Raw genomic sequence first — 136,586 nt, 5'->3', positions numbered from 1 at the left:
ACACAGAACCTGATAATATTAAAGAAACATATTTTGCATATTGCAAAGGTTACATAATATGTCAGACGCGAAGTAACATATTGCACATTTGTAACCCGACTGCTCAACGAGCGCCACCTAGCGGCCGCCGGAATAAACACCAGCCAAATAAAAAGACTCTAGCCTTCAGTCGATGTACGGGTTTAGATGTGACCAAAGCATTTGGCCGCGTCTGGCATGAGGGGCTCATCTCCAAATTAATTTCTCTAAACTTCCGCAGGGAACTTATTCTACTGCTGGATTCGTTCCTTACCACTCGAACTTTCCAAGTCTCCGTCGGAAATTCTATCTCCAAAGCAACATCCATACATGCTGGTGTACCACAAGGAAGTACGGTCGGACCGATACTCTACCTATTCTATGTTGCGGATTTTCCCAAGCCACATTGCTCATCATCGTTGCTAGCTTTTTATGCAGACGAAACGGCCCTGGCTGTGAAATAGATTAACATTAACCACGCTATCAGGATACTCCAAGCTGAAATCCCTGAAACCGAGAACTGATGCCGACGATGGAAAGTGGCGATCAATGCCAGTAAATCACAGATTTTGGTAATTAGACGGAAGAAAAGAGGTACTCCAATCACGGAAAAACTACTTCTCTTCAAGGAGCCTGTGCCGCTTGTAAAGCAGGCAAAATACTTAGGAGTAGTTCTAAACGACAAACTGACTTGGACTGACCACGTGAACTACATGCCGAGAAAGGCGTTATGTGTTATTAACATGCTTTTCCCAATCATAGGAAAAATTCCAGACTGGACCTGAATAAGAAAAAACTTATTTATACTTCAACTATTAAGCCTATCCTAAGTTACGCCTCGCCAGCCTGGGCTGCGGTTACGGATAAGGACATCGGTAAACTGAAAATTGTATAATCTAAATTTCTCCGTCTGATGACTAATGCACACTATTACGTGTGTAACGACCAGCTGCATAAAGACCTCAAGTTGGACTTTCTAGACAAATATCTCAAGCGAACTAATGAACGCTTTTTCGCGAAAGCCCTTGAGTGCGGAACTCTGAGCTATTTCGGTACCTTCCATTATGAGCTGTTATACGAAGATCGAATGCTAAGGCCCTTTGCAGCTCATATGATTGATACAAATTTTCCTACCTAATTTACGAATATTAAAATGCTATCGGGACTTGTATATAGTGTAATTAATGTATAGAAGTTATGTTATCCGTCTTATTTTTCATATTATATTACTGTTTATAAAAAATTCTGTAAAATATCTTCAACACAAATCAGGAGACGTTATCAACTTACGAGGCACAGGACAGCAAATCAAGACTCCTCCATATTAATGAGTTGAAACTTCAACACCCACGTGGCCATGGTCACACCCCTTACCTGACCCTCAGCACTCCTTCAACAACGGCAGCAGTCAGTCAAGAAATGCTATAGCCAGGCGTCGAACGACACTACTTCAGAGAGCTGGATCACGTCATGCAAGTTTGCATGATAATTCCGGTATATCAGCGGAACTAGGAACTAGGTCGATGTGCGGGAGTCATGAACTAAGCATAATGTTTCCCCGCGATTTACTTTGTAACTTAAATGTGTAATTATAACGCCCTTAATTGTAATGTTTTATCTTATTTGTGTTTTGTTAATTAAAACTATTTAAAAAGGCCAAGTGAGTCTTTTGTTTATGGTAGTTTTGGTTATACATTTTAAATAGATATTAATATTTGTGTGCTATTTATTTCTTGTTACTGATTAATTTAATATGACAAAAGCATATTTTGGACCTAAGAAGTGTTATATACCAAATAGAAATGTTACATGTTTCTCTTACATGAAATTAATCAGTAGCAAGATGATGCAAAAAAGAAGATGCAGAAAAGAGTTTAAATAAACTTTATAATATATAATAATTAAAAGTTTTAATTTTTTGCAGAGCTGATAAAGTATTTTTGTACCAGAACTATTTGCATTGCAGAAACATTAGGTATTTTTTTTTTAAATAGGCAAGATAAAAAGTATGGAACGTCTTCGCCGGGAATCGAACCACGGACCTCTGGAATATGCGCCCAGCGTCAGACCATCACACCACGAAGGCATGCCAGGAAGGCGGGAGAGATACCTTATATACTCTCCTTTTAAAGTGCGACTGGGGTTTTTAAGGGACCCAATCGCCAAATCCTGGGTGTGGAGAATCATCATCCAACACCCTTTTAGTTCGGGCGCCACTTGTAGAGATATTAGGTAATTTTTTTAAACTGGCAAGATGAAAACTATGCAACGCCTTCGCCAGGAATCGAACCACGGACCTGTTGTTTAATAAAATTCGGGATTTTACGAATTAAATAATTTCCTATTCGGTTGAATTAATTAGATATTAAGTTTAATTTTTGTGTCTGTAGAAAGAAGCATTTATTCGTGTACATTTATTTTAAAGAGACTATTCTTTTTATTTTTTTTTCACTTAATTCTTAATATGTTGAGATACAGTCTGTGAACCAGTGCCTCAAGTAAAATTTATGTAAAAATATAAAGGGAAAGAAAAGTATCTAACTAACTGTAATGGATTAATTGTGAAATTTAAGTTTGATTTAAGGTGTTAATGTAAAAGAACAGGGTCGCCTGATATTGGTTTCCTTTCCGCCATTTCGTTCTCTTGTCTTCTTTCATTCAGGGAATGTTCCACAAGATTCTAGAAGCTAGGTCTTTTGTTCAGAGTTTAGCTGAAGGCAGATGTACGTAATTAGGTTTTCTTGTAAACAGGTAGTTTACAAGAAAACTACCTGTTTACAAGGTCAATGGAAAAGGTCGAGAAGAGGTCAGGCTCTTGCGAGCGGGTTTTGGGGAGAATTGTATAGAATTTTTGTAGGCAGTGGATTTGCTCAATAGTGACTTGACGGGTTTTGGAAGAAAAGGATTGGAACTTTGGAAACTTTTGAGGAGCGAGTTTTGCCAAGTCTGGGAAACCGTGCTTGTCAGTATTTTTAGAGTGAAATTTGAGGGTTCGGACACTTTTTTTGCTTCTCTCTCGCACGGTTCTGCTGAATTGCTCTTGGAATGTGGTCTCTGTTGCTTGCAAATTTGACTTCTGGGTGAAGACAGACTATCTTGGACACGCTGCTGAGATGACTGATATTATCCGTATTTACTCTGGATTTTGGTAACGCTCGAGAAGATTCTTAGTGAGCGTCTTCGTTGTTTATTATCTGCTAGCCTATTACAGAACTCTAAGAAATGCAAGTTTTCCTTGACTCGTCTACAGAAGTGGATTATTTACGTAGCCTTAATCGATGTACAGCCGCTATGGAGTAATACCAGTGACCTCTACGAATTTTCCTGACTATTGACGCCAAGGAGATGACAGAAGAAGAGGTGTCAACTAGAGGGCTGTGTCTCGTGACTTCTCAACAGAACTTCAAAAGGGAGAGACATTTTTGAAGCTGACCCAAAGAAAGTCTATGTAAAGAAGGAAAGGCTTCCATAGACGTAATGTAAACCAGTTTGTCTTCTACGCCGCTAGAAAGAAGAGGGACAATTCGCCAAGGGATTTGGGGACGGAATTTGTTGGCGAGAATTTCCCCCTTTGTGATGTACCTGGCCGAGACTTTCACCTCCACCACGGGTACAGGAAATTGAGGAACACGGATTAAGAGAATCGTTCTTTGACTTTTCGCGATAATTTAAACTCGAATTTTCGTGCTTTTTTGCTTTACTTGTTGAACTTGTATTATCCATATCGCAGTTTGATGTCTGATTTTATAGCTGTCAATATGTAGGAGAAAAATGGATTCACACAGATTTAAACTCTTGATACACGTGACCTTCGAACCTGTTTGAACTTCGACATCATCTTCGAGCTTTGGCGCTTTTTGGCGACAGATATTTCACACATGCGCAGTTGTGTCCCTTTTCGATCGGAGGCAGCTACTCCTGCTGCTGCGAAGCTTTCCTTCTTAACAATACATATTCTTTGACTTACCGGACCTAGCCATTAGTGACTGGAAGCCTAGCCGAGATGGGAGCCATTAGTGATAACATCGAGATATGTACGTCTGACCATTCCTGGACTTTTCAGCTAAGTTTTTTTAGTTCCTTTTTCACCCTTAGAAGTTATTTTCATTCTTTTATTCTAACGATTACAGGAACCTGTTGCTCTTACAATTTTTTTGACAATTTTATGTTCCATGAAATAGGGACTCAGTAAAAATGATGTTCGTAGGAATTTCTAAAATATACAAGTATTAAGGAAATGCATATAGAAATGTAACTAATACCTAGGTCTATATTAATCAAGAAAAAAATATGTAATCTTAAATACCTTCCTTAAATTTATGTGTTTAACTTTCTTTTTAACCTCCGGAGGATTAAATCTAAAAATAATATGTAATGTCATTTGATCGGAATATAATTAATAAATATGCATGCAGTTTAAATGATTATTGTGTGATTTGTATTAATTGAATGGTAGGCTATGTTGGTTATAAAATTTTTGTTTCTTCTATAATTAGGATTTTTTATGACAATTAAAGGGAACCTGAATATTAACAAAGCCATTTCCAACGGTAGCTCCCGGGTGCGGATACACAACGCTCGAGTTACTAATGGAAACTATACGATCACAGCAATAATTCTTAGGATATATGAATTTGATTTATTTTGATTTTAAGATTAGTTTTGTCCGGCACCTTAAGTTGGAAAGTTAGGGTTTTAAAAGTAAAACTGTAATTTACGGCATCGTAACAATGGTGAATTTTTCCCTATTTAACAGACCTCTGGAATACGCGCCCAGCGTGTAGGCCACCACACCACGAAGGCATACCAGGAAGGCTAAAGAAATACCTTATAGTATGTAACCGAACTATTAAATCGAACGCCATCTAGTGGCACGAGAACAACTTGCAGGCAGTGGACCTTCATTTGCAATGTGGATAGGTTCTCCAATATTATGTGGCAGTGACTCGAATGTTAATTCTAAACGATAAGTGTTCTGTTTTGGTGTATGTTGTCTTTGTAACCGGCGTTTGTGTTTATAGAAGGACGGTTATATTTTGTTAAATGCGCAAAATGTTGTACAGTCATTAGGTTATTTTGAAGCAGGAGACAGAAAAAATATCTATTCTCGCCGGAACTCTAACCCTGAACCTCTTCAATACTCATCGAGTATGTTTACATTATACCACGAAAGCATGCGGGAAGGAGGGAGAAAATACCTTATGATGTAATGTACATACCTAAATTATAACAAATACATCTAGTTATATTTTGTTTACCACAACATTTTTATTTTAACCGAATTACCTATTTTTACGTGAAATTTTGAGTGAATAGAACTATAATTTTTCGATGATGGCGAATTTGCTATCATGTAGCTAACCTTTGGTAAGCCATGCATTAGAAAATAATCCTAGGGTGAAGAATGTAAGGATATTCACTTTTGAGATCAAATTTTACTTCTAACATGTTCTAGCTGTTTAACATGTGACGTGTTGATTTTAATATTAAAAGTAGTTAAAGCAAATTTTACCACTAACCAGAATTGTTTTCTTAGTTAAGGAAAAATTTGATCTAAATGTCGGTAACGAATAGAAAATGAAAGTGTTTCTATGCTTCTTTGATGCATTACTGGAAAGTTTCATGAAACACAACTAGATTTAAAAGTATAATTTATTCAGTTTGAAGTGATTAAATTTGAATTTACAATTTTTGAGTTAAATAAAACCGTACATTATTCGAAACTAAGATAACGCAGAATTATTCAATAATAATAAAAAAAAAAGAGTTTGAAAGATAGAAAAGATATCTTAAGACTTGAACAGGATGGTGCATTCTTGTGGTGATCTCTTCCTTCCGAGCAGACGAATTGCAGGTGATACAATCTTTCTAAGCACGTACGCAGGTGCAGCGAAATTCCTCAGCGTTATGTGTACCATAGGAACGCGCGCAGATATTTCTATCCAGACATTCGAATGAAATTTGTCTAAAAAAAGAGCATTCTTTGCCCTTTGGGCAATCGCAGCTGTAAAGAAGAAGAAAATTATTGAGAAAAGCTGAATTAACAGTTTCTTACTACAAGATAAGATTGCTGAAAAAATATATTATTTCATTCAGTTTGATTCGCAAAGATTCCCTTCTAAAAATTTCTCCGAATTGTTGCGGCAGGGCGTACTTTATTATCTTTTACTTTGCTGTGTCGTATATCATATCTGTGCACTTATAGAAGTATTGTGCACTTACAGAGGTTTAAAAGAAGAAGAGATGGATTTTGAAGTCTTTTATATACCTTACATTTAAGTTTAGTTTTAAAAAGCAGCATATTGAAACTAAAAATAATTCACCAGAAAAAGGCTTTGGACTTTTTGATCTTTAATTCACAATTTTTTATGTTTCAAATATGACAAACCAAGAGTGCGATAGCAATTAAATAGGTTGTAGAGACATCAGGTAATCTTGAAACAGGAGAGATGAAAAAGGATCAACGCCTTAGCCGGGACTCGAACCAGGGGCCTCTCGAATACGCGCCGAGCGTGCTTACCATTATACTACGAAGGCATGCTAAGAAGGCGGGAGAAATACCTTATATACTTCCCCTTTTAAAAGGCGACTGGGGATTTTGGGGACCCAGTCGCCAAATCCTGGTGAGGAAGAGTCGTCATTCAGCACCTTTTAGTTCGGGATCCACTGTAGAGACATTTAATTTTGAAGCAGGAGAGAAGAAAAATGAGCAACACCTTCGCCGGGACTCGAACCAGGGGCCTCTCGAATACGCGCCGAGCGTGCTGACCACTATACTACGAAGGCATGCTAAGAAGGCGGGAGAGATACTTTATAAGGTTATTTCAAAATTAAATTAAAAAATAATAATTATTTTTTTTATTTCTTCCATCATCAACTCTACAACAAACCGCCACGTAAGCGGTGTTCGGTGTCTGGTGGATTTAGCAAAAATATATATAAATAGAATTAAAGGAATTTAGCACACTTTTTTTGTGAAGTCCATAAATATGCTTGTTTGGAATCACAAATACACCCTGCATAAAGTATCAATATATCACAGTACTTATCTGTGAAGTAACTTGATACCAGCGGATCATACTGTAACATTAGATTGGGAAAGTGTTGGAAGTTTAGATATTTAAGCGTGTTTCGGTAGAGTATAAAAGTTGACGTGAACACACCAAATGTATCGGTTTAAAAGACCACTCTTTATTTTGCTAGATAAGCAGATATTTCTTTTTATTTTATTAGGTAATCAGCCGATGTAAATTACGCATATGACATATGACTGATCAAAACTACCTGTACCACCGTTAGGGGTTCAACAGAGCTTAGTAGAGCTATAAACGTGACATTAAATACTAAAACGGGACCATCCAGGCCCACAAACAGCAGAACAGCCCCCATACTGCTTTAGATTTTTTTTGAAAAAAAAAAAAAAAAAAAAAAAATTACTACTACATATTTAAACGTTTCTAAATATGACATATAATGATATAAATAATGTTACGAAATTTGTATTTAGATAGCTAATTTTAGTGGAATTTACAACTCAAATTGTCGTATTTTCTCTTGCAATGCTGCTCGACACAAATTTTAAGAGAAAAATTACGCCGGGTAAGTAAGAATATAGAGGCACGTACATATAACATTAATTAAACGGATATCTCGGTAATTTGTACTGAAACTGAAATAAATATAATTGTCCACTATGTTAGCTGTAGCCGTAATTCCATCCTCTTATAGCTTTCCATTAATCTGGAGAAATAGGAAGTACTAGAAATTTCTCGCGATCGGTTTAAGGGGACGGTGGACTTTAAAAATTAGTTTTTTTTAAGTTTTTGTGTTTTCAACAAGAAATTTTATACATATACGTATTATAACAACAGTTTATAAAATATATGATCAAACTTTCAATTTATTTTAAATTAAATTTTTTAAAACAAATAATTAATTTACGAAGGCTGGCAGTTACGCTGCCAGCCTTCATCTGGCTTTTAAATGTACCGTAAAAATGCCTGAAGGGAACAAACACCAAACGTTAAATTTAAAAACTGCGCAGAATTTTACTCTGCAGAAAACTTCCGAAAAAAAATTAAAAAAAAATATATTACATATAAAAAAATCATGCAAAACTTTTCAGTGTCTTACAAACAGTGAAATATGCAAAAAATAACATGAAAAAAAACTTGAAAAAAAAAAAAAAAATCCGCGCAGAATTTTACTTTGCAGAACAACTTTATAAAAAAAATCAATAAAAATGTATTATATATGTAAAAAAATGACAATGAAATATGCCAATCTCTTAAAAACAGCGACATAAGAAATACGATGAAAAATTGTTGCCAAACCCATATTTCTAAAAGAATGAAACTATTCAAAATGATGCGATTTCATCAAAAATCTATCAACAACAATAAGAAAGGAAAATTGTTGCCAAAATTACAGTTTTAAAGATGTGAGATGTGAGAAGTGTACTCGGAAGCTTCACTTAATTTTTTTTAAATACAAAATATTATCATTTTCCCAAAATTCTTTTTGTAAAAGCAGTCGCAAGGATGAAAGTTTAAGAAAAATCAAAGAAAAATAAACTGTACATTTCTAAAAATAAGCTTTTAAAGAAAAAATCCCGTTGAAAAGGTGTTAAGCTCCCTTTGTTAAATAAATTTGTATTGAATCGATTTATTGAAACACGAAATTTATTTTAAGTTCTTAAAATAGCTAAGTGCCTACGTTTCATGACGATGTGAAAATGGAGTGTGTAGAGTAAAATCTCGCTTTCCTATAGCCCATTATGTCTCAAAATGACGAGATTCCGTCACAAAACATAAAATACAAACAATTCTAATTCGAATTTCGAAAAAAAAATCGCTTCGAGGTGCACTGGCTCTTGTCTAGATGCACCAATGTACCAAATTTCGTAGCCGTGGGTCTATTAGCTTACGCGCAGCGCGAACGAAAGACACACACACAGACAGACTCTTTCTTTTATTATATGTAGATATTAATGCTTAAGAATTTATTATTTTAATTAATGCTCCTTGCGCGCTAATTTTCAATATTTTTTCCTACTTTTTAGTTTAAGTTAGTTATAAAGACTTGACAAAAGTTTTTGTGTATCCGTTATTGAATATGATGGATCAGAAATTTTTAAAAAGGATTTTTGTGAACTTAGACCCAGTTTTCGGGAAAATGTCACCTTTTGTTAAACATTATAACAAGTTTAAACTTCTTAGTAACCTCACATCCAAAAATGCATACTTAGATCTACTGGTCACTTCGACGCCAACGGTTCGACGCGTGGTCAATTCGACACGAGGTCGTTTCGACGCGGGGTGAGTTCGACGCCATACTTTTTTTGGCTTTTGTTTGACGCCATACTTTTCGTATTTTTACTTATTTTTAGAATAAGTTTGCATCATCATTCAAATAAATGCGATATGCCTGATATAATATATGTTATAATAGATTTTTTTGAGAAAGACACATAATTCATTTTCCCTGCTAAAACCTACTCCAGAATTGGAAATGGGCTTGACGATATTGCAAGCCTAACTTGTAAGTAAACATTTGTCATCTTAAGTATATAATCCCTCACTCTGAATATGAAGCTATTGTTAACTGACTCTCCCCATGGACCGACTCGTATGTGTTAGAGTACTGATACCTGTATGTGTCAGATTAGGGAGGTGTTATGAAATCGCTTCAGATTTTTCGTTATCTATTGCCGATTATCAACACATGCGCATTTCTTATTTTCTCTAAAGAGGTTAATCTATTTGGACGCCAGTCGACATTTTTTAATTCAATGTTAGCAATTGCAGCGATAGAAATGTCTGGAAGCGGAAAATATATGACTAAGAGGTAAAGAAAAGTATGAGCAAGATGGATATTTATATTGTTTCGATAAATATATAGAAGATGGAGCAAAAAAACGTGGCGTTGTGAAGTTGAATTTTCCAAAAACAATAAATGTAAAGGAAGAATTTACACTGATGCAGTTACAGGTGAATTTTTAAAAATTGTTCGCAATCCTGCTCGTGAAGGAAATGCAGCACGCGTGGAAGTTGTCCGCACTTTAACATCAATACAGATAAGGGCTGTTGAAACACAAGAAACTCCCGCAGTAATTCGCATTGAAGAAACGCAAGAGCTGTCTGTTGGAGCACTAGGATAGTTTCCAAGTAGAGAAGCCGTAAGATTAGTTATTAAACGACGTAGAAAAGATATAAAAGCAGCCCTTAGAAACCAATTGACAGGGCTTCAATTGAACTGCCAGAAAATTACTAATATTACGGAAAAAATAACGAAAATTTTGTTATCGGCGATTCGGGATCGGGTGATCAAGACCAAATTTTAATTTTCAGAAAAGACAGTGTCAGCGATTGGATTCACCGCGTAAGAAAAATTTACGTTGATGGAACAATTAATCTAGCACCACATCTTATTTTCCAGGTTTTTGTTACTACGGCCGAACGTGGAGGTTTGGTATTGCCAATCATTTATGCCCTTTTACCCGACAAGGCGGAAAAAACATATATACTCATGATTGAAATGATTCAAGACAACTGGCCACTTTTTAAGCCGAAAAGAATTTCTTTAGATTTTGAAATTGCCTTAATTAACACCGTTTCAAGCAAATTTCCAAACGCAGAAATTCAAGGGTGTTTGTGAAAAATATGAAGCGCAAATTAGCAGAATTCCATTTAATACAACGATATAATACAGATGCTGATTTTGCTCTCTATGTACGCATGATTCCTACGTTAAGTTTTGTGCCTATCGAAGAACTTGAAAATGCTTTAGAAGTTTTGAGTGAGAATTTACCTAATGAGTTAACTCCAATTTTAGATTACTTTGGAGATTATTACGTTGGAAGGATTCAGGGAAATAATCGTCGCCGTCATCCTACTTTTAAACCAGAAAAGCGGTTATGTTATGCTAGAACCTTAAATAACGAAGGACGCACCAATAATTTCGCGGAAGTAGCTCACAGGCGTCTACAGTCCGAATTTGGTGTTTCACACACCACATTATGGAATTTCATAGATGGTCTCAGACGTGTTCAAAAATCAATTGACCAATGTTATGAACAATTTGTACGTGGAGATGAACCGCCGCACAAGCGGAATAGGTATCTGCGAGCTGATCTGAGAATTAAAGTAATAGTTGAAGATTTTGAAAATCGAGAGATAATGGAATACCCGAAAGGTGTGGTGCATAATTTTGAAATGGATTAGTGTAATAACAGTTCTGTGAAGTAATCTTATTTATCTCTAATCTTATTTATGTGTAATCTTATTTATCTGTAATCTTATTTATGTGTAATCTTATTTATCTGTAATTAGATTTGTCTGCAATATAACTTCTCTGTAACCATATGTTTATTTACCATTTCTGTATTTTGCCTTTTTGATGCTGTTTTGTGAAATAAATAAATAAAAAAGAACAAGCTCTTTTATGTCCCGGGGCCTTGACGTTGGCGAGGCCCCGGGATATAAAAAATCTCACTAATCTGGGACACACAAAAAACATCTAGAACACTTTCACACATATACACACATATAAATTTATTTCAAATATGCATGAAAACAATCGCTAATTCGATAAATAAAAATCTGTCATATTACTTCATATTTATTCTAAAAATAAATAAAAGTACGGAAACAATATGGCGTCGAACTGCCCCTGCGTCGAAACGTACGGCGTCGAACTGCCCCGGCGTCGAAACGTTGGCGTCGAACGATCGGTGTCGAACCGTCGGCGTCGAAACGACCTGCTTCGACTGTAGCATATAACAAGATAGTTTCTTCCAAATATAATACATTTTAAACTAAAAATGAGACGCATAGAGCATTTTCAAGAGATATGAGCTGCGAAAAATTTTGTTTTAAGAAAACCAAACCGAATTAAAGTTGTCTTCAAACTTACATGGCCATGAGAAACAGCAAATTAACTTTAAATCTAAATATGTAGACACTAGATAACATTTTCGTATCATTTAACTATTTTTAATCTCATAATATTAAATATGAGAAAAATAAACATTTCGCAAATTAGTATGTGATTCGAAGTTAGAGGTAGAAACGATTTATGCATTATATCCAATGAAACTTTTAAAATTCACTCGCATCATATGTTTTACCTTCATTTGTTACAATTACATTATCTTTTAATGCTTTACAATATTGTTTACTATTTCTGTTTTTTCCAAGCAGGTAAACTCCTGCTTTTGCTTGGTTCAAGCGACGCTGATCACGCTTTTTTGCAATAAGTAGTGAAAACGACTTTGTTTCCTCCTGTTCAGGCGTATAGTATTCACACAACCAAAGTTAAATTCATTAATATTTGTCAATACTGACGTTTCTAGCCTTTTGTTTTAGAAATAAACACTTGTTTTGAACAAATATATTAATTATTACATCAATAAATAACTGTTGTAATACATCTTTTTACATTTTCTCCAAAATTTAAAGGACAAAGTTTACGTTGTTTACACATTTGAAATGCTTGTAACTTCTTTAAAAGTTAGAATATTTAAACTCTTTTTTTTTGCATACGATGCAGTTTTGTATATGGAATATTATGACAGTAAAAAAAAAATTCACTATTTTGTTTGATTTTTAGCTATTTTAAAGTTGCCGTCCCCTTAAAACTATAAAAAGCCAGAGAGAGAGAGAGAGAGAACATCTCAGCTCAGTTGCTTAGTTACTGTTGTTGCGAATTGTTAGTTGCGTGTGAACTGAGATATCAGACTTAGCTTTCTCTTTAGATGCGCTTTGCATTGCATTGTTTTAACTTTTTTAGTAGTCTGAAGTATAACTACTGATTATACTGCGTGTTATTGTGAGTACTTGTACGAATACTTCTGAGGGAAATTCCAGGTTTCTCATACATTTCTTTTGATAAGAATGAATTTTATTACCTATTATCGGACTTTTGTGTTGAATCTGTTACGAATCCTTACGCATCCAACAATAAATACGAGCTCAAGCTTTCAGATCATCTGACAAGCTAAGTCTCTAAAACTTGCGTAACATTCCGTCGGTCAATAATCAAAAATAGTATTTAAAATAGCACTAAAACTAACATCTTCTTTGTAAACTAGTCTGGTAAATTGACTTGAATCTAAGAGGGGTCACACAACTGTTTTAAGTATTGAATGTCTAAAAAATATTCAATACTTACTTCGTTGTTATTTGGGGAGAAATATCCACGGAATTAATTTCATGATAGCTTTAGATATTATTTTGGTCTTGAGAAATGTAATGAGCTAATGTTTTGTTTTGTTTTATACGGGCGCAGCCCTTCCGCCTGGTTTGTTGAACCTTATGAAGAAAAGCGCAACCCTTCCCACAACAAACGACACGAGCCAGCGAGCCGGCCGTGGCCGTGTGCAAATAAAAATAAAAGCTTTAAAAAAAAAAAAAAAAAAAAAAAAAAAATCTCATTCTCCGGAATGCCAAGCCTGGGAACCGAGTAACATAAGAATTAGCATAATGCAAAAATACCGAAATTATAAAAACGACCGTGCGAACTCTTCTCTACGAACCTTAAGACGTCACAGAATATAAATAATAAAGTTAAAAGAAAATTGGGATAGTAAACTAAAAAGAATAACACGGCACATAAAAACACAAAAACATTTAAGCTGTCCCTGCACCTTTGCACACAAAGTCTTTCTCTCCCTTTAAGGGTAGTTTCCATAAATTGAACGCTTTCAGTATGTTAGTTCGATCAATCAGAGATACCGATCATATGTTTATGAGAATTGATGACTTTCATAATATCTTGTGCAAATTTTACTCCTTTTTTATAATTTTGAATCATTTCTCTTACATTTCCGATTCCATGTAAGGCACTTATCCCCCCTCCTCCTGGTGAGTGTACAACTTTCAATAAAATGAATGCAGTCACCGGCAGTATCACATTCAAGACATAAATTTACACCCTGGAGGTGGAATCTCTGTAAGTACATAGAAAAGCGTCCAAATGAGCTAATGTTTTCAGTTGTGGCACTGCAGCTCTTCGATATTTAAAAAAAATCTGATGTGTACACCACATGACTTCCTTGTACGGAATATTAAATTATACGCATTTTTTCTTGCATTTCATTTAAACTTATTGGATTGAATTAAATCTACTTCGCCGACAGCGCATAAACCACAATAAAATAAATGCATTCTTTAAAATTCACTCTAGTATTTGTTTACCATAGCGACACTCTGGTGCTCTTAACAGTATTATATTTCGTTTATATTATAACTCAGAATGCACAAAATTTATATCATTTAAAGAATAGAATTATCTAATCGTTGCCACATGTTCTATTCAAATACTATAATAAAGCTAGAATGATGTATAAAAGAAATTAAGCAAACAACACAAAAAAGAGACAGTTTTTCACAGACGATTGAATATTTCTCATTCAATTAATTCAGTTCTCACTTCGCGAGATGGCAAAAATGCATAAAAACTCAAAATATCTCTATTAAAAATTACGAAGTAAATCTTAAACACTTATTTCCTCGAAAAATTCCAGAAAGGATTAAGCATGATTTAATTGGCAATAATAAATGAAGGCGTTATCTTTGTTGTTGCGAAGCTAAGTTTCTCTAGACTGGCAACAAATCCACTAGTCTGCTATTTCAAATGTAAACAATCAATGGCCGCCATAAAAAAAAAGGCTTAGCGGCACTTTAAAATTTTTGATAATTTAAAAATATTGCATACAGATTTACTAAAGGCATAAAAACCTTAACCGGAAGATAAAAGCAACATAATTCAATCATTTTTAAAGCAAAAAAAAATGTACAATTTACAAACATATAAGAGTAAAGAAACTGAGATCACTGAGCCGAGTAACAGAGTGGATATATATATAAATATATTTATATACGTTTGGTGCGGCCGCCAATTGCAACCAAAATACGAGGTGCACATCTACATGTTATAGCAGTCCTATATAGAAAATTTCAACGCTCTGAGGCTACTCGTTTTTGAGTTATGCGAGATACGTACTCACGCACGAACGTACGCACGTACGTACATACGTTCGTACAGACGCCACGAAAAATTCTCTTCAGAATTAATTTTAAAGCAGTTTTATAATTTTTTTGGAGGAAACGAGTCTTTTATTCTGTTCTTACTTACAGATATCACGGAAAAACATCGTTAAATTGCATTCGATAGCGGTCAAAATGAATATTTTCTTTGAAATATGCTGCCTGAAACTTTTCGTGATTACAATACTTCCTTTTTACTTCGTACAAGGAAGTAAAAATAACTCAAAGTATTTTAGGCTTCATGGTATCATCTTTCAGCTCCGCGGCAATTAAGAAAAGTAAATTTTGATTGAACCGAAGACATTAGCTCATTACATTTCTCAAAGCTAAATAATATCTAAAGCTATCATGAAATTAATTACGTGGATATTTCTTCCCAAATAAAAACTAAGTAAGTATTGAATGTCTAAAAATATGAAAGTGATTTTAATAAGGTTATGTTTGTAGTGAGTTCTGAAGCACCAGGTCTAGGTTTAATTAGTTATATCTTGAGACGACTTCAATTAAACCACGGTTTTGCAGCGCATAATGTTTTGCAGCACTTTGAAAGCTGTAAATACAGTCGCTAGATTAATATTGCCTGATGTTACCAGTCTGCCAGATGATCAGTCTGTAACATGACTTGCAAATTTTGATATACACTTACCGTCCTTTAATTACGTCAATGACTCGATTTGACTCATCATATGTCACAACAGCACACGTCAATTTAGAAGTACAGAGACGATCAGTCGTCTTCTATAAAATGGAATCAAAATACGTAGGCTTAAAGATATTTATTCTGAATAAAACAATATTATATTTGTAAGAAATAGAATTTTTAGGAAATATTATAGAAAATCTAAAGATAAGTTTTAATAAACTTTTTTATTTTGAAATAAACAGTGCCATAATATAAATATTAGGCCTTTTTTATGCAAAAGTAATGTATGAAATCGCGTGATAACGATTGAAGAGCTCAGTCGCTAAAAAACTCAGAAGTTACCAAATATTATTCTGAAGAATACGAGACAAAAGAAAATAATCGATTACAAACTTTTAAAGACATATTTCTCAAACTTTTTCCACCTCTTGAATTACATGTTGTGATTCTGTATGACCCTTGTGTATATAGTTGTGATTTATTGCAATTCACATTTATGAAGGTCTTTTGAAAGAAAGCAGGGAATAAAAGGAAATTCTTATAAGAAAATAATATATTAATAAAGTAATTACGAATAAACATTGGGAACTAGCTGATACCCTACATTGCCCGAACTTTACATAGGGCAGTGGTCAGCAAACCGTGGCTCGCGAGCGAAATGTGGCTCTTTGGCTCCTTGAGTGTAGTTCTTCCACAAAATAGCACATTCGAGCACACGCCCGTAAAAGCAAGAAAATCTTAAATATACAACACAAAGGGATTCCTTTAAATTTTTTACAAGCATGAAAACAACTGAAAACATATACGCCAATCATATTCTTAAATATGTTTTGTACCGATTTCGGCATTTTGATTGTACTGATTATACTTCAAATTGTGCTGTCGTAGTAATTGTCATATGCCAAATTTTAATTAACGAAATGCTTTGATTTAATATACCATTTAATGGCAATTTTAATTTGAAACAAAATAACGTAAAAATAAAGTTTGGTTTCAAAATATCAGGATTTTTAACTTTTTAGAGCTTTCAAATTTGAAATTTTTTCCAGTGTCTGAAATAAAAATTTTCATAGCAGCTAAATTTAGGCAACATAAAATACATAGAAGATGTTTGTGTTGCATATAACATAAAAAAAAACTTTAAACTGGAAATGCCTAAAAACTAAAAACCCAGATATTTTGAAACGAAATTTCATTTTTATGCTATTTGGTGTATAACGTTAAAATTGCCGTTTTATTGATTCTAGTAAGATTTTTACTGATGTACTGATAAATGGGCCATTGTACTGATTTCAGTAAAATGGTCCATTTATCAATCACAAGATACTTACGACTGTATCATCACCGCATCACCTGAAACGGGTGCTTTGTGCGCAGGCATTTCCAGAAGAAATTTGCAAAGTTATGGAATTGGTGATTAAGATTATCGACTCCCAATACAGTTAAAGCTCTTAATCATTGCCCTTTTAAAGAATTTTTATTGAAATGGAGGGTGAGTACGCAGAATTTCTGCTGCGTAAAATAGTATGCTGGTTATCAAGAGAAAATGTTTCGAGTTCTTATTCATAGAAATTAAAGCATTTTTCCTTGAGAGGCGTGTTTTAATATCTAGAAACAACGGCCGATACTCATGGAATGGGCCATGTCCACTGATATATCTAGTAAGCTGTGCGGCAGAGCAAAGTCTATTTATGCAGACTTTTGGGAGAAAATCGTATATACAACGCCCTTTGTCGCTGTTGTCCCATTCCGTGTGCCATTTTTGTAGGGAAATGTTCAGAATACGGCGCTTAAGATAGGATCTTGGTGCCGGGTAGTAGCATTGGGTTGCCTCTATTTTAGAAGCCGTTTCTTTGGCTAGAGAATCAGCGAACTCATTCTCCGCATATCCTGCATGTGCCTTGGTCCAATGGAGCATAATGTTCAGATACGTGCTCTTGCGAAGTAATTGTTATATGGACCTTACTGGTTGTGAATAATGTGAAGAATTACGGATCGCTTGTAGCATAGATTGGCTGTCAGAGATTATTTGTATATTTCGGAGGTTCTGTGTAATGGCATAGCGGACTGCTTGCTCCTCTGCCTGGAAGACGCTGTTATGTTCCGCGAGGTGCCCCTTCCAGTGATATGCCTGTACAGAGTTAGTGTTAGTGAGATGGACTAGAGCACTTCCTACACCTGTATCAGATTTTGAGCCATCTGTGAAGATGGCTGAGGTCAGCTCTGAGCCGCTGTGCCGTGTCAGTATGACTTTAAAGAGCCTTTTCCTCTGTCTGTTGGATGGGTGTTGGATACAGTATATCGTAGGTCAAACTCTGTAGATGCGAATGTGGAGCCATGGTAGGTAATTTCCTGTTGCGGATGGAGTAACGTTGCTAGCACTGCCTCATGCTCAACGTAGATGTGGAGTAGAAGCAGACCGGCTAAAACGTTTAGCGCATCTGTGGAAGTTGTTCGGAAGACTATGGTTATGGTGAGAGCTAATGGCCGTTGTACTGAGAGTAGCTGTTTAACTTTGCATCCTCCCACTGGTGACGCCCAGATGGCAGCGTAGTTAACCATTTTTTCAAATACTGTTTTATACAGTACGTTTTGGAAGTGAGGGTTCCATCCCAAAGTGGCACCCTGCAGGTGACGTATTTCGTTTGCAATGGCTTGAGTTTTTGTTTTAAGGTATGCTATGTGAGGTAGCCAGGTAAGTCCTTTATCCCATACAAGCCCTAGTAATTTCACTTCATTGCGAAATTTTATGTTTTTCCCATTGATAGGAATACATAGAATTTTCCAAGTGTTAATAGAGATTTCGAAGCAGAGTGAGTAGATCGTGTTATTAATAGACTTGAAAAATAAATGAAAATCTGCCATTTAATTTCTTTCAATATATGTGTCAAGCTATATATGCTTTGAGAAAAGGGACGAAACTGTAATACAGAGGCTGTTCACACATTTTTTAGATGATGTATATTGTATTCACAAAACTAAATTACATAAATTTCTTGTGTTTTAAATGTTCTATTTGATATCCCTTATTCTGAACTACCTTTCGACACCGCAATTTCCAGGATAATAATGCCTTTTGAAGTGGCAGAAGAGGTATTCTATCCCATTCCTCCCGAACAGCTTTCCAGAGTCCTGTTAGGGTTTTGGGACAAAGTTTGGATAATGCAGTTTTTAAAAGTCCGAAAGCACAAAAATCCATAGGTGACACATCGGAAGATTTAGTAGGGATATCAGTGAAGGGTATGGCATTGATACCAGTTTTTTGTTCCATTTCTTTTAAGAAATTTACAGTGGATTTTGATGTGTGTCTGCTATCTTTGTTCTGATGGAGTCTCCTAGATTGATGGCACTGTGGGTAAAGCGATGGTATTTAATTCAGAAAAACTGGCGATAAAATATGTTCCTGATAGTATTTCGAGTTAATCTTGACATTTTTTGCACTCTCTTTATATTTAACTTGCCATTATAAGAAGAAAAACCAGCAACAATCATGAATCCCTTAGAAAAACTTTCTTTCGATTCTTTGAACCATGTACTTAAATTTTTTTCTCCCCTTTTATGATAATAAATGGCTCTTTTTTTGTTACAATCATTTAAATACACCCATGCTTCATCTATTATGATAATTGTTTTTCATTTTTCTTTGGATAAGTGTTTCTCATATAGAATTCTGCAGCCTGTCCTGTGTTGAGCGATATGCTTTGGAAGAAAACGATGCACATTGCGTTTTTTCGCTTTCTTACGATTTAAATCAACGTTTATCATTTTTTTTTACAGTGGACACCGAGCATTTTAATGATTTTGCAACTGTCCTTTGACTAGGGGGAGTTTCTTTTAACATTAAACAACGTACTTTTGCAATAGTCGCAGATGTCCGTTATTTCCTTGGATACTTGTTTGGAATTTTTGTCCCACTTGAGGCTCCAATTTGACGTTTTTTTCCTTTCTTGTTGATGATATTACCTATCGACGCTTTAGATATCACAAAACCATGACTCTCACATCGTTTTTGGATAACGGAGTATATGCATATTTCTCTTCGGAAAGAGCGTAAATGTAGCCTTCGAACCACTGCTTTGTTAAATTCGCCATTTTGAATAAAACACAACTTTCAAGCCACAGACGATAATTTTGGCTTTTAAAAACATAGTACAATTGCAATTACTTCTTTTGCAGGAAAGGAGTTTTTATTACCGCTTACCAAAATCGTCTAAAAAATGTGCGAACAGCCTCTGTATTCCAGTACCTTCTGAATATCTTAGAAAAACTTTGGCAAGGAAATCCTGATATTTGGCAATCTCTAAGCGGATCGGTTGGGGTTATTTGATTATGATAATAATTATAGTTAACAAAAACCACTCAATATAAAAGTGGCTTAATCTACAAAGCCGTTTATACGGAGGCCATTTCTCGTTATTAAGTTTCAGATTCATCAAAGATGTTTGTCGCAAGAAATTAATGCAGTAGCAGATTAGAAGAAAAAGGCCAATTACCTGTTATACAACATTCTCGATGAATTTCTTCCACCGAACAAAAGAAGTTAAAAAAAATTTCGTACGAAATAGGAAATCAATGATATATTTGAAACACTTTTTCTTCCAGTGATTACTAAAGTGCGGTAACGAGATAATTTTTACCGGAAAACGAAATGTTTTGTTGCATTTTGTTTTTTTACATAATTCTACATTTTATTTATAACCTTTAATCTGTAATTATTAATTAATCGCTGAAAATTACACACATTTATTTTTATATTATTTTGTTAAACATTTTTTACCCATATTTTTGTAATAATATCCTTCCAACAACAATTCTGTATATGCAAGTGTATTGCAATACTAAAATACTTAGAAACACTATTCTAACGCTTGGTTATGCCCTTAACATAATACGCAAAAACACGGCATCACGTAGATTTTATGTTAATTAAAGATATATGAGTACCGTTATAAAGACATTAGGTATTTTTTTTTGGGAAGCAGGCAAGATGAAAAAGATTCAACGCCTTCGCCGGGAATCGAACCACGGACCTCTCAATTACGCGCTGAGCGTGCAGACCAACACACCACGAAGGCATGCCAAGAAGGCGGGAGAAATACTTTATATAGTTATGGAAAAAGTAATTATTCATTGTCTAGAATCAAAGAATCCATAGACATTCAGCTTAAATTGAATTTGGTTCAGTCTTGCACACGAAGAAGGGCTACTGGCTAATTTGGTAATACATTTGATGCACAGTATAATGACCATTTGTTATAGCGATAATTTCATTAACAATAATTGGTAAAAATATCACCCTATTATGAGAGTACATTAAAGTACTTTTCATTGTAAAAACATTCAATTTGAAAGCTTATTTCTGTAGGACGCGAGGGGTGGTTATCAACTATATTATGGATATTTGTTACGGCGATAATTCCATTATAAAGATCGGTGTAGTTTTTGTTTATATTACTTTATTCTTTTATGCAATAAATGCCAGACAGAAATTTTTATTCAAATATAACAACCGAATTTAATTCCTGTTCAATACTTTTTCTTGTTCACATGCTTTCTTGAGTACTGCAGTGTTTTGTACGTAAGTAACTCAGTCGCCAAAGCTTGTAAATGGAAACAATTAATTGTTTTTCATCTTATAGAAAAATACTTTAACACATTTTCTGATTATAATTGTGTGATAGGATTAGCTATAACGATACGTAAGCATACTCGGCTAGGAAAATACTCTTTAAAATATACCGATTTCCCAACAAAGAGGGGGGGGATGATTTGGATTCGTGTGAGATCTTTTTAGAATCCAGTTTATTGAAAGGAAATACGAACTGAGCTCATACTTACTTAGAACGGCAAGTCATTAATTATCAACTAGAATCAACGCCCTGAAAACAGACTGGATTTTTACTGGTAAATTCTTTTATTGAGTAGTTATGTTTCTGCATTCTCCATGATGGCTGTTTCTTGAAATATACACTTAAATTTTGACAGAAAGTGACAGAAATTTGATCTTTGAAATACAAATTACTAAAGCATTCAACTTTTTCCAGGAGCGCGTTATTTACAGTGATTAAGTTCATGTTTAATTTCGAAGTAAGAAGAATTAGGTGCGTCTTTTTCTGTGTAGTCCACGGGAAGGGAAATTTCAACAGTTGGAAAAAGAGCTGTATAAATGGCTAAAACTAATCTGATCGAAAAACGATTCACCAAAAAGTAAACATTTTCTCCCTCCTTTCAACATAGCCTTCGTGATGTAACTAGAAGCACACTTGATGCGTGTTCGTGAAACCCGGGGTCCGAACTTTTGCACATTTTTCACGTTCCAGCAGCGATACAACTTAATGACTCTACACGTTTAATACGAGAGAGACCAGATTGTTGTTTAAAATGATGTCTTTTAGTATTTAAAGACGAAACTAAATATGGTGAGAAGAAAGCTAATCGAGAAGTAACAGTTCTTTTAAGCGACTGCATGGCAGATACTGAAAAACTTACAAATTAAATAACTGAAATATTCAGAAATTCTAATCACTTGAACGAAATTGAAACCTCATGAGAAATCTTAGGAAATAGCTCGATATCATGAATCACAACAAGCATTTCTAAAAAAAATTGAATTGATTTATTATGCAAATGGTAATTTAACTGAGAGTAAAGCCTCAGTAAGGTGACAACTGTGTTGTCCATTAAGATATCAGCAGTTTGAAAATCGAAAAGATAGGAATATTTACTGTCACACATTATGTCCATTCATCAGACTTTCAATGCAAAGATCTTCTTACGTTTCAGACGCAATAATAGGAAAGAGGTCTTGAGAAACATCATTTGTGGAATGGATAAAAATAAAATTTATAAAGTGAATATCTTTGCAGTACCACATCTCTTCAAAACAACAGAAAATGCGATTATGGGGAAAATATTTTTTAAAAATATTTTGAAAGCTTTCAGATTTTACATTGCTCCCAAAGGTGCTTTTTTTAACGTTTTGTGTGTTATCCTTTATTTGTTAAATACACTGCTCGACATTGAAAATGCAACACCAAGAAGGAGTGGTCAGAAATTTATGCAAATTTTAGAGTAGACGCACGTCAGAGTTATGCGAATGATGTGAAATGCGCAGCTCTCCGACGCACGTGAAATAAGATATAAGGGAAGGAATGTGCAGAATGGGCAATATTCGTGTCGTCATTTCTGCCAGACAAATTATCGAAGAAAGTTGGTTTTTTTCCGGGAGGATACGTGTAATAGGAGAGAATGCCAGGCCGCCGTCAACGAAGGCACTTCCAGCAGATAGATGATTTTACGAGGGGTATGGTGATTGGAGTGAGAAGGGCTGGTTGGTCCTTACGTCAAATCGCAGCTGATACCCACATGGATGCGAGCACGGTGCATCGGCAATGGCGAACATGGTTGGAACAGGTGACAGGTGACGGAGGACGGGGACGCCTGGCGTATAACATAGGTAAACAGGCATATGTCCCACGTCCTCCACTATCTCGAAGAAGCAACTCGCTGGAGCCCCGTGAGGCTACACCGGGAGTTTACATGGCCATACAGGTGCTAGATGTCGGGTAGTTTTTACATAGGACGTTGTTAATAACACAAAGTAACTTAAAAAAGAATATAAAGGATAGCATTAAAACACTAAAACACTCATATAAGCTGAAACACATAGATATACAAAATTAAACGTAAAAGCATAAAAACACACTCGTAATTACGTAACATAAAGACATAAAAACACACACGAACATGGTTGGAACAAGGAAATGTGGGAAGAAGGAGGGGGCAGGTGCAGCCAGAGTGACATCAGCACGCGTGTATCGACGCCTCCGCTGACAAGCTGTGGCGGTCCCGCAAGTCACTTGTACCGCAATTCTGCAGCATGGGCAAGATAACCTGGATGTTCCCGTGTCGACCAGAACCATTTCCCGTCGATTGGTTGAACGTGGCCTGCACTCATGGCGTCCGTTAAGAACAGTGCCATTGACTCCACAGCATAGATGCCAATGTTAGACGCCACAGTTTAGAATGGTGACAGACTGGAGCGATGTGGATGACAGAATGGAGAAACGTTGTGTTCTCAGATGAGTCACGCTTCTGTTTATCCAGTGACAGTCGCCGCATACGTGTGTGGCGTCGACGTGAAGACATATCTAATCCGGCAGTAACTGTGGAACGCTCCACTGCGCGACAACGTGGCATAATGGTTTGAGGCGCTATTGCCTACGATTACAGGTCACTTGTAGTTCGTATTCAGGGCACTGTGACGGCCCAACGATACTTGGATAATGTACTGGTGGCAATCCCCTACCTTCAGGGGCTGCCTAATGCAATTTTTCAGCAGGATAACGCCCGACAACACAGTGCTCGCATCTGCCAACATGTTCTGCAAGGTATACAGATGCTTCCTTGGCCACCGTACTCTCCTGATCTGTCACCAATCGAATATGTGTAGGATGTGATTGGACGCCGTTTGCAAACTCTGCCCCTGCCTCGTTCAAAAGACGAACTGTGGCAAATGGTTGAAAAGGAATGGAGAGCCATCCATCAGGACACCATCCGCACTCTCATTGACTATGCCTACACGTGTTTCTTCGTGCATCGCTGTCCGCGGTGGTCCTACATCCTAACGAGACATATCCTAATATCCTAATGAGGATCAAAATCGTAAAAACAACCTTGTATTTAGCGTCCTAATGAGGAATCCTAATGAGTATTCTAATCCTAATCCTAATCCTAACATCCTAATATCGTAATATCTATATCCTAATGAGCCGACGCCGTTCTCGCTCTGTATTTTGACTACCATTTTGAAATAAAGATCACTTATTGCTGCATGCTGTCTCCGTCATTTTTCCCAAATTTCATCACTTTCTGAACACTCCTTCTTGGTGTTGCAGTTTCAGTGTCGAGCAGTGTATAAATGTTCTAATATTTTGTGGCAACAATTTGAAAAGTGAAATGCTGTTTTATGTCAAAACGAAATTAATAGCCCTTCTGTGCAAATTGCATCTTTGGGCTAAAAACTACTTTTGCTTAAATTTGTAAGTGGACCTGTGACATCTTTGTGAAATGAAAAATGTTGAGTTAGCGATGATAAAAATTTAGAGGAAGAAGAGGAAACGTTCTTCGAAACTTCTCAGAACATGAAATTCGAGGAAAAACCGATTTTTGACATTTACAATGCAAATTGCGGTTTTATTCTAAGTTTATTTGACATTAATCTGAAACTTGAAATATAATTGCATTTTGTTTCTCTATACCAAGTTATGAAGAGTCACGAAAATAAGGTTGAAAGCCACTTTTAATGAATTAGTAATATGAACAGAACGAAATTTGAAATGTGACAAAAAATCAATTTGCAATAAACTTACGTTGAAATGTATCCGTGAAATCTGTTTTATCACCCTTTGTGACTTACAAAGAATTACTAACATCAGAATCAAAAACATCTTCATTAGGGAAAACCTAGAAGTATAACATATAAAGAAATTAATGAGTAATGATATTTTATATGCTTAAACTTATTCATGTTTACGATAGTAGCAGGTGGAGTTAACTGCTTATCATAGACATATTTTTATTATTTAAGTCTTCCGCCCTAAGGCACTATTCGGAAGGGAGGGATGTCTTCATGGGGGACTTTTTAAAGGAAACTGATTCGTGTTAACACGTTACACACGGAGAAAACCACGAAAATGCCCATGCAGCCAGCCCGTTCATAGAATTCGAATCTCGGACCGAACTACCAGTGTTCAGGGACATTACCGATCGGCCGCTAGTAGGCCTATATATGTATCAATAATGCGAAGTTACATGGAAACTGAAGATAATGCAAAATGGAAATTTAAAACTAAATAAAAATACATTTTTATGACGTCAATTATACGAAAAAATAATAAATTTGCAATAAAATGTATTTTTAGTTCCTGGTACGAAGTAAAAAGGAAGTATAGTAATCGCGAAAAATTTTGGGTATCATATTTCAACGAAAATATCGATGTTGATCTCTATCCAATGCAATTTAATGATGTTTTTGAGCGACATCCGCAAGTAAGGACAGAATAAAGGACTCTTCCCACCCCGAAAAATTATAAAACACATTTAAAATGAATTCTGAAGAGAATTTTTCTTGGCGTCTGTGCGTACGTACTTATCTCGCATAACTCAAAAACGATTAGCCTCAGAACGTCGAAATTTTGTATGTAAGACTGCTATAACATGTAGATGTGCACTCGTATTTGGTTGCAATCGACAGCACCAAAAGTATATAAATATATGTATTTTAACAAACATGCATACGTAAAAAAGCAAATTTAAAGTTAAAAAAATTTAAAAATGTGCAAATATATAAGAGATTTAATTTTCGAACTAATCTACAATATCATTTAAATTCAGATAGCATAAGTAAATCAAGTGCAAAACCAAACCAGGAAAATAAATTCACCAATTTAGCAAATTAAAATTAAACAAAAAAAATTTCTTTAAATGCATAAATGAATGTCTGCTGAGCAGGCAGGAGACAAACTTATCAAGGGGAAGTTGCCTCCAAACCTAACTCTTCAATCATTCAATTCGTGTTTCGTCATTCATCATCATCATCATCATCATCAATATTGCCGGCATATTGCTGTTTTTACGCAATGTTTCCAGCTCATAACACATAGGCTCGAAGGGCGCATGACGGTAGTTGGCAATGACGATTGAAAGGAGGCATCAGTAATGCGAAGAGGGGGTGACAGCATGACGTCACAAGTTTAGAGAAACACGCAGACGAAGCCCAGGACAAGGAGCGGCGAAGACAGGGTGAAAATCAAACTTGTTCTGTTGTTCATGATAGGTACATGTCATAATAAAGTTACACAAATAAGATAATACAATACAATTTATTAGAATAATAAAATACATTCAAATAAAATGAAAATGAGTATATAAATAAAATACGACAAAATAAGTCTATATACATATTTACAGCGACGTTGCACTCGTGATAAAGCTACGTAGGGAAGTTCGAGTCTCGAGTGGTAAAGGCCGCGAGTGGTCGAATACGTGCGTCCTCCGCAAAGATCTGATAATCGAACACTTTGAAGTGTTTCATATGTGAACATTTTTTTGCCTTTTCAAAGAATTTTCTATTAGCTTTATGAAGGAACTCTTCAACTCTGTCGATACGTAGGTCTCTGTGTAAGGTCTCATTCGAAACATAAAAGTGCGCTTTAGTAATAATTCTGAGAAGTTTGTTTTGCTTAACTTGAAGTTTTTTTCATGTCACTTTGAGTGTAAGTCGCCCAGGCAGGGAAAGCGTAGCAGAAAATTGGCCTGATAATTGCTGTATAGATGTGTCTTTTCCTTTTAAGATCAAGTCTGGAGTTTTTACCAATTAGCGGGAGGAGGTTTTTCATAGTATAGGAGGTCTTCCATTTAATATTGTGAATGTGGTCTTTCCAGGTAAATCTGTGATTTAAGACTACTCCAAGATATGTAGCCTTCTTAACAAGTGGTACTTCTTCATTAAAGATATTAATTTTTCTGTCTATAGGGATTCTGGAATGTTTTTTGCCGATGATAATCAACTGGGATTTTTGTCCGTTAATCGCAATTCTCCATTTAGCGCACCATTCCTCTATGGCTGGAATTTTTTCTTGAAGTTTAATTAATGCATGCTCTTGACTATGTGACTTTACGGCAAGAGCGGTGTCATCAGCATAACATCCGAGGTAAGTATTGAGGTCGGCACTATTGGGTAAATCATAAACGTAAAAAAGATACAAAATAGGACCAAGAATAGAGCCTTGAGCTACACCGGCTTTCAGATATTTGGTCTCAGAGTGTTCATTTCCAAAATTTACAAAGAATTTGCGGTTCCGTATGAAAGAGTTGATAAGTAAGATGAGGTCTCTACTGAAATCAAGTGTGATGAGCTCATTCATGCAGGCAAGGGTAAAAGTCAAAACTAAAAGTAAATACATAGTGGTTGGTTTTGCACTTGATTTACTTATGCTATTTGAATTTAAATGATATCGTAGATTAGTTCGAAAATTAAATCTTTTATACGTTTGCACACTTTTTAAATTTTTTAACTTTAAATTTGCTTTTTTACGTATACGTGTTTATTAAAATTTAAATTTCATTCCTTGCAGCAATGGCGCAAAGAATTAATTAAATTTGTATTTATTCAATTTATTCTTTTGAAACAATATATATATATATATAACACTCTGTTACTCGGCTCAGTAAGCTCAGTATATGTTTGTAAATTGTGCATTTTTTGCTTTAAAAGTGATTGAATTATGTTGTTCATATCTTCTGGTTAAGGATTTTTGCCTTTCGTAAATCTGCATGCAGTATTTGTGGAGTTATCAACAATTTAAAAGTTGTTTAAGTGCAGCTAAGCCTAATGAATTTTGCGATGGCGCACATGTTTGTTTACATTTTAAACTTCACAAAATAACGAATTTGATGCCAAACTAGAGAAACTAAGTTTCGTAACAAGAAAGATAACATCTTCTTTTATTATTGCGAATTAAATCATACTTAATCCATTCTGGAATTTATTCGAGGAAATAAGTGTTTAAGATTTACTTCGTAATTTTTAATATGAATATTTTGAGTTTTAATATATTTTTGCCTTGTCGGGAAGTAAGAACTAAATTAATTGAATGAGCCTAACTCGTTTGTGAAAAACTGTTTCTTTTCTGTTTTATTTGCTTAATTTCTTTTATACATTGCTTATTATTTATTATAGTATTTGAATAGAACATGTGGCAATGATTAGAGATTTCTTCAAATGATGTAAATTTATATGCATTCTGAGTTATAATATGAACAAAATATAAGGGAACTAAAGTGGCTGTTAAGTGAAGCTAGCGCCAGAGTGTAGGTATGGTAAACAAATATAGTGAATTTTAAAGAGTGCATTTATTTTACAGTGGTTTATGCGCTATCGACAAAGTAGATTTAATTCAATCCAATAAGTTTAAATGAAATGCAAGAAAAAGTGCGTATAATTTAATATTCCGTGCAAAGAAGTCATGTGCGTACACATCAGATTTTTTTTAAAGGAAAGCTGTCAAACTCCTACATCTAAGAGATTTCAATGTATGCTATATTTAAAGTACGTATTTATTAGTTACTGTGTATAAAGTGAAACTGTAACAGCTTGATGTTGTAACTGCAATATGAACCGGTACAAATTAATGAACAAATGGATGTTTGAACCACTACAAATCGAATTAAGAGTAATTTTTTTAGACATAATCTTTAATTAACTGGGAAAACTGCTACTAATCGTTCATTTTTATTATTTTTTAACTTCTTTGCCGGGGAAATTTGTAAAGAAATATACTTTTCCATTACGTTTATTCACTTTTATTATTTTTAATTTATTTATTATGGAAATTGGTAAAGGAATTGACTTTTTCATTACATTCATTCAATTTTTACAATTTTTTTAAATAATTTATCTCGGAGCTTAGTGAAAAATATACTTCGCTTCAAAGATACAGGAAATAAATTGAAATTGGTTAGTTTGAATATTTCCCATTAATCTTAGAAGGGTCGTTTTAGTTTCGTTTACAGAGATTACGACAAAGCACACTAGGGGTATCTGCTTAAGGGAACGGACGCCTTCGTGGAGGACTTTCTGAGGGAGACTGGTTCGTATAGATATTACACATGGGGAAAACCACGAAGATACCCATGCAGCCAGCCCGTTCGCCTGGAATCGAATCCAGGTTGGAATTTCAAGCGTTCACCGGCTTTACCGCTCGGCCTTCTTAGAAGAAAATCTGATGTTGTTGTTGTTGTGACTTATCTCCCTTGTTTGACAGTAACATCAGAACATGCTCACGAAATTCATCGTAGAAAAGAGTGCAAGATTGTGCCAGTCGTTGGCAACAGCCTTGAGCACCATACAGGTGACAATGCGACTTTGCTCAGTTCCGCCCCAATTTTGATCGAGAGCACCCCGGTGGGGGGGGGACGGGTTCGAGGTTTCCCACCATCAATCTCTTGACAGGACTTTCGACATATTTAGAGTGCCCCCAGGTCGCACAGACACTATACATTTACAAACATTCATGCCATTCCCTGGGTTTTCGCCGCACCCTCCGGTACGGCAGTCAGCGTCGCTAACAACTATCACGTTTGGGCAATAGAGGATAATTTAATCATAATAATAAAACTATTTTTGGCAGCTGTATTTTAATAGAAAATAATGTATTATTAGCAAATCTAATAAATATGTGCATTTTCAGGTTAATTAAAGAAGACGAATGATAAAAAAAAAATCATAAATTATTTTCGCCCGTAAAACTATCTAGAGAAACAAGTCACCAAATGGAAGTTTATGGTTAATTGCTTTTCTTATTTTTCGCTAATGTGTCAAAGAAATCTTTCTTTGCAAAATGTTTTCAGATTTTCACCCAATTTTACTTTTCAGATCTAATGCTTACTAATTATAAAATAACAAAAGGAAGTAATTTTTAAAAAATATTTTGACACGTTTATAGCTTTGGAAGTCCTATGACAGAGCATATATAACATCAGGACTTTATTTTTCGTTGAGTTTCTCATTTATTGTTTGCCTTTTTGGGGAAAGGATGGGAGACAATTTTGCTTAGTAAACAAAAAATAATTCGAACCAAATGGTTTCTTGAAAGCTAAGCTTTAATAAGAAAAGTTTTTTTTTTTTTTTTTTTTTTTTTTTTTTTTTGTTCCTGGCATTTTTATATTTTTTCCAAAGTTAGCTCTTTTGAGGCAAATGTATTTTTTGGGTAAATGAAGTGTTGAGCTATCAGATGAATATCTTCTAAGTGAAGATACTTAAAGGACCAATTGGCAGTCAAATGTTTAGATACGAACGAGATGAACATATCTAAAATGTACTTGGGAGAGCATTTGGAAATTCAAACAGAATTCTTTGAGAGAAATCCAACAAATAAATATTGTTTGATGTAGGAATGAATGCAGTTAGTCGCAGGGACATGTGAATTATCTGGTTAATGATATTGGTGACTCTCTGTACTACTTGTACCTCAGCTAGAGAGGACCTTTTAAGACATTGAGGAAAAGGTGTTAATTTGTAACAAGAGTGTATACTAATTATTGTATTTCCCCTTCTCTTTTTAGGTCTTGAAAATCGAGATTGTACGTGTTATGTGACATTTTTTAGAAGGTTCAGGAAATTATAATGCAATGTAAGGTAATGTTTTAGTTTTTTAACCAGTTATTTTATGTTAGTCAGCTTTCCTGTCCTCTTCATTTCAGTTTTTCTGCCAGAATGTAAATTTCTAGTTCGCGCGATACTCAAATGAGGTAGAAAGAAGAGAGTATTCAAAGGAAGGTTTTAGAGGGTAGAATGAGAGCCTGTTTTGCCTGCTGAAGGCCACGTTGCTAATTTGATTCTTTTGAGAGTAGTATTCTGCGCCGGTGAGTTACTCTCTCCATTAGGCTTGTTACGCATAGGAAGACGGATTCTTTTCTTTCGAGCAAAATGTTTTGGCTTCGTCCTGATGAAAATTTAGTAAACATGGATATTTTCTATTCGCTACATCATTCTCTATTTCTGCGATTCAGCGAGACGTTTTCTGACACCGATATTGGAAACAATGTGAGAGACTTGGAGAAATATATATAAGGTATTTTTCCTGTCTTCTTGGCGTGCCTTCGTGGTGCGGTGGTCTGCAAGCTCAGCGTGTAGTTGAGAGGTCCGTGGTTCGATTCCCGGCGAAGACGTTGCATATTTTTCATCTTGCCTGCTTCGAAATAACCTAATGTCTCTGCACAGACAGTGCTACATTATTGCCTTTTTAAAATTCAGACCGCGAATTTCATCAGGTGGTGGAAGATCGTAATTAGAGTCATCATCTACAGCAAAATTATTTATATATTTTTACATCTTCTTACTCACTTTCTTATAAACCTTGCATTATTTTCAGCTCCTTTTTATGCAGGAAGCAACCGATGACAGTTTTAGCTTCTTTAAAAATATGGCCAAACAGATAAGGGCTACTGGGAAAAACCACAAACAGAGAAGGAAGAGAGGGGAGACGTGTTAAAGGCCCTTCCTGGGATTCAAATACGCGTCGAGTATGTTGCAGTAACACCACGAAGGCATGCGGAAAGGAGAAAGAAAATAACTTATAAGGTTTTTCTGTATTCTACAATTTTTAGTAAAGATGTTTTGAGTTTTTATACATTTTGGCTTTGTCGCAAAGTGAGAACTGAACTGATTCAATGAGAAATATATCTCTAATGAAATTGGAGAAAATAAGTTTAAATGAAGTTCAGCAAAAATTATGCATAATTTGATAGGCCTTAAAAAGGAAGGTGTCCGCATTAGATATTTTTTAAAAATGCTTGATTCTTGAGACAACCCCTTTTTTTATCATAAAAAGGAATTAGCACTGTAAAGTAAAACATAGAAGAAGACTAAATGGTATTACATCGTTAAATATTTCGCAAAGAACAGTGGAAATTAATTTACGATCGCAGTTAAGAAACTTTGTCATATCCCACTGTTTGCATTAAATGACATCAAACCTTTATAAAAAAATAAAGTTTTATGCGGAGAGTATTATTTACTTAGAATATTTTTAAAATGCCTATTTTGAAGTAAGCAGCCACGAAGAACTTGAATAAAATAATTGTATCATTACTTTGTTAAATTCTGAGGATAAATATTTGAAAGAAAACTTTGGCAGCAATTTTTCTGTTGACATTTTCATAAGTAATAATATTGTTGCATGCGTAAGGGTTCGTAATAAATTGAATGCACAAGTCCGGTAAAAAGTTAATAAAAGTTATTCTAATCACAAGAAATATAACAAAATGCTGGTTTATTCCTCAAAGATATTCGTGCAATATCACAATATCATGCAATATAAACAGTAGCTATATTTTAAACTACTCTAAAATGTTAAATAAAACGAAATCCAAAGCGCAGAGAAAGCTAATTCGCTACAATCAACAAAAAACAGTTAACTAAACAACTGAGCTGTGATTTTTCTTTCCGGCTTTTATAGCTTTTCAAATCAGCCGCACGAGATAGTTCTAGCAATTTCTGGAAAGCAAAAAGAGTAGAATTACGATTACAGTTAACACACTAGTCAATTACATTTATTCAAATTAAATATAAATTACAGAGATAAACTTTTATTCAATGTTAAATGCACGTGCATTTTTAATTTTTCGGCGTAGCTTTCTCTTAAAACTCGTCACGCGCTTCATTGCAAGGGAAAATAAAACAATTTAATTATAATTCTGCTAATATTAGCTATTTAAATATCAAATTCGTAACAATATAATATATTTTTACACAAACTGCTGCAGATCTTCAGATTCGCCAAAACATAATGCAAAATTCTTCTTAATGAATTTCGATGTGATTTTTATTAATACGAGTACTCCTACATCACGTGACAAAGCGTCACCCTCGATGTTTTTCCTAATTTTTTCGTAAATAATGTATTTATTACAAAATTTGATTTTTTTTTAATTCAATGAGCTTATAGAGACATTAGGATTTTTTTTGAAGAAAGAAAGACGAAAAGTTAGCAAACGCCTTCGCCGGGAATCGAACCACGGACCTCTTAAATACCGGCTCAGTGTGCTGACCACTACACCACGAAGGCACGCTAGGAAGTCGGGAGAAATATCTTATAAGCTATATAAATTGTGTGCAAATTCAAAGCTTATTATTTTAATAAATGTGCATTATTTATATGATTGTACCTAAAATATTATTATATTTGTTAAATATAACTAAATAAACGTTTTTACTGATTTCGCTGTATTTGCGAAATGCTTAAATAAAAAATGTTTCGCCCGTGATTTCCATCTCGGATAAATCTGTCAGCGGTTCTCAACCCTTTGACTAATGCGTACATCTAAACAAAAATTGAAACCTTTAGTACCACCACTACAAAGTACTACTACCTCCACCACTCTTGAACAAAGCTCGGATCGCATAAATTTACGAGTGTTAGAGAAAAAACTCAATCAGGATATTAGGGTATTTACGTAATTTTTGAATTTAACAGTTTACTTTGCTTCTTTGCGTATCACCGGTTGAGAGCCCGTGATCTATACTATTAAAATCTGTGCCCGTCTGTCTCTTTGCTTGTTCGTTTTTGTGGCATTATCTCCTCCGGAACGGCGGGAGTTCAATTTCGTGAGAGATACCTTCGAACAAGTGTTGCTACTGGTCGCTTTTCAAATCGTAGATTTTGTTAATAAAAAAATTGTAAGTTTTACCAAATATGAAATAAAAATAGCATTGCCAAACATTAAACGTATTATTACATAATGTCATATTCTGATGTTGAAGAAACCACGCTACTGCATGTGACCTCATTCTATGTCGAAAAGGTTACTTTAATGTTTAGCATTTTAAATAAATAGCTGCTGTTAACAATGTTTACTTATTTCAGGCTAGTATAACTGACACGATATGTTATTGCCACGTTAATGCTTTTATTGATATTGAGAAAATGTTGTTGTATTACATTAAATTTAAATCATGACGTCTTTCGTATTAACCTGAAGTGTCCAAAGTTTTTGTTTCTTGGTTTGGCAACAAAAAATTATTTACGAATTGGTTGTTGCTTGGTAACACTGAACTGGATTTCATTCATATTGAAATGTTTTTATACATTTGCTTTTTGAACATTGAAATTACAAAAATTTTAAAAGCAGCATAGGAACATATGTTTAGAATTTCAGATGCGGTGTTAAGTGTTGGCAAAATATTTTTTTAAAAATTTTTTGAGTCTTTTCTCAATTTAGTGTTAAGTTTCCCCAGTAAGATAGCTTATTACGCCATATAAAATGTAATTCAACATTAAAATATTTTAAAACGGCATATCTGTAGAATTTTTGATAGACAGTCTCGCATGCTGGAAATAAGAATGCTTTATTCCATACAGTGTTGCCACTGCTCGCTTTGAAAAAGTCGAGTTTGTTAACAAAAATTTGTAAGTTTTCTAACATATGAACTTAATATAATTCGAAATTAAAAATTCGGACTTCAAAGTGCCCATGTTCAGGTGGAGGGCTACGTTATTCAAAATTGGATGGCTCTAGGTACCGTTGTTTTTTCACAGTGCTAGAGTTGTCATACATACATTATCCAGATTCTTCATTATTTAATTTCTTTAAATATAATGCAGAACGATAATATTTGGTGGCAACGCATATGTTTGTTGAAAAGTGAGTGGGCGATAACCTTTAATGAAAAAGGATACTACGCTTTAAGGGTTTTGACACAAGACAGTTACATTTCACTGCATCGAGTGGTTGTTATAAGTTAGAGTTGTTCAGTTATGTGCGCTAATAATTAACAGATAAACAGAGGAGACAATTTTTCAAGATTTCAGAATTTAACGGTCTATGTTGCCTATTATATATGAAGTGAAGTGAATGCGTTTAGCATTTCACTGATTTTTTTTTCCTTTGGAATTTCGATATGAATTACTTTGTGCACTAATTCAAAAAGCAAGAAAGACATTAGCGAGAATTATAGTAATGAAAGTATATTGTATTTAGTATAAAGAAATTGCTTATTATGAAGGAAAATTTAACATATTTTTACACAATAAAGATAAACATGAAATTTTACTCACATCATAAAGATCTATAAATTTTCTTTCTAGGTAATTGTGTTCTTGTTAAGTTCGGGAGAGGATCTTCACGTCGATGTATGATAACACAATAAGTACACGTCGATGATTTCACTGAATTTTGTGATTGATTATCGTCTATTCTTGAATCAGAAATGACATCATACGTACATTATACTCAAAGTGTCGCAACAGAAAATAATATAAAGGTATAATATTAAATGATCAGGATGGCCAGTAGTAAAACACCACGTCTTTGGCATCAGGCACAAGCAAGCAGCTGTGCGACAGATGGTCGTTTATATTTTCTTATGAAGCTACTAAAATAAAAAAGAAATTGACACTATTTTCATTGCTCATTGAAAACTTTCCCATATTTCTAACACGCATAGTTGCTTTATATCATTTGCACAACGTAGTTTTTTTGTTGTTGATGATTTCATATTTTTCGGAAATATGGTAGTACGTCCTTCTTATGAATATTACTTAAATTAGTTGAATATCCATGAAGGCGGATTAAATTCTTATTTTGTTTCACCAAATTTCGCATTTTTACTTCTTTACACTGTAGGGTTTATATTTATTTTAACTAACATTTATTTTAAGTTTAAACTATCTTTCCTGTCAAGCCTTAATTTCCCCTGGAACTGCCAATGCCAGAATATGTAAATTTGAGTAGAACGCGCAAGGATTCAAATTATCAGCGGAAGTATTCTGATTTAAATAGAAGGAAACAAGTTCGGTGAGAGTTATTCTTACTTAGCGAGCGCGGAGGTAGAAATCGAGAATTGAAGAACCCCGCGTTGCGGCCTATGTGCTTGGCGGGAAGTAGTTGCAATTGTTCCAGTGAGCTTCAAGTCTGCTGAATTAGCTGCGGCATTTGTAAAACGCGGTGAGTTAGTTATTTTAGAGAGCCTCGTAGTTAGAATATTGTCTTTATTTTCTTTTTAGGTTATTATTTTTATTTTGACTGCCTAGTTGGCACAGTTTGTAAGCGTCAAGAGGACGCAATTGTAATTTAGTACGTTGAATAAAAAGGGACTTAAACCCTTTATAAGACTCTGTGGTTTATACAAGCTTTCACAGTCACCTCTTGGTTGCGTGCTAGTTAGAGGCGCGCAACGTTATATTGGCGCCCGAACACTTATCGAACTGAAATGGCCGAAAACTGGATGGAAGCCGCTGGACAACACCAAGAAATGACAACTCAGTTAGAAGGATTTGGATACCTGGTCCAGACTTTGAGAGCATCAATCAAGCCAAACGTCTATTTCGACGGAAAAAATTCTGTGTGCGTATTTTTAGAAGGTATAGAAACCACTTTCAGCTCTATCCTGTGCCTGAAAGACAAAAAGTTGCTATTGCCACATCAGCACTAAGAGGACAGGCCGCGCTATGGTGGAAAAATATAGGCAAATTTCTTCTAGGTGAATTTGGAAGCCCGACGTATACATTTGAAAATTTAAAAAAATCGTTAGTAAAGGCCTTCCCCATAGTGAAAGATCGCGCACGGCGGGAAGCCGAGCTATATAGTTTCTATCAACGGGATACAGCAAAATTGACGGACTTTATTTTACGAAAAATCAAACTAACGGATATGTTGGATGGGAAAAAACCCGATGCGGAGATAAATTGAAATAATATTACCAAGATTGTTACCCGCTGTCCAAGACTACTTTGAAATTAGAAACCCAAGCACATTGCAGGAACTTTTCGAATTGGCGGTGAAATTTCAAAATCGCAGAATAGCGGAAAGAGCGAGAGGGGAAACATATTCTCAAAGTACCAGAAGGAAGGAGGAAACCAGAAATGGAAATCGCTCATATGGGGGAAAGAACTATCAAGCTAACGCATCGAAACTCGAAGGTCAAGGCCCAAAAAGAAAATTTGAAAATAAGCATCCGCGTACCCAGAAGACACAGATTGAAAGGAAAGCTTTAAACGACTAGAGGGGCCTGTGAAAGGAAGGGTCCAGACCCCGGAAGTTTTAGAAAAACCCTCAAATAGACATCTAAATACAGTCATCGTAAAAAACTCACAGCTACCAATTATACAAGTCCTGGTTGGCGATGTACCAGTAGAAGCCCTCATCGATACAGGGGCAGAAGGAAATTTCATGAGTGAAAAGTTCTTCAAAAAGAATTTTTTTAGAATACGACTCTTTAAAACCAGAAATACGGAAATTATAGCGGCGCAAGGAAAAACATGTCACTGCATCGGGAAAGTATCATTAAACTTACAGATAAAAGAGGAAAATCTCAAAGTATTAATTTTTGTGGTGAAAGACCTCCAACACTCTCTTATTTTAGGTATGGACTTTTTAAGGGCCGCGAGGGCCAAATTAAATTTTCAAGATAGTTCCGTGGTGCTGGAGATGGACCAGAGGGTGGTGGAACCTGCGGAGACACCTGAATTGGACCTTAGCCATCTGAATGACCAGGAAAGTAAAGCAATACAGCAAGTGGTGAGTAATTTTACTCATTTGTTTTCAGAAAAACTGGGAAACTGTCAGATCGTGACTCACAAGATTCAATTAAATGCCGAAAAACCTTGTAGGACTAAACCGTATCGCTATGATAAACAAAAAGACTTAAGCATCGAAGAACATATTAAGGAGATGTTAAAGAATAAAATAATAACGCCCATAAATAGTGAATACGCGAGTCCAGTCGTACTATGTAGGAAAAAGAACGAGTTTCCTCCTTCGGATAAAAGGGCTTGGAGGTTTGCTATCGATTATAGAAAACTAAATAGCATAACTAAATTCCCAGTTTACCCTTTGCCGGTTATAGACGAGATCATTAGACAGATCAAATCGACAAGATATATGTCTACTTTGGACTTAACGTCTGGCTACTATCAAATAGCTATGAGACCCGAAGATATACATAAAACCGCGTTTATAACAAAATCGGGCACTTATGCATTTTTACGCATGCCTTTTGGGTTGTGTGGGGCCCCATCAACATTCCAGAGAGCTATGGACATTGTTCTAAAGCCTGTCGTAGGAAAATCTACTTTAATTTATCTAGATGATATAATTATAACGAGTAATACGTTGGAACAACACATTAATGACCTCGAACAAGTTTTTAAATTATTAAAAGAGGCCGGTCTTACAATTAACGCCTCAAAATGCAAGTTCGCAACTAAAGAACTTAAATATCTCGGTTATAAAATTTCGCAAAAGGGTATAGAAACGCAAGATTCAAAAATAAAAGCTATTAAGAATTTCCCACCGCCCAAAACCGCCAAGAAACTTTCGTCTTTCCTTGGACTATGTTCTTACTATCGATCTTTCATAAAAGATTTCGCTAATATTGTTGAACCACTCTTAGTAATCAAAAGAAAAAAGAGTAAATTTACGTGGACAGCGGAAGCGAACACAGCTTTTGAAAGATTAAAAGAAGCGCTTATTAATGCCCCTGTTTTAAAATTCCCTGAGGGGGACGAAAACCTGGAAATTGCGGCAGATGCATCAGACTATGCGGTGGGTGCAGTTCGTATGCAAAATAACCATCCGCTGGCATTTTTTAGTAAAACATTGAATCAAACACAAAGGAATTATACAGCTACAGAAAGAGAAACATTAGCCGTATTAATGGCTGTACACAAATTTCGAGTTTATTTCGGCAAATCGCCAGTAACAGTCTTTTCGGATCATGCGGCTTTTGGTAGACTTTACTCGGGAAAAAACCTAACGCCCAGGTTAATAAGATGGGCTTTAAAACTCCAAGAATATAATATCACAATAAAATATAAACCGGGTAAGGAAAACAATGTAGCTGACGCACTTTCTCGTATAAAACTGGACGATGAAGGTAATGAACTTAAATGCGCTGTGTTGACTTCAAAAATTTTAGATTCTAGAGATACGGTTATTACTGAACTGAAAGCTGATCCTGAATTTGGAAATATCTATGCTTATTTGAAAGACCCCGAAAGCTTTGAGCACACAGATATCGATGCGATAAGAAATAGAGCAAAAAACTATGAAATAATAGATAATTTATTATTCTATACGAAAACAACAAACGAAAATCTTGAGTATAAGCCAGTCATCCCAGCCTCGCTTCGATTAAGCATTTTGAGGGAGTTGCACGAAAAAAAAACAGCGGGCCACCTCGGGGTCAGAAAGGCTATAAAAAGGGTACGCGAGGCGGTATATTTCCTGCAATTATACAAAATAGTAACGGCGTATGTCAGGTCCTGCAATCAACTTCAGTTAATAAATGATATTAATTACAGCCCGGCCGGGTACTTAAATAGCATTCGCGCTACATTTCCGAATGAAATTTTAGGCATAGATCTCCTTGGTCCCTTTCCCCAGAGCGAGTTAAATAAAAATCGTTTTCTTTTAGTAATAGTAGATCATTTTTCAAAATGGATAGAAATTATTCCACTTAAACGCGCGTCAGCCAAAACAGTCGCAGATGCATTCTTACACAGATACATTTTAAAATACGGTGCACCGATAAAAGTCATTAGCGATAACGGAAAACAATTCATTAGTCAAATATTTGAAAACATATGCAATGGACTTGATATACGCCATATCAAAATGGTTCCGTATAGACCACAGGCTAACATAGCAGAAAGAGTTAATAAAAACATTGTAAAAATAATTCGCAGTTACGTTAGCACACATCACAAGCGCTGGGATGGCTACATAAATGAATTAGCTTATGCTTTAAGAACGGCACATCATGATACTACGGGAAAAACTCCAGCAGAATTATTTTTAGGCAGAAAGTTAATTACGCCTTTAGATAAATTATTCTTTGTGCAACAAAGAGAGCAGGAATTTAGACAAAAAGACGTGCAAAAGCTAATTGATCAGGCGCTTAAAACCTCGGATACGGCAAGAAATAGGCAGAAAATTTATTATGATAGAAAACGCCGTGAAGCAGATTTTAAAGTTGGGGATAAAGTATTGAAACGGAAATTTTCTTTATCAAGTGCCCCAGACAATTTTATGGCAAAGCTAGCTCCAAAATTTGAAGGCCCCTATGTAATTCAGGAAATCAAAGGAGTAGTCTTATATCTCAAAAACGAGAGAGGGGAAATCTGTAAAGAAAGTCCCGACCAGGTGAAAAAATACTATAATCTAAATGATTTTGAAATCCTTAAAAGTTTCTTGCAGGACTCAAGTCTAAACGAAATAGAAGGGCCAGAGACTGCAACAACTATTCCACCACCCAAGAAACGGAGAACTGAAGAGAGACCTAGCACTTCTACAACCCGGACGTCGGTATCAAAAAGAGAAAAGGATTTTCAAACTCCGGCGTTTAAGAAAAACAAAAATACAGATGAACCGGGTAAGAACCCGTAGTAAAGACGAAAACACCACCTACAAAAGATGGCAGGAGAAATTACACATCAAGGAGAACGCGCACACGGCCACAGAGTCAGGTGCCAGAAAGGCCGCCGTTCCGGAAACTGAAACGCCAACAGGAGGCACAAAAATACGACGAACAGAAGAAATTCAAGAAGGACTCCAGACCGGAGGACGTCACGACCAGCCGTCCCAGGCAGAAACGCAAAGGCCAACAAACAGACGATTACTCCGTCAAGAGGCCAGCATGTAGAGGACGCAAAAGAAAGAGCAACGGGGACGACACTCGGAGATCAATAAGGAGAAGATTGACATCCATGACATCTCTCTCTAACTTGGGATCAATTTTGTCAAAAACGGATGACGGAGTTTCAAGCATCGAAAACTCAAAGATAAGTTAAAACCTTCTATAAATTTTTTTTCTCTTTTGTTCCGAAATGTTATGCATAAGTACGAAGTTCTATGTTTTGACGAAAGTCAATATGTCTCGGTTGAGACTTAGTTTTGTTTTACTTTATTTAGCTAAGGCAACAGTATTATTTTCTTTAAGTGTAAAAGCTAAAAACAAGCATTTTCTGTTGGTCGAAAGACTAATTCTGTTATGTTAAAGCCAAAATTTGGCCGGAGATAAAAATAACTTCGTATTCTTGTACTAATAATAATTTTAGTTTCAGTGCCGCCAGCTTGGCGAAGAATGAGTAAAGTAAAAATTTATTTTCTCTTATTCATTTTATGGTAAATTGTAAAAAGCATATGTATTAAACTTTTGTAAATGTAGGTAAATACTTGCATGTTATGTAAAAGTAGAATTTAGTCTAGAAGCATAAAATTGTAGATGCTAAAAGTGAATGCTTAAAAGCAATGAAGTCAAAATTTAAGTATTAAACTGTAAAGTCATGCTTTAGAGCGAAAGCCTGCATGTTTAAAGATGAATGAGGGGGAAGCTAGAATGAATGTGTTTTGTAGGGTTCTCCACCTACATTTGAATTTTTAAGAATATTAAAGTAGCTCATTGAGTTGTAGAATGTCGAGTAAGGTGTGTCTAGTTGGTTGTTGAATTCTAACAAATCATGGTGGTTAGGGGAAGTGTTGTAAGACTAAAACACGAATATTCCCGTTTGACACCACACATGGTGGAGAGCCAGGGTAAAGTTAAATTAATGCTTGAAAATTTGAATGAATGTGAAGTAAGCAATAACTAAGAAAAACGAATCGTTTAAAAACAAAAATTTATTGTGTCAAGAAAGTGTAAATTATAATGTATGTAGAAAGATACTGATACTTATTCCTTCCAGATGCTGGAAGGAAAGACCAAGATTGATTGATGAAGTCCAGGAAAAGTTGCTGTAAGAAGAAAGCTTTGTAACGAGCAAAAGAATTTAGTATATAATTGTTACATAAGATTTTTTCTGTGTAAACGAGGCTTTCGCCAGTTAGTTCAGAATTAGATAAACTTACAACAGGTCGTTTGTAGGACCTGCTTCCAAGTTTTCCAAATTCTGGCAGCGGCAAATGTAGGGTTTATATTTATTTTAACTAACATTTATTTTAAGTTTAAACTATCTTTCCTGTCAAGCCTTAATTTCCCCTGGAACTGCCAATGCCAGAATATGTAAATTTGAGTAGAACGCGCAAGAATTCAAATTATCAGCGGAAGTATTCTGATTTAAATAGAAGGAAACAAGTTCGGTGAGAGTTATTCTTACTTAGCGAGCGCGGAGGTAGAAATCGAGAATTGAAGTACCCCGCGTTGCGGCCTATGTGCTTGGCGGGAAGTAGTTGCAATTGTTCCAGTGAGCTTCAAGTCTGCTGAATTAGCTGCGGCATTTGTAAAACGCGGTGAGTTAGTTATTTTAGAGAGCCTCGTAGTTAGAATATTGTCTTTACTTTCTTTTCAGGTTTTTATTTTTATTTGACTGCCTAGTGGGCACAGTCTGTAAGCGTCAAGAGGACGCCATTGTAATTTATTACGTTGAATAAAAAGGGACTTAAACCCTTTATAAGACTCTGTGGTTTATACAAGCTTTCACAGTCACCTCTTGGTTGCGTGCTAGTTAGAGGCGCGCAACGTTATAACACGTAGTAAAGGAAGTATTGTAACCTCAAAAAAATTCGAGTATCATATTTCAACAAAAGTATCCATTTTGACCACTCTCACAACCATCTGAAAGATTTTTTTTCGCGTTATCTGTACGTACGTAAATAAATTTATACAAATCATAGGTGCTAAAGCTCAGTAACAGGAGCACAACGAGCAGACACATCGGTGGTCACCCACCCCAATGCTTTAACTGAAGAATCCTGCTAGAATGTGCAGGAACTATAAAAATAAAATACATTTGTGTAAAGTAGTGTCAAAACTATACAAGAACCTTCATCAGTTAAGTGGGAGAGTCCTGGTTTTAATTGAGAATGACGGCTGCATGAGGCCGAATATCTTTGTTCTTCGTAGTGAAAATTTCGAAAAATGCCCATATGGTCACAATTTTGAGCACTCTCAAATAATTTTTGTTAGCTTTCTTAGGAAAATTATCCAATCTATCCAGGTTGAAATCATCATGTAGAAATTTAGGTTTGCACAACTTGAAGTTTGTGTACATCCGAAGGAGTAGCAGTAGCCCAAGCTGGCGAAGCATATTTCATCAAAGGTCTAATACTTGAAGTATAGATGAGTTTTTTTCTTTGAAAGATCAAGCTTTGAGTATTTCCCTATGATGTGAAGTAGGGACTTCACGACTTTGGTTGTTTTGCTTCTCACGTGATCAATGTGATGTCCACGCGAGTTTGTAATTAATGATAATTCCTTGGAACAATGGGTACCGGCTCGTTAAAAAGGAAGATATATTTCTTTGGCTTTAAATTCCGCTTTTTTCCTCTAACAAGCAGGAGTTGTAACTTTTGGGGGTTAATACATATTTTCCAGTAGCTACACTACTGTTCAATACACGGAATGATGGTTTGCAGCATTTTAATTGTGTGATTGACGTTGGCTGATTTTACCGCCAAGACAGTATCATCCGTATAACAGGCTAGGATTGCGTTGTTGTTAAGTTGCACCCTCGGAAAGTCTGCTACATGAAACCGATAGTCCAACTGTTTGGCCCTGTACTCTATCTGATAGAGTACAGGGCCAATTACCGAACTCTGGGCCACTCCATTTAGGACTTTTCTGGACAAAGTAAAGAAGGCAAAGAATGTCTGATGAAAGTTCTGTAGATTCTATTTGAGATGAATGAAAGGCTGAGAAGGATAAGTTCTCAATATAATTGCAGATTAATGAGCTTAGCAATGAGTCCCTCGTGCCAGACGTGGTCGAAGGCCACGTCTAGCATGAGGATAGAAACTTTAATTTTGGGGCGCAGGGTTGCCGCTCCCAACTCTGTTAATAACCTTGCAAGCTGTTTTTCAGTGGATAGATGTTCACGAAAACCAAATGGCTCAGGAGGAAGGAGCTTGAAGTAAGGTTTCATTCTTGCCAATATTACATTTTCAAACATTTACTTAGACTAGACAAAAGGCTGATTGATCTACAACTATCAGGTTGTAGGTGATGCAGAATTACATGCAATTGATGCAGAATTACAAACAATTTAAAAGTTTGAATGACGCTAGGCCTAGAGATATTTTACATTTGAAACTCTTAGAAGAACAGTTTATTAAGTCAGTTGGTGCACGAACTACAGTGTCATTTTGCCCATTGGGATCAAAAGATAATTTTCAGTTTTGCACACCGAAAATTTTGACTTCCTGTCCATTGGCTGAATTGCATGTTTTGACATGGAAACTCTAACTTTAATTGTATATTTTTTTTACTGTTTTTAACTGTATCTGTGTTTTAGGATTTTCTGTATTTAATATTTTTTAATGAAGATGCTTTGAGTTTTTATATATTTTCTGTTTGTAGCGAAATAAGAACCGAAATGATTGAATGAGAAACATATCTTTCATGATATTCTAGGAAATAAGTTCAAATGAAGCTCAAAAATGTGTATAATTTAATAGGCCGTATAAAGAAGTCATGTGGTGTCCGCATCAGGTATTTGTTTTAGGAAATGACTGCTTTTATAGTAACGTATGTAATTATGCCCTAATGCATAATGAAATCTTGAAAAATTAATTATCAGATTACATTTTCTGAAGAAGATAGAAAATTTCTAAGTAAACATAAAATTATAATTTTGGGGGATAGGAATGAACCTTTGCAGCACACCAGAGTTTTTTCCCCTTCATTTATGGTATTACATATCCTGTGATTTACTTTATCGTTGATTACGTAATTGCTTTGAGTGATGATGAATTGATCAAGTCTAAGCAGACGAGGATTATTTACCTAAGGAAACGGATGGACTCACAGCGGATTTGTTAAAGGAAATTTCCTTTTTTTCACATCACATTACAAAACTTTGTTTGTCCATATACTACAAATTTGCTTGTATACACATAATAGGAAGAAACCCAAGAAAAGTTTAATAGAACCAGCCCTTTCGCTGTGATTCAGGCTGTAGGGATTCCGAGAGTCAATCAAACGTTCGCACCGCGAAGATCGAATATTAGAAACTACGGCCGAGAGCTTTTATGTTATAGGGATACGACATTTTACTGCAAGGAAACGGGCCCTTACAATCGAATCTTAAGGTCATTTATCACCTTCAAGGGCTTACCAAACTCGTGCGCTCCTGAACTTTAATCAGCACTAATAGATGGCAACACCAGCAAACTTCTACATATCTCTCTACGATCTTCTAAGACCTACTTCCATCGAGAAATAATTCCTTGAGAATATATCTCAACGAAGTAAAAGTAGATATATTAAACTACATAAAAGTCACTAAGTTGAAGAAAACGTTCTAAAGGCTGAAGTAAATGTCTCTCACGAAACACATTCCAATTGAGGAAATGAAGGCAAAGCTGTCGTGCTAAGATGTGAAGATATTAAAAAAAAAAGTATATAAAGGCAGTGTGAAAATTTTAAAGGCCATCATAACAATTTCAAAATAAAATCATAGTTACCTAAAATTCTGAAAAAAAAATTGCAAAGACAAAAATAATACTACTCACAATAATAAAATACACAAACAATACCTAAAGCATTAGCAAAGTACTAGCTAAATATCAAAAATATATATGAACGCAAAATTTAAATATGACTACCCGTAGCAACACCATTGGAAATTCCTTCCATAATATTGAACAATAAAAACATTTTGATAGGAGCTACTTTAATCTCATTTAATTTACCAGTGATGGTTTGCAGAATAACTAATGTAGAAAAATCAGGAAATATATTTTTTTTGATTTCGTTAATTACCTTGAATACATCAATAAGGGTAGTCGTGATGTTATACGAATTGTTGCTATTATCTTATTTGTCGAAGTATTAGGTCTCTCAGATCCAGGAATTTTAGACTTGTTTTGCCTCGGAATATTTTTATTTTCGACAGGCATTATTAGTATTATCTTTTCACTATGAAGAACTGGTTCTTCAGTATTTGTAAGTCTCTTTTTGCATGGCCTCACCACTCAGTCCAGAATTTCATTTGTTATGATCATGATTTTTTCCTGTTTATAGCTGGGTCTTTCGGACATTTTAAAAAATTGGCAGCATGTTTCCCGCCGCAATTGCAGTAGGTAAGCTTCTTGATCCATTTTGTCTGGCAGTCAGAATTTTTTTCTGATAGTGCACAATTAACGCATCTCGGAGCGAGTTTACACTCGCCCGAGGAATGAAAAAAGTGTTGACAAATATGGCAGTAGTACTATATACCGAACAGCACCGCCACCACTCGGCACTGCGATCGTGACGTCACTAGTAATGGGTAAAGGAATAAAACCCCAGTGGCTAATTAAGTCAGAAATGGGACTCTTTCCCTGGTTAACAAGGCTGGATTCCCCTTCCCCAATAGCGATATGAACAGTCTGTTAATTAAGCGTGTTTCATTCATTACTGAATTTAGACATTTTGTGAAGTTTCTCCTTATGAATTACTATAAAATTTATAATTTTATTTTGCTTTTAAACAATTCGTAGTATTTGTTGCAATCTGTGTCCTTAATAAGCAAATCTATAGCATAGAAAATATTATATGATTCATATAAATGCTTAGTTAAACAGCTCGATACTTAAATATTTGTTTCCTTTCAAGCATCATCTATTCAACACAACGCAGTTTTTAAGCATAATACACTCATGTCCATAAATTAAGGATAATTCGGTGTCACGCGGAAATCGAACTCTAAAATAAATATATCACCTGTAAAATCACTACACACATCTTCAAGAATCATACGCAAATTTCAGGAAGTAACCAGATGACACCGATGGTACGTCACAATGACGAGAGTGTAAGATAGTGATATATAAGGAATACAGGCAAAGAAGTAAAATTGTTCCCAGGCTCTTTATAACAATTTCAGTGCAATAACCGAATAGTTATGACACAAAGGACGCATTTGGATGATTTTTACGTGGTAGAATTATCGGCCGTCTGGAATGTGGGCGCACTCAACTGGAAGTATCAGACGAACTTGGAATTGCCCAGAGTGTCATCTCCAGGCTTTGGCAACGATTCCAAGATGATGATAATGTGAGTAGACGTTACAGCACAGGTCGCCCCAGAGTTACAACGCCGAATGAAGACCGGAATTTGGCAGTTACTGCCAAAAGAAACAGGCGGAGCACAGCCTCAGACCTGTCTTGCCAGCTCTCTTCAGCCACTGGTACGACAATTTCAAGGCAGACCGTGTACAGACGCTTAGGGCAGATTGGTCTATATGCTGTCAGATGCGTTCCACTTACTGCAACTCACTGTCGCCTGCGGTTAGCCAGGAGTAGAAAGCATGCATTGTGGACACCGCAACAGTGGGCTTGTGTGATATTTTCCTACGAGTCCAGGTTTAGCTTGCAATCTGATTCTCGCCGGACTTTCATATGGAGAGCTCCAGGTACCCGTTACCACCAAGAAAACATCATTGAACGACACCGTTACGGTGGTGCAGGAATGCTCGTTTGGGGTGGAATTATTCTTGGTTCCAGAACTGACCTGCATGTTCAAATTGGAACCATGACAAGCCAAATCTATCTGGACGTCATTCTGCAACGACATGTACGTTCTTTTCGGGGCGCCATGGGCGCACAATTTGTGTTTATGGATGACAACGCCCGTCCTCACCGTGCAAACATCGTAAGCGAATGCCTTCAATCGGAGGATATCACCCGTATGGACTGGCCAGCATTCTCACCTGACTTGAATCCAGTAGAGCACGTGTGGGACATGCTTGGTCGACGAGTTGCAGCCCGTCAACCTCCTCCTACATGTCTACCGGAACTTCGGAGAGCATTGCTTTTTGAGTGGTGTAATATTCCCCAAGATCAGATCAATAATTTGATACTCAGCATGCCTAGGCGTTGTACGGACTGTATTGCATCGTCTGGGAGACATACAATGTATTAACAATCATAGCAACCGTGTAATATTGGTTTTTTGTAAATAGGTTTTTTTTTGCAATTTGCTCCAGGGAGAAAAAATCGCTATTTTTTTAAATAATATCAAACATATAGCATCTTTTTTTGCTCTTTACCTTTTGTTTAATTAATAAGCTTTACAAATAAGTCAAATTGTTTTTGCTTCTAACTCTTCCTTTGCCTGATTTTACATTATCCTTAATTTATGGGCATGAGTGTAAATAGTAAATAGACATAAGTGTAATATAATTAATATAATTTTGGCTTTGAATATTAGACTCAAGATCAATTCAGAATTAGGCCAAACAAAAAATAAAATCTAATTACACACTAAAAATTACTAAAAAATTATTTTCAAAATTTTAAGCGTTCCAAATCGTGTAAAATGTTTTTAACTTGTAAAATTTATAATTTACATAGCTTGATATTAAAAAATTATAAAGCAATACACACAATTTTTTAATAATATTTTATTTAATACGATGCAGCTTTTCAGCACAATGAATAATACTTTATATATACAATATAGATCATACAATTTTCCACAATCTTTATTCCTTACATTTTATAAGCAGACATAATATCATAAATATGGCTTTCATTTATAAAATATATATTCTGCATAGCTTGATATTTAAATATTTAAAAAAACAATCCGCCCAATTTTTTAATCATTATTTATACAAAATGATGCAAAGTTTCAACAGACTCAACAGCAATTTATATACAGGACGGAATTTGTGAACTCTTGGATTTCAGTAATAATAACGCTCTAATTTCTCAGCAAACAATAATCATACACATTAACATACAACATATCATATCATTAAGCATTATTTCTCTAAAACGACCATCTCTATAGAAGACCAAAGGTTCTAGAATCTTGGATAGTCATCAGAGAGAATTCTTTTTACTGCGAAATTATCGCACGACTGTAATTCAATATTAATAACAGTATGTGCGATTGAAAAGTATGTCCTGTAATTAGTCTTTTTAACTAATTTTGGCTATATTTATAATAGCGCTTAAATCTGCAAGTAATAATGCATGTAATTTAAACATTTTATGAAAAATACATGTTATTTAGAATTTAGAAAATATTCTAGAAAATGTTAATCCATTGAAAACATTTTTTCCGTCATTAAATAAATTTTTAAAAACTTCAGAAAAAATAGCAGTTAAAATTAATAACAAAATAACAAGAATAAATCATCAATCATATCAAATATTCATCAATATCAATATTTTTTAATGTACAGCATTTAGAAACAACTTATTAAATACATACGAAAATTAAATAATGTGCATGTTTGAGATACGCATAGTCAAAAAACTGAAACTGGTAAATTTGAGAACAAATATCCTCAGAATGCTTGACAGGCGAATTCCTCCGGACAATGCAGTATGTATATCCTCATAATATGAAATTGGTGAAGTCCTCAGGACATTTGAGAATCAACATCTTCAGGACATCCTCTCATATCCCGGGACATAGCGACTTAAATATGACATCCTCAGGATGTTAAATTACGATATCCTCAGGACATCCTGAGCATGTTTTGTGCTATGGGGGTTAGCAGCATATTTTTCATTTTAAAAAGTGCTATTAACATACTTAGAAAATATACTGTTACGAAATGCCCAGCTACGGTAAGATAGCTTTCCCGTACAGCAAGTTTAGGGTTGCCAGAAAATGGTAAGGTTACGAGATTGGCGCAAAATCGCCCGTTTGGTGACAAAATCGGCGATATGCCATAGCCGGAACGAGAACATTCTAGAACGAATTCTTATCGGTTTTCCCGAGAATGTTCTCGAAGGCGGGTCAAAAGCTATAAATCTCCTGCCTGTACGCGGAGTAGCAGTTTATCGTGAAGAGTAGCTTGAGTTTAGTAGCAGTGCTTTAAATACATCCCCAGGGTCTTCCTGAACAGACATATTCCGCCTTACTATACCACTCACTTTTTAATAGGCCCCGGCCCCTTTCCTTCTTATCTCTACCGCTTTAAGATTAGAGATAATGCATCTTGTGAATGTGGTGAAGAAGGCAGCCCGCACCATTTTGCATTCAGCTGCAATCTACTTAGAGGTCAGACACTCAGGCAGCCGAGTGATAATGATAAGTCCATGTGGTACAAGAGCCTCCAATATAATTAATATGCAACCACCCGGCACAAAAGCATTATTGACTGGTGTGCAGATACTCTTAGCATAGGCAAGCAATCTTAGCATAATCAGTTCATGAAGGGAATACTGTAAATGAATATGAAAGATAGCCCATTTATAATTCTACGAAGATTATAGAAAATTAGTATGCTCCATGTCTATGGCAGTAGATTTGTATTGTGCTCTGGTACAATACACTGAATTATGTATTTGCAATTGAACGTGTAATATATCAGTAATTGTATTATTTGTATTATATATAGGTAATTATATTTTGGAAATCGTACATTAGTATTGGCATTTGTAAGGTTCTTTTAACATTTTAGTTATTGTATAAGTAATTATTTAGTAGTTTTTTGCATTAGTCCGAAGTTGCGTTATAAGGTACAATAACTGTTTAAGTATTAGCAATTGTATAACTGAATAATGTACTGGAATTGTTATAATTGTATAATGTACTGAAGTTTGTAGAATAGAACATGTATTTTCAGTTTATGCCAAAAAGAAAGTGGTAACTGAACAAAATATTAGTACATAATCAGGATCGTAAATATTTAAGTTATATGCTGATGGAATATTGTGCGTAGTAATTGTATAATGTAATAGCGATTATAATATATACTAGATATTATAAGATGCAATTATCTAGTAATAATCAATAAGTGGATAATAAATATCATAATTGTATTTGTAATTAATGCACTTCTGTCATTTATCTGTAAATGTACCAGTTGTAATGTACTTGTAATTGTATTAAATATTGGTAACTATGTAATGTACAGGTACAACGTATTTGTATAATGTACTGTATTATAAATGTACTAGGAAGTTTGTTTTCGTTTTTGTTTTGTATTATGCGCAGTAATATTATAAAGTATAGGAAATTGGATAAAGTACACTGGTGCGCAAAACTTAAGCAACAATGTAAATTTTAATCAGATAGCCATTAAATTGTAGAAAAGGGATTCTTGCGTTCAGTATAATGAACACGCAATTCAGTAGAAAGGTCATGCGTATGCAAATATCAAGAAAAAAACATCACAGGCTACGTGAGCGTACGCAAAGCGCGTACGGTCGGCGCGCTCAACTCGAGACTACCATAAAAGGAAGCATGGAGACGCAATTAAACACATTCGCTGCAAGTACATGGAGCTCTTTTGTGAAATATGGCTAGAAGAAATGATCTGGATGACTTCACACGTGGAAGAATGATCGAAAATCTGAAGTAGGGGCGAAGTGTGACCAGTATAGCTGAAGAGTTCGGAATCAACAAAAGTGTCGTTTCGCGCGATTGGAAAGCCTTACAAACCATAGGTACGGCTATTAGAAAGGTTGGTGGTAGCCGCCCAAGGAAAACAACTGCAGTGGATGACCGATATATTGTCCTGCAGACAAAAAGAGCCCGAAACCAGTCACCAAACTCCATAGTTAAACAACTGTGTACAGTAACGGGGCGACAAGTGTCGCGATTTACTGTGTGCAGACACCTTTACAAAGGTGGCTTATTCGCCTGCCGTCCTAAACGCTGCATCCCTATGAAAGTTGGCCATCAGCGTCACCGTTTACAGTGGTGCAAGAAGCGCAAAAACTGGGTATCTCATCAATGGAGTCGTATCCTCCATACGGATGACAGTCGTTTTAGTGCCACAAGCGATTCTCAACACAAATTGATTTGGAGAGACGTCGGAATACGGTTTAATCTCAATAACATCGCGAAAAGAAACCGTTACGATGTCCTGAAGATCTCGTCTGGAGAGGCATTATGCTGACCGGGCGGACAGAGCTCCACGTTTCCGAGAGAAGTTCTGTAACCGGAGATCGCTGTTGTCAGGAGGTGATCTTTCCTCATGTGCGTCTGTTCCGAGGTGTCATTGGAGCAGACTTCGTTTTTATGGCTAACAATGCACGGCCGCACCAGACTCCTGCTGTTCAGAAGCTACTGAAAAGCGAAGATATCACTCGAATGGATTGGCCAGCGTGCTCCCCTGATTTAAATCCCGTAGAACATGTGTTGGATGCTTTCGAGAGATGCCTTGTGGCACGATTACATCCTCCGGGGAACACCAATCAACTGAAATAGATGCTGATTGAGGAATGGGCACTCTTACATCAAGATCTGTTGAACAATCTGGTGCTGAGTATGGAGAGACCGTTCGAAGCAACCATTGTAGTAAGGCAGCGGTCGGGGAACCGGGGTAAATTACCCCAAATGGCGTAAAAATGAAATTTTGTGAGTAAAAATGAAACTTTTGTGAGTAAAAAGTATATATTTTTAATTTGCTATTTTATAAACCTGTTAGTATTTTTTTCAACTTAAACAATTTAGCGACATATGCAGGCCACGCCATCTCACTCCCCACCACTAGAGTGTTCTCGAGTTATATCTTTGCGCAGTAAAGCACAGCCCCGGCTACCTGCTCAGCCCGTGCCATGCCGTCAACATACAAATACATTGACGAGTCAGAGAGCGAGTTTTTACTAGTTAGTTGCTGACAAGACCACCATTTTATCATTAATCATCGATATATCGATCAAGGTAAGCCGCAGTTTGAAAATTTAATTCAAGTATATTACAACTATTATTTTCTGTCTCCCTTCAGATGTCAGCAAATAGAAAAAAAACATACAAAGACGAATTCCTTAATTACGGTTTTACACAAATAGAAGACAATGGTACAATGAAACCACAGTGTGTTGTATGTATGAAAATACTGACTTCAGAATCTTTCAAAAAAAGTCAATTGAAGAAACATTTAGATAATTTGCATTCACACCTGTCTTCCAAACCGCGAGAATACTTTGCAAATTTAGAAATATCTGTTAAAAGACAAAGATTGAATAGCAACTTGTTTGGTACATTTGATCAGCGTTCAGCATCAAGGGTTAGCTTTGAAGTAGCCTGGTTGATTGCTCGAAATAAGAAACCATACACTATTGGTGAAGATTTGGTTAAACCAGCTGCTGTAAAAATGGCAGAGATTATGTGTGGTCAAAAAGAAGCGAAGAAACTGAATTCGGTGCCCTTGTCTGCGAGAATTGTGAAAGAACGAATTTCTATATTAGCAGAAAATGCGAAGGAACAGGTTATATGTTCGCTACAAAGGTGCAGATAAATTTTGAAGAGGAATTGCTGTTTTGTTCTCCTCTCGAGTTGAGATCTCGTGGAATTGATGTCTACAATAAAGTAAATGAATACTTCAATGCGCAAAGTTTAAAATTGGAAAACTGTATTTCTGTATCTTTGGATGGAGCTCCAACTATGCTCGGTCATATTAATGGTTTTTCGGCTTTCGTAAAAAAATTACCCAGATATTGAAGTGACTCACTGTATGATCCATCGCCAGGCCCTTATGGTCAAATATTTAGAACCTACACTGGAAGCCGTAATGCATGATGTCATCAAGATTGTAAATTTATCAAGGGACATGCACTAAACACGGGCTATTTCGTAAATTATGTCAGGACGGTGAAGCTGAATATACGGACCTACTTTATTATACAGAAGTAAGGTATATAAATTTCTCTCGCGGAAATGTACTAAATCGAGTATGGACTCTCAAAACTAAAGTCGAAATTTTTATGGTTGATCAAAAAAATATTCTCGCAGATAAGTTTAAAAACTCTTCCTGGGTTGCATATCTCGCATATTTAGCGGACATTTTTGAGAGTATAAATATATTAAACAAAGAATTGCAAGGAAAGAATATTAATATCATTTCAGCGAGAGAAATAGTGTCAGCGTTTGGATTAAAGCTGCAATATTGGAGACAGAAAGTAGAACAGAACAAGATAGCTTCTTTTTCAAGGTTAGCTTTGTTTTTGGAAGATTGCGAAAATATTATTTTTGCTGACATCAAGGATACAATTGTAAGACATCTTATCAAACTCAGAAAGCGGTTTTCAGATTACTTTCCAGATCTTGATACACGTACTGTCAGTTAGATTGTAGATCCTTTTAAATGTGAAATTGCTATGATACCAGAAGAACCTTCAGGTTTGGCAGAAGCAATTCTTGAACTTCGATCTAATACTGAAGCACGTATTCAATTTGAGAGTAAACAAAATCTGTCGTCTTTTTTTGGATGTCAAAAGCTGCAAAGGCTTTCAAAATTGCACATGAAGAGGCGGTTAAAAAATTGCTGCCATTTGGAACAACATATTTGTGCGAACAAGGTTTTTCCACTCTAATGAACATAAAAATGAAGAACAGAAATCGATTAAACGCCGAAGACTGTATTCAAATCGCTCTTGCATCAAAAAGTCCCAATTTTGAAGCAATTGTATCGAACATGAAACAACATCATTTCTCCAAAGCGTGAAGGAAGAATGTTTTCAATTATTCTTTTTTTTCTAATTTTTTCAATTCTAATTTTTGTTTGTACCACCATTATTATTATTATTATTATTATTATTATTTGTTACAGTACCCCAAATTGTCAACCCTCAATTGTACCCCAATGGGTTTCAATTTGTTATATATATTACTTATATTACTATTATTACCGTTATGTATTACTAGGTATTACATTGATAAATTGAATAAATGATGTTTAAATTAAATTTTTAGTTATTGTTTTCTTTTCAAAATTATCATGGGGGCCTATAATATAAAATATGCTAAAAAGAGGCGATTTCTTTTTTTTTCTTTTTTTCCTCTTCGCCATGGGGTAATATCAACTTACACAAAAATATTTTGGGGTAATGATTAAAAAAGTTCCCCGACCGCTGCAGTAAGGGGAGGACATATCTCATAGTAAGGAACATCTGCTCGTCGTTCTTCCTCTTATACAGACAATCATGTGTAACGATACTATGAGTTCAATAAAGCCTACTTTTGTTTGATTTCATACTGTATGCATTGTATTCATTTTTAGCGCAATTATGCTTTCGTCATCGTTTAAATACAAAATCCTGTCTCTTCATTCTGAATTTCATTTCACTCAGATGATTTCTCGTGGAGGTATGCAAAAAAGAATACCTGTTGCTTAAGTTTTGCACACCAGTGTACTGTAAGATAAATTTGCATGTGTGTAATGTATCAGTACTTGAAACAGGTTTCAGTATTTATCTAAGAATAAAAAAAAAAAAGTCGTTAAGAAGTAGATTGATAAAACACTGTACTTGTACCTGCTGTATAATGCATTTCTATGTAAAAATACTTGTGAATAAGTAGATTGATAATACATTGTACTTGTACGTGCTGTATAATGCATTGTTGTAGGTACAAGTTATTGGTAAATCAAGTATTAGTAAATGTATAGTGTATAGGTATAAAGTGTAGGTATTGGAAGTATAACAGTAGTTTCCTAAGATGTAATAATATTTGTATAATGTTTTTAACTCAGTTATGTTTTAGTACCTATTTAAGAATGTATTAGCATTTATTCAAGAATGTTCTGTGTATTTGTATTATGTAATTGCTTCACATATCTGAATCTATATTTAATATTTGTATTATGTATTAGTAAGTAAACATGTATTATGCACGATGGGTAATATATTTATAATTGTATCAAAGAGAGATTGCATGAGATTCGGCTTACTAAAAAACACAGTGCTTTAATATCTTCAAGGACCTTGAACTGCTGAGTTGGTAATCAATTCTATATGGATTATGTAATACTCTGGGACGGAAGCCAACTCAGCGGATCTCAGGATTTCAGTGCTTTGAGTTCAGAGATTAGCTCGAGAGAGATCAACTGAATTGGAAGCTGTACTATTGTCGTGAAGCTGTCTTCACCGTTGTAGACTGATGGCCTGAAGGCTGTGCTGCTGATTGTTTCAGTGTGTTTATCGTAGTTTTTCGACGGTTGTAAACGAGTTTTTGGAACTCTCCTTTGTAATACTGACGAATAAATTGTGTTTTAATTCTTTATCAAGTGTTGTTATCAATCACTGCAAATCCACGAACCCGTAGATCGCAACAATATTCATATATTGGAAAAGAAAATGGTGTTGTATGGAAATTTTAGTTACTCTTAGAACTAAAAGTTTTCGCATTTTTATTAGAAGCATATGATATTTTTCAGTGCAATAAGTTTTTAAAGACAATATATACATGTTTTCAAAATTAGGTTTAATAAAAGTGATTAAAATGTCCATTATATCACATGTGCCATTTATTAAGAAAATATCATATTCATTGATTCTTCGTCGTATTTATTGTAGATGTTAATTCTATAATGATATTTCTTTGATTATTTTGCTTTAGCGATTATTTGGATTATTTTGCTTAAAAAAATGCAAAATAAAAAAATGAAGCAAAATAAAAAAGTAAATATTCATTTTTTTCATTTTTTAGCAAAATAAAAAAATGAAAAAAAATTAGAATTTTTTTCATTAGTAATTTTTGTATTACGACGTAAGTTACTGCAATTTAATATGTATAGGGAAAGTGTAACTCATTTCTGTCTTAAATTTCATTTAAAATTATAATTTGCATTTAATTTTAGATTTTTGTTTGATTTAGAGCAGGAATTACACTTGTTTTTAAAATCATATATCAACAACAACCAGATAAGATATGACTGCTAACACATTTTGAATATTTTGAAAATCATTTTCAGAAATATTATATTAAACTCTGAGCATAACCCATGTGGTTATCATCTTAGTCCCAAAATACCTCATATCTTTACAGTGGTATTGATATTAGGTAATCAGAACCAGCAAGTAAGCGAAATTTAGTAAACTACTCTTCCAACGAATCTGCTTGTATCGTTTCTGTGAGGATATATTTAAATCCTAAATCACGAAAACAGATAATTCTTAATCCATAGCTTAGATAATTCTAATAACCCATGTGTGGTGTGAGAAACAGCTAAATGCGTTTGTTTAGTAAAGGTCCCTGTTGTGGAAGCGTTAGCTTTCAGAAAACCTAATCATAAAAGAAATCTAAAAACTTTTCATTCAAAGAATTATTTCGCAATATTGGCATTTTTTCAATGGGATATTTGACTTCTGACCTTTCAGAGGCGTTCTGACATTGAAAATATCCCACCAGCTGTAAATCAGTTTTATGAAGCCGGCAGTACTGGCATAATTTGAAACTCGGTTTTTCTTACAAATAATAGAAAGGGCCACAATAACATAACTGTTACAAAATACTAGTAACAAGTTTGACATTTTGTTTCTCCAACTTTGATGGGTGGAGTGATTTTAAAGATCATTCATATGCACGTTTCACTAAAGAATTTGACTCAATTTCAATGAAGTTGTTTTAGAGATTTAAATGAGGCAGTGGATAATGGTAGTTTCTGAAAATCATCAAAATCAGAATAATAAAATGCTTGCTCAGAGCTTGTTGATTCAACAAGTTGTAAAGTCATTATTATTATTATTATTATTATTATTATTTTCTGAAGGAGGAGACGTGAAAAATGTGCAATACCGTCGCAGGGACTCGAGACTGGAATTCCCGGATGCATGTTGAGTATGCTTCCAACGACCCCCCGAAGGCTTGCGGAAACGAGGGAAAAATACCTTATAGAGTTATTTTTCATACTTTTAAATATATGAAAAGGAATTGTTGTTAAAAAATCAAAGGATCACGTTTATTGCATGGATTTTGATAAACAATACTTAACTTGAATAAGGAAGGAAAAAAGACATTGCCTTTCTGTTTATAGTATTACTATCATTGCCTACACACAACTTTAAACCCTAAACATGTAAACGAATTATTGTTTTCTTTAAAACTGGAAAAAGTTCTTCAGCTTAGATTCTTCTAAAGACAGTACGGTGGTGGCCAAAATTGTGGACACTTTTGGAAATTTGTATGTTTTTGAACTTTGTATGCTTATAGAAAACGTTACGTTTTACAAAATGCAAACTTGTATATATCATTTTAAAGAGAATTTATTACTGAATTCAATACAAAACACAAAATTCAATTATTTGCAATACAAAAAAGTTAAACGATAATAGGTATCGATATACATTAGATAGTGATGATTGCAGTGAGTTATCATATCAGTACTTAGTAGGGTACACTTTATTTTTGATTACAGCTTCACATCGACGTTTCATTGAGCTGACAAGAGTTTTAAGCTCTTCTTTCGTTATTACATGATGCCAGGAAACAGTTATAGCCTCAATTAGTTCCCTTTTATTTGATGAGCGCCTCATTCGGACAAGAGTTTTCAAACGGTGCCACAAATTTTCGATAGGATTGAGGTCAGGACTGTTTCCTGGCCATGACAACAATTTAATGCTCTTTGTGCAAAACCCCTCTTTCGATATTTTGGCCGTGTGTCAAGGAGCAGAATTCTGCTGAAAAATAAACGAAGCATTGTTGGGAAAGAGATCTCTGGTGGAAGCTAGAAGTTTTGGTTCTAGAATAGTGTCAATGTATTTTCTGACATTCAGTGTCTTTTTTTTTTCGTTGCTGAAAATTAAGATAAGGCTTTTTTCGTGGAATTCTACCTCTCAGTCCAACATCTGTTAATCTTCTCCTGATTGTTCTTGAACTGACAGAAACACCAGCATCATTCAAATCACTTCTGATGGCCGCTGATGACATTTTTCTATCTTGGAGGACATAGTCTTTTTATTCTTCTGTCATCAATAGATGTGGCGCACCTTTTTCGGCCTTTTCCTTCTTTGTTTTTTATTGAATTTGTCTCCTGATATCGTAAACGAAACTTTCGGACTCCAGATGTAGTCACTGAACCACCCACCTCTCTTGCAATTTCAGCATAGGAAAGACCACTTTCTCGTAACACAATAATATTACATCTCTTTCTAGGTGTCCAATCTACTCTTTTATTTGATGTCATTGCTTCTTGACTAAATATTAAAAATTTTTACAAACATTCCTACTTGTAATTGCAGTGTATAAGAAACAGGTCCTCCTTCTACAGAACAAAGCAAAATAATGAATTATTTCAAGTGTAAACATGATGTCAGCTTCTACTGCCAGTTACTAACATTTGATTGGTTCTCAGAACAAGAACAGTGATTGGCCAGGAAAGCTAGACATTACAAACCACTTCATAACTGTGTTTTCTATTTATATTAAAGTACGTATAACGTTTTTTGAATTGCAAATAATTTAATTTTGTGTTTTGTATTGAATTCAGTAATAAATTCTCTTTAAAATGATATATACAAGTTTGCATTTTGCGAAACGTAACATTTTCTATAAGCATACAAAGTTCAAAAACATAAAAATTTCCAAAAGTGTCCACAATTTTGGCCACCACTGTATATGTACAACTTCTTTAAATGATGATAATAAACTTTATAGCATAAATGCAAATGCTGTATTTAAAATGATATTACTGTTATATTCTACTGGAAAAGCACGGCGGTCATATGAAATGACCGATGTTCTAGATATTATAAATTGTAATTAAAATCGTTTGTGCAAAGGTGTCTGCTAATTTAAACTGAATTACCCAGGGCAGGCGGCTTTGCTTGCTACCCAGGGGGTTTTCCCCTTCTACTTGCTTAATTTCTTAAAGTAGAGTGCAATGAAGGAAACCACTGGCGATACATTTCTTAAGAGTCACCGCTAGCTCAATAAATAAAGGTGATTTAAATAATAAAATGTTCATTCACACGTCAAAGATCTCTTTGTACACAACATTTCTTGTGTAGATCTTTCCATCATTTTTAAGTTCGCCTTGCAAAGGACCATCCATTATTTTTAATTTTACGTCCGTTCTTTCACGATCTCTTGAACAGGCAACATAAAGTTGACCGTGTCCAAATGCAGGCTCAGGCAAAAAATGCCAACACGCTTAAGCGTTTGGTCTTGAGACTTTTGGATGGTCATAGCAAAGGCAAGTTTTACAGGAAATTGTCTACATCTCAATTGCAACGGCAACGCTGTGCCGTGGCAACTTCAGCCCATTGGCTAGTACAGTTACGCAAGCAACCAATAACTATCGAGACAATTAAGCTGCATATAATAAAGATATTTATTTATTTCATTTTATTTGTTTTTTCATCGTTGCCGGTTTTTGCCGATTGCATATTTCCGAATTCTATTATATATAGATGTGAAATTTATTTATTAAATGTTAAAGGCATGTGCTCTTGTATTTTTAATTTTTCCGGCTTAGCTTACTCATATTATTCGTTACGCCCTGCACTGCACGGGGAATAAAACAATTTACAGTTACGCAAGCAACCAATAAACCATCCGCGACAAACACTTAAGCCGCTTATATATATATACGCGATTACCTGTCACATAAACCAAATTTTATAACAAAATTAAAGACATTCACAGCCTCTAGCCTCTCCAGGCAATCCAAGGAACATGTAGTAAAAATCCACTCGTCAGGGCCATACAAAAACTCTTACTAAGAACACCTAAATACTATAGGCCTGAACTCCAGTGGGTACCTGCCCACACTGGAATACTGGGTAATGAAATTGCAGATGCAATAGCCAAAAGAGCAGCAACTGACCCCCACGTTCGCACACTTGACGTGCCTCTCCCGGGTTCGTTCTTAAAAGCTGAGCTCGAGAGAGAATTACTCAAACGTTGGCAACATCTGTGGGAGACAGAAACCACTGGCAGAAGAGTTTACAGATTTTTTCCAAAAGTCTGCCGGCTTCTAAAATCTGGCTCGTCTCACTTCACTCAGTATCTAACAGGACATGGTCCCTTCATGACTTACCTGCATCGCTTCAGACGACGCGAAAACGAGCATTGCTCATGCGGGATGGTAGGAGATCCGGACCACTATCTGTTCGCTTGCAGAGAGACCGCCAAATATCATCTTAGGCAACCAGTAGCAAACCACATCCATGCATGGGCCGAAGCTACTTCAAAAAATCGCAATGCATTGAAACGCATATGCGATTGCATAAACATTGCACGCAAAATCTCAGACAGGCTGGAGTAATTCTCAGCCACCATCCTCGTCACCAGCACAGCCCCTGTATGCTCTGTACCTGTAGTGAACTAATTTTATCTTAAGTTAGCTTATTCGGCTTTTCTTATTCCCTGTATATATTTATCTCCTTGAACTGTAAACCTTGAATTATGAACATTGAACTATGTATTTTCCTTATTTTATGTATTGTTTCCACTGTTTTGCCTTTTTTTATTTTATGTATTGTTTTACTTTCTAGTATTTTACTTCTTATTACTTTTAGTATTTGTAACCACCTATCCATTACTCTGTAAATATGTAACTGGAATTGTTCTTCACGCCCGCAATGCACCCTTCTTCCATCTTGCACTATCGTCTTCGTCCAGCATTTGTTTGCACTGCCCCCAGCAGTCGTCTTGAGCACAATATGTATTTATAAGTGTGTCTTTTGTTCAAGTTATTTCCATCAGCGGGGCTACCTGGCCGATATGCTAACTACCCAGTGGACCGGCTGCCTCGTTGTCGGTGGAAAGAAAGAAAGTCATTAACAATATTTCAAAGACTGAAAATTTTAAGGAAATTAATCAAAAATCTTATCAATCTTGTACACAAATGTTTTAATGCAGAAATTAAGACCCCGTATGAAATTTATACATATTGTATTTATTAATAACATAAAATGTACCGCAGCTTGTCCCAATTAAATATCTTAAAATTCGGTTTAAGCAAATACGTTTCGACAAAGCTTGTGGATATATACATTAAATAAAATTATAGATTATTTACAAAACCTCCTTTCGACGTAGTGAATCTACAAATCTGCGGTGTTTGTCCTGCATTTTATTCCCTGCAATAGCAAACATTTTCTCTCTTATACAAGGTCCCCCATCAATGGTAAAAAAAATAAGACAAATAAAGCCAATAATGCAGTCTGGGTAATTTTCAAATCCAGACTACTGAACATCAATAGTTCAACACTTCATAGTTATAAGATATCTGAGGGGGAATCGAAACGGAATATTCTAAAACTGATGCCATCAAAAATCATCCACCACCTAATACGGTGAAAAATTTGGCATCGTTTTCATGCATGTGTGCACCTATTATACAGCTTTCTATAAATATTTTGTTCACGTATTAGAATACTTATTAAATTAAAAAGGGAAACTATTCACTTGGTTGGCAAAAGCAAACACGACATTTAGAAAACTTAAAGCAGCACTAATTCTAGCTCCCGTCTTGAAATTTCCTGAGGCTCACGGTATAGTAGAATTCGCCGTAGATGCATCTGAAATTACAATAGCAGCCGTGTTTATACGAGATGGACAGCTGGTACCATATTTTTTAACAAAACATGTAGTCCAACTCAGAGAAATTTATACCGCTATCGGGAGAAAATTATTTAGATATTTTTCTTGAAGAAAGGTTCTTTACAGACTTTGACCGTTTAATAAGCTTCGAGAAAACGTAAAATGGCCATCTCGCCAAACTTAGAAACCGCCAAAAGCCGCCGAGCTTGACACCATTTGGCGGTATTTTGGTCTTATTCCAGTAACTGGTTCGATCGCTATGTAACTGTAACAGTGTCCAGCCCTGTGCAACTGAGTATGCCTTTCAGCAACTTAAGATAAGAAATTGAAGAAATAAAATTAGAAATTAGAGAAAATGAAGGTACTGGACATTTGTCGGTGAATGACGGAAAATTATATAAGACCAGACAGAACATCAGATCTCACTTGAGTTCAGAGTATGCAGAGATCTCCGTGCGAGCGTCACTTTTAGATGTGCTTTGCATTGCGTTGCATTCAACATCCTTAGTAGTTTAAAGTGGTAACTACTGATTGCGCTTTGTCATAGTGAGCTGTACGAGTCTTTTGAGTGAGAAGTTCCAGAATTGTGAAGGAGAATTATTTGTTAAACTATAAATTTTATTAAGCTATCATAGGTTCAATCCGTTACGAATCCGTACGCACGTAACTGTTCTTGGTGCCAAAAGTGGAATTGAATGCCGGTGAAAAGAGTGATGTATGAGCAGTTTAGATAACTGACGACAGCTTTTGTTGCACTGCAAGAAAAGATGTAAACCGGCCAAAAACGTATGAAAGGGTTCATCAAGACAGTTGCAGAAGAAACGAAAGTGGGTCAGAGAAAGATGGAGGCGGTACTCAAGTCATAAAGAAGAAACAAATGTGGGTCAAGGAAAGACTAAAGCAAGGTAACACGAAATGAAAAGATAAATTACTTCCATAATAGAAAACAAATTCGAATCTATGTAGGACAGAACGAATAAGGTTGGAAATAACGTGAACAAATCGACGAAAGAGTTTTCGCTCCAGAACAATAAAATTGATGACACAGATTCTGCAGTCGCCAAAGATGTTGAGAGTTTGAACGAATTCGTACAGACAGCTGCAAGCAATCCTGACGGCTTTAAATTCCTGTCGCTGTCTCCTTGATCTCCTTTCTAAACTTATTTACGTATGACGAAAACACCTCTTGGCAAATGTGTAAAACTTAACTCTCTATGATGGCGGAAACAAATGCATGGGATTACGAAACTAAAGCCCGCACCTTGCCGCTTTTCTGAGAGCAGACGCAAGGAATAGCCTTCGAATTTTGACGAAAACCAAAGACTAGACTTCTCGCGACACGGTGAAGCTACGATTTAGCGAGAAATGTTTAAGAGACGAAACCAATCTTCTCGTCTAGCATTTCCCTCTGAAACGCACACTCATTGCCTTTTGGAAAGTCGCAGCTGTGAAAAGAAATATGGATGTACTTAAAACAATGCATAGTAGGTTTTCTTCAGTAATGTGAAAATCTAAACCAAGCATACGGATTATTTCACTTTATGTTAGAATATACACAACTAAATAAAGCTTATACGTAATACAATAGTATTTTATACATAACTAAAGCTCGGATGTTTTAGGAAAAGTTTTAGTTGTTAAGCTGAAATCTCGTCAACTAAACACAACAGAAAGACTGACACAGGCACACCAGACGAAGGACCTCTGACTCAGGTCCTTATTCTACGGGACCCATACAGAGTTTGGAATATCCGTCGTCCGTGGGACCTCGTCCTCGCGGGCGCTAACCCCAGGTCCCCGGCCAGCTTTTACAAAGCATTGGGCAGAACTAAATCGTTGCAAATTCAAAAACTATGTCATCTTGCCTCCGGGCACCACTCTCTCTGCAAAAATTCCATTGTTAGTGGGTGATCTGTCCACTCTGTCAGTCCCCACCACGAGAACGGAATGGGATCAAACTCCCGGGGACTTAGTCGCCGATCTCCGACATAGCTCCACCGCAGCCGGAGGAACAGATACGACAGTACCAGTACGGTCCCTGCCAAGCTTGAACCAACCTGAGTACAATACTCGGGCGCTAGTCCTATGAAGTCAAATTATATACCCTCGTGGGTGAGACTGCCTAGGTACAGATCCTAACCAGTACTTCCCAGGCGTTCGCCTGAGTCAATACCGGGGGGGGGGACCACAGAAAGACTGCAGGAACTCTTCGCGGATGGTGAAAAACTGTCTCATCTCGTTTTTTACGATTGCGAATAGAAACAAGCGAAGTCCTGTCCTTGCAGTACTTCACCGATGGTGTCCGGGATCCTGAGATGCAAACAGCCCTGCGAAACGGCGGATGTTAAAGATCCAAAAAGGATTTTAGTGTCCGAATCCATGCCACAGTAAGAGCGGCAACAAACCGATCTTAAAGTGCTTGGGACCTACGTGGTGAAGGCGGCCACATAAGGGGCGAAGAATAAGACCACTGCACAATAAGAATGCAGGAAACAAATTAATGTCCATCTTGAAGAACGGAATTTGCTACATAATGAAAAGCTCAATTTTAAAGCGCCTCAGGTTTCTGCAGTGAGTGGCGACAGTAAATGGACTTTTCATCATGGGACATATCAATGGAGTTCTCTGCAGAATGACCATCGATACAGAAGCCTACATTACTATCATCGGAAAAGATCTGGCTTAGCGAATATAGAGACGTAAGATAAATTCACATGGTCACCTCTCTGTGTTATTCTTCAAATTGTGTCCGATGATAAAATGAACATCGACGGAACTTAAACATTAACCGTTTCGAACTGCCACCTACATCACGCGGCATATGTGACAGATATTACAGACCCATTTACACTCTGATTCGACATTTTAACTTGATGTAATTTTTTAAAAAAATGCACTGCATTCTGCCTTTGAAGACATAACCCACCTCCATCCACCAAATATCCGCTGCACTCAATCATGATATATTATTTTTTTTTAATATAACCATTTTAGTCGGCTGGGCTTGCAAGCGGCTGTTGAAGAAAAATAATAAATCAGTATGCCTCATTTCTGCTTTAGAATTCTTCTGTATACCCCAAGGGAATCAAATAGGATAAAATTACGTTATTTATAGAACTGAAGTTTAAAAACAAAATGGTGTTGTTAATTTATTTAGACATTCATTTCACTTTTCTTGGTCATCTTATTCCTTTCTTTTAAAACCACATAATTTTCGTTTGTGAGGATATATGATAGACAAAATCTCTCCTTTTCATTTTTCAGTTTTTTATTGTTTGATCATCTTAAAAGCAATAGCTACGCATATGTCATATTGCATAGTTGAACACAGAACCTACTGATGAGAATTTTTTTATCTACAAGATGCTCATCATATCGATCAATATATACTTCAACAACAGAAAGATAATTATATCTTTTAAATTCATATCAGAGCTGTATAAGACTTCAACATATTTTCCTACCTCAGAAAATTATATGTTACGAGGCATTTTCTCCCTCATTTTCGCATACCTTTGTATTGTAATTGGAAGTATACCGATGTATATGCGAGAGGTCCAGAGTTCAAGTCCCGGTTAAGACATTGCGCATTTTTCACGGCTCTAGCATAAAAAAACCTAATGAACCTTGAATGATGCCCGACCTAAAAGGTGGTGGACGATGATTCGTCACCCTCCGATTTGGCGATTGCCTTTTCTAATTCCCTGTCAACCTTTAAAATGGGGAGCAATAAGGTATTTTCTCCCTCCTTTCCACGTACCTTCGAGGTGTAATTAGAAGCATATTCGACGCGTTTTCGAGAAGTCCGGGGTTCGGGTCCAGGCGAGAGCACTGCACATTTTTAACGTCTTCTTGTTTACAACAACAAAAAAAAAAAAAAAAAAAAAAACATTTAGGACTTTATAGTGTTACTTGGTTATTACAAAGCAAAGATTTTTGCCGTGTAGAATAAATGTGGATGATTTTATACAGTTATACAGTCATGCTAAATTACATTCAGTTGGTTTCGTTTGTGAACTATCGAGGGAACCCTTGCTGAAATTCTTTCCAACTAAGAAGAAAAATTTACAGATTTATAGCCTAAATACCTAAAATAAATTTTAAGTGTAGAATTCATCTGCATAATCGCAGTGTGGTGATTAATTAAGTATATTAAAAGGGGAAAACCTAAGTGAACAGAATAATTTATTGAAAGAGAACTTAGTATTAGACGCAAGAATCCCGATTTACATTAAGTGAGTACATCTAATCAAAAGTTTACATTGAAAGAGTGAGTTGTTATCATTCATGTTTCGGTGAAAACATTATAAGAAGAACGGGTAAGTTATCCTTTCGTTCTTGCCTTGAGCTTCTTTCGTTGTCTTTTTCGAAGGGATCGGCTGTGGGACCAGATAATTCTTTCCGTTCTGTAAACGATTTTTTGAATAGTTTTGTTGAGACTATTAATTTCACTGTAAGCAAATGTACCCTCTGGAGGGACTTTCAAATTTTGCATGCCAGCTGCTATTTTCTCGAGGTAGGCAACATGAGTATTGAAGTAAGGTAAAATATTATCTAGATAAGCTATTTCTTTTTCAATTGTGTCAGCTGGAACTCTGTCATTTCTTCGACGTACGAGCTTTCTGGTTAATGTAGAGATGTACTTTCTCTCGTATCTGAGGAGACGCATTTCAGAAATAATGTATTGTACTTGTTCCACGAAAAATTTGCTATAATTATTCACATTTATTCTTTTTCTGCACACATATCGGCTGAGAGATCGATTCCTTCTTGAAGCAGAGTCCACGTAATGCATGCAGTTTTCATCTCCTGCACATCCGTCTAGCATATCCCTCTCAAACACGCACACGTTGCCATCTGGACAGTCGCAACTGTGAAAAGAAATATGGAGCTACTTAAAACAATGCAGAGTAGGTTTTCTTCAGTTATGTTAAAACCCAATCGAAGCATATGGATTATTTCCTTTTATGTCAGAATATATAACTAAATAAAGCTAAATAATAAATAAATAATATTTTAAGGTTACAGCCGAAAGGTTACAGCGTAATAAAATAATATTTTAAGGTTACAACCGAAAACCTCGTCGACGAAAACGTTGCGGAGAGAACAACGCAAGGAGAAAACGTCGTGGTACAAAACTTTGTGGAAGAAAATAAAGCAAAGAGAAAAACATCGCAGCTCTAACACATCGTGGTACAAAATATCGTCGTCGAAAATAAAGGGGTTCAAAAACTTCGCCGTTTAAAAACGCTGCCGTCGAAAATATCGTGGTAAAAAATAAAGAACCTACAAATCACCGTATGATGATAACATCGCAGACATGCGTTTTTAAGGTTTTAATAATTATAAATGGTATTCGCATAATGATTTGTGAGCGCAAGATGGAAAGAAGAGTAACTTTTATATTTTTTATTAACTAATAAATTTAAAAAACAAGAAATTTAAACAAAGCAAGAAATAATTTTTCACTATAAGAGTATCAAATTAACAAAAGTGAAGAAAATAAATCTTATAATTAAACTTAGCAATTTTTTTACAGCTAAGGTGATGCATTTACTTATCTTTCTTTTTCTATTCTCTTTTAGATTATACTTTTCATGGAAAATAATCAGTAAAAAATATAATTTATTAATGAAATATAATTTAATATTTTATTAAAAAATATAATTTATCAGTAAAAAATATAAATTATTGTTATTTATAACTATCTTATAAAAATATAATTTATTAATGACCTATGTTAATTTAAAATTCTATTAAGTGCTATTAGTTGCGTTAAGTTTCTATGCTTAAGTTTCCATATTACATTTTCAGCAAATATTTATTAGTTAATAAAAATATAATAAAAATTATCCTTCTTTCCGTCTTGTGCTCACAAATCATTATGCGATTATTCTTATACAATTATTAAAGCATGTCTTAAAAACCCATGTCTGCGATGTTATCGTCATGCCATGATTTGTAGTTAACTTATTTTTTACCATGATATTTTCGACGACGATTTTTTTAAACTGCGAATTTCTTGAAACGCTTTATTTTCAACCACGATATTTTGTATACCATGATGTTTTAGAACCGCGATGTTTTCTCTCTGCTTTATTTTCTCTCATTCTATTTTGTACCACGACGCTTCACCTTGCATTGTTTTCCCCGCGACGTTTTCGTTAGCGATGTTTTTGCCGTGAGGTTTTCGGCGGCCATATTGTGATCATATTGCGATGTGGCCATATTGTGATGTGGCGGCCATATTTTTCCGTGATGTTTTCATGACCATATTTTATACATAAGTAAAGCTTGATTGTTTTAGGAAAAGTTTTAGTTGTTTAGGAAACAGAATCGTGGAATGAAATATCAAAATTAATGTAGGTTTAGGTGTAATATTATTAATGTTTCATCTTATATTAAAACACAGCATTACAGCCGGTTTATAATGTTCCATACTTCAGCTCTTGGGGGGGGGTAAACGGAATCATATTTCTCTAATATCAAGGGATACTTGATTCTTTTAATAGAAATTATTTATCTTTGCGAAAAATTTAAAAAAAATTAAAAAAAAAAAATTATATATTTCCTATCATCGTTGTTATGTCGTGGAGCAAAAACAATTTTACTTTACACCTGACTGCCACTGGCTCCGACATATTCTACATCTAAAATCATCTAAAATTACATCTAAAATTTTAAACACCATTCCAGAATTTTAAATGTTTATTTAATAGAATTCTATTCATATATTTGCAAGTTATACACTAAACACAATAACAAAATTTGAACTTATCTGCACCAGCGTGAATAAGCCTGGCATAATATTCTGAACTCGACGCAACTTTAGGAGGAAAAATACCGCAAATTCAAACACAAGGTTTCATCCTTTCCAACGCAGCTAATTTTCTAAATATATTTTACTAATATCCGCAGCGGGACAGCGGATTCATTTCATTCACCCAAAACTCAAATGTTTTAACGCAATAGTAACGCAAAGGAAAACGTCGACTCAAAATCAAAATATTAAAATCTATAGAAAATCATCCGCTGTTGCCATTCCAGCACTGCCATGTTTTTCTTCCTGCAGCTGTTGCCAGACTTATCCTCGCTGTATGTGAGAGCTACAACAATCGTATTATAATTTATTAATAATGTTTGAAATAGTATAATATAAAATCTAATGTTTAAAATAATCCAGAACTTGAACTTTTACTTCCTTATACGAAGTAAAAAGGAAGTATTGTAATCGCGAAAAGTTTCAGGCAGCATATTTCAATGAAAAGATCCATTTTGACCGCTATCGAATGCAATTTAACGATGTTTTTGAGTCATATCTGTACGTAAGGACAGAGTAAAATACTCTTTTCCTTCAAAAAAATTATAAAACTGCTTTAAAATTAATTCTGAAGAGAATTTTTCGTGGCGTCTGTACGAACGTATGTACGTACGTGCGTACGTTCGTGCGTGAGTACGTATCTCGCATAACTCAAAAACGAGTAGCCTCAGAACGTTGAAATTTTGTATATAGGACTGCTATAACATGTAGATGTGCACCTCGTATTTTGGTTGCAATCGGCAGCACCAAACGTATATAAGTATATTTATATATATATATCCACTCTATTACCCGGCTCAGTGATCTCAGTTTCTTTACTCTTATATGTTTGTAAATTGTACATTTTTTGCTTTAAAAAATGATTGAATTATGTTGTTTTTATCTTCCGGTTAAGGATTTTATGCCTTTAGTAAATCTGTGTGCAGTATTTTTAGAATTATCAGCAATTTTAAAGTTGTTTAATTGCCGCTAAGCCTGATTTTAATGGCGGCCATTGATGTTTACATTTCAAACAGGAGACTAGTGGATTTGTTGCCAATGTAGAGAAACTTAGCTTCGCAACAACAAAGATAACGTCTTCATTTATTATTTAAATCATGCTTAATCCTTTCTGGAATTTTTCGAGGAAATAAGCGTTTGAGATTTACTTCGTAATTTTTAATATAGATATTTTGAGTTTTTATGTATTTTTGCCTTCTCGCGAAGTGAGAACTGAATTAATTAAATGAGAAATACTCAATCGTCTGTGAAAAACTGTTTCTGCTTTGTTTTGTTTGCTTAATTTCTTTTATACATCGTTCTAGCTTTATTATAGTATTTGAATAGAACATGTGGCAACAATTAGATAATTCTTTAAATGATATACATTTTGTGCATTCTGAATTATAATATGAATGAAATATAATACTGTTAAGTAAACCTAGCGCGAGAGTGTCGCTATGATAAACAAAGTGAATTTTAAAGAATGCATTTATTCTATTGTGGTTTATGCGCTGTCGGCGAAGTAGGTTTATTTCAATCTAATAAGTTTAAATAAAATGCAAGAAAAAATGCGTATAATTTAATATTCCGTACAAAGAAGTCATGTGGTGTACACATCAGATTTTTTTTGTTTGTTCATACATTCGTATTAGTAAAATCATTGAACAAAATATGAGAAAAATCACGGCATCAAAAATTATCATATATTTACAAGCATTGTAAAGTCAGACTGAAATGTTACAATTGTGAGAGTTCTTTACATTCCTTTGAACACGATTTAGACAGAACATTTTAGCATGTGCAGAACATTAACTGTATTTTTATCAATGCTTTTCGGGAAAAATGGATGACTAAGGTAAAGCTTTTTGAAGCCGAAAACTCATCAGTTGCATGTTTATTTACATTATATGAACTGTAACTGTTCCTGTTAATATAAATTCTCCTCTTAATATAAACTATGGTGGACTCACTCTAGTAGCAACGAGGGTGCCCTCTGGCGAGTAGCCAGAGAAACAGGTAATGGATTTGTTAGGTTGTATCAGACTCTTGCTCCGTAAGGTTCTTAAAATTATATGTGATATCCGCGTGTAACTTAAACCTGTTAATAAATTATTGTTAGACTATAAAAGGCTCGTTTATAAACCCATCCAACGCGACTTTCTATAGAACTATTTAATAGGTTTCGCTTCTTGGCTTCAAAATCTGATCAGATATTTATTTTACAGGTGAAAAGTGTGTCCAGTATCTTAAACAGTGATTGATTTCTGTGAGATATTTGACATCCAGTCTTCGGGAAATTTTTATAATAATTTTCTTATTTTATGCAAAAATTGCATAAAATATCACAGTAATTTCATAAATAAGTCTAATTAAATTAAAACATATATGTCATATTCATTGACACTATGACTTGAATATATATGACAGCGCAAGTTGAATTCTATTACGTCTTTCATTACAAGCAAATTGTTCATAGGGATTCAAGATACTTAAAAATCATATTTACCTAGATGAGTGAGATCAAATGTTTTTATTAAGCTTTTTTCAAAAAATAAAACTTCCTTTCAGGTAATAAAAAACCAACACAAATTTAGCATGGAAATTAAATTATAATAGTAAAATTCTGTATTTTAAAATAATGCAAAATTAAATTTCTTATGTAACAAAAATTTGAAAACAATTACATTAATACATTTATTTTTAAGGAAGTTAAACATACCACATTTAATAAATCACTTCTTATGCTAAAATAACATTTTTAAAGGCAATGGTATTTGTCAAATTTTATGAAAAGGCATAGCTTTAAGAATGTTCCCAGATTTTAAAACTCTATCACCTGATTTCGTATATTTTCTGTTCAGGGATAAAGTATCTTTAGGAATCAAGTAATCATCTCTACCGATAAATTCAAAACCTGCCCGTTTAACGCCGGAAAAAAAAATGTATAAGCAATATCTCTGCCCGATAACCCAAACCAACTCATCAAAACTGAGAAAATTTCGTTTTATAATAACAATCCCCTTTCGTTATGATATGTAGTATAACGAGGTATTTGACTAAACTTTTTTTTCCATTTGTGAACAACAATCTGATGAGCTGTGCTCTTCGTTCCGCTGAAATATGCACCATTTTCGAAAATTTTCCTTCCTCTAAAAGATTTATCAACATGCAAATGGGTGTGAAAAACCGAGTACAAAACAAATTCGTCTGTTCTGCACACATCAGAACAATGTTTAATGTTTTACCTCCTCTGCACAAGATGAATTATCATTAATATTTTCCATAAAATTTCTGATTTTTGCGGCGAAGTTTTCGGCATAAAATGCAAAGTTATATATTCAGTTCTCGAATGAGATATAGAAGTATGGGAAGTAGGAAAAAAATCATTTGGATGTTCTTTAGAATGTTAGTTGTTAATTAAGAATGCTAACGAATATGGTAAGCCCCTCTTTCATTAAGATGTTGAAGTCCTTTTGCAATAGTATTCAAGTACTTCTGTTACATGTCAGTGCAAAACGTTAACTATGAATGCAGAATTGCTTAATTTAGCGGACTACATCCATTGTCGATTGCTACCAGTCATTATCGTACATACAGTACTTAACCCGTAACTAAAAGCGGCACTATCATTCTTTCTACCGCTCTCCTTTAGCCAAATCATAGTCCACGCACGCAACGTGGTGAAGCCCACATTTGAAGTAAATTTGATTCTCTCGTTTTTTGAACATGCACACACCTTGCACCAAAAAAAAAAAAAAAAAAAAAAAAAAAAAAAAAAAAAAATCTGAAAGGTTTCATATTTTAAATTACGTCCAAATGGGCATTTTTTAACGTTTTTTTTGTGTTAACTTCATTTATTAACTATCATGTTCTACGTACTCAAACTACTCAAACTATAAAATCCAGTTCAGTAATATCGCAAATTAATTTTAAAATGAGCCTATCTTTAGAATTTCTGGTACAGAGTCTCGCGCACTAGAGATAAGTTTTTTTTTTCGTACAGTGTTGCCTTTGCTCGCTTTGAAATCGTTTAGTTTTTTAATCAAAAATTCGTTGAAGTGTTACAAAATCTGAAATCGATAATAAAACAAGCACGAAATGATAAAAACAAAAATTGATAACAACAAATTCAAATTAGGGCTTTTACATGCCCATATTCTATGGATGATTACGTTATTCAATTTTTTATGGCTCTAAGTATCGTTGTTTTATCACAATGCGAGAAACATAGATTCTTCATTATTTAATTTCTTTAAATATAAGATAGAGCGATAATATATGGTGGCAACGATTTGAAAAGTTATACAGCCTTTAAAGTTGTAATATTCCCACTACAGTCAAAAGTCGTTAATCCGGACTCGTCGGGCGGCGATTCCGGATTATCGATTTTTCCGGATTATAGATCATCAGTTTAAATCTCGTAAGATGGCATGCAGAAATTCTAAAATTAAAAATATGCAATCGTAAGTTATGAAATAAAGAACAATTATGATCTAAAGGGTATCAAAATTTACAAAAAAAAAAAAAAAGTTTAATATTTATTTGTTTACTTTATTAAACATTTCTTTCAATGTAAGTTGTTTAAGTTGCTTCCTTTTATGTGATAATACTTTCTCTTTAATTCTATAAACAGACATAATTTCTTGTTCAGTTACAAAGTTCCGCTGTTCAAGTCCCGTTAATCGTTGTGCCGAGAATACCGACTAACTTGTCAATCGAAATTTTTTCGTTTTCACTAATCTCTCTGTCACATTCTTCATGTCTTTATCAATTTTTGACAGCAATTACACTTTTTGTTTGATGGACATCGAAACATACTTTCGTTTTGTTTGATCCTTTGGGAGCTCCAGAATCGGAAATTCTATTTGACATAATCGAAAGTTCAAGTTTACTTTTATAGTATTGCTCTTACAGGCTGCAAAAAATAATAAGCCGGATCCAATTTGAAAATTAAGGAACAATGCAATCATCAACATTAACTGAAATAGAAAATTAGATAATTTTAGCTTATACCGTTCGTTATACATAAAACGCTCACGCGAAAACGTATTCTGCACTTGCGCACACGCATATGCGCAGACGTAAAAGGTCTTACGCGCACGCGTAAACGCCTCTGCGCATGTGTCAACGCGGCGCATGCGCAGGAAGTTTTTAGCTTTGAGGTCCGGATTATAGATCATTCCGGATTATGGGTGTCCGAATTAACGACTTTTGACTGTAGTGTATTTCTCAGTTACTGTAGAAAGTGACGAATCTTAAGAACTAGTTAGCGAATAATGGCTTAAGTTCGTGTAACAAAAAACAACAAGATGGAAGGGTAACTAACCCTTTATCGTTCCAATAAGATTTAACAAAACTCCGTCTTGGAGTGTACAATCAAAGTCGACACTTGGGCTTGAACTTAAGATACTAAGAAATAAACTAAAACTAAGATTAACTAAAGAGATATAGCTTCGGCTATCAAGATTCTAATCGAGTTGGCCGCTTAAACTCTATTTGACTACGAAGCTTATCAAGAGCCTGAGCACGGCCGAGCGTAATAACAGCTTTGAGAGAGAGAGTAGCCAAAAGGCAGACGCGCGCAAATCAGAAACTCTGATTCTCTAACTCTGCAAGTAACTTCGAGGTTTAAATACCGCTCCTTATTAAGTATTCAGAATGATTCCAAAATTACGTTCTGGCCGGAAGTAGTAAGTTGAAGTTAAGAATTTGTCAGGAAAGGAACTTAAAATTTAACTGTTAATAAAATTAACGTAATCCTTGCAAAGTTTTCGACGCAAAATGCCGAAACGAAATTAATAGTCCTTCAGGGCAAATTGCCCTTTCGGACTAAAAAGAAAAAAAAAAAAAAGACAACTCTACATCTCCCGTTTTACTGGGCCGATTGGCGAAATTTAACTTGCGTTTTTTATGTCTCGAAAGCGCGATTTACGATATCTGTATATTAGATTTATATATTAGCATTGGTCTCACATAGATATTCTGAGACAACCGGACATTTTCTGAAATGAAATAGCTATTTTTTTTTTTTTTTTTTCATATTTCGATTCTATGACTCAAATTGTGCCAAAGTGCCAAGTTTTGTAAAAATCGCGGGAATTGTTTTTGATGGTGGCGTATTTAATTATGGCAAACACACGAGGGCTATCTGCCTAAGGGGAGGGATGCCTTCGTGGAGGACTTTCCAAGGGAAACTGGCTCGTATACACGTTACACATGGGGAAAGCCACGAAAACGCCCATGCAGCCAGCCCGTTCGCGGGATTCGAACTTCGGACCGAACTACCAGTGTTCAGCGACTTTACCGCTCGGCTGCTGGTGGGCGGAATGGTTTTTGAAAAATTAGTTCTTAAAATTGCCCCAGTGTTAAATGAATTTGGTACATAATTATTAAAATCTCTCTTTTTTTTATTAAACTCATTTGATTCCTCCTTTCACAATTCGAAACTTATGATATTCAATCCAAGTAAAAGTCGAAGATATTTTCTGATTTGTTTTTAAAATTTGTATTTTTTATAAAATTTTCGAAAAACCTTTTAATTACAACCTATAAAATTTTTACTATCACCTAAAAGTAGATGTATTTCTAGGTATACCTGCAAAAAATAGCAATTTTTTATTCAAAATTTCATCCAAATATAATTCGAAGATTTTTTTTTATGATTTATTGTAATTTGTATTTTTAAATATGTTTAAAAAATTTTTCGAAAACAAATTTGTATTATAAACTTATAAAATTTTTAACGTCATTTTAAATTAGATGTATTTCTAGGCAGAGCTGCAAAAAATTACAGTTTTTTTATTCAAAGTTTTCTAAGTTATACATGAGTTTATATATTGGCGCGTTTTGAAATCTGGCATCTCTGTTTTTGAGCGATAATAACGTCAAATGTGGTTCCCGCCCTTTGTTAAAATTATTTTAAAGACTGAATGATTAGCTTTTTTATTCGTTTGTGCACAGTGAAAGGAAAAGGAAAATGGATTATTACAAATTATGAATTTTGCAAAATGAATTATTCTTGGCGCAAACTGAAAAATACTGTGCCAATAATTTTTTTAATTTCTTCGTAAATTTCTCATCAAATTCTGTTTCTGCGTCGGTTCATTTTTCAAACTGTTGCCACCAAATATTATGGCCGTGTATCATATTTAAAGAAAGTAAATAATGAATCTGCATGAATGCACGAATGTTTCTCGCGTTGTGAAGAAACAACGGTAACTAGAGCCATATAATTTTCAATAACGTAATCCTCCAACCGAACATGGGCACTTGAAAGCCTGAATTTTGAATTTGTTTTATTACCTTGTAGGGTTTATATTTATTTTAACTAACATTTATTTTAAGTTTAAACTATCTTTCCTGTCAAGCCTTACTTTCCCCTGGAACTGCCAATGCCAGAGTATGTAAATTTTAGTAGAACGCGCAAGGATTCAAATTATCAGCGGAAGTATTCTGAGTTAAATAGAAAGGAAACGAGTTCGAGATGTGCTGTTCTTATTTCACGAGCGCGGAGGTTTTACGGAATTTAATATTTAGGCATGATTTGAGTAGCAGAATCGAAATACAGGAAAACATAGGTATAGCATTTCAGAAAAAATCTGAATTTCGTCAAAATATTTATGTCAGAACTATGTTATATATAAATCTAATATATATCCTACGTCGTGCTTTCGAGACATGAAACATGCAAGAACGAAGAACGGGAGATATAGAACTGTTCCCCTTTTGTGTGTGTGTGTGCAGAGTGCATAATATCGTAAATTTGATGAAATAATTGCTAGAAATAGCGCAAATTTGTTTGTAAATAATTGCTAGAAATAGCACAAATACTTTTTTGCTTCTTAACATAATTTTCAAAAAATAAATATATGATCTGAATTGCGACCTATAAAATAATATTGTTAAATAATGTTGCATAAATCTAATATACTGAAGTTGCGCTTTCGAGGTGCATAAAATGCAGGTTCAATTTCGTTGATAAGCTAAAGAGAACATTCTCTACGTCTTTATTTTTGATTGCTCACACATCACCTAAAGTTCTGACCTTAGTCATAATCTTATTAGCCGAAAGGGGCGTTAAAACGAAAAGGCTGTTGATCTCAAAACAGCATTTTGCGTCGTTTCTGTTTCTGCGTCGGTTCATTTTTCAAACTGTTGCCACCAAATATTATGGCCGTGTATCATATTTAAAGAAAGTAAATAATGAATCTGCATGAATGCACGAATGTTTCTCGCGTTGTGAAGAAACAACGGTAACTAGAGCCATCTAATTTTCAATAACGTAGTCCTCCAACCGAACATGGGCTCTTGAAAGCCTGAATTTTGAATTTGTTTTATTACCTTGTAGGGTTTATATTTATTTTAACTAACATTTATTTTAAGTTTAAACTATCTTTCCTGTCAAGCCTTACTTTCCCCTGGAACTGCCAATGCCAGAGTATGTAAATTTTAGTAGAACGCGCAAGGATTCAAATTATCAGCGGAAGTATTCTGAGTTAAATAGAAAGGAAACGAGTTCGAGATGTGCTGTTCTTATTTCACGAGCGCGGACGTAGTTAGCCAGAAATTGAAGAACCACGCGTTTCGGCCTGTGTGCTTGTCTCGGCCAATTGTTAATCGTTCAACGTGATATTCAAAGTTTGCTGAATTAGCAGCGGTATTGTAAAACGCGGTGAGGTTAGTTACGTTTACAGAGCCTCGTAGTTAGTCTCTTGTTATTATTTCTTTTCAAGTTCTTATTTTTTTATTTTAACCGCCGGGTCGGCGTAGTTTGTGAGCGTCAAGAGCACGCATTTGTAATTTCTAAAGTTGAATAAAAAGGGACTTAAACCCTTCGCAGGACTCTGTCTAATTTCCAGTTTCAGCTGTCACCACTTGGTTGCGTGCAGGTTGGAGGCGCGCAACTGTACATTGGCGCCCGAACACTTGTCGAACTGAAATGGCCGAAAATCGGATGGAAGCCGCGGGACAACAACAAGAAATGGCAAGCCAATTGGAAGGATTTGGATACCTGGTTCAGACGTTGAGAGCGTCAATCAAGCCAAACGTCAATTTCGACGGAAAAAATTCGGTGGCGATATTTCTAGAAAACCTTGACAATCACTTTCAGCTCTACCCTGTGCCTGAAAGACAAAAAGTTGCCATAGCCACATCTACACTCAAGGCCCATTTACACTAGCGGAACTTTGAGCCTAAGAAACGCAGGCGAATTTGAAGACTCGTTTGAGAGCTTTTAAACAGCGATTTTTTTCGTATTATGAGGGAATATTTAACTCTTAAACTATTGAATAATGTTATAAGTTTGGCTGTTTATTTAAATGTGTACATATTTAGTTTCAGTTAAAAAAAAAAAGAGTAACATTTTCGCCATTTGGTGAAGCTAGCAACTTCCGCGTGCATTTCTTAGGCTCAAAGTTCCGCTAGTGTAAATGGGCCTTAAGAGGACAGGCCGCGCTATGGTGGAAGAATATAGGCAAATTTTTATTAGGGGAATTGAGGCCAGACATATACATTTGAAAATTTCAAAAAATCGTTAGTAAAGGCCTTCCCCATAGTGAAAGATCGAGCCAGGCTAGAAGCCGAACGATATAGTTTCTATCAACGGGATATAGAAGAGTTGACGGACTTTATTCTGCGAAAAATTAAGCTGACGGATATGCTGTCTGGGAAGAAACCCGACGCGGAGATTATTGAAATAATCTTACCAAGATTGTTACCTGCTGTTCAAGACTACTTCGAAATTAGAAACCCAAGCACATTGCAGGAGCTCTTCGAAATGACGGTGAAGTTTCAAAATCGCAGAATAGCGGAAAAAGCTATAGAGGCATCGTATTCTCAAAGTAACCGAAGGAAATCTTCAAATGAGCAAACCAGAAATGCAAACCGCTCTTATGGGGGAAAGAGCTATCAAGCTAACTCATCGAACCTCGAAGATCAAGGCCCAAAAAGGAAATTTGAAAACAAACGTCCGCGTACCCAGAAGGCAAAAGTTGAAAGGAAAGCTTTAAACGAGTAGAGGGGCCTGTGAAAGCGAGGGTCCAGACCCCGGAAGTTTTAAAAAAAACCTCAAAAAGACATTTAAATACGGTCATCGTAAAGAGCTCACATCTACCAATTATACAAGTCCTGGTTGGCGATGTACCAGTAGAAGCCCTCATCGATACAGGAGCAGAAGGTAATTTTATGAGTGATACATTCTTCAAAAAGAATTTTTATAGGTTACGATTATTTAAAAACAAAAACACAGAAATTATAGCGGCGCAAGGAAAAACCTGTCACTGCATCGGGAAAATATCATTAAACATACAGGTAAAAGAGGAAAGCCTCAAGGTATTAATTTTTGTGGTAAAACATCTGCAAAATCCTCTTATTTTAGGTATGGAGTTTTTAAGGGCCGCGAGGGCCAAATTAAATTTTCAAGATAGTTCCGTGGTGCTGGAGATGGACCAGAGGGTGGTGGAACCTGTGGAGACACCTGAATTGGACCTTAGTCATTTGAATGACCAGGAAAGTAAAGCAATACAGCAAGTGGTGAGTAATTTTTCTCATTTGTTTTCAGAAAAGCCGGGAAACTGTCAGATTGTAACTCACAAGATTCAATTAAATGCCGAAAAACCTTGTAGGACTAAACCTTACCGCTATGACAAACAAAAAGACGTAATCATCGAAGAACATATTCAGGAGATGTTAAAGAATAAAATAATAACGCCCATAAATAGTGAGTACGCGAGTCCAGTAGTACTATGTAGGAAAAAGAACGAGTTTCCTCCTTCAGATAAAAGGGCTTGGAGGTTTGCTATCGATTACGGAAAACTGAATAGTATTACTAAATTCCCAGTTTACCCTTTGCCGGTTATAGAGGAAATTATTAGAAACATTAAATCTACTAGATACATGACTACTTTGGACTTAACATCTGGCTACTATCAAATAGGTATGAAACCCGAAGACATACATAAAACCGCGTTTATAACAAAAATCGGGCACGTATGCATTTTTACGCATGCCCTTTGGGTTGTGTGGGGCCCCATCAACATTCCAGAGAGCTATGGACATTGTTCTAAAGCCTGTCCTAGGAAAATCGACTTTAATCTATCTAGATGATATAATTATAACGAGTAGTACTTTGGAACAACATATTAAAGATCTAGAAGAAGTGTTTAAATTATTAAAAGAGGCCGGTCTTACAATTAACGCCTCAAAATGCAAGTTCGCAACTAAAGAACTTAAATATCTGGGTTATAAAATTTCGCAAAAGGGTATAGAAACTCAAGATTCAAAAATAAAAGCAATCAAGAATTTCCCACCGCCCAACATCGCCAAGAAACTTTCTTCTTTCCTTGGGTTATGTTCTTATTATCGGTCATTCATAAAAGATTTCGGTAATACTGTTGAATCCCTGTTAGTAATTAAAAGAAAGAAAACTAAATTTACGTGGACAGCGGAAGCAAATACCGAATTTGAAACATTAAAAGAAGCGCTGATCAATGCCCCTGTTTTGAAATTCCCGGAGGGGGACGAAAACCTGGAAATTGCAGCAGATGCGTCGGACTGTGCGGTGGGTGCGGTTCTTATGCAAAATAGCCATCCTCTGGCATTTTTTAGTAAAACGTTGAATTACACACAAAGGAATTATACAGCTACAGAGAGAGAAACATTAGCCGTATTAATGGCTGTACACAAATTTCGAGTTTATTTCGGCAAAGCGCCAGTAACAGTCTTTTCGGATCATCCGGCTGTTGGTAGACTTTACTCGAGGAAAAATCTAACGCCCAGATTAATAAGATGGGCTTTAAAACTCCAAGAATATAATCTAATAATCAAATATAAACCGGGTAAGGAAAACAATTTAGCTGACGCACTTTCTCGTATAAAACTGGACGATGAAGGCAATGAACTTAAATGCGCTGTGTTGACTTCAAAAATTTTAGATTCTAGAGATACAATTATTGCTGAATTGAAAGCTGATCCTGAATTTGGAAGTATCTATGCATATTTGAAAGACCCCGAAAGCTTTGAGCACACAGATATCGATGCGATAAGAAATAGAGCAGAAAACTATGAAATAATAGATAATTTATGATTTTATACGAAAGCAACAAACGAAAATCTGGAGTACAAACCAGTCATCCCAGGCTCGCTTCGATTAAGCATTTTGAAGGAATTACACGACGCGAAAACAGCGGGTCATTTAGGGGTCAGAAAGACTTTAAAAAGGGTTAGCGAGGCGGTATATTTCCCGCAATTATACAAAACAGTAACTGCGTATGTCAGGTCCTGCAAGCAATGTCAGTTAATAAATGATATTAATTACAGCCTGGCCGGGTACTTAAATAGCATTCGCGCTACATTTCCGAATGAAATTTTAGGCATAGATCTCCTTGGTCCCTTTCCCCAGAGCGAGTTAAATAAAAATCGTTTTCTTTTAGTAATTGTAGATCATTTTTCAAATTGAACAGAAATTGTTCCACTTAAACGCGCGTCAGCCAAAACAGTCGCAGATGCATTCTTACACAGATACATTTTAAAATACGGTGCACCGATAAAAGTCATTAGCGATAACGGTAAACAATTCGTTAGCCAAATATTTGAAAACATTTGCACTGGACTTGGCATACGCCATATTAAAACGGTTCCGTATAGACCACAGGCAAACATCGCAGAAAGAGTTAATAAAAATATTGTAAAAATAATTCGAAGTTATGTTAGCACACATCACAAGCGCTGGAATGGCTACATAAATGAGTTAGCTTATGCTTTAAGAACAGCAAATCACGATACTAAAGGGAAAACTCCAGCAGAATTATTTTTAGGACGGAAGTTAATTACGCCACTAGATAAATTATTCTTTGTGCAACAAAGAGACCAAGAATTCAAAGAAAAAGATGTGCAAAAACTCATTGATCAGGCGGTTAAAAGCTCGGATACGGCAAGAAATAGACAGAAATTGTACTATGATAGAAAACGCCGTGAAGCAGATTTTAAAGTTGGGGATAAAGTGCTGAAGCGGAAATTTTCTTTATCAAGTGCCCCAGGCAATTTTACTGCAAAGTTAGCTCCAAAATTTGACGGCCCCTATGTAATTCAGGAAATCAAAGGAGTCGTATTGTACCTTAAGAGCGAGAGAGGGAAAATCTGGAAAGCAAGTCCCGACCAGGTGAAAAAATATTATAATCAAAATGATTTTGAAATCCTTAAAAGTTTCTTGCAGGACTCAAGCGTAAAAGAAGTAGAAGGTCCCTAAATAACGTCACCCGTTCCACCACCCAAGAAGCAGAGAACTGAAGAGAGACCTAGCCCTTCTACAACCCAGGCGACGGTACCGAAAAGAAAAAACGAAAATTTTCAGACTCCAGCATTTAAGAAAAACAAGAAGGCAAAGCCACCGCGTAAAGAAACCTTGGTAAAGAGGAAAACACCACCTACAACGTATCGCAGTAGAAATTATACATCAAGGAGAACGCTCCCAGGGCCAGAGAGTTAAGTGCAAACAAGGCCGCCGTTCCAGAAACTAAAAAGACAGCCAGAGGAACGAAAAGACCAGCAACAACAGAAGAAATTCAAGAAGGACTCCAGACCAGAGGACCTCAAGACCAGCCGTCCAAGGGAAAAACGAAAAAGACAGCAACCCGACGACTACGACGCCAAGAGGCCAGCATGCAGAGGACGCAAAAGAAAAACTAATGTGGACCACACTCGGAGGTCAGTAAGGAGAAGATTGACGTCCATGAAACCTATCACGTGGGAACAGTTCTGCCAGAAAAGAATGACGGAGTTTCAATCATCGAAAACTCAAAGATAAGTTAAAATCTTCTATAAAATTTTTTCTTTTGTTCCGAAATGTTATGCGTAAGTACGAAGTTCTATGTTTTGACGAAAGTCAATATGTCTCGGTTGAGATTTAGTTTTATTTTACTTTATTTAGCTAAGGCAAAAGTATTATTTTAAGTATAAAATCTAAGAACAAGCAATTTCTGTTGGTCGAAAGACTAATTCTGTTATGTTAAAGCCAAAATTTGGCCGAAGATAAAAATAACTTCGTATTCTTGTATTAATAAAAACTTTAGTTTCAGTGCCGCCAGCTTGGCGAAGAATGAGTAAAGTAAAAATTTATTTTCTCTTATTCATTTTATGGTAAATTGTAAAAATCATATGTCTTAGAATTTTGTAAATATACGTAAATACTTGAATGTTATGTAAAAGTAGAATTTAGTCTAGAAGCATAAAAGTTTAGATGCTAAAAGTAAATGCTCAAAAGCAATGAATTCAAAATTTAAATATTAAACTGTAGATAAAATCATGCTTTAGAGCGAAAGCCTGCATGTCTAAAGATGAATGAGGGGGAAGTTAGAATGAATGTGTTTTGTAGGGTTCTCCACCTACACTTGAATTTTAAGAATGTTAAAGTATCTCATCGAGTTGTAGAATGTCGAGTAAGGTGTGTCTATTTGGTCGTTGAATTCTAACAAATCATTGTGTTTAGGGGAAGTGTTGTAATACTAAATCACGAATATTCCCGTTTGACACCACACATGGTGGAGAGCCAAGATAAAGCTAAATTAATGTTTGAATACTTGAATGAATGTGAAGTAAGGAAAATAAATCGTTTAAAAACAAAAATGTATTCAGTGTCAAGAAAGTGTAAATTATAATGTATTTAGAAAGATACTGATACTTATTCCTTCCAGATGCTGGAAGGAAAAGAACAAGATTGATTGCTGAAGTCCAGGTAAAGTTGCTGTAAGAAGAGAGATTTAAATAAGTATCTACAGAAATTTAGTATACCTTTTGTTACATAAGATTTTTTTGTGTAAACGAGGCTCTTAAAAGTTAGAATTGTAGAAACTTTACAACAGGTCGTTTGTAGGACCTGCTTCCAAGTTTTCCAAATTCTGGCAGCGGCAAATGTAGGGTTTATATTTATTTTAACTAACATTTATTTTAAGTTTAAACTATCTTTCCTGTCCAGCCTTACTTTCCCCTGGAACTGCCAATGCCAGAGTATGTAAATTTTAGTAGAACGCGCAAGGATTCAAATTATCAGCGGAAGTATTCTGAGTTAAATAGAAAGGAAACGAGTTCGAGATGTGCTGTTCTTATTTCACGAGCGCGGACGTAGTTAGCCAGAAATTGAAGAACCACGCGTTTCGGCCTGTGTGCTTGTCTCGGCCAATTGTTAATCGTTCAACGTGATATTCAAAGTTTGCTGAATTAGCAGCGGTATTGTAAAACGCGGTGAGGTTAGTTACGTTTAGAGAGCCTCGTAGTTAGTCTCTTGTTATTATTTCTTTTCAGGTTCTTATTTTTTATTTTAATCGCCGGGTCGGCGTAGTTTGTGAGCGTCAAGAGCACGCATTTGTTATTTCTAAATTTGAATAAAAAGGGACTTAAACCCTTCGCAGGACTCTGTCTAATTTCCAGTTTCAGCTGTCACCACTTGGTTGCGTGCAGGTTGGAGGCGCGGAACTGTACAACCTGTTTCAAATTTGTGAAACTTTAACAAATTTCTGATTACCAAACTCAACGATTTCAAAGCGAGCGATGAAAACAAACAAACAAACAAACAAAACAAAACCAAAAAAAAAAAAAAAAAAAAAAAAAAAAAAAGCATATTAATCTCCAGCGCGCGAGACTGTGTATCAGAAATTCTAAAGATATGCTGTTTTGCTGTTTTTAAATATTTTGTGATATTGCTGTTGAACTGAATTGTATGGGGTTTAAGTGCAAAGAACACATTATTTAATAAATAAAGGTAACACACAAAACAATAAAAAAACGTCGTTTTGGGGGTAATATAAAATCTAAAAGCCTTCAGATTTTTTTAATACCGTTGAATGCAACTTTTCTGCTTTTATTCTGCTTCTCTATAATCATATTTGTATGTTTCTATATTCTACAGCGAAAAAATGCTGTGTTGAAAAAGAGAAAATAGGAATTTTTGATAATTTTTTTTACGATAAATTAAATACGGATAAATTCACTTTCAACAGATTTTAACTGTTAAAAAGAGAAGCAGAACCATCAGAAAAAAAAATGTGGGATGTTCTGCAGTACGTTTCTAAGTTTAAAATCTGTCTAAGCTGGAGACGTATGTTTGCTACTTTGGTTTTTGTTCCAAGGAATAAAACTTTTGAATAGAAATAAATATACATTATTGCTTCTAGTTTCCTTTATCAAGCTCCTCTATAGGCAGCATTCACATCAGTAGCAATTAATTTTATTTTTAATATGCACGAGACATTAAATTCAGTTTTAAATAACTTAAAATATGTGAATCAAATTAATTGTATTTAAGAACTATAGAAAAAATCTCAGAATTGGCTTAAAAAAATCTTTAAATTTTTAAATAAAAATTCAAGAAATTTTTTTTCGAGTCAAAATTTTTCACACACGCTAAGAACTTTCTAAGAACTAACCTGTTGCTAAAGCTTTTTCAATAGAAAGCTCGCATGTATTTCCCTATAAATAAAGGTAACGTCAGCTCTTAACTTTTATAAATACCGTCTACAAGCTGAGTTTAATAAAACAGCGCATGTTTGTGAAAGTTTCCAAAGTCAAACTGTATTAAAGACTAGAACGATGATGTTTAAAAACATTTAATTTCATTTAATTCATCAAGGTATACTTGATAAATATTTCAGTAACATCAACGTACTATATAACATTATTCCGTGATTAAATTGCAAGTTTTAATGTATACTTACTCTTTGTAAAGCACTGTAATATTTCTTTCATCAGCGGAATCGTATTCGACGATAGCACATCTGTCATCTTCGTTACAGATCTTTCTTGAGGGGTTCTGTAAAACAGAATGAAAACCATCACACATTTAATCCATTTTTCTAAATAAACTACGTCCTGAATTTATATGAAACTGAGGTCTAAAGTAGAGTTTCTTAAACTTCTTTCCTTCGCGACCCCTTTTTATCAGTGAGAGATTTTTCGCGACCCCCCAAGACCCCATAAGATTTAAAAAAATTTTGTGGGACCCCATAAGTTTTGCGCAAATCCGACACACGTGTGAGTGAAACTGTCAATTTTGTCACTTGTACTGTAATATACTATTGCAAGTTTAGGTCATTAACTTTAATTTCTAATTTTATGACATAGAACTATGCGAAAAGTTTAAATAAGTAACAGACGAAATGCCAGCGTTACGTGCAAAGCAAGGAAAATGAACTTTTATATTATAAAAAGAATGCGTCGAAACGTTTCCTTTTTTTTCTCTGTCTGTATTGTCTTATCTTGATCTAATTTAAGATATATTGTTTAAAAATATTTGGTAATTGTAAAATTATTATTATAATAAGTTAAAGAAATATCAAACCTGCTAAGAGATTTGGTGACCCCCTGCTGCAGGTCCCGCGAACCCCTTGGGGTCGCGACCCACAGTTTAAGAAACTCTGGTCTAAAGGAATATTTTATGAGGTTTCTTCTAATACTTGAATAGTTAAAAAGGAGTCTGAAGTAACACATTTTCCAAACTATTGAACAATCATGGAAAACTTGTTTCTTCAAACTCTCTGCAATGAGAATAAACCCACATATAATTACAATAACTTTTATTACACTGAACAGTTAATGTTGTTAAAGTTTTAATATGTTATGCACTGTTTTTGAAATCATAAGATAGACGGTAATTAAAAACTTTTGGGAAAATACATGTGTGTGTGTATTTAATTATGGCAAAGCACACTAGGGCTATCTGCCTAAGAGGAGGGATGCCTTCGTGGAGGATTTTCTAAGGGGAATTGGCTCGTATACACGTTACACATGGGGAAAACCACGAAAACACCCATGCAGCCAGCCCGTTCGCGGGATTCGAACCTCGGACCGAACTACCAGTGTTCAGCGACGTTACCGCTCGGCCGCTGGTGGGCCGAGGAAATACATGAAAGGGTTATAGAATGTACCTAAGGAATAAGTGTTATTATTATTATTTATTAAGTGATGATAAGTGTTCATCACTTAATGCATGGAGGTAACTATAATGCTGAAGCAATAGGTGATAGCTGCCACAAGAATGACAAGATATAGTTTTTAATAAACCTTATTAAATTTACTTCTTTTAAGTGCGAAGATGAGAATTTGTCGGAAGCACAAGGAGGTTAAAGAGTCTTGCTAAAAAAAGTGCATTGTTAATAAAATTTTGAAATTTTTAGGAAAATAATTTATAAGGTATTTCTCTTGCTTTCTTCGCATGCCTTCGTAGTGTGGTGGCCTGCACGCTGGGCGTGTATTCCAGAGGTCCTCGTTTCGATTCCCGGCGAAGGCGTTGCACATTTTTCACCTCTCCTGCTTCCGAAATAAACCTAGTGACTCTATAAATTGATCGTTACATTTAATGCCTTTGCAATGTATAACAAAATGAAATTTTGAATGCAATACAAAATAATGTTACACTTACATTCAAGACGAATGGCGTGGATGTAGGGGTAGAAACCTCTACCTGTTTTACGAAGGAAGTGTCCTGCGCAATCACCACGTTACATAGAATGGTTACAGCTAAGATAAGCTTCATCATGAAATATCTGAAAAAGGCTACAAATATTAAAGAAGTATTGTAAGATTCGAGTTTTCATATATTTAAATAAATTTATGTGGCTACTGCGGTAGATTAATTAACCATTGAAAATGTGTGATATTCTATTTTCTGCGAGATATGTAGGCACCTCTTTATTTTAGTCCCGTAATGCAGATAAAGTTAAACGCGATAGTTTACACGAAATCAAAGATATACCTTATAATGATCCAATATCAACATCATCCTCTTTTTCTAAGAATTGGGCTGATTTTAGTCATCATCTTTGGCTGATCGCCTAGTTCCAACCTCTTATAGTATTCTCGTTTATTCTGCCAAGTGTTTTAGTTTTTGAAATAATTACGCTTTTAATTCTATTTTCCGTAACTAAAAACTCTTCTGTAATTTCTGTTACTCAGTTTCTTTCCTAAATACCTACAGATTTCAGAAATTTAAAAAAATTTAAAGAATTGAATTTAGCTTTTGCATTTCAAAAGACAATTAATTGTTACACATATTAAGTCCTTCAGGGCATGGTGTGACAATTGCAGGCTTAAGAGATCCTCAGCCCTCCAACATGACCAAGATATCAGAAATGACATCAACCTCAAATATGAGACTCTCAAAATTTCCAAAGAGCCTTACAACATTCTGTGCCCTCTTCCCCAAACTAAAATTTACTTAAATCTCTTACAGCCTTGTACCAAGAAAGATCCCACCGCAATAATCAAAGAAAAGGGTGAAAATACCATTGAGGAACTCACGACCTTAACTCAAGATCTGACGATCGCCTACACAGACGGCTCTTCCGACTCCAATCTGAACAGAGGAGGAGCGGGAATCTTTTTCATCGGACCAGACGGAGTGCAGAAATGCCACAGTATTCCTGTTGGGAAAATCGCCTCCAACTATACATGAGAGCTCGTCGCCATCAAAAGTGCTCTGGAGATTTATCTCTCTAAAGAAGACCAGAGTTCCAAGGGCATCATCATCTTGTCTGACTACTAATCAGCATTGCAAGCGATCCAGAAGGGCAAATGTCAACTCAGTCATCAGATCATTGAGCTCACAAACAAAATCATTGCTGCCCAAAGATCCTGCATATGGATACCGGCTCCTGTAAATATTTTTGGTAATGAGAAGGCCGATGAGCTTGCAAAGGCATCCCGTGATTCTCCTCTGCCATCCAACTGCCTAACCCTCGTTTATGCCAATGCAGTTGCCAGCCAAAGACTAATCGGTTAAGTTAAGAGAAACTCCATCCCGGAATTGAACTGTGACAAAGCCATATCGACTATCATAACCAGACTTAGGACAAATCACTTAAAAGGGATGAGGATTTCTGCAGACGGACAGCGTAGTTACACCAACATTTGTCCAGATGACATCCCACTGTCTCGCCATCACATCTTCAGCTGCCCAGCAAACCAGGCCAGACTGTTTAACATCGGCATTGAAGACCCAGTGGATCTACTTTATACTGATAGAGCTGCCGACTTTGCAAAAGCTGTCTTTGACAGCTTCGGAGCTATGTAATTCCACTTTGTCATAGACACGACATCATCATCATCATCACATATTAAAGTTAACCTCTTAAGAGTGTTGACTAATTTTAGGTTAGCAAATTTTGCGTCCTGCCAAAGTACTAAATATTGCTACGGTTTTTGTATTTAGTTTGCTATTTTTAGTAGAATTGTAGTGAAATTGTTTCATTTCTCCGTGCAATGCTGCGCGCGACGAGTTTTAAGAGAAGCTATGCCAAAAAAGTAAAAATACAGGAGCTCGCGCATTTAACATTTACTAATAAATAAATATCTCGTAATTGTACTCTTTTCTTTCCAGAAACCTCGAGAAAGTACCAGAATGTTCTCGTGCATGATTAAAAAGCTTATAAAAGCCGGAGGAAAACTTCTTAGTGTAGTTGTTTACTTGCTGTTGCTGATTGTAGCGAATTCGCGATGAGATCGGATTAGCTTTCTCTGTTTTTGGATTGCATTCTATTTAACTTTTTAATAATCCAAAATATAACTATTGTGAGATATTGTGATATTGTAAAAATACCTCTGAGGAAATATTTTAGCATTTTGTTTTATTTCTTGTGATAAGAATAAATTTTATTGACTTTTTATCGGACTTGTGCATTCAATTTATTACGAACCCGTACGCACGCAACAATATTGCAGTGTGAGGAAAATTTTGTTTCAAGCATCAGGAAAAGTAAAATAAATACACAACTATACATTAAACAATTACGTTTTACAAAGAAATATTATCACGGAAAATTTGTTTCTCTTTTTCTGCCATTTGCCTTCACCATTTGGAATACCTGATTTTAAGCACACAATTTTGGGATTTCCATCTCGAAAAAACCTTATAATTTTTATACTTTTAATTTTTTAATATTATAAGGTTTCAAAACTCAAGCTCCAGATATTAGTTTGTAATTTGAAGTTTCGTATTACAATTTTTAAGTTAAATTTAGGAGATAGAAGCTTTCGACCAATATTTAACCTGAATATTTTCTCTTAGTTTTCTTCTCTTTTTACTATGAAAAGTCTGGATTCATAAATATACTAATAGTACTGATTAGTAATATAGTACTTCTTTTAAAGACTGCGTTTTAATTTAAAATATGTTCTAAATTGTCCATAAACTGTTGACTGTATTCATATAAATATTAAAAAAACTTTGTTTTCAATAAGTATGTTTTCTTATTTATTAAGTCTGAATTTTCTTTTATTGCTACACATTTTACTTTTCTATAATTTTCTTTGACGAAATGTGTAAAAGCAGTCTTTTAAAATATAAAGAAATAGAAATTTTAAATGCTTTACAATCAGCCATTAAAGTCATTTTTCTCAAACAAAGTTTTTTAAACTGGTAATTACAATATTTTGAAAATTAATGGAACAACATTTTCAGAAAAATCTTACTCAGTTCATTATCCGTGTTTTCGATTTTTAATTGTATCATAATGATCCATTCATTATTTATTTTTATCTACTGGAAGCTGGAAAGTTATTTTATTTTTATTGACAGAATTTTTTACTAATAACAGAATTTTAATTTTTTACTCTTTTTACTTATTGTTTACTTTACTTATTTAAAAAATTAAAGTTAATTTGAAAGATTAAAAAAACGTTATTTATTATTAAAAGATTAAAGTGATACTGCTAATAATAATAATCTATTTTAAGTTTTTGCTTAATATCTTACATAGGTCCTGCAATCATAGCGCCTTCGTATTTATTATTCATCAAGCTTAAATTTGAAGAATACAAAATTAGTAGTTTTAACATTTTAAAATAAAATTTAAAATGAAACAAATGTTAAAATTTAATAAAAATATAAAAATTCATATTTTGTGTTTTTTGTTTTTATGAGAAAAATTATTGAAATTACCTTTTATTAAGTAATTTGTATGGTTTTGAGTTTCGTAAAAGTGTCAAATAATTAGTTTTATATTTATAACTTCCGTATAATGTAGAAAATTTCACTTATTTTTTTTTTATTTTATTGCATCATTGTAATGGATATGGGGGGAAAAACTCTGCTTTAAAATATAGGAAACTCTATCCCTTTACTTAAACTATCTTGTTTAATTTCTACCATAAAAGTACTGAAATTCCTTAGTTTTGAATATAGTTTGGCGACATAAGCTCGGACGATATGCAGATGTGTTTTAACTAAATTGCGTAATAGAGAAAAATTGTTAATCTTCTAAATAATGAAAAAAATAATTATAAATGTTTCGAATACTTTTCTTCTGAAATTAGAGTGGTCTAATATTTTTTTCTTGAATTAATTTCACGAAATGCACTGTTTATAAAATTCGATTTACTTTTTGTGTTCATTCCCTTCATATTGCACGGCAGATAATTTATTTTAAGTAAATGCATTTAATAAGAAATAAGTTGAATTTAAACTTTCCTCTTGTATTAGTTTAGAAGATGGTTTACTGAAAATGGCTGTGAGTTGAATTACGTGCATTAGCCACATGAAAAATAAAAATTATATTAATATATGTACTGTAAAAACCATAAATGTATCATAAAAATAAGTAAGAACGTGTGTTTTTTTCTACCTCATGTGTACGATTATATAATATGAAGTGTATCAAGATCTGGTATGTGGCATTATATCATGCATATTCGTGAGATTTTTTATGTAAATGACCGTTTCTAAACTTTATGTGACTTTTAAGATTCCAAGTTTCTGCTTTTATAGAAAAATTTCAGCTACCTAAATTAACGGTGATGTATTATATTTCAGAGAAATCGAATTTTATTGGAATTCGAGGCAAAAATTGTTCATATATGCTTTCTAAATTTCATGGTTATAATAAGCAAACAGCGAAGATTACTAATGTAAAGTATACAGGCAAAAACTTATAACTGTGTAATCAAAACAGGTGAAACCAAAACCAAAACAATAAGTAAAATATAAATTACATAACTCCATTTAACGCTTCATTTTATCTTCTTATTATTTTATGGAGCAACAATGAAAGATTTATAGAAATTGGGAAAGGTATTGTAATCTAAAAAGAATATTAATTTGGTATGTAACCTTCTTTTAATAATGAAGTGAACGAAACAGAAATTAATGTATGTTTAGATGATTTAAAATTAGAAACAATAAAGATAAAAAATTATAAAAAGAGATCATAAAAAGGAAATTATTATTTATCAAACATATTTCATTAATTTACAAATGAATTTCATTTGAAAAATATTCGGATATCTTACAAAGTGTAAAAGAAAAAAAATTACAGATTTATTGCTGGAATATTTAAAAAAATTCAAATGCAAATTTATATATACCTGCAGATTAATTGCGAAAATATAATATTTAATGCAATTGAACCTTTACTGATTATGCTGTAATAAACATTAATGAATTTATAGTTCATTTTTGGCAATCGATTCCTTAGACAAGTTTATTAAAATCTACAGGTTAAAGATCCGAATAAACTTATTGACTACGAAGCGGGCGCTTGAGTCAAATATAATTTTCTTTTCCAGGCAACTTTAAAAAATCTTAGACTGGTCTTAGACTTATTTCAAATTTCTTAGACTTATTTCAAATGAATTCTTGAATTTCAAATGAAATGGCTGCTCAATTTCAAAAAGACAACAGAAAGGTTTTAGGTATTTCTGTTGTCCTTTTGAGCATGCCCTGAAATTTACATCTTATTTATTAAGTCTTGAAGTATTTTTAAATATTTTTGAAGTATTTTTAAACACTTTATATTTAAAATTAAATAGTGTATAAAGATATTATAATATAATTTCGGAATTCATGATAGTTCTTTTATGCTCGTAGTTGATTTTTCTTCGTAACTATTAAAAGAGGGAAGTCATGAATGTTTTAGAATACAAATAACATAAGAAGGTGCAATCGGAAATGAGAAACAAAATACATATCTGCAAAGTCAAATCTTCTTTTCAGAATATAAAACTTCCTTGCATTAAATAGAACCTGCATGATAGTATTACATAATTATTAGATAAATTGAGATTTATGAAAGGCGAACCAAACCAAATTAGAAATATGAACAGATTGAAACGCTTTCTAAACTAAGAACTGGATATTGTATTCTCTTTGTGATAAGTAGAGTTATCTAAATTACAGATGTGAATGAAATAAAATCAGCATTTAGTGAAAGGATACTTTTAATATAACTAATTACGATAGCGAAGAGAAATAGTAAAGATTTGTTTTCAACTTACAAAGATTAACGAAATTTCTGTGGTCAGTCTCCTACGCAGGGTGATTTCGATTCTACAGGATCTTGTAGAGTTTTATAACTTACACCGAAATTTTGACACGTGTCCTTATACAGATTAACGATGGTGTGTAATATCAGGGGATCTTTGTAACTAATCACAAAACGCCAAGTTTTAAATCGAAGCAGAAACAATCCATATGGGAAGCAGATGGTCTTTGTACATTGTTATGAGCAATTAGAGTGACAAATAAACTGACACACCAATTGCCTATCGAAAAAAAAATCTAGATATTACATCACAAATATTTTCTTTATATGAAGTAGCCACACAGGTGTGATCATTTAAATACTGTACAATTAAAAAAATTAAGCGTAGATTAGCTTTTGAACAATACCGGAATTAAAAGAATATGTAACCAGAATTGTCTAATAGAATTTGCAGAGTCTCACCTTCTTGGGAAGCTTACGCTCAATCGAGACTCTTGATGGATCCAATCGACTTATCGCTACGTCCAGCAAGAAAATAGAGAACATAGGAAGGGTGTAAAACACACTTTTTATAAAGAATTCCAATAATTTAACAGAAGGCAGTTCTTGTGCTTATAAAAGCAACCAGTATTTATAGCGTAACTCAAAAGTAATAAATTTCAAATTAAACTAAATTTAAATCTTAAGTTATAAGGTATTTCTCCCGCCTTCTTCGCCTGCCTTCGTGGTGTGGTGGTCTGCACGCTGGGCGCGTATTCCAGAGGTCCGCGTTTCGACTCCCGGCGAAACCGTTGCTAATATTTCATGACTCCTGCTTCTAATTAACCTAATGTCTCTACAGTGGCGCCCGAACTAAAAGGGTGTTGGAGGATGATTCTCCACACCCAGGATTTTGCAATTGGGTCCCCTGAAACCTCAGTCGCCCTTTAAAAGGGGGAGTATATAAGGTATTCCTCCCGCCTTCCTAGCGTGCCTTCGTGGTGTAGTGGTTCTGCACGCTGGGCCGGTATCCCATTTGTTCATTGCTATGAGCTGTAGAAATGCACAAATTCTTATATTTCTCTTGCCATTTGAAAATATATCGTCTGGCTTCATGATCTTTCTTCAAAATTTCTTTAACTGATTTTCATTGTTGGAAGGAAGCAGATTATTCTTCTGTATTTTGGTATTTTGAAAGGTAAATTATAATTTGTTGCTTTCTGGTGATATGATCCAAATCATAACGAAAACGAAAATTTATTAAGAAATTTTAGGAAAATGTGGGAGATAGATTTGTTTACCAGTCTTCTCTGAATTTTTAAAAAAAAAATGTTATTAGCCCAAAGAAAGGCTAACATAGAACGGCATTTAGTCTCGAAATGGCTTTTTGCGTCGAATCACTAAAAGCGTTGAATCACTTTTCAAATTGTTGCCGCCAAATATTATATCGTCTTGTATTATATTTAAAGAAATTAAATAACAACGAATTTGCATAAACGTATGTATGTTTCTCGCACTGTGGAAAAACGACGGTACTTAGAGGCATCAAAATTTGAATAATGTATTCATTTACCCGAATATGCATATTTTGTTAAAATTTAACAAATATTTGAAAAACTAGAGATTTCAAAGCCAGCAGTGGCAAGTTCAAAGGGGCGTCAGTCCAAATGTTCTCGAAATGTGTATGTGTGTGTAAATAAAAAAAAATGCCCTTTTGGGGGTAATATCAAATCTGAAAGCTTTCAGATTTTTTTAAACTTTTATCTTATTATTCGTCTTTATGATCCAGTTTCTAAAATGCATTGCTTTAGAGATTATTAATTTCAGTGTGTGTTTCAATATTCTAAGAGCTTATTCTATGTTTTCTCTATGTTTCTTTTGCCTATGAAGTGATTAATTTTTTATTTTACTTTTTATGATAACTTTTGAACTTCCTACGCTGCGCGAATTGTTTTAATCAATGTAACGGTTCTTCAGTAAAATATTCCCTGTGTAAGATGTGTTCAAGAGCATCTTTCCATAGTCCTTACCAGAAACGAAAATTAGTTGTTTGACTATTTAAGTCGAGGATTTTGAATGCTTTTAGTGTTAGAGCTTTAGCAGCCTTAATTGCAGTTTACGCAATATCGCCAGCTCTGCCAGAGATGACTCCAGTTTTAGCCATTTTGCTAGCTGACGTTAAAAACACGCCGTTAAAATAATTAATCTAGCTTAAGTAAACCATTTTGTATGAACTATGACTAATTACTTGAATTTGAATTGAAACTTGTGTTATTTCAAATACTCGCAAGTGGCGAAGTTTTGTTAATACGCACAGGTGGCTCCTTCTATTTAATTTAAAGATTTAACATAAAGGTTATTTTAGCCTTCGTCTGCATCTTATAATATTATTAGAACAATTAGGAGTACTGTTATTGACACTATTACTGGCCTTAAATTTACTGTACTACGTTGTATTGCGTGTGCGCACTTTGAGGAGTACTAAATGCACTGTTAGGAGTACTATGATGGAATGTTGCTCCATGTGTGCACTGCAAAATTAGTTTTCCAATATATAATTGATAATGAAATGTTTTGTCTAAATCATTATCTTAATATTTATTTTATTGTTAGATTAGGTTAGGTTATTTAATTACGACAAAGCCTCGAGGGAGGTGTAACAGCTTTAAATATTTTTAAAATCTTGTAGTTTAAATAATTTAAATAAATGAACATTAAGGTATTTATGAATGGGAATATTTGAAACCAGACTCGAGTGCCCCGTGCGACTCTCGCACGAAGAATGTAATTTATTTTTTAAATGTTAGAATTCGTTTTTCTTCTTGTTTTGTATGTCGCTATTTTGTGTGCTAAATAAAGTTTTTTCTGTATTTCATCATTGGAGTTGCTTCATATTGCCAAAGAAGTATCACAGAGGGGAGGGACGCCTTCGTGGAGGACTTTAAGAGGAACTGGCTCGTATACACGTTACACACGGGGAAAAACACGAAAACACCCATGCAGCCAGCCCGTTCGCGGGATTCGAACCTCGGACCGAACTACCAGTGTTCAGCGACTTTACCGCTCGACCGCTGGTGGGCCTTTAGTGTAATGTATTGTATGCAGTATTATTGCTGACAGTCAAATAGTGTACAATATAGATAGCGACACCTATTAATGGAAAAATAAGTGAAAATTGTGTCTTACCTCTTATTAGCATTACTATTGTTTGCATCTTAAAATATAATTAGAGCATTTAGGAACATTTTTATTAGCACTATTATTTGTCATAAAATTGTAGTGATCTGCACTACGAGTGTACTTTCAGGAGTACTATGTGCTCTGTCAAGGGTACTATGGTGGAGTGTTGCATGATGTGTGCACTGCATAATTAGTATTATAATGTATTATACGTAATTGTATAATTGGTAATGTTTGTATTATATGATTCAGTTTCCTAACATACGGTGTAAAGTCTATGTGTGCACTGCATAATTAGTATTGTAAATGTATAATTGGTAATGTAGGAATTGCATTAATCGGTATTGTAATGTATAGTGAGTGCACCGCTGCAAAATTAGTTTTGAAATGCATTGTAATCGCATAATTAGTAATGTAACGTATTGTAATAATCAGTATCATAATATATAGTATAATACATTGTAAACAGCATATAGCAGAAAGTCAAAATAGTGCACAAAGTTAGCAGCGATGCGTGCAAGTAGAAATACAAGTAGAAACCGTGTTTTACATTTTTTTGGGGCATTTCTGTTGTTTGCATGTCATAATATAACTAGAGCATTCAGGAGTACTATTAATAGTACTATTACCGGTTTGGGTACTGTACTGAGATGCACTGCGTGCATACTTTCAGGAGTACTATGTGCACTATCAGGATGACTATGGAGGAATGTTACACTATGTGTGCACTGTATAACTAGCACAGTAATGTACTGTGGTTGTATAATTAGTAACGTAACGTATTGTACAAATTAGTATCGTAATTTATCATGTAAAGTATTGTAAACAGTAATATAGCAAATAGTTAAAACAGCTTACAATGTAAGCAGTGATGCGAGCAATGGAAATAGTGAAAAATGTGTTTTACCTATCATTAGTATCATTAGTATCATTATTGTCTGCATCTTGTTATATAATTAGAGCTATCAGGTATACTATTAGTTATACCACTACTTGTTGTAACACTGTACTGAGCTGCACAGTGTGAGCACTACCAGGAGTACTACTCACAGTACTATTCTGGCCTTAAAATTGCACTGTGAGCGTGCTATATATTAACACCATATTGTCACAATGTATATTGTAATTAGCACTATTATTTGCTATATAGCAAGCCTCCAGCTTCAGTAATGTATATAACAATAGCGTCTGAACCATGTAATTGTTCCTAGTTTATTACAATGTTCAGTATTGTTTGCACTGTGTATTAATTTTAGAATTATTAGAAATACTAATATTGATATCATTATTGGTATTATAATAGTACTGTATAGCACTGTATGTACAGAAAATATTAATATGAGCACTACTGTGGCACTCATACCACTATTGGCACTTATATTTCTGACTATGTATGCCATTATCGGTTATATCAAGTTATAACACGTTTACTCTTCATGTATACATATAATGTAAATCATTATCGGGGTTATTATTGATGCTATTATTTTGTAGTATAATTAAGCGTACTCAGAATACATAAAGCATTGTCCTGTACTCAGAATAACTAAAATGTACTCAACGTACTTAAACATCAAATATCACCGTATTTTCAATATTCTCAGAATTTCCAATTTTCAGTATTTTCAATTTTTAAACTATTTCGGTACTACTAATCACTCTGTTGTATTTTCAGTATTTATCAATAATCAGTATAGAATGTACTCTAGTATGTAAGTATTACAGTATTTATGCATTTTTCTGCATGCATTTATATCCCAGAGTAATTTGATTATTAATTTAGTATTATTTGAATGTATATTTGAATGTAAAAGTAGCATGTTACAAATGCCCTTGTATAGGCATTTCTTATATTTTTCTTTGATATCAATAAATACTGGGGTATGGACCGTTGGATAACAGCGAACCCCATCGGCTGTTCTGGATAATGGTGGATGTGGTGCTGTACTGTATTATGGTAAAGGAACAGTGCCCACGTCCTCCGTCACTTGTTCAGTTGTCATTTTAATTCAGGCTGGAGCGAAAAATCGCTTGCCAGTGTAATAGGGTCTGAAGGACGTTGGTTTAAAGCTTCTACACAATAGAATCCTTCCCATTCAAGAAATGTGGTACCGGAAACATGCAAGGACAACAGAAACGTTCCATATTTCCTTCACAATTAGAGAAAATTATATGTTACTTACTTGTTAACTAGTTAACTAGTTAACAATTAAAATCTGTGCGTGTCTGTTTGTTTGTTTGTTTGTGGCATTATCTCCTCCGGAACGGCGGGAAGTTGAGCCTCGAAGGAGGTAATAACAGATTCCAAAAATTCGTGGGAAGCCATTTCGACTATTTGCATCTTCGTACGACTTTATTTAGCCGAGATATTAATTAAAATCTCTGAAAACGCTAATTTTCGTCTTCATTTTTGTTTCTAAGTGGCAACAGTCTCGCACGCTGGAGATAAAAATCTGCTTTATTTCGAGAAGTGTTGCCATTGCTCGCTTTCAAATTGTAGAATTTTTTAATATAATATTTGCAAGTTTTACAAAATAGGAAATAAAAATAGCATTGCCAAACTTTAAACGTATTGTTATGATATAACGTCATATTCTCAAGTTGAAGAGAGCAAGCAATGCATGTGACGTCATTGTATGTCGAAAATTTTTCAATAATGTCAGCATTTTAAATAAATAGCTGCTGTTGACAGCCTTTCTGTTTCAAGTTAGTATAACTGATACGATATACGTATTAAGGCTGTTCGCGCCTTATGTAAAATTTGATTTTGCTCTCTGCCAGAGGGCGCCTGCAAGCGCCGAACTACCTGTATATCTATTGTACGAACTTGTTCTTCTGACAGCCAATAAACGCAATAACGAACTTTTGTGCTACTTTCCATCCACTAACATGGTCCTTAGGAGCCGGATAACATGGTCCGTCTTAAGCCAGCGCAGTTCTTTGGATGATGTGTCAAGACATGTTTAACGTTCTGATATAGAAGGATACTTCGTGCAAGGAAAACGGATTTATTTTTTTATCTGGATTGTGAGAATAGCAGCAGGAATATGGAGTCCATTTTAAAGCAAAAGCGAATCATTAAGGGTAAGTTGACTCGTTTAATTTCACAAGTAAATGGTTTAAAAAATCAAGAAAATTCTTTTTCTGCCATTGAAGTGTACGAAAATGATGTTGGTGCATTGAGTGTTGAAGTGAACGATAACGTTCTTGGTACTTGTTCTGACGCAGAGTTTAGTAAATATGAAATAGAAATGAATGAACTGTTTTCTAAATTGGATGTATTAAAAATTACTTTAAAGGAAGAATCAAGAAAACTTAGTAATTCAGGCAAAGATGTAATGAATGCTAATGCAAGCCACTTGAAACTTCCTCGCGTAGAACTGCCAGTGTTTACTTCTAATTACGTTGATTGGATATCATTTAGGGATTTATTTCTTGCCAGTGTTGGAAATAATAATACATTAAGTGACAGTCAAAAATTGCAATACCTTAAGCTTTCTGTGAAAGGTGAAGCTGCTGTTTTACTACAATCAGTTCAACAAACGCGAATTATGAAAAGGCATGGGAAGCGCTTACTGAATGTTATGAAAACGAAATAGAAATAATAAACGCAGCTGTTACGAAGAACACAGAAAATATATAAATCAAATATATTTAAAACAGTTCGTTCAGTTGCGGGCCTGCCTCTACCCGAGGCTGGGTGCATTATGAATAAAGACAAAAAAATTCTTAATAAATCATTCTTTATTTCCATCAAAACAGTATCACTCTTCCGAGCTCAGCTTTCGTTCGTCTACACGCAAAACCATTCGAAAACACTCAGCACGCAGGCTGACGTCACAAAACAGCAGCGCCTCGCGCCGGTTATTACTTCAGTTCATTTCACAACATCCTCCCCCCCCCTTGAGACTCAGGTTGAGTCTCAAACTCATAACAAACATTATTTAAAAGATCAAGTCTTTTTGGAACTTTTACAAGTCGTCCCAAGGAGGAATATTGTTGCATCACCATTTTATCAGGTGCAATACCCTTTTTTAACGTACACCCAGCACTAGAATTAGATTCCTCTGCACCCAGTTTCTTATCAGGAATTATGTTTCTATCATTGGACTGTATCTCCAGAGGAAAGATGCGTTGTATTGGTCGTATAACTATTCCATGCCGGGTCTTAAGTTTAACCGTACGAATCTTTCCATCACGTCCAGGGATCAATTCTGTAATTCGGGCTAAAGGCCAAAATAAACGTTTTCTGTTATCATCCCCCATCAGTACTATTTCTCCTACAACAGGTTCCCGAGATCGCTTTTCATTATGCTTTTGAACCAGTTGACTAAGGTATTCTTTTCTAAATCGTTGTCTCAGATCATTTAACAATTTAGTTCTATACTTTAATCTCTTATTAAGACTTGACGAATTTAATTCATCAAGATCTTCAACATTGGAATTTCTGTTCTCGATAAGAAACATGGCGGGTGTCAGAGGTACTAATTCTTGCGGATCTTCAGAAACATAAGTTAAGGGTCTAGAATTAATTATAGTTTCACAATCACAAATAATAGTACAAAGTTCTTCAGATGATAACACTGTTTTACCTAAAGTACGTTTTAACAATTCTTTTACTGTACGAACCAACCTCTCCCACCAGCCACCCCACCAAGCTGCAGTAGGTGGAATAAATTTCCAGATTATACTTTCAGTTCCCGTTTCCTTTACTACTTTAGTCCAATTTAGTTTTGATAAATCATTAGACGCACCCCGAAAATTTGTCCCGTTATCACTATAGATTATTCTAGGGCGTCCGCGCCTAGCAACAAATCGTCGAAGCGCCAGGAGAAACGCATCAGTAGAAAGAGAATTTACGAGTTCAAGGTGAATGGCACGGTACACAGCGCAGGTGAACAGCGCGATCCACACCTTTCCTCCATTTTTTAAAAACAGCGGTCCGGCCAAATCAATCCCTATGATTTCAAATGGCGCACAATCCGTAACTCGGTCTGGCGGCAGAGCTGTCGGTTCGCTTGACATGGCCTTAGTTTTAAATCTTTTACAAACGATACAGTTAAAGAGGACATTTTTAATGGCCTTTCTAGCTCTGACTATCCAAAATCTTTCTCGTAATATGCATTGCATCATCTGAAGACCAGCATGACAGTTCTTATTATGCACATTTCTGATTAATAACTTAGTAAAATCACATTTTTCTGGTAACAGTATTGGATACAGAAAAGATTCATAGTCATCTCTATTTAGTATTCTCGTTTTAACTCTTAGAATACCATCATCATCAATGAGCGTTTCAATAAAATTATAAGATTTCTTATCAGTCAGATAATAATTTTGAACCAAACGAATTAAATTTTTCTCAGAATTTTCAATTTCATACTGTGAAAGTTCAATCTTTCCATTCTTTTCAGAACCACCTTTACAATTATTTACAAATCTAAATATCCATGCAAATACTCTAATCATTTTATCATAATTGGATACACTGATTCGATGCCAAGGGGGTGCGTCTTTTGATAGATCAATATTCACTCTTTTTATCTTTTTTCTCTCCAATTCTACTTCTTCATGCAAATAAATAATCTCACCAGTGGGCCAGTTTTCAGGGCTTTCTCGTAACCACAAGGGGCCTTCCCACCATCTAGACCGAAGCATTTGCTTCGCAAAACATCCGCGCGACAACAAGTCGGCAATATTTAGTTTCCCTGGGATATGTCTCCATGAATGACCTCGCGTCAACTCTCGAATCTCTTTAACCCTATTTTCGACGAAAACGGACCAATTTCCTTGCTCTGTTATCCACCAAAGGGCAGTGGTTGAATCAGACCAGAAGGTAACTTTTAAATCGGGCAAACTGAGAGCTTTGATAATAGAATTTGCAAGTCTAGAACCTATACAACAGGCCATTAATTCTAAGCGAGGAATGCTTAAAGATTTCAAAGGCGATACTCTAGACTTCGCCCGTACGAGATTTATTTTTACTTCAGAATTAAATATTGATCGAACAAAGACGCACGCTGCATACGCCCCCTTGCAAGCATCCACAAATACATGTAGTTCAGACGTGTCATTGATAAACAAGTATCGAGGCAAAGTAACATCTTTCAAAACATTAAGTTCTTTAAACCAGTTCAAAAATATATTTACATCATTCGGAGACAATTCATCATCCCATGCAATTTTCACTTTCCACAATTTTTGCAACAACAGTTTTGGAAGCAATGTAGTTGGCGTTATTAAACCAATAGGATCAAAAATTGTCTGCACAATTGCCAAAATTGTCCTCTTTGTGATTTTTGTATCACAGGTCAATGTATCTGTGTCTGTGCAGCACCTCAGCGTATCATTATCCAAATTCCAAATTACCCCCAAAACGGAAGTATCCCCTGAATGTTTGTCAACATTTGTACCAGCCACATTGCTTTCAAAACCGCGCAAGTTAAAACATCCATTTGACATGATTAATTTGGAATGTTCAATAAACATAAACTGTTCATCAATACTAAAAACACTAGATAAACAATTATCCACATAAAATGACGATTTCAATTTTTGAGCAACTTCACTATATTGACGTGGACAGTTTTCTAATAGATGCATTATAGATGCGTTCAACAAGTAGGGGCTCGAAGAAACTCCAAACACAACTCTGCAATGCCTATAAATTAATTTCTCTTCATTGCATGGGAAAAAAAATCTGAGAAAATCTCTATCTTTAGATGCGACGGATAACATTAAAAAAGCCTTTTCAAAATCGGCACTAATACCAATCGGATACATTCTAAAACGATCTATAATATCAGGTATTAATTCAATAAGATTTATTCCTTTACACAAACATTCGTTCAAAGAGAGTCTCCCTTTCTCAGATGCAGAAGCGTCAAAAACAGGACGAATTTTCGTGGTTTCACTTCCTAATTTGATTACAGGCCTATGCGGCAAATAATGACATTCATTATTCAATTCGTTTTCTGGTACGCGTTCAATAATATTCAACCTTTCCCACTCTTTGAACACATTTTGATAATCATCGAAAAATTTACTACATCTGAGTTTATAGATCATCTTTTGATACCTTTTCCAGGATAATTCTTTATTATCGGTTAAATGTGTCGTATCACATTTCCACGGAAGTTCTACTTCATATCTTCCATTTGGAAGAATTTTCATTTTGTTCTCAAATTCAGATAAATTAAAACTTTCATTCATTTTAACAGTTTCGTTTGGAGCGCATATTCCTATTTTTTCAAGTTCCCATAACTCATTCAGAGGAATTCTCCTGACATGCATTGAAAATGTTTTCAAAATATTATCCTTTTCACCCGAATTTCGTTTGCCAAATACCGTCCACCCAAGTTTCGTTTCGACAGCCGTTACCCCGGACTGTAATTCAATAGAATTTCCCGTCAATAACTTTCCTATAACATCTGCTCCGATTAAAAGGTTAATTTCAATTTCCTTTCGCAATGGATCCGAAAATTCGATTTCTTTTTCTTTTAATTCATTCAAAATCTCTTTATCCTTAACCTTAGGAATAAAACCGCAAATCTTTTTTTCCGATAATGCCTCAAAACTACATGCGAATGTTCCTTTTAAATTGCTGACCTCGACCGAAAACACTTCATGTTGTTTAGGTTTCGTTTCGTCCCCCCCAAACAGTGCATGTATAACTGTCTCCTCCCGAAGTGGAGATGCTTTAAGCTGACTCATCATATTTTCACTAACGTAGCTACTTTGGCTTCCACTATCAATTATGCAGCGAATAATTTTCTCGCGACCTTGACACCGAATTCGAACGCAAAGCGTTTGCAAAAATACAGTTTCGCTTCTGCTACAGTTAGAAAGAGAACTCTCTTTTGAAACATTTATCTGATCATTATTTTTTAGCTTTTGATTACACATTACATCAAAATGATTACAACTTTTGCAAATAGAACAACTTAACTTACCTTTGAAAGGACAAAATTTACTAATATGACTCGCTCTTTTCAGACAAGAAAAACAAGCACCTTTTTTCAACAACAATTGTTGTTTTTCAGCTAAAGTCATTTTTTTTGCAGAGTAACATTTTTCACTAAAATGTTTCTTTTCACAAAAATTACAGTTCGAAACACTCTTACCTGAATTCTCAAGACTTACTAGAGCTGATGCTGTTACGGGATCATTTTGCTTTACCTGTTCGTGGTTATAATCTTTCTTTCGATGGTTCTGTTGGGAAGCGAAACCAGTTCTTGCGAGGAGAACCATCTCTTCCCCCTTAACTTCCTGTTTTAAGAAATTCATTAAATATTTCAAAGATCGATTCCCTTTAGTTTCAATGGAGTCGTGATTTCTGCTTCTTTCCCATGCCATCAGTACTTCTTCTGGTAAGCAACTTTCCACTAAGGGGGTCAAAAAATCCCCATATTTTTCTTGGGTTCTTCCCAAACTTTCCAACGCTCGCAATTTTCCTTCTAGTTCATCATACAGGGAGGGTAGATCCGTTTTTGCTCTTCCGGTTACAGCGTTCTTCATCACTAGGCTTAACAAGTCTCTCACATAGATTTGCACAAGTAAATCTTCGCGTCCAAAGCGCTCTTTTAGTTGTTCGATGGCTTTAGGATAATTAGCTGCCGTTGCCGGGAAGCTAAGGACTAGGCGTTCTGCTTTCGATTTGGGTTCCATGGCCTGCAATAAATACTGCATTTTATCTTCATCGGCGATACTTTTGTCATCGTGGATTTTCTGGAACTGACTCCAAAAAGTCAGGTAATCTTTAGCTTCACCACTGAATTTTTTAAGCTCAATTTTAGGCAATTTAAATTTCCTAGATTCGGAATTATTTGAAGGAGAAGAGGCTTGTATTTCCGCATCTATTTGAGCACACTGTTCTAGAAACTTATCTCGATAATTCTCCGCTTCTTGAAAATCATCACTAAATAATTTTTCTCCATCTTCAGTCTGCAGAATTTGCTGCGATATAGCACTCTGGCATACGTCAAGTCTCTGGAATTTATCACAAAGTTGACACTTCAAAATCGAAAGTATTTTCAAATCTCTTACTTCTTTAGTTAATTCACTTTCGGTTTTCCTTGAGGTTTGCGAAAACGCAATTCTAAGTCCTTTTCTTTGAGCCTTTAAAGCGATCAAATCCATCTTCAAAGTATATTCAAAATCGAAATTCAATAACAAAAGTTCAATCGGAAAATTCTAATTCAAAGCACCCGGTCCCACCGAGGGTACCACTATGTTACGAAGAACACAGAAAATATATAAATCAAATATATTTAAAACAGTTCGTTCAGTTGCGGGCCTGCCTCTACCCGAGGCTGGGTGCATTATGAATAAAGACAAAAAAATTCTTAATAAATCATTCTTTATTTCCATCAAAACAGTATCACTCTTCCGAGCTCAGCTTTCGTTCGTCTACACGCAAAACCATTCGAAAACACTCAGCACGCAGGCTGACGTCACAAAACAGCAGCGCCTCGCGCCGGTTATTACTTCAGTTCATTTCACAACAGCAGCATTAAATAGATTAACTTCACAGCCTGTTCTAAAACATGAATCAGCTTCAGTTTTGCGGAGATTAATCGATACAACACAAGAGTATATTGATACATTACAAATCCTTAAACAGACAGTAGAGCCTTGGGATACCATGATTATTTTTCTGTTAAAAGGAAAACTTGATCATGAAATACTAAAAGTGTGGACGATAGAGCATTCGAACAAAAAAATTTCTGCTTTCGCTGAATTCAGGCGTTTTATTTTGAACAGAGCGAATGCTATTGCCTCTTTGGTGAAGTGCCAGAGGGAGAAGGCAGTTTTGCTTTCTGAAATTAAAACTCGCAGTTCAGGTAGCAGATACGCTTTTTCGTCCCAACTTGTAGCTAATGTATGCGTTCATTGTAAGAGTAATTCTCATTCTCAGTTATTTAAATGTGATAGTTTTTTAGAACTCCCTATCAAAGAAAAATGGGATATTATTAAAAGGAATAAATTATGTGCTATTTGTTTGAAAGATAGTAAAACGCATCCCATTTTTAAATGTCGTGCAGGCATGTGTAAATCTTGTTCAAAGCCACATAATACAGTGTTATGTTCGAAAAATTCAAACGATGAAAAATGTCATATACCCATGGAACACGGAACTTCTGCTATTAGTAGCAATAACGCCACGGTGCATGTCACGCAAGCAGTTTTATTGCCTACTGCGGTTGTTTATGTTAAAGATATTAATGGCGATTTACAAAAATGCAGGATACTAATTGATTCAGGTAGCCAGGGCTCATTTATTCGGGAGAACTGTGTAAATCTATTGCAGTTAAAGCGTACTAGTGCAAACATAAGTGTGAATGGCCTGAGCTCGCAAAAAATTGGAAAGGTTTCAGGTTCAGTTCAATTACAAGTAACATCTCCATTTTATAAAAACGCAAGCATTTCAGTTAACACATTAATTATACCCAATATCACGCTTGACCTTCCTCAATATCAAGTTGATAGATCTGTTTTGACATCTTTCAAACACTTGTGGTTGGCAGATACAAATTGCTTCCAGCCTGGCTCAATAGATATTCTTTTAGGCGCAGATGTATTTGGCGAGATAATGCTTCATGAATGTTTAACTGTTCCAGATTATTCGTTAACAGCCTTGGAATCAATATTCGGCTAGGTCATTATCGGCAAGACTAAAAGTGTATCACAAACAATTGTATCTAATAATGCTAGTTGTACCAATGTTCAGTTCCAGCTTGAAACATTTTGGAAATTGGAAGAAATTTCGGAGATAAAGCATTACACAAAGGAAGAAATTGAGTGTGAAAATCATTTCAAGCGGAATTTTTCTCGTCACTCAACAGGTAGATTTGTTGTTAAGTTTCCATTTCGTAGATCTAGCAATGAACTTGGATCATCTAGGGATGTTGCTGTACATCGTTTACAAAGCACTGAACGTCAATTTATTAAGAATAAATCTCTTTCCAGTCAATATTACAAATTTATGGAAGATTATCAACAACTTGGTCATATGGAATTGATTCCAGAAAATGAAATTGATGTTCCAGCTAATTCTAGTTTTTACCTTCCGCACCATTCAGTTCCGAATAAAAATGGTGATAAATTTCGAGTGGTATTTGATTGTTCTGCAAAATCTTCTAGCGGTATTTCTCTTAATAAGAAATTGATGGTTGGTCCACAGTTACAGACTGATCTAACAACATTATTATTCGTTTCAGAATTCACAGAATAGCTATAACTGCAGACATAGAGAAAATATACAGACAAATTATACTACAAGATGCACACTTTCAAAGAATAGTCTGGCTCAATTGACTTTATAAACCAATTCAGGATTTTCGATTAACTAGGATTGCTTACGGTACTACATCAGCACCGTACCTTGCGGTAAAATGTTTACAGCAGTTAGCAATAGATGAAGCAACTAATTTTCCTTTGGCTTCCAAGATGTGTTTTAGGGACTTCTACGTTGATGATTTGATGTCCGGAGCCAGTTCAGTTACCGAAGCTATAGAATTACAAATGCAATTGAATCCGATGTTGTCACGTGCAGGATTTGTTCTAAGAAAATGGGCTTCTAATAGCAAAGAAGTCTTGAATATCCAGATTTGTGCATATCGAATGTTTCTTTAAACATAGACAATTATGATAATATAAAAACGTTAGGTATCCTGTGGCATTCAGCTTCAGATATGTTTTTATTCAAAGTCAATTCATCATATCCTGAAGTCTTAACCAAACGAACATTACTTTCAATAAGCGCAAAGACCTTTGATCCACTTGGATGGTTGGCACCGATCACGGTTAAGTATAAAGTGATCACGCAAAGATTGTGGAAACATCAGTTGCAGTGGGATGAAAAGGTTCCTCCAGATATTGAATGTGAGTAGAAACAACTTACGGAAGATATTTATTAAAAGTATCAAAATTTCACGATTCTTGTTGGTTGAATCATATAACCAGTTTCAACTGCACGGGTTTTGTGACGCCTCAGAGAAGGCCTACGCCGCTGCAATTTATTATCGTTCTGTGTTAGATACTGGACAAATCAATGTTCAGTTGGCCATAGCCAAGACAAGAGTTGCACCACTAAAAACCATATCACTTCCCCGATTGGAATTTTTTGGAGCATTCCTGTTGACTAAATTGATGGATTTCACCTGTAGAGCTTTAAATACTCCTATATCACAAGCTTATTTCCATACTGATTCCACTATTGTATTAGTCTGGATAGGATCTCATGCAAGCCGATGGAAGACCTTCATCGCCAACAGAATAGCAAAAATCCAGACTTTATCTTCTCCTGTTCAGTGGCATCATGTGAGTGGAATTACTAATCTTGCTGATCTTGCAACTCGTGGTGTGTCATCATCAGCACTGGTTACTTCATTTTGACTACGTGGTCCAGATTTATTGTATAATTTATTTCCTTTTCAGCCAGTATTATCTGTACCACTACTGAATGATTCTGTGCCAGAGCAAAGATGTGCTTTACAGTAAACAACTGCTGCCAGTCACCTGACAGACGCTCATGATTTATTTTATAAATATTCTTCTCTCACCAAACTTAAACGTGTTATAGCATTATGTCTGAGGTTTGTAAATAACTGTAGACATTCAGAAGATCAGATAAATGGACTTTTAAAAACTAGTGAATTAACTAAAGCTATGCATGTGTTCATTAAATTAATGCAACATGCTGAATTTAAAAATGAAATTAACACTTTAAGCAGAAATCAATCATTATCTTGTACAAGCAAAATTTTATCTTTAAAACCATTTTTAGTTAATTCAGGTATTCTCAGGGTGGGCGGTCGCTTGCGACATGCAAACCCTACATATGGCTTTACGCATCCCATTTTGCTTCCAAATAGGCACATTTTAACACATCTCATTGTTAGACATTACCATGAAATACTTTTGCATGCAGGTCCACAACTTATGCAATCTTGCATTCAAGAACAATATTGGATCATAAATGGTAGAGCTGTTATCAGAGATTTAGTTTGGAAATGTATAAAGTGTTGCAAAATTAGAGCATCTGGTCACTAATAAATTTGATGAGCGATTTGCCGTCTAGTCGCGTTTCCCCTGCTCCTGCATTTTTGCTCTGCGGAGTGGATTACGTAGGTTCTTTTCAAATTAAAGAAAATAAGGGTCGTGGCTCTAGGTCATTCAAAGGCATATATAGCTCTATTTGTTTGTTCTACGACATGAGCTATTCACTTAGAATTAGTAACTGATCTTTCAGCAGATGCTTTATTGCAGCTCTTAAGAAGTTCATTTCCCGCAGAGGCAAAAGCAGTGATATATATAGTGATTGCGATTCCAGTTTTGTTGGAGCAAAACGCAAACTCATGGAATTTGAAGGGCTTGCTAGAGCTGCAACTTTTAACCAAAACGTTAGTAGATATTTGGTTGATAATGGCATTAAATGGCATCTAAACGTTCCAGGTGCGCCTCATATGGGTGGACTCTGGGAAGCTGGCATAAAATCAACAAAATACCATTTAAAACGAGTAGTTGGCAAGGCGAGATTGACATACGAAGAATTTGAAACATTTCTCACACAAATAGAAGCTTGTTTTAACTCGAGACCTTTAACACGTTTATCTAATGATCCAAATGACTTATCAGCGTTGACGCCTGGTCATGTTCTTATTGGTAGATCATTAACAAGTATTCTTGAACCAAACTGCATTGAAGTTTCCCATCTCACTAGATGGCAACATATTCAAAAAATGGTGCAACAATTTTGGAAGCGTTGGCACAAAGAATATATGTGTCGATTACAACAAAGACCAAAATGGCTTTTGCCAACTAAAAATCTTCAAGTTAATGATCTGTGTCTCATAAAGGAAGATAACTTACCTCCAACTAAATGGAAAATGGGTAGAATTACTCAGTTGCATTCTGGTATTGATAACATTGTTAGGGTTGTGACTATTAAGACTTCCGATAGCATGGTCAAAAGAAATATTACTAAATTGTGTCCATTGCCAATTTGAGTTTTAATTCATGTATTATAAATTAAGTATTATATCACGATTTTAATATTGTATTGTGTAACCACTGAATTTTTAACCATTGAATGTTGAAATAGTATTTTAAGTTGGGCGGCATGTTCGCGCCTTATGTAAAATTGGATTTTGTTCTTTGCAAGAGGGCGCCTGCGAGCGCCAAACTACCCGTGTGTCTATTGTACGAACTTGTTCTTCTGACTGCCAATAAACGCAATAACGAACTTTAGTGTCTACTTTCCATCTAAAAACAAATGCCTCGTTAATTATTTTATTGATATGGAGAAAATGTTGTTATCTTACATTAAATTTAAATCATATCGTCATACCTATTAACCTGAAGTGTCAAAGGGTTTTGTTTCCTGGTTGGGCAATTACGAATTTACGAATTGGTTGTTGCTTGGAAAGAAAGAACTAATTTCTTCAATATTAAAATGTTTTCATACATTTTCTTTTGACGGGTAATAAAAACATACAAATTTTCCTTTGGGCTGCAGCCCGCTGGTAAAACAATAAATTTTGATGTGCAGATTGGTTGCGAAAGATTTTGCATAGTTTTGCACTTTATATTACGTGTATCTAGTTGATCTCATTTACGACCTATAGCAGAGCTTTGATTAATTTCCTTTTGGTACTAAAACAGAAAATTTAAGAATATGTGTGGTATCCGTTAGTTCAACGCAGCTACTAGAGGGCATCACGTATGCGCCTGCGGCGAGAGGGAGGCGAAAGACGATGATGATAGATGTTGATTTCACGCGAAGGTGGTAACAAACGAACTCTGTTAAAATAGCAAGCGCTGTGTAGCTATTTGAAATACTTAAAGTCATGCAGAACGGTACTGTTATTTAATTCAAATCTTTAGCTTTTCTATTAATATTATTCATTAAATGTATGTGGTGTGGAAGTGTTATTTTCTTAAGGATATCATCTTCAACTCCCCACACACAAACCTGAAATAAATGGGATATGTATTTTCGTTTACGGAATTCCTTTTGCATAATCATAATGATTTCTGATTATAGAAAACTCTTGATAACCATAATGTATAGAAGAATTTATTGAAAATTAATTTAATTAGTACTGGATGCACAATTCCTAATTTACAGGAAATAGTAAATATTGAACAAAAACGATTATTTGAAACATGGCAAAGCAGCGTAATTTAATGAGAAGTATTCGTAAGGGTTAATAAGTTGCCTCTCCATTCTTGAGATGATTCATTCTCTAATCCTCATTGAAACTGAAAACGTTCCATTTCAAATTCTCAGTTCTTAAAATAAGCTCTCTGATTCTTCTGTTGAGTTGGCTGATTCTTATATGAGCTGCTTCATTGTCAGGGTGAATTGTCAAATTCTGAATCTGAGTTCCGAACTGCTCGAGACTAGCTACTTCATAATCGAAGTGAGCTAATTGATAATCGAGATGAGGTGTTTCCTTTTCATATTTTTCATATTTGTTTGCTTGAACGACTCTAGCTATTTCATAGTCGATGTTAGATACTTCATTATCCAGGTGATCTATTTTTTTCCGGATGGAGCGCTCCAGAACTGTGGAATATTCTTCTTGTGGGTCCGATGTGCAAAGGTTTTGCTTAGACTTGCAAACATATTGGTAGGCAGAGAGATTGAAATTTAAAAGCAGATACCTGCTAAGTAAGCAATCCTCATTTCCTTCACAGTCGGTCAGTATATCTCTGTCGTATAAGCACTCGGTGCCTTCGTCACAGTTGCAGCTATGAAAAGAAATATTAACGCAATTACAATAATGCAAAAAAAGGATTTTTTTTCAAAGAAGATAAGATTCCAAGCAAACATAGACACAGCCTAATTATACAACAGGGTGATTCATAACTAAGGCCCAAAAATTTTAATGAAAAGTTTTGATGGGTTAAGGTGGTAGTAGTGGCGGTGGTAGTGATGGTAGTAAATTTTATGGCGCAACAACCTGGAGAGATTATAAGCGCCAGACAAATGCTAATTACAGATATTTCACAATTAAATGCACGCAAGAATTACGTACAGTTATAAGGTATTTCTATTAGCAAGCCTTCGTGGTGTAATGGTCAGCACATTCGGCGCGTATTCGAGAGGTCCGAGGTTCGAGTCCCGGCGAGGGTATTGCTCATTTTTCGCTTCTTCTGCTTCTAAATAACCTAATCCCTCTACAAGGTCATTGCACATGTTTTAAGTCATGTTTTAAGTAAGTTAATAAAAAAAGAAAAGTCTCAAAGGGCTCAGATTTTAATTGTCGCCCAAAAGGGTTTGTTAATGTTTCTCTACGCTCTCTGAGCTCGCCGTCTAGCAGTCTGCTGTTGCATTCCCTGCTTCTAATAAATTTCTTCTTGTCTTTTTACCTTTGTTATTAAGCCTCATTTTCTTCGCACTTACGCCATATACAATTCCACAGCAAAATCACAAAAATTTTAATAGCAGAATATGTTTAGAATTCCCTATTTAATGTTTAGTGTTGCCATACGTTTCTCTATTTTTTTCCAATTTATCATATCAATGTACATTTTTTTAGTGAAATGGCTTGCAAACATTTTTCTTGTCTTTTCATTATTAACGTTTCACGTGATAAATTTATTAATTAAATATCATGTTTTTACGCCATATAAAATTCCGTTGACTAGCAAAATCCCAAAATATTTAAAAACACATATCTTTAAAATTTCCAGCAGACAGTCTCGGGTGCTGCAGACAACAATGTTTTAATCCGTACATTGTTACCAATGCTCGCTTTCTAATCATCGAGTTTGTTAAAAATTCTTTAAAGGTTTACAAAATATAAAGTATAAAATTCAAAATTCGGCCTTCCAGACGTGCAAATCGGGTAAAGGACTACGTTGTTCAAAATTTGATGGCCCTAAGTATTGCCGTTTTTAGAGAGGGCTTGAAACATACATACGCTCATACAGTTTCTTCATTATTTAATTTCTTTAAAAGTAATACAGGGTGATATTATTTCGTGGCAACAATTTGAAAAGTGATTCGGACATTTAAAATGATACACTTCCAAATCCCGTGTAGAGACCAATAGCCGATTCTAGCTAAAACCTTTTGGTCGAAAAAGATGGGGGCAGTTCTTTATCTCATATTCTGCTGGGCCGTTTGAGGTTATTCAGCTTGCGTTTTTCATGTCTTAAAATCGTAACATAGGATATAGATTAGATTTATATATAGCATTGTTCTAACATAATGATACTTTAACACAAAACTGGGCTTTTTCTGAAATGATATACCGATTTTTGACCATAATTCGATCCTGTGCTTCAAATTATATCAATGTGAGGTTATGAAACCAAAATGCTGATTCTGGAATTTAATTTTTGCTGTTTGTAGCTGGCAAGAAATGCGTAGATATTTTAAATGAACAGTTATCTCATTTCCTGGATGATATCACAATGATAATCGTCATATTTCGAATTAAATAACTAGACATGGCACTTCAGTGGAATAACCACCAAGATCACCGGACTTAAAACCACTCTATTGTTTTCTCTGCGGTGATTTAGTTTGGTTTCTTTGATTACGGAAAAGCCTCCAGGGTTTTCTGCCTAAGGGAAGGGATACCTTTGTGGAGGATTTTCTAAGGCAATCTGGCTTGTATACACATTATACATGGAGAAAACCACGAAAACGCCCATTCAGCCTGTCCCTTCGCGGGATTTGAACCTTCGGGGTGTTTTAGAAGCTAATATTTCTTAAAAAGAATAAAGAAATGGTACAGTCCTGCTCAGTCATATGTTAACGACGAGTATATGTGCAGCAACTACTATTATGTAACAGACAGCTCAAGAATATTTCATTTTATAGACATAGTCTGTGTAATTATATGTAGCAATTGAGGGCAGACATTTTAAAAGAATATTAAACTAAAATCATTGGAATATGTCCACCAGCGGCCGAGCGGTAAAAGCGTTGAACAGTGGCAATTCGGTCCGGGGTTCGAGTCCCGGCGAAAGGGCTGGCTGCATGGGTATTTTCGTGGTTTTGTCCATCTGTAACGTGGATACGAGCCAGTTTCCCTTAAAAGGACCTCCACGGGGCATCATTCCCGTTCCGTTTAGTGCCTAAGGGCGGAGCGGCGTAAAGAGTGAAAAAAAAATCATTGGGTTAGTGGAACCTTTATTTTATTATTTACGAATATTACATTTTATGATTTTATTTCGAATTGAAAAAGAGTCTGAGTTTCTTAGTTTCATGACATACTTATTTATTTATTTATTGTTACTGTGTCCTTGCAATTATTTTGTTGGACTGATTTTTTGAAGCTGATTTTATTATCTGATCTTACAAAGAGTTATTTCTTTTAATTTCTGAAAGCCAAAATTGTGATTACTGATCAGTAAAAAATATCGTTCCATCTTTTATTTTTCTTCGTATTCGAAACAATGCACACATCGCTTCTTTACTTTAGAGAACTGTTTCGTAATGGATTCTTTGCTAAAAATTAAGATGTACGTTTGAGTAGTTTTGCATTCATCAAAACTTTACATGAAAAGCGGCATATGCTCATTTACCCTATTAATATTGTATAGTATTTTCTAAGCTGATAATTTATTTTTAGTTATATGCAATTTCAAATTTTGATCTTTTGAATCCACATATAGCCCTTGAATTTACAATATAATTTAACCCAACATTCGAAATTAAACACAGTCAATTTTCCACTCTCATAGTGAGCAAAAACATAGCATAAACTAACTAGATCTTAAAAGACTGTGTAAGGAGTTATCCTTGATTCCGAAGTAAGACAAGGTCCAAAGAAAGGGTGTAAAGTAATTAACTCAATACATTCTTTATAAGGTATTTCTCCCGCCTTCTTAGCATGCCTTCGTAGCGTGGTGGTCTGCACGCTGGGCGCGCATTCCAGAGGTCCGTGGTTCGATTCTCGGTGAGGGCGTTGCTTATTTTTCTTCACTCCTGCTTCCAAAAAATACCTAATGTCTGTACAGTGGCGCCCGAACTAAAAGGGTGGTGGATGATGATTCTCCACACCCAGGATTTGGCGATGGGTCCCCTAAACCCCAGTCGCCCGTTAAAAGGGCGCGTATATAAGGTATTTCTCCCTTAGCGTGCCTTCGTGGTGTAGTGGTCTGCACGCTGGGCGCGTATTCCAGAGGTCCGTGGTTCGATTTCCGGCAAAGGCTTTGCTCATTTTTCACATCTCCTGCTTCCAAAATAACCTTATGTCTCTATAACTTTATTAGCTCAATATATTCACAGATGGCGCCAACTCGTGCTTAACAAAGCCAACAATTTTGGCTTAACGGAGAAGGTAACAAGTAACCGAAAATGGAATAGAATTAAGTTACTCTAACTGCTTTTCACAAGTCACTTAAGGGATATCAAAAACCCCTGTACCGACAATGTTAACTTGGCCATTTTTGATGTATCTTTTTTTCAAAATCTGCTATAGATAAACGCTTGAAATTTTTTGTGTAATTAAAGTATACCTATCTGATTGAAATGAGCGCTTGAAACATTTTGAATTTTAGAGTAATTTACAAAATATTTTGTTAAGCATAGTAAAATTTAGCAATTAAAAAAAAAAAAAAAATTAGTTTATCAGAAAAAACTCATTTCAGAGTAAATATTAGGAAACCTAATAAATAAGCCATAAAAATTTTTAGATACCTGTGTGATTCCTAAGAACAAACGTTTGGAGACAAACTTTTTTTATGTAAAAATCCTCATATATCAAATCATTCGATGACAAATTAAAACTAGATTCTTTACAGTTCTAATTTTCATAAAGACTAAAGAATGGTGTTTTTAGAAGATGAAAGTGTAGAGAATTTGAAAATGCAAAAATCCGAAATCACCATTTTTTGAAGAATTTTGGGTTCCAACACCCCTTAACGCGCAGGCAGGTCTTGATTCGTAAAAACAAGACTAATGGTTAAAGCGCTCAACGCCACAGAAATTTAATCATTAGTATACAACAGTAACCGATGGTAAGGATAACAAAGTGGCAATCAGGCAGGCAGAACACGTTCTCTCTCTAAATTCACCTTCCAAAACCTTCCCTTGATTACTAACTTCTTTCTACTTCATTTGAATACACGCGCCCTAATTCACATTATGACAAGAAAGCATGAGGTGAAAGCCAGAGAAATATGAAAGTTGTTTCAAAATAAAACTAACTGTTAAATAACTTAAATAAATCCCCACACTTTTGTTTTCTCGAATCGAAATAATTAACACAATCCTTTTCTCAGGACCTACTCTATTCGTTAGATCTGTTGCAAAACTAATTGTATATTGCCCGATAAATAAACATTAAGCTAGTTTTTAATGTCTATGAATATCAAAGCCGATTTTAATAAAGCAGCATATGCTTAAAGAAGAAAAGATTGTGGTTTTTAATATATTCTATTTTAAGATGAAACCCAATGGATTCCAGTGCAATATTGTCAGTTTATGTATTGGAGATTTCAGTAACATTAATATATCACATAAATCTCCGACGCGACTAAATAACAAAGTTGAATATGAACTTACGTTGTATCTAATACTCGAATATATTTTCTATCAGCGACATTGTACGTAATCAAGGCGCATCTTCCGTTATGGTCAATACAGGTTCTTCTTGGTCTGTTCTGGAAAATTCATTGAAAAAGGATTATTCTCTAAAGATGTTTTTAAATAAAAAATGTACACTGCGAAAAAAGAGGGGGGAGGGTTTAGGGCCAGTTATATATCTTCCAGTTAAAGTTTTTGTGCCTTTAGTAAATCTGCAAGCAATATTTGTACAATTATGAACAATTTAAAAACCTGTTTAAGTGCGGTTAAGCCTAATCTTTAAATAACATGGCGGACATGTTTGTTTACATTTGAAACAGCAGAATAGTAGATTTGTTGCCAATCTAGAGAGACTAAACCTTGCAACAACAAAGATAACGCCTTCATTTATTATTGCGAATTAAATCATGCTTAATCCTTTCTGGAATTTTTTCGAGGCAATAAGTGTTTATGATTTATTTCGTGAAAAATCGAATACCTGCAAAGGCATAATTGTTTTCTCACGTTTCTATCACTAAGAGCCTGATGGGCCTTATACATGCTAGAGAAATTTTGTTAGGAAATATATTTACTTAAGAGGTTTTCCAATCCATAAAATATTTTTCATTCTGGTTAATGACTTCGCATTTTCCTTTGCTATCAGCTTTTCAAGAACTTGTTTTCAGTTTATTTTCATGCGTTTTTAGACAGATTGCTTCAATGGCTTCATTTCATGTTATTGAGTTAGAACACTCTCGAACTGTCCTCAGTTGCTATCACATAGACACATGTCTCGCTTTTGTTTTCATCATTTGCTCTTCTGTTTGAAGCTGAAAAGAAAGATGCAGTTTAGCATTTCAAAGTTTACAAATTTACTCATATTGCGCCTCTTCGTTTTACTTATCTCTCAGTTTAACATTGAAGTATGCCTGGCTTAAGGAATCTTAAGATTTATTAGTTTTATCTTAAGATTTATTAGTTCCATTGACTTCCATACTAATTAAATGTTTAATTTACCTGCGAATGTTTCATGAACGCCTTTTGTACACTGCGAAAAAAGAGGGGGACAGTCCTAAATCTCCCGTTCTACTGACAAAATTCAAATTGCGTTTTTCATGTCTCGAAAGCGCGACATAGGATATATATTACATTTATATATAGCATTGTTCTAACATAGATATTTTGACACAAAATCGGACTTTTTTTTTAAATAACGCACTAATTTTTTTTCCATATTTCGGTTCTACGACTCAAATTATGCTTGGATATTAAATTTTGTAAAATTTGGTACGAAATTTACGGAGAAATTCAAAAATTTATCTTGGTGCAATTTTTTCAGTTTACGCCAAGAATATTCACTTGGCGAACTTCCTAATATATGGTAACGAATTTTCCTTTCAAACCTCCTTCCATTATGCCGGAGAAGGAAAAAAGTCACTTCGTTCCTATTTTCAAATAATTTTAGCAAATTGTATAAACTACCTTTGATGTTTTATCGCTTTCAACAAATATGCCAAAATTCAAAACTCACCATATATAAATTTGCGTATATCTTCGGAAATTTTGAATACAAAGCTGTAACTTTTTGCAGGTATGCTTAGAAATACGTCTTTCTTAAGATAATTGTAAATTTTTATAGATTATAATTCAAAATGTTTTTTCTAAAACGCATAAAAATTATTTAAAAATATTAATTTTAAAAATAAATCATAAAAACTGCGAATTTTATTTGGACTGAACCTGAATTTCGAAATGTGAAAGGAAGAATCAAATAAGTTTAATAAAAAAAGAGAGATTAATAAGTACATTATATGCCAAACTCAATTAACATTGAGGAGCTAATTTTAAGAGCTAATTTTACAATCTACTCGTGAGATTTTTACAAAACTTGTTAGTTTTACTTAATTTGAGTCGTAAAATTGAAATATGGTAAAAAAATGGTATATTATTTCAGAAAATGTCATATTTTGTGTTAAAATACCTATATTAAAACAATGCTATATATAAATCTAATACATATCCTAAGTAGCGCTTTCGGGACATGAAAAACGCAAGTTGAATTTCGTCGATCTGTCCAGTAGAACGGGAGATATAGAATTGTACCATTTTTCTTTTGTGAGCAATGTACCTGGAATTTAGTAGCTCTATTAAGAATGTTTTCAGTTACGACTGACTACATCGACGTCAGATACAGGAAAGTTTTAACTATTAGTTAAAACAAACTATAAATTAATTTTTCTAAACGATATTTCAGGCACATCCAGGAGTTAAAGAAGAATGAACAAGATTTTCTCCTGTACTTCCTTCTAAAGCAAATGATAAACAATATTAAAGTAAGTGACTGGAAGACAAATTAGTTTTCATAGCAAGTCTCTGAAAAGACTTCTGGTCATGTAAGCCATCTGAATGTTCACTTTACAGTCTAATATTCACTTGAAATTGTTCCTGTCCGGTTGCTGAAGGTTGCCAAAACATTTAGTTTTCACAAAAATGTTTGATTTAACTTGTTTCCGCCCTCCCCTTAAACTAAAGCATTAGACAGGATTATTAAAAGAATAAGAAAATGTAAAACCTAGGCTTAATTAGATGGAAATTGCCCAAGAGTTTCCCATCAGTTTACCTTCACGATAAAAATTAAAAACAGTTTTTTGTACAATTTTACTTTTCAGCTTCCTTGCATAGTCAAACTCTGCTAATGCATGATATTCCTATTGTTAACGAAAGCTAGAAAAGTTGCAGCAGTTAAATATTTGATAGAGCTCCGGTGGACGTTACGTTCTTAACTCTTTGCGGCACAGTGTGTCCGGTCTGGACACACCTAAAAATGTTCTTCTGTACGCACAGAAAAATTGAAGGAAAAAGGATTTATAGGTTACAAAAGGTAACTCTGAACCTTCTTTATTTATAGTAGATAGCATCTCAACACAAACCAATCCATATATTTTAGCCATGTTTAGTTTTCTAAGACCCTCATTTTTCAAAGAAATCTTCCAGATTTTTTTAACGTATAAAAGGAATTAATTAAAAAGAAATTTCTAAGTTATTTTTTTGGCTGTATGCTAATATCATTATTCTATATTAGTTTTAAATTTTGACCTTGAAATCTTGCGTAAAATCAAACGGCGAACCATAGTTATGCCCAGACTGGGCTCACCGATAACCCAGGACAACTGAGAGTCTGTATTCTTTGTTTCTCCGCATCTCATCGGTCAGTTCATTGACAAAAATGCTCGTTTCAGCACTCTTTTCGAAGCTCTATTCAATCAGTGTGCCCACGTTGGGCAGAGAGATTGAATAGAGCGTTGGGCACACTGATGATTCTGCGGGTGTAAGTGCCATCTTCACAAAATTTTACTTGTGTACTTCTCTAGGCCTAATTAGACTGCCTACTTTTTTTTTTTTAAATCAAAACTCCGACTTTAAAAGGTAGCGTGCCGGAAAGGGATAATGACATTCTTAAAACGGGAGAAGACAGACAATATGAAACTGTTCTTATATTCTGAATAACCTGTTCCAAACAGAGAAAAGTCTGCAGGGATTATTTGAAGGTAATGAACGATATGACAATAAATTAAGAGAATTTAACTAGTCCACAGAAACATCGAAAAGTTAAATTTATCAAGATTTTAAAAACATTAAAAGCATGCGAAAGCAAAGATAACAAGTTCACGTTTTTCCTCAAAAGAACCCTGTAGAATGCATCTTCCTTTTTATGATGGTATCCGCTATTCTGACAAAGGATTTAACTTACTGTATGTAATTGTAAATTCTTTTATTTTCAATTGCTTTATCGAGACAAGAAAACAAGCATATTCTCTTCAAATGAACTGCTGCGTAGTCTGGCAATATAACTCTGACTGGAGTTATTACAAAATGATAGCACATTCTCATGCTTCCATTTTGCAATAGTTCGTATGTGAATTTTAATTTACCCTTAGGCCTATCTATCCAACGGACTAAAATATTTTAACGTAACAGACATAAAGTGCTTCCATTCATTGAAATCGTGCAGACAAATCGCGCGCTAGCCAATTAACTGAATTAATTTAAGAGGCGAAATTAGGCAATTTTACTATTAATTAAAGATTTTCGTTAAAGAAAGAAACATATTTGCGAAAGCCCAGCTGCGATGAGATAGCTTCCCCGCATGTTAGGGTTGCCAGAAAATAGTAGGGACAGGTAGGATTGCCTGATTTAGCACAAAATTGCCCATTTGGTGATATTTGTCGAAAATTGTCGATATTGTTGCGAATTGCGCAGCTGCGTTGAGATAGCTTCCCCTAAAGTGGCGTGTTAGGGTTGCCAGAAAGTGGAAAGAAAAGACAGGGCTGCCACATCTGGCACAAAATCTTCCATTTGGCTACAAAATTGGCGATATGCTATAGACGGAACAAGAACGTTCTAGAACGCATTTTAAAGCGGTTTTCTCGAGAATATTCTCGAAGGTAGGTTAAGGCTATATATACCCCACCTGTCTTGAGTGTAATGTGCGTATTGAGTACAGGGATGAACTTGAGAGCGATCGACCGAGTCGGGAGCTGTACTTTAGTGCTGTGCTTTGCCGTGAAGTTGTCTTCACAGGTTGACCGATAGCATAGATTTGAATCTTTTATTTCGCGATACCACTCAAATCATACCTCTCTAAATGTAAATGTTTAGCATTATAATTCAATTACATTTAAGTACAACAGCGATTTTAATATTTAATTATGAATATTCTAAAACGAAATTTCATGAATATCTCCCAATATTGCAAGGATGAAATATTTAACGACAAAAGTAGAGGCAGAGCTAAGTACAGGCAGAGCTAAGTTTTAAAATTTTAATTTACTTGTTGTTTACATCAAAGTCTAAAAAAAATTCAATATTTTGAATAAACAGCGACTGTGGGTACAAAAGAATTAAAATTTATGCTACCATAACTCGCTTGATTATATAGCAATTTTGTTATCTTCAAAGTGCACATCAATGGAAGTACTTGATTAACGTTAACAGATATTTTCAAATGTTCTGGTTATGAAGTTATAAACTCCCAAGAAGACTTTTGTTGCTTTATTTGAAATACGCTAGCAGTCTTTTAAGTTATAACAGAAATACATTTAAGGAAAACACAATATCATACTTACATTCAATTCTATTTTCAACGGCAACGGTCTAGTAAAATCTAAAACTGTCATGAGGTAAGCTTGTGCAAAGACAAATTTGCTTAGAATGATTAGGACAGGCAGAAATAAGGCAAGCTTCATCATGGAAAATCTGAAAAAGAAATGGATTGTGAAAATAGATACTTAATCTAGTTCACATGATTGCTATATACATAAGTTGTAGAGTCATTAGGTTATTTTGAAGCCTAAGGCGTAAAACATGTGCAATGACTTTGTAGAGACATTAGGATATTTAGAAGCAGAAGTGAAAAACGAGCAATGCCCTCGCCGGAACTCGAACCTCGGACCTCTCGAATACGCACCGAATATGCTAACCATTCTATTACAAAGGCATGCTAAGAAGGTGGTAGAAATACCTTATATACTCCCTCTTTTAAAGGGTGACTGGGGATTGCGGAACCCAATCGCTAAATCCTGGTGGTGGAGAATCATCATCCACCACCTTTTTAGTCCGGGCGCCACTGCAGAGACACTAGGTTATTTTAATGCTAGAGACGTGAAAAATCAGCAATGTCCTCGCCGGGACTCGAACATCGGACCTCTCGAATACGCGCCGAGTGTGCTGACCATTACACCACGAAGGCATGCTAAGAAGGCGGGAGAAATACCTTATAATCTCGCCAGGATTCGAACTTCGACCTTTCGAATACGCGTCAAATATGCTTCCAATTACACCACTAAGACATGCAGAAAGGAGGCAAAAAATACCTTATATACGTCCCCTTTTAAAGAACGACTGGGGATTAGCGGATCTAATCACCAAATCCTCGTGGTGACTAATTATTATGCACTGCCTTTTAGATTGGGCGCCACTCGTAGAGTCGTTTGGTTTTTCTCTTAATCAGGAGCTATGAGAAATGGGCAGTGTCCTCGGCGGCTTTCGAACCCTAGACCTGATGAGTATGCTTTCAATTAGTTCACGAAGACATTTGAAAAGAAGGGAAAAATTAACTTTTAAAGTAAGCCGCTGAATAGTGCTTTCTGCTGGATTTGTATTTACACTCATGTCCATAAATTAAGGATAATTCGGAGTCATGCAGAAATCGAACTCTAAACTAAATATATCACCTGTAAAATCACTACACACATCTTCAAAAATCATATGCAAATTTCAGGAAGTAACAAGATGACACCTATGGTACGTCACAATGACGAGAGTGTAAGAGAGTGATATATAAGGAATACAGGCAAAGAAGTAAAATTGTTCGCAGGCGCTTTATAAGCATTTCAGTGCAATAACCGAATAGTTATGACACAAAGGGCGCATTTGGATGATTTTTTACGTGGTAGAATTATCGGCCGCCTGGAATGTGCGCGTATCCAACTGGAAGTATCAGACGAACTTGGAATTGCCCAGAGTGTCATCTCCAGGCTTTGGCAACGATTCCAAGATGATGGTAATGGGAGTAGACACAAGTTACAGCACACGTTACAGCACAGGTCGCCCCAGAGTTACAATGCCGAATGAGGACCGGTATTTGGCAGTTACTGCCAAACGAAACAGGCGAAGCACAGCCTCAGACCTGTCTAGTCAGCTCTCTTCAGCCACTGGTACGACAATTTCAAGGCAGACCGTGTACAGACGCTTAGGGCAGTATATGCTCGTAGACCTGTCAGATGCGTTCCACTTACTGCAACTCACTGTCGCCTGCGGTTAGCCTGCAGTAGAGAGCATGCATTGTGGACACCGCAACAGTGGGCTTGTGTGATGTTTTCCGACGAGTCCAGGTTTAGCTTGCAGTCTGATTCTCGCCGGACTTTCATATGGAGAGCTCCAGGTACCCGTTACCACCAAGAAAACATCATTGAACGACACAGTTACGGTGGTGCAGGAGTGCTCGTGTGCGGTGGAATTATTCTGGGTTCCAGAACTGACCTGCATGTTCATATTAGAACCATGACAAGCCAAATCTATCGGGACGTCATTCTGGAACAACATGTATGTTTGTTTCGGGGCGCCATGGGCGCACAATTTGTGTTTATGGATGACAACGCCCGTCCTCACCGTGCAAACATCGTAAGCGAATGCCTTCAATCGGAGGATATCACCCGTATGGACTGGCCAGCATTCTCACCTGACTTGAATCCAGTAGAGCACGTGTGGGACATGCTTGGTCGACGAGTTGCAGCCCGTCAACCTCCTCCTACATGTCTACCGGAACTTCGGAGAGCATTGCTTTTTGAGTGGTGTAATATTCCCCAAGATCAGATCAATAATTTGATACTCAGCATGCCTAGGCGTTGTACGGACTGTATTGCATCGTCTGGGAGACATACAATGTATTAACAATCATACCAACCATGTAATATTGCTTTTTTGTAAATAGGTTTTTTTTTTGTAATTTGCTCCAGGGAGAAAAAAATCGCCAATTTTTTTAATAATATCAAACATATAGTTTCTTCAACATATAGCAAAGGTAGCTTTACCTTTTGTTTAATAAATGAGCTTTACAAATAAGTCAAATTTGTTTTGCTTCTAACTCTTCCTTTGCCTGATATTGCATTATCCTTAATTTAGGGACATGAGTGTATATTAGATTATAAGGAATAATAGGACAAGCATATTAGAATCTTTCAATGGAATAGACAATAGTTTTCTTGTAAAATATATTTATATTAAAAATGTTTTCATTTTAATGCATTTTAAATATGGATGGTCAGAAAGAATATATTCTTAAGGCAGCAGCTCTCAATTTTTCACCAATACTTTCCTCTGGATAAAAGTATTTAATTTAAAAAAAATGTTTAAATTTATAAATTTATTTATATTTATATTCCTCTTATTTTATAAAACAAAACGGCTGTTTCCTTTAAATTTCATATTAAAACCCTATTTTCAGTCAAAATTTGAATTTAGCTATCTGAACACCAGAACCTTCACTTTTGCAAAATCTTAAAAAAATATTAATTTACAAGATGCAAGTTTCTTAGTGAAGATAACTGCAGTGAACATTTTTAGCTGTATAATAATGTCTTTCGAATGCTTGCTGAGTTCTTTCCAACTCTTTATAATCCATTTAAATTTTCACATTTTAAAATGTTAGCTTTTCACAACATGTTTCATTCCACAACCTTTAATAAGTTTCGCACTTTTCAAAATTTCTCTTTTCATGAGTATTTCGTAATTAAAAATTAATATTATCTTTTTATTTTCTACGAGATTATCAAATCAAACTTGAATTTTAAATACATATATATATGTAATGAATTTTGTGGAAATTTGATGTTTCTTTTCAGTGTATGTACAGCGACAGAGTTGCATAGATTCATAAGACTTTTAATGGAGAAAGAAAAGCTTACAGACCTGGCATAGATAGCAAGACACAATTTATTTCTGGACACTTAATTCTTGCGCCACATCTTCTCAGTCACACATCATTTTGGCTGTGACAAGCACCCGCACATTTTATACAAGTTATCACATCTTTACTCAATGGATGAAGCGGAGACATGAGTAGCATACGTTGCTTAGTGAGAGCAAGGCAGGAAAGGGAGTGCGCATTTCACAAATGGGATATTTATAGAGTTGATTTCTTTGTTTATATTTTGAACGGGGTTTGGAAAAGAAATGACCGCATTGCAGAATTAATAAGAGGATATAATGAGGATTAGTTTTCCGATGATCTCTTTAGATTCATATATTAGTAGTTTTTAAGAGAAGAAGGGGACGTAGCTAAATTAAAATAACTACTAATAAATTAAAGATATTTGTTTTCTTTTATATTTCATGTGACGATGGCCTAAATGATGATGAAGTGGCGATCAGGATTTTCAAGGATAATAAGAATTCTTAATTGATGCTTAGGAAACGTACAATCAGAGTGTTGATGATAACTACTTCAAACTTAGTTCTGAATACCGCTTTCCCTTTTTTTTTATTTCTCTTTTAGATTTTCCATTTCAGATGCTAATGATGCTGCTGCTGTACTTTAAAGATAATGGTTACGGATGTATGGAATTGATGGCAATGACGATATCCTGAGACCAGCATTTTCGAAGTCGAAGATGTGGAAAATGGCGATACCAGATGGATCTTTTGATTTGGATTTCACTCTCTACATATAATAAAAGAAAGAGTCTGTCTGTGTCTGTATCTTTCGTTCGCCCTGCGCGTAAGCTAATAGACTCACAGCTACGAAATTTTGTACATTGGTGCATCTAGACAAGAGCCAGTGCACCTCGAAGCAATTTTTTTCGAAATTCGAATTAGAATTGTTTGTATTTTATGTTTTGTGACGAAATCGCGTCATTTTGAGACATAATGGACTATAGGAAAGCGAGATTTTACTCTACACACTCCATTTTCACATCGTCATGAAACCTAGGCACTTAGCTATTTTACGAACTTAAAATAAATTTCGTGTTTCAATAAATCGATTTAATACGAATTTATTTAACAAAGTGAGCTTAACAAATTTTCAACGGGATTTTTTTTGAAAAAGTTTATTTTTAAAAATGTACAATTTATTTTTCTTTGATTTTTGGACACGTTAAACTTTCATCCTTGTGACTACTTTTACAAAAAGAATTTTGGAAAAATGATAATATTTTGTATTTTTAAAACATTTTTTAAATGAAGCTTCCGAGTACACTTCTCACATCTCATGTCTTTAAAAATGTGATTTTAGCAACAAATTTCCTTTCTTATTGTTGTTGATAGATTTTTGATGAAATCGCATCATTTCGAATAGTTTCATTCTTTTAGAAATATGGGTTTGGCAACAATTTTTCATCGTATTTCTTACGTCACTGTTTTTAAGAGATTGGCATATTTCATTGTCATTCTTTTATATATATAATACATTTTTATTGATTTTTTTGATAAAGTTGTTCTGCAGAGTAAAATTCGGCCCGGAAATTTTTGTTTTTTGAGTTTCTTTCATGTTATTTTTTGCTTATTCCACCGTTTGTAAGATATTGAAAAGATTAGCATGATTTTTTTTTCTTCAACGGAAAGTTGGTTAATTTTTTTTATATGTAATATATTTTAAAAAAAAATTGTGTTTTTTTTCGGAAGTTTTCTGCAGAGTAAAATTCTGCGCAGTTTTTAAATTTAACGTTTGGTTTTCCCTTCAGGCATTTTATGGTACATTTAAAAGCCAGACGAAGGCTGCTAGCGTAGCTGCTAGTAGAATATATTTGCATAGTAACAACGAAGTAGCTACACGGTAATGATGAAGAATTTTCATGTTATCAAGTTTTGATGTGAATAGTTGCCTTCGCTTAATCTTAACAGTTAGCAACTTTTTTTAAAAAAATATTTTAATTAGTAATTTGTGGCAGTAACATAATGAATGCTTAACTGTGTGTTTATTTTATCTGTCTGCGTCTGATAATGGAAATGAAAACGTAATGAACACTTAAAATAGGACTTTTAATTGTATAAAATAAAAATACCCGCTCACAGATATCTGCAGTCTTCACACGGCTGCATAAGATAAATTGAAGGAATAAAGAGAAAGTAGAAAAACCATGAGTTACTGTGCTTTTGGGCTAATGTGATAATTGCAGATTCATTTCGTTCTGCAAGTAATGCCTTGAGATAACGGAAATCTTTCATCGGATTGCTGAATAGTGCATGAATAAAATGCTAGTTTAAAATACTTCAAGAACATTTCATATTTCTGCTTGAGTAACTCTCTACTTTAATAAATCAAGCATTTGAAGGAGAAACAAGTCAGTTTAAAATTAAACAAAAAGACAAAATTAGACTACTAAAATTTTCAAATAAAACGTTAACAATACCAAAGGTAAATGACAATACAAAGGAGATTCAATTTGTAAATGAGAAAACATGAAAAATCAGTCATGGCGTTAGTATGATTCAAAATACGGATCTTTCAACTACTACCTGGAGGTGTTAACTAACAACTTTACTCATAAAAGCACTCATGCCATACAATGCCTTAAATGTACCTCGAAACGAAAAATTTCAGATATAATAGTCGAATATATGTATGCACATAAAACATTTTATCCTCGTCAAGTATCGTTTTAAATTTTCTCTTATGCGTAAAAATACATTCATAAACTGATAGGAATCTATTTTTGTATATTTAAGGCAAAATACGTGGAAGTTTAGTGAATGTAAGATTATTTAAAAGCTTGAATAGGTGAAATCTTTTTAAGTACAAACAATCATTGATTAATTAATTCAGTTCTTCTTGGAGATAAATTCAAATAGGTTTGCTCAAATACATCTTAATAATTTATATTATATATATATATATATAAGGTAAGTCTAATTTTCAGAATTTCATAAAAATGTTACCTAAATATTAAAAAATTAAGAAAAATATGAAGCACACATATGTCATTCTATCATTTACAGCCTACTAGCGGTAAAGTCGCTGAACATCGGTAGTTACGATCTGGGTTCGATTCCAAAGGAACGGGCTAACTGCATGGATGTTTTTGTGGTTTTTCCTATGTGTAACATGTATACGAGCCAGGTTCGCTTAGAGAGTCTTCCACGAAGGCATCCCTCGCCTAGGCAGATAGCCCTCGTGGTGCTTTGCCATAATCAACTAAACGAAACGAAATCTATTGTTAATTTTTTTTTCTTTTTCTTTTTTTAAACTTCCGGTACCATTATTATATTATGATGATACCTACGCAGCTTCATGTTTTCATTCATATTGACCTTTAAGTATTCGTTCATTTGAGTGAATTTCTAAAGGATTGTTTAAAATTGGAAAAATGTATTTTGCCAATTTTCTGAAACTTCTTTTACAAAATAGTATCTATATTGATTCTTGATAATTTCAGGGCTTCAGTTCAACAAAAAGTACTTTCTTTAAAATATGTAAATATAAACACTTAAGTTCTAAAGTATTTATCCAGCAAATGGTTTGGTTAGGTTTATTAGATTACGGCAAACACTCGAGGGCTATCTGGCCTTAAAGGAAGGATGCCTTCGTGGAGGACTTTTTAAGGGAAACTGGCTCGTATGCACCTTACACATGGGGAAAACCACGAAAATACCCATGCAGCCAGCCCGTTCGCGGGATTCGAAACTCAGACCGAACTACCAGTGTTCAGCGACGTTACCGCTCGGCCGCTGGTGGGCCTATCCAGCAAATGGAATTTTAGGAATTTTGAGCCTATCCATGTACACACTCAAGTTAATATTCATTCGAATATAGGTCTCTTAAAAGTTTCATTAAAGATAACAAATCTGTTTATAAAAAGACTTGCATAATACTTTCCTCATAACTGAGCATGATAATTAGAAAAACTACTGAAAAGTCTTGTCCCGCATCTATTTAAAAGAAGTTTTCTAAAAATTGGCTTTCCCAGCGGGTTCCATTGGTTTGCAGTTTTTACTTTAATTTATTAGAGTATGAAACTTCACATCTAAATTTACTATACATTTTTGGAATTAGAAATGTTCTTCTTACTCTTTAAATTAAAAACTGAAAGGTTAAATCGTATTAACTCAGTTCTCGTAAATATTGATATTCTTGGTTTCATAAAGGATGCATCCTCATTTATTGAAATCAAAACATCATTTGTTGTTTCGTATATCGATCTATCACAATCTGTTTTAGAAAATGCAGTTCAATCGATTTTTTTTCAAAGCATCAATAAAAGTCTACCACTAGGCCAAGCTGGCAATAAATTAAATTTACTTAACACTAATTTTTGAAATTGCTGTCTATGACATTGTGGAGAACTCTTTATTATTATTATTTGTTCGCTGCCCGAGAGAGGGCGCTACCAGCTTTCTCCCTCTTCCTCTCTGGAGGAAAATTCGAACTGGTTACCCGGTTCCTGGCTGCCGTCGGTGAAGCATGCACTCACCTCTCTTTCCCTCCGTGATGTTATCGTAGCTGTAATATGACTTTCTTGATTTTTACTCATGCGGACTTGCGAACTGAAAAATGCTCATCTTGTAACTACATGCAATGTGATTGTGTATAAGTGAATATATGTTAAAATATATATCATCCTAGAATTAAATATAAATGTTAATATTACCGAGTCAGATTTTGTTAACATTCAACGTGCAATCAAAAATGGCATCCATTCACAACAGCCATAACATCATTAAAATCCATATAATCGGACGTTTACAACTCTTCCTAATTCAACTCATAATTCTTATGTCCTTAATCCTTAGTGAGCTTGAACAAGAATAAACCATTTGTTACTTATGCTTTCTGATTAAGTTGAGGAATATGCTTTTACTCCCTTTTTTTTTTTACCAGATTTTAGCAATAAAACAATTTGGATGCTAAAAGGGTATTTGTAATTAGTGTCATTTTAAAACAATCGAGTAAAATATTCAGAATTTGTATTTTATTACTCCCTTGTACGAAGTAAAGCGAGTATTGTAATCGCCAAAATTTCGGGTATTTCAAAGAAAATACTCATTTTGTCTGCTCTCGATGCCATTTTAATGATGACTGCTCTCGATGTCTTTGTGTCACATTTGTACGCATGGACAGAGTAAAGGACTATTTTTCCCAAAAAGGATTGTGAAATGAATTTAAAATGGATTCAGAAGAGATTTTTTCGTGACGTCTGTATGTACATGCGTACGTATGCATGTATCTCGCATAATGCAAAGCCTCAGAACGTTGAAATTTGCATATGGGACTGCTAAGGCATGTAGTTGTGCACATCCCTTTATGGTTGCAATCGGCAGCATGAAATGTATATAAATTTAATACCCATTCTATTACCCGGCTTGGTGAGTTAAGTTTTTGTACTTATATGTTGGTAAATTGTGCATTTCTTTTCTTTGAAAGTGATTGAATTATATCGTACTTATGTTTCTGTTAAGGTTTTATGTCTTTAATTAATCTGCATGCAATAGTTATAGAACAATCAGCACTTTAAAAGTTGTTTAATTTTCTCCAAGCCTAACAACGCCTCCATTTGCTTACATTTTAAACTTAGTAGCATTGTGAATTAAGTCAGTTTCTGCATCAACTTCAAAAACTCTCGATGCCATTTTAGTTGTAAAAATTGTTTTTTTAATGGTTTTTAACTCTATTTGGTATTTTAGCTTTTTTGTGTATTTTACAATTTTTAATGAAGATGTTTTGAGTTTTTATATATTTTGTTCCTTGCTGCGAAGTGAGAACTGAATTGATTGAATGAGAAATATATTTCTAACGAAATTCCGGGAAATAAGTTTAAATTTAAATGCAGTAAAAAATGTGCATCATTTAATAGACAGTGTAAGGAAGTCCTGTGGTTACATCATACTTATCTATTAAATGATGTGATCCATGGTCACATCATCACATCATTTAATAAATAGTATAAGGAAATCCTGTGAATGTGGTGTTCACATCAGAATTTTTTTTTATAGGAGGTCATACATGTTTCTCTACTTTTGCTTTTCTAAACGACAATAATTTCTTCATAATAAATGTTTAATATTAATAAAACGTCCAGTAACAACATTATAGTAATAAAATATCATATAATAATCTGATATTAATATTGTGCCAAATAATAATGTTATATTTTTTCTTATTTAATTTAACAAAATTTCAATTATTAAAATACTGAAAGGTCAGCAATTTAAGCTCTATTAGGCGAAAAAGTGCCCTAGTTTTAAACAGAGAAATTCTGGTTATGTTACCTATAATAATTCATTTAATGTGTATAGTAAAGTGGAGAAAGTTTTAAATTTTTGAACATGGTTCAACAATTAAGAGTACAAGTTATATGTGAATAACCTACTATTAACTTGCAGATTAGATAAAGAAATGAATCTTCTAAATAATTTTAAAATTAACGATTTCCGGCTTGAATCTTATAAATGTTCTAACACTTTCTTTTCAGTACTATTCCGTAAAAAAATTGCAAAAAAATTGAGGACCGTAAAAAAATTGCAATGAAAATGTATGCGCAAAAGCGCCAAATCTAGCAAACGCGCCCATTTAACAACGCGTCAAATCTAGCGTACGCGCTGATTTCAGATTGCGTAAGTTTATATAGTTCTATATTTCTTAAGACACCATAGAAATACTAGTTTAATTTTTAAATCCTTTTTTAATTTTAAATCCTTTTTTGATATCCTATGGATTTAACAATTTGGGAATTGCCCATGACGGAAAGTCTGCAATAGAATTTTGGGTAAAGTGCAGAATCATCCACTGCTTCACGCGTTTTTAAGAATTGCACGTACTTGGTATCCATGTACACATCGACCTATTTTCACTTTAAAAAACAATCCAAGAACTGCACAAAAATGGCACTTAGCACACCCTTGACTTTATCTATGTAAACATCGACTTATTTTCACTTAAAAAGTAAAAGAAAATTGACAAAAATCCAATTATTTTTACCTTGTGAAAAACGGCAACCAAATAAGTGGACGATTCTGCACTTTACCGAGAATTTTTTCAAAGAAACAAATCATTCGTTATAGAAAATTATGTTTTAACAGCTAACGAGATGAAATTATGCTTTAGCGATAACTCGGTAGCGAAATAGCGATGGAGGCATCCATTCAGTAATGTTTAGCAATTTTTAAACAAATTATAATAATGATCTGAAATAGTTATTTACTCTTATGCTTCCATTCAGTCATTTTAGCCATTTTTATATAAATTATAATAATAAAAAAGCATTAGATGAAATTAACCTTTCAGCTAAATTAAAACATCAATCCTAAATAGTTACTATTATACTTCCTTTTTTGCATTAGGGTTGCCGCAATTATTTTTGGCAGCACTGGCATCAACAATAGTTTGGCGATTTTTTATGGTCCTCAAAACCAAATAGTACCTTTTTTTTTCTTAAAAAGTCAGCGTGATGCAATATTAACCTTTAAATTAAAATCGCTAATATATTGTTTATAAAATCAAATTTACATTTTGTTCTTTGAATTAATTCTTCTTATATTACAATGTAAGTAACTTTAAATTGTATTTTAATCATTGTATTCTATGTATAAACTGATAAACGATATATCACCTTCTCTTTGGCCAAAAAATAAGCCTGATGAACGATTAGATGCATTTGAATTAATAAGCATAAAAAGTTCCACAGAATATTGTTATTCGCCAGCTTCTTGCATAACGCTTCGAGCAGATATATGAAACATATTGATATCGCATAGACACAAATTTATGATAAAGTACTCAAAAATTTCCTTTTGTTCTCAAATATAGGGTTAGAACCTTAGGAAACATGTGAAAAGAACTGAAAATAAAAAAAGTGAATGTAAGAGTTGCTTTCCTGTTAATTATTTTACGATTAATTAATTTTACTATAACTTTCAGATTAATTGCAGAAATCAAATAAGCAATAATTTATTTTTTGTGTGAATTGCATTATAGTACTAATAAATTTACAGTTCATCTTCAAGAGTTGTTGTTTGGTACATAGTATAGTAATGTACTATGTACCAAATAGTAAGTTTATACTATGTACCAAACATAGTATATTAATGTACTATATATTATTGTACCAATAGTAAGTTACAGATTTACAGTTCATCTTCAATAATCTTAGATGAATTTATTAAATTTGCGTTTTAGTGTTTTGAAATAACGCGAAGTAATTAAATTGCGAAACTGGTATACATATTGTTTCCTAACAATAGAGTTTGAAATAGTTTTAAGTAGGCTTAAAAAATAAATAAGCAACAAAATAGATCTAACACAAATTTGGAATATATGCGTATTCGTTTAAATAAATAAATGAAATCCAAGCATGTTTCTAAATCTTCGCAAATGATTTCTTTTCAGATCTTTTAAAAGGCAAAATTCACGAAAGTTACAGAACGCAAGATATTTGGGAAGCGCTTGTGAAAAAGAAATAAAACAAGTAATACGAGTATAAAAAAAAATTTATTCATTTCCTACTTAGGTAAACAAAGAAAAATTTTATCTTTACTTTTTATTAACAGTATTAACATTTTTTCGTTTCTAATTTATGAAGCTGATGGTAGTCTATAATTTCTCATTCTATCCATCTCTTGTAATGCTTCATTATTGCAAGGAACTTTTCCAGTGAGTTTCGAGCAGTTAAGTTCTTCAATTAATATTCCATCTAATAATTTCACACGACTCGAGGCGACGTAGTATGCTCGACCTGCTGCGAAGAGTTTTATTTCTAGATTATATTACCGCATAATCTACAGTGCTATTTATTTATTTTAATAAGCGAGGGACATTTTAAAGGGTTATGTTTTAAACATATATTGTTGTCACGTTAATATAGACATGCGGGGAGAATTTTCGTTACATAATGGGACATTACATCCGCTTCATCCAACTCTGTAAAACTATAATTCTTTAATTCCATGCACTTTAAAAATCTTTGGAACTCTCTTACTGTTGCCACTTATTTTTGTTAAATATTACAATCCCATTTATCACAGTCATGTACTATTATTTATAAGTTGTTACAAAATTAATTTTTACGTTACTTGAGAATTGCTAATAAACGGTCATTATTTGTAAGTCTTATAATAATATATTTTAAAAAAAAACAGCCTATCTTTAGTTCCGATAAACAGGAATAAATAAGTAAATAAGTAGGAATTGACTTTAATATGTAAAAACGCTGTATTAACATCAAGTGCCATCCATTACAAGTTTAAAAAATGTATTTGAACTCGAGTGGATGAATAAAAAGTATTTTATTAACGACTGAAAATTTGAACAAGTTATAGGTAAAGTATGAGCTAATAGTAGGAATTTAAAAAGAAGACCAAAACTCACGTCTGAAAAGGAAATTAAAAATTCAGTGCATCATGGTAAAGTGCCACTTCTAAGATAGTATTATGTAATTATTAGAAAGACTTAAGACAGTCAAAAATTTAAGTTCAAATTAATTTCGTCAAACAATTAACAATTAAAGAGATTTGTTCTGACAAGTGACACTTCCTGAATTATAAATATAAATAAAACGAAGTCAGTATTTGATTAATGGGCCGTTTTTAGCATAAACTATTTTCAGTAGTGGAACAGTGAAAGCAAAAGATAAAGCGAAGTTTTTACTTACGTTTACAAAGATTTGTAAATTGTTTTATGGCCACTAGAGATCAAGAAACTACTACAGAAGATGCAATTTAAGTATACGCCAATAATTTCGGTGTACCTATTGTACGTGTCATAACTTTGCCAGGTGTTGCAGAAATTGCGTAATATACAATGAACCTTTTTTTTTATATCCCCATAGAAATTAATCACAATGTCTAAAGTCAGGTGATCTTTGTAACTAATCAAAAAACGCCAAGTCTGTACAATTATCCAGAGAGAAAGCTGTTCTTTTTGTGCATTGTTAGAAGCAGCTATAGTGACAAGTAAGTTGCCATATTCGCTGTACATTGAAAATATCTACAGCTTTTCGTTGGAAATACTTTATTCATTTCAATTTTCATGTTCTCATCGATTTAATTTAGAGCTGGAATTTTACATCAGATATTTTAATAAACATTTCTATGAATGCATTATAAATTTTTATGTCACTTTTTTGATCAATGAGACATTTAACAATACAAATGTATTTTTAAATGTTTTAACTACGTTTTAAAAATTACAGGAAAGCATTCTATTTTAAACACTAAATCTGTATTTTTACATACATATATCTATGGCTATAAATATAAAGCTTTTCCCATTACTGTATTTTTACATACATATATCTATGGCTATAAATATAAAGCTTTTCCCATTACTGTATTTTTACATACATATATCTATGGCTATAAATATAAAGCTTTCCCCATTACTGATAAAAAGTCATCCTCATATTGCTGTAAAGTGACTTTCAAGGGAACGATTCTGTTGATCGAGAATTTTCTTTAATTTCTTTTACTTTTCTTACATTAATGAATGTATTATTTTCTTCAAAATTTTTCTTCAGTACTAAAGGACGAAGTCTGAAAAATACAAAGTAGCCTTCCTTTGTTTCTCAATAATAGTCTAAGCAAAGAACAAATTTAGAGTTACAGAATGCAAAAAGTATAGAAAAGGTCACCTGGAAAAGAAAAAATAATGCATAGGCGGGCCAAAATCTGATTTTCAAAAGTAAATTTAAAGTCCCGTATTTTGTAGTTAATTGTTTATGGTAAAAATCAAGTAAGGCTCAAATTAAAAAAAAAAATTAAGACGAAAAACTGAAGATACCGATTTTTAGGCATGTAGTATTTAGAAGCATGAATTGTAAAAGGAAAATATTCGGAATATTTTTAATAGTCTAAGCTCGAAATATAAATAAAGGGAATTCAACACTAGTTAAAGTATTTTTATTCATTCTGTAGACAGAAGCTATTTATTATAGGGAAGAAATGGAG

General features: G+C 34.6%; 3 protein-coding genes across 4 annotated transcripts; all 3 read right to left on the bottom strand.

Annotated features, from left to right (window-relative positions):
- Positions 1–5,674: 5,674 nt before the first annotated feature.
- LOC118202284 (uncharacterized) lies at positions 5,675–35,461 on the bottom strand. Its single transcript, XM_035374440.2, has 4 exons — positions 35,328–35,461; positions 25,080–25,173; positions 15,712–15,803; positions 5,675–6,022 (listed from the first exon to the last, which is right to left on the bottom strand). Exons 1-4 carry the CDS (start codon positions 35,330–35,332, stop codon positions 5,887–5,889), a joined length of 327 nt encoding a protein of 108 aa, XP_035230331.1. The 5' UTR covers positions 35,333–35,461; the 3' UTR covers positions 5,675–5,886.
- A 31,146-nt stretch (positions 35,462–66,607) lies between these two features.
- LOC118194188 (uncharacterized) lies at positions 66,608–93,600 on the bottom strand. 2 transcript variants are annotated; one of them, XM_035365399.2, is made up of 4 exons: positions 93,477–93,600; positions 87,631–87,764; positions 85,928–86,022; positions 66,608–67,293 (listed from the first exon to the last, which is right to left on the bottom strand). In XM_035365399.2, exons 2-4 carry the CDS (start codon positions 87,745–87,747, stop codon positions 66,747–66,749), a joined length of 759 nt encoding a protein of 252 aa, XP_035221290.1. In that variant the 5' UTR covers positions 87,748–87,764; positions 93,477–93,600; the 3' UTR covers positions 66,608–66,746. The 2 variants fall into 2 exon arrangements, with proteins under 2 accessions (XP_035221290.1, XP_035221291.1); XM_035365400.2 differs by having other exon boundaries at positions 87,631–87,754; positions 93,477–93,595.
- An 18,104-nt stretch (positions 93,601–111,704) lies between these two features.
- On the bottom strand, positions 111,705–135,404 carry LOC146995199 (uncharacterized). The gene is made up of 4 exons (XM_085826127.1): positions 135,293–135,404; positions 122,279–122,408; positions 117,153–117,250; positions 111,705–112,378 (listed from the first exon to the last, which is right to left on the bottom strand). Exons 2-4 carry the CDS (start codon positions 122,399–122,401, stop codon positions 111,871–111,873), a joined length of 729 nt encoding a protein of 242 aa, XP_085682253.1. The 5' UTR covers positions 122,402–122,408; positions 135,293–135,404; the 3' UTR covers positions 111,705–111,870.
- Between the last annotated feature and the right edge of the window lie 1,182 nt (positions 135,405–136,586).

Source organism: Stegodyphus dumicola, chromosome 10, assembly GCF_044657685.1.
Source record: "Stegodyphus dumicola isolate Sdum_Otavi_A_Nest chromosome 10, ASM4465768v1".
In the NCBI taxonomy this organism is placed as follows: Eukaryota; Metazoa; Arthropoda; class Arachnida; order Araneae; family Eresidae; genus Stegodyphus; species Stegodyphus dumicola.
This window is presented reverse-complemented; position numbering and strand designations above follow the sequence as displayed.

Bases quoted from the DNA above. Each gene is read 5' to 3' on its own strand.
- LOC118202284 (XM_035374440.2), bottom strand. The intron at 15,804-25,079 runs GTAAGTTTATTG...TCCATTTTATAG, and splicing joins TTTCACGGATACATTTCAAC to AAGACGACTGATCGTCTCTG. The intron at 6,023-15,711 runs GTAAGTGTATAT...TCTTCTTTACAG, and splicing joins ATTGACGTAATTAAAGGACG to CTGCGATTGCCCAAAGGGCA.
- LOC118194188 (XM_035365399.2), bottom strand. From the start codon at position 87,747: ATGATGAAGCTTATCTTAGCTGTAACCATTCTATGTAACGTGGTGATT. The intron at 86,023-87,630 runs GTAAGTGTAACA...TCTGTTTTACAG, and splicing joins CCACGCCATTCGTCTTGAAT to AACCCCTCAAGAAAGATCTG. The intron at 67,294-85,927 runs GTAAGTATACAT...TTCTTTTCACAG, and splicing joins ATTACAGTGCTTTACAAAGA to TTGCGACTGTCCAGATGGCA.
- LOC146995199 (XM_085826127.1), bottom strand. From the start codon at position 122,401: ATGATGAAGCTTGCCTTATTTCTGCCTGTCCTAATCATTCTAAGCAAA. The intron at 117,251-122,278 runs GTAAGTATGATA...TGAATTTTCCAG, and splicing joins CGTTGAAAATAGAATTGAAT to AACAGACCAAGAAGAACCTG. The intron at 112,379-117,152 runs GTAAGTTCATAT...TTCTTTTCATAG, and splicing joins ATTCGAGTATTAGATACAAC to CTGCAACTGTGACGAAGGCA.